The sequence below is a fragment of the Setaria viridis genome, chromosome 9 (genome assembly GCF_005286985.2).
Source record: "Setaria viridis chromosome 9, Setaria_viridis_v4.0, whole genome shotgun sequence".
NCBI lineage: Eukaryota > Viridiplantae > Streptophyta > Magnoliopsida > Poales > Poaceae > Setaria > Setaria viridis.
This window is the reverse complement of record NC_048271.2, coordinates 30591252-30735430: the sequence shown is the minus strand read 5'-3', so window position 1 is coordinate 30735430 and position 144179 is coordinate 30591252. Positions and strand designations below refer to the sequence as shown.

The following is a 144179-nucleotide window of genomic DNA, read 5'->3' as shown; positions in this document are numbered from 1 at the left end:
CCAACTGAAGGGTCTCCAATATCATCATCTTCACCATCTTCTTCTTCCTCCTCCTCAACTTCTGGAATGTATGCTGTGCTTCCATCAACTGCAGTTTCATGAAACATTTCTTCTAACTGATCTAAGTACTCTGGAGCACCATGCTGCAACTTCCTCAAATCAGGACGTTTCTGCAAGTGAGATGTCATTCTAAGTCAGGAGCACTACATCTTGGAAATTAAAGGGTTAGTTGAAAATTTATCTCTCACCTCTGTGTGTATATCCCACCACCAACTTGGAGCTAGCACTGTCCCATCTGAATTTCTACCTAGACCTGATTCCTTCTGTAGGCTTTTTCAAAAGGTATATACCCTTTTCAATTGATCTCTTCTATTCCTAAACTGAGAGAGGTCATGCTTCAAACCAGTAGCCATGTAGTACTTGTCCTGAATTATCTTCAACCCTCTAGTGGACATGTTGCCTTTGGGATAGTTTCCTTGTCTAATTTGCTCAACTGATAAATCACAGAATATCCCAGTATTCCTTTCTATCCACTGTGCTTTGTCATTTTTAATTTATTGGATACCAATACAAAAAATTACTGTACTGTAATAAACCAAGCAATATAGTTCCTAAAAAGTTGACTGAATTTCAAGGCAACACACTAATTCAAGTCAACAAAGTAATTCAGCAACTAATTCAGGTAGTATGTAGGCAATTATTTCAGCAACTAATTAATCAATTTATCTAGACACAAATTGCAGAATACATGAAGCAACAATATCAGAAACTCACAATTTCATCAGCTCACAATTTCAGCAAGTCACAATTTCAGAAAGTCACAACTTCAGCAATCCACAATTTAATCAAGCCACATTTTCATGAAGCCACATTTTCATCAAGTCACAATTGCAGCAATTCACAATTTCAGAAAGTATGAAGTTCTAAATGCACCCTAATTTCATACTAGGATACATGACCTAGGCAGTAATTCACTATACAATCCTACTAACTCACTTCTACCAGGGGATGAAGTATGAAGATTTTACCTTTGAGGTAGGAAACACAACTTCCACAGCTGCATCATCAACAACATTGTGTTCATAGACATCAAAAACATCTTCTGGAGGGCCTGAATTTCCTCCACCACGAGCACCACCTCGACGGCCTCCTCCACGACCTGCACTTCCAGAACCACCACCGCCAAACAATGACCTTGCACGCCCTACTCCACCTCTACTACCAGGCCCCCTGCTGCCGCCGGCCACCCTGCCGCCGCCTGCACCTTGACTGGAGCCGGCCCCTCTGCTGCCGCCGTCCCCTCTGCTACCGTCATCCCCTCTGCTGCCACCAGCCCCTCTGCTCCCACTGGCTCCTCTGCTACCACCAGCTCCTTTGAATCCTCCACCACTTGGACCTGCATTGCGAGCCGCGCGTATGCCAAGAATACAGCTACCGCGGCCTCGGGGAACATCATCTTCCCGAAGGTAGTCTGAGTACGTGCTCAGATCTGGGAACTCCTCAGCCTGGGAGTTGAGGTCCAAGTTCTCCAAGCCGTGACGGGGGGCACTGGAAGACTCGGACTGAGAGAAAAAATCGATTTGGCAGGGGGGAATTTGTGGATGGGCCTGGGGGAACAAATCCTCCAATCCGTCGTCGCCGTTGCCCGCCATGAGGAACCGACGAATCTTTGGGGGCACGGCGGAGGACTGGAGGGGTTGAGGAAATTGTGGATCTTGTGGACGGCATGGGGAGCCCCTGACCTCCTGGATCTGCAGGCGGGTGGAGATGGCGGCAAGGAAATGGGGAGGAGGCGGCGAGAGTAGGAGGTGGCGGCGAAGGGAGGAGGAGACGGCGGGAGGAGATGGCGGCGCGGAAACGTGGAGGAGGCGGCGAGAGTAGGAGGCGGTGGTGAAGGGAGGTGATGGTGGCAGCGAAGATAGATGGCCCGGAAAGATGCAGCGAAGGGGGGTGGCGGCGGCCAAGGGAGGAGATGGCGGTGGTGAAAGGAGTAGGGGACAACGGAGGGAGGAGGTGGCGGTAGGAAGAGGAGGAAGCGGCGGAGGGAGGAGGAGGCGGTAAAGGGTGTAGATGTGCTAGAAGAACGAAAAGAGAGAGATGCGTGCGGGAGAAGAGCCGGGGGAGGAAGGATAGGGTGCGGCAATGGAGAGAGAAGGAGAGGGGCAACAGGGGTAAAGGATGGGTTGGGGACCACTTTTAGGAGAAAAATGACCCATTAGGATGGTTTGGTCCTCCTAATGAAAACAACACTCCTAAATATTATGAATGCACTTTTATGACATATGTTTGGATGCACAAGTCCTAAAAGTGGACTAAAAGTGAAGTCCTAAAGATTATGAGTGTGTATCCAAACAGGCCCTTAGGAATGGATTCGGACACACATGGAATCGAATTTGGATAACACTATTTACCCCATTTTAATTTGAAATCAGATACAAATACGAGTATTATCAAATATGAATACAAAACGAGTGGTTCAGATCGCATTCGGATACACTTATAACATAGCGTCATAACGAGTATCAATTTGATTTATCTATGGTTTATAATTGATTAAAAATCATGCTACAAGTAGGGAGTAAATTATGAGAACAGTGCATAATATATATCTTATGGAAAATAACATATTTATTAATAAATAATTACATATAGCAAAATAAATACAAAAATATGTATTTCCATAAATATATAAATATCATTTAACAATGAAAAAGTACATAAATACATTTAAATATAATTTATTCATTTGATGAATAATATAATGTATTTAAAATTAATATAATTAGTCATATTAAAATTAATTAAACTTTAGCATTATACTCCCTCCGTCCCACGAAGACCGCTCGTTTAAAAAATTTTAGCCAAGATAGTAGCAATGCTGTCTAAAGTACCCCTAATAACTCTTCTTAATCGGATGGATTACCGAATAGAATTAATTATGCATGCACGTTTGTAGTAATTATTAGACCTATTAGCCTTTCTTATTTAGTGAGTCTGGCTTGGGCATTGATGGTGGGAGTAAATGATCGATTCTTTATGGGACAAGTTTTGAAGATTAAACAAACAGTCCTTATGGGACGGAGCGAGTATATCACTAGTAATATTAGGTTAACATAATTAGTCATTTGTCATATAGATAATTTTTAATAGTTTAAATGTTGTAAATAATTAATTTATTAGCAATATTACAATTAACATCATGTATAATTAGTATGTAGTAATATAAATAAATCTAGATGGTTTTATTGGGTTTATTCATCACGGATATAGACAATGTTAGATATTTCATATTTTTGTCAAATACGAATCTGGAAGTGGATAGGGGAAAACATTGAAAAAATTGGATACGGATACATCCAAGTGAGAATGAATACGGATATCCATATTTTAGTGAATACAAATATGGATAATTCGGATTTGTAGACGTCCATATCCATCCCTAGTGGGTTCTCCATTCTCTAAACGGGTAAGACGAGCTGGACCGCTAGACCAGACTCAAATTTGCTGCGAATGCAAAAACTCCTCTGCATTCACTAGGCCACAAAAGATATGTGATAGCGGCTAAAAGGGGCCTGTGCTGACAAGCCGAGCACCCGCCAACAACTTTGAGCTAGCACAAATAACATCTGTGCTGGAGGGTGCTCGCCCGCCAGCACAGAGTGGTATGTGCTGGTGGGCGACATTAGCCACCCGCCAGCACATATGCTTTCTATGTTGGTGGGTGGTTATATCACCCGCTAGCATAGGAGATTTCTGTGCTGGCATGTGCTTATGCCACCCGCCAGGAATATGTATTTTCCCATTCAATATATTATTTCCCATGAATTATTTATTATTTCTATTTCCTGCTAGTTTTTAGATGCCAAATTTAAATATGTATCTCCAACCACATAACAACAAACTTAAATAATAAATAATTTGCATTATTAAAAACTACAACGTACATAATAGATAATTCACATCATTCAACAAACTTGAATAATTAATAATTCACACAATTCAACATTTGGAATAGAGCTATTCTTTGCCACGCTAATATTAAAACTACTACGTCCATCTACGAAGACCTTTGCATGCGTTCGCCATTAACACGCCATCTTTATCAAAGAATGCTCCATCCTCATGACAAATCTCGCATGGCATGAACCTCGCCATGTCCCTACAAATGTTGTCAATACCTTTGTCTTCAACCACCGCATCGCGAGTGTTGATCATAGGCATCTGTAGGTATACAATAAATGAAGATTAGGATGTATTACCATTAGGAAGTTAGCACATGATAGTGAATAAGAGACTTACGTCTTCGGGGTTCGTTCGGTACCTCTCATTGTTTCTGAGGAACTCGCACATGTAATATCCACATAGCACAGAGCCGGGAGGTTGCCTGTGGCACTGCAATCAAATAGAAAAATGACGAATTATTATTAATGAAAAGTCTACATTATATGAAAAAAAACAAGTTTTTACGTTCTTACGAATCTATGATATATTATTTTCATAGCTTTCTTCTTGTTTTCAGGGCACTCCCCACCTTTTATTATGTAAAGCTTGTACACACTTTGAGGATATAAAGACAAGAGTTAGTAATACAACTTAGGTGTATAGAATCTCAACATGCATTTAAATACTGCCAAGGAATGTCTTACTTTTGTATAATGCCTATGATTTTCTTGTAACTATCTTTGCTAAATCTAGCTGAGTCCAGGACCACCGCTTCTCCATGCTTGGGTAAAATAATGATGCAAATCTAGTGGTCTCTGCATTATATTATAATAATTTATATTATAGACGGCATTAAATAGTACCAAGTATATATATAGTAATTAAAACTAGCTAGCTTACTGAAAATTGTAAGCCCCCATGATATAATCCTTGTGAGCCTTTTTCCTTATTACTCTTGCAATGTATACGAACACTTTGTGCATTTCATCTCTGTGGGCTTTTGCTTTTATAGCATTTTTCTCTGCTTGTGTCTATGCTGGTTCCATTTGTTCTTTGACCATTTCCATCATTTTGAACTTGTTCTTTGGCTCGCTAATTCGTGCTGGGTCAAGGTACGCTACCTTGAACCTGCCGTACATCAATTCTTCCTTCATCCATTGCATCCTGTAGAATAGGTAGTCACTCAGGTACTTGACATATAAAAAATATACGTATATATTTAAAACTCGTGTATGCGGTACATGTGGACTTACAAGCACCATATGGTATTGAGATTCACGTCGAGGTGTTGTCGATGGTAAAGTCTGTGCAAATCCTCGAAATCAATCACAATCTGATAATCGAGAACACTAAGGAAAACCTTTTTTGGGACATGCACGGTGAATGCTCGAATGCCTTGCTTTATTGCTTTCGTGATCCATCCATGCAGCTTATTCAGTTCCCATGGGCTATCCAGCAGATCCCATAGATACAAGAATGGTTTGCCATACTCATAATTCTCTAGGAATTCATCTGATGCAAAGAAATTGAGGTTTTCATCCTTTTCCTTTTGCCAAGATGTGCCGCAAGCTACAAATTTCTCACTGGAAGATGAAGCCTTCTTTTTCAATACATTTAAGAACTTTTCAACTGCTATTGATGAAGCCTTTTGATCATATGTGCTAACCATACGAGGTACCGCTTTCCTCTTGGGAGGTGGAGATGCCGGCGAAGGTGATGTTGGATTAATAACTGGTAAATTATATACCCGTTCATCGCCTTGCAGTAGTGATGTCCACTCGTCCTCGGTGAGACCTTCTAGAATAGGTGATAGCATTGGCTGCTCATCCTCATTGGTAGCTCCCAGCACATGTGATTACATCGGTTGCTCCGTGTCAACATTTGAATGTAGCAGGGGTACATCTTGGCTCGGCCGTGAGGTTTCTCGTGATGCATTATTCAGAACGATATCTCAGTGATGCTATAGTATGTACTGGTTCATCGCATCATCGAGAACCTCAATCCCCTCATCAGTAGGGATGTCAATCTCGCACGACTCATCCAACACCGTAACAACTTGCACCCAGCCGAATTCTGGTGAGGGTTCCTTTGGGAACCTATGACTTGTTACTACCATGCCGGTTGCGACCTCTCAAAACTTATTTTGTTTCCTTCCACAAGGTATCACCAACCTACATGGTGTATTCACTTGTATGTCATCAACGGGATACCTCACGTTTGCAATGGAGCCAGCACTACTCAGAGCAATGAATCCAGTGTGGGCAAGCTGCATGGTTGGTTCTTCCTGTTGTTGATCATCGGATACTATCGGGTTAGCCCTTGTTTGTAGTTGTTGGGTGGCGAAGAAATCAATCAACTCCTACTTGGCAATTTCTCTCATATGCTCTTCATGGTTTTTCTTATAACGGTCCCGCTTCCTGTAGCTTGCTTGGTCGTTGTGGAATGCATTACCCCAAGGCAATGTTGATGACATCCCTTGAACATGCCCAGAGTGCTCCGTGGTTCCGATTGCGGTGGTTAGCTGATCTTTCTCTCTGTCCGGCTTGAAAAGACCCTTCTTTTGCCGCTCGGTGAGCTGTTCCAACCTCGCATAAATTTCATCTGTTGTTGGGTGTTTGAATTTAACCTTGCTGTCGCAAGCTAGTACCCAATTCCTGCTGCGCTCATCCAAGCCTTCAAACAAATCTGGTAAACCAGCTATCCTCCATTCTTTTTCCTCTCTCCTCCATTTAGCGATCTTGGCTGCGTACCCGCCCGCACCCAAGTGATGGGAGTTCTCGGCTGCTTTCATAGCCTTCTTGGTATTTTGTTCGCTCTGGGCTTTTGCTTCCGGCGTGTTCTTCTGTTGTATGAACTCTTCCCACATTTCTTGAGGAATCCTACCGAAGTCTTCCCTAGCATTCTTGCCTTTCTGTACATGTTCTTTATTAAGAGTAGACCTCCAATTCCTGAAACATCTCTCAAGGTGGCCCTCAACAAATTTTCTTGCAGATTCCTCTTGACCTTCATGAAAAGTAAACTTTTCTTTCAATGTGGCCCACAATACATCCTTTGTAGTGGTAGGCACATCCTTCCAATTACTAGTCATCATCCAGGTCTGCAATTTATCCGTGACAATAGCTCCACATATGTTTCGAAACCTAGCAGCTATCCCCTTAGGTAATATGGGCTCACATTTGGAGCCAAACAATCCTATTACGAGAATACCTTTTTCAGGTATCTAGTTTTGGCTTCTTTTCCCACGTTGCCTTTTTGGATTACTAGTGGAAGCAGTTGTAGCTGAAGCCTATGGTGCAGAGGTAGCTACCTCGCCTTCCTGCCTAGTAATGTTCTACGACGTCGCGGTGGCGAATGAACCGGGGAATGGTCATCGTTCTATAGAGAAAACAATAGTTGGAGTTTATCATCTTCATATGAACAACAAACACATCACTAGCTAGTATATGAATATGCATGTAGGTACCTAATGATCCGCGGTTGGATCGAATTCAGGGTCATCTTCATCTAGATGCCTGCGAGTCCTAGGTGGGCTTGGTTCATACTCAGGTGGAGTTGAATACGATCCACAATCGTCGTTAGAATCAAAATCCTCCTTGACGGATTTAGCATTGTTCTCGTTGGTGTCCATTGCTCTTAATATGCAAAATTGTAATACTTGTAATTAAAAATTATTTATGAATATCAATTAAACACAACATTTATTATTACATTTTCTTTGGCATTGTTCTCATTTATCAATTAATTTTATTTGCATGAAAAAAACCAACGGAGGTCCTTCAGCTTGGGGGAGGGCCGGCGGCGGCGCGACGGTGTCAGGGAGAGCTGGTGGCAGCACGGCGGCCTCGGGTAGGAGCGGCGCACCAGTGGTCTAGGAGGAGGCGCGGCTTGGGGAGGAGCAGCGGCGCAGCATCATGTCACGGCAAAGAGGAGGGAGGCGCGGTGGCGTTGGGCATCGGGTCGGGGAGGAGCGGAGGCTGGGGGAGGGTTGGCGGGTGCAGAGGGGGGTGCGGCCGGCGGTAGCGCTTCGAGAGGTCGGCGGCATGTAGGGGCATCTGGGAGGAGGCCGCGGCAGCCGGGGGAGGACCAGCGGGTAATAAGGGGGAAGCAGGTGGCGGCGGCACAACGCGAGAGCGGCAGCGTCAAGGGAGTCGAGGCGGCGGCACTTCGGGAGTGCAGTGGGGGCATCGGGGAGGGGACCGCAGCGGCACTACAAGAGGCGAGGTCGCGCTCCGGTGACCAGTGGTGGCGTCGAGGAGGGTGGCGGTTCCGGCGTGAAATTTTGGTAGCCTGACAGCGTAGTGAAAGTTTTGCGCCAGGACTTAGAAATTTTTGAGCCTGGCGAGGGGTTATATGGTCATGCGCTGCATTGGCAGGCAGTAACGCAGCCCGCCAGCATAGAGGTTCAGTGCTGGCGTGCGCTAACGTCGCCCGCCAGCGTTGAGACTTTGGGGCTGGCGGGCTGCATTAGCACCAGCCAGCGCAGTGGTTTCAAGAAATTTTCAACCAATTTAAATACTTGATAAATGATTTCAAAATTGTTTCAAACTTTTACACATGAACATAAATGTTATTTAGTGAATGTAAAAAGTATAATTTCATACATAACATAAATGAGAATGACTAGTTAGTTCACTTGTCACTATAGGTTGAAACACCTCATGAGTTATAGGGTGATCATGACTTGCATATCCATTTAGAAAGGATGTACTATTATACTATCTCAAAATTGTGTTAATATTTTTGGTCCATGTTGGTTCACTCTTAAAGTGGTTACATGCTAAATATTATGATTCTTCGACAATTTTATACAATAATTTTGAGATAGTATAATAGTACATCCTTCCTAAATGGATATCCAAGTCATAATCACCCTATAACTCATGAGGTGTTTCAACCGCAACCTGCCATCGTGCCCGCCAGCATTGACTCGTCCACATATAAACCCCGGCCAGGGGACCAAATTTTTCTAACTCCTCGCGGTTTTGCAACACACGCCGTCAGGGTGCCGAATTCCGCCGCGCCCCCCTCACACCATTGTCCTCATCCCCGAGCGCCACCGCTGCGCGTCGTCCGCCCAGCATTGTGCTTGCCGCCAGGCTGCCGTCCTACCCGTCCACCACCGCGCACCGCGGGCCCACCTCCCCGCCCGAGACTTCGCCGCGTCCACCGAGCGCCGTCGTCCTCCTCCCGGGCCGGCTGATGTTTTTTTTCCATTTTCTTCCATTTTGCTCAAGTAGATCTGATTATTTGATTGAAATTCTATCCACATATATCTGGTTATTTATATGAATTTTACTTACATTGCAATTTCTATAAGTTGACAGTGCTACTTGTGGTGTAAATCGTTTACATGTATATGTTGTTCAAATAAGTTTTGCATTATTGTTTCTAAATTATTTGCTTCCACTATATATTATTTTTTCATATAGTCAGTGTAAATTTTGTTTACGTAAGGATTGTGTGAGAAATTAAAAGTTGTTACATTTTACAATATTCATGAGATCTAAACTAACAGTTGTCAATTTCTTCTATTATTTTAGATAATCTTTTATTCTGAGCATTTTGTAAATTTTATGTGGATAGTTTGGGCTAAATATGGCAAGTGGAAATTCTTTTCCCCATGGTGGTGGCGGCCGTGGAGGTGGCCATCGTGGTGGTGGCGGCCGTGGAGGTGGCAGGGGACATTTCGGGCACAATGACACTCCCGCTAGTCTTTCAGGACTTCAATTCCATGGCCCCATTGACTTGCCATTCGACGATCGAAGCAGAGGAACAATTCCCAACATAGTAATATTCTTTCCTTCTTTTAATTTCTTTTGTTACTACATATGAATAAATTCTAAATTTACTTCAATGCAGGTTATCAATTATATTAGATGGCTCAAAGATGTTGCCGAAACTAGGTGGTACTTCTCCTGTGGTGCAAACTGAGGACGTAGGTGAACCAAATATGGAAAGAAAACATCTCTCTTTCCAAGTACCTATTCGACATCCAGATTTCACCTCATTATCACCAGTAGAGGCCATCTCGATGGTTTCAATTGCCGCATGGGGTAGCAAAGCACCATCTAGGGTAACTGTTGACAGGACCGTCGTGGAGGCCTGCCTAGAGCATCTTAAGGATCATGGGTACTTAGTGCTAGACTTTTCATATTTTTGAATTAGATAGCTCGAGGAGGGAGAAAACAATGTGATTGTGACTGCTGAGAGGCTTTCTCGGCTTCCTGATATGGTATGGAATATTCTTTTATCATTCTTATAACTTTAGTAGTGTTACATCTTTTAACTTTCATCATGTTCTAATCATCTTTTATAGGATATAAATCATACTACCATTGCCGAAGCGAGCCTTCGTGCGATTCTAGATCAAGTCATGGAAAGGCTTCATTTGACTTACATGGGTGGAAACCTGATGTTCACCCCAGATTTGAAGTTCTAGGCTCAACTCATTTTCTATAGGCCACATCAATTAACATCTCCAATGTTCTCCGTTTATAGTAATGTATGTAGTCGTCCATGTGAAGCGAAGGAGAGTGCACTCATCCGTGCTCTAACTTATTTTGATGAAGTTCTTGGCTGGGCGATTGGAGACCTTAATTATTTTCAATATCTAAGGACGCAAACTGGAGTATGAAATATGTAACATGCATGGTTGTACCGTTACCCTTTTCTTATGCATTTGAACTTGTTCTCTCTAGGATCTTTAATTATTGATGTAATAACTTGCACTATTATCAGAACTGGTTATGTTGTATTGTGGCATGGATGTACCCCTGCCCTTTTCTTATGCTGGCATTCAGTTATAAGATAATAAAGTCTAATCCACATTAAAAAAAAGTCTTACAACATAATTAATAAGTCTTACAAGAATATTACTTAGTCTTACAACATAAGAGAAAATAAATGTAATTTATCCTTTAACAATTCTTCCTTCATAGTCAGTACCTAACCATGGCTTCATGGATTTATCAATGCTTGCTTCAACACGCTTGATTCTTCATTCATGGTCTTTGAAAAGGTCCAATTCCTCATACTAATTGTAATCCTCAATGTCCACTACACCTTCAAGATGCTCCATGATATCGAAAAAGGATAGAGGGAAGCACATCTCGAGCTAGGCTTGATTTTCCAACACAAACAGTTGAAGCTTAGCCAACTCGACACAATCAATCACTTTCTGCAAAATCACGTTGAAGAAGCAACATATCCGTGTGATAACCATCTTTACGAATACTGGTTTGATAGCTTGAATCGCAATAGCAAGAAAAATTGTGATCATCACATGGCAATCATGAGAGTTATATCCAGCAAGCATCATGTCCTTTAATGAGACTAGTGATTGGATGTTTGATAAGAATTCGGTTGGCACTTTCAACCCGTGCAAGCACTTGCACATAGCCAATCTCTTATCTGGTGTTAAGTTGTAGCTAGCCGGGGGAAGGTAATGCTTACCATTAGGTAGTTCTTGCGGGTAGAGCTCTAGCCTAATTTGAAGGTCAACCAGATCCTTACGTGATTTTAGTCCGTCCTTTGCCTTGCCTGATAAGCTCAAGAATCCGATGCTGCTATCGAACACATTCTTCTGAAGATGCATACCATCAATGGCATGGCGCACTGCCAGCTCTCGCCAGTATGGCAAATATTTAAAGAAGATAGACATCTTCTTAAATGGCACTTCTATGACGTCTGTAGTTTCGGCCTGCTTCCTTTACCTTTTCGAATTATCAGAACCACCTAATGACTTCTTACCAAGTTTGAACTTGACTTTCTCGCACATTTCAAATACTATTTTACCAGTAGCCGGTTTTAGAGCAAAGTCATTCTCATTGGTGCCATCAAAACAGTCCTTCATCCTACAGTATTTATGCATCTTCAATAAGAAGCGACTATGCCGCATGAACAATGTCTTCATAGATCCCTTAAGGTACACATATGATGTTCCATCCAAGCAAACTACGCATGTTGTCTTACCTTTCACCTGACCTGTTAGGGCAAATAGGGTGGGATAATCATTGATGGTAACAAAGATAATTGCCCTTAGTGTGAAGTGCTCATGTCTGTACTCATCCCACATCCAAACCCCATCTTCCCAAAGCTTCTGCATATCTTCCATCAATGGCTCAAGGAAGACATCTATGTCGATGCCAGGCTGCTTTGGGCTTTGTATGAGAATGGTTAGCAAAAGAAACTTTCTCTTGTGACATAGTCATGGGGGAAGGTTGTATATGGTCATCAGCGCTGGCCATGTGCTGTGTATGCTGCTTCTTTCACCAAATGGATTCATGCCGTCTGTACTCAACGCGAACCGTACATTCCTTTTTTCATCTAAAAACTCTAGATGATTGGCATCGAAGGTCCTCCACTAGCAAGCATCGGAAGGATGACAAAACTTTCTGTCATCCTTTACTGGGAGATCAGCATGCCAAGTCATCATTTCAGCAGTCTTTGGGTTTGAGAACAAATGCCTTAGATGGTCCACCACCCATAAGTACCACATCACCAAGGCAGAGACTCTGCACTAAGTCGTTGTGTCAGTACCTATATAGGACTCTTCCTCCACTTGAGCACCAGCACTTTTCTTTGCAACCTTCTTTCTCTTATTCCCGATGGAGGAACCAGCACGGTCCTCACAGAAATCGGCATTACTTTTGTAACGGCTAGCATTGCAATTTGGACACTTTTCCAATACCATGTACTCACCGCAGCACAATATGCAGTGGTTCTTGCACGCATGTATTCTTTGCACACGCATCTTCAATGGATTGATAACCTTATTTGCTTCGTATGTGTTTTTTGGCACAGAGTTAGGATTCGGGAGCAAATTGCCCAGTAGAGTAAGGAGATCATTGAAACTATTGTCTAACCAGCCGAATTTAGCCTTCAGGATCAGAAGATGAAGGTGGAAACGCAGCACTCTCCACTCCTTCCTACATCCAACATACATACGGTCTTTTGCTGCCTTCTTGAGTGTCTCAAAATTCTCTAACCCTTTAGCACTCCCTAGCAACACTTTCAGTTCAATGAGGTGCAACATGTCCTCCATATCAACATCACGTTCCTCGTCCACCTGTGATTCCACACGCGCATCTGTTTGATCACCATTTTGATCTCCACGGTCGTAATCATCATCCTTCATAACATGATCATTGTTGTTTGCTTCATCACCACCCACTTCATCACAGCCAGTATCGATGTCTGTGTTGTTGGAAGTACCTCATGCCTCACCATGGTGGGACCAAATTGTGTATCCATCCACAAAATCTCGTTTTATCAAATAACTCTTGATGACATTAGTATCCTCCCATACAATATTGTTGCTAATGTCAAAACATGGACAACATATTTGCTTTATCTTGCAAATGAGAGTGTGCTTCTTCACAGCCTCCACAAACTTCGATACCTCTGACATGAAAGTATGCGAATGTCTCTTCCCTCCTCTCTCTCTCTCCTAGTTCTAGATCTAGATCTAGATGACAAGCTAATGAAGCTAGAAATGATGGATAGAAGTTGAAAAAGAAGGTTGGAATGGCACAAACTCACCTTATATAGCCACTTCCTCTAAAGAAATCAAGAGTAAAATCTTCCCCCTTAGATTTGGTATTTTTGGAGCTTTTCCCGAGTAGATAAACCTATGATGTAATAATTAATAAGAAGAAGGAAAAAAAATCAAACTCAATTATATATTAACTCAATCAACTTCATTAATTAAAACTATGGACGTAATAATTAATAAGTAGGAAAAATATAATAAAAACTAATTATATAATACCCTAAATGAGAATCAATTGAACCATGGATGTAATAATTAATAATAAGAAGGGAAAAATCAAACTCAATATATATTAAGATAATCAACTTTATTAATTAAAACTATGGATATAATAATTAATAAGTAGGAAAAATATAATCAAATTCAATTCTATATTACATTAAAATGACAAACATAGCATTGCAATGGTTATAATATGACCATAGAATTTTATTTACAAAAATAATCCATTTCTAGTTATTTTCTCTCTCTTCCCTCCTATCTCTCCTAGTTCTAGATCTAGATCTAGATCTAGATGACAAACTAATAAAGCTATAAATGATGGATAGAAGTTGAAAAAGAAAGTTGAAATGGCACAAACTAACCTTATATACCCACCTCCTCCAAAGAAATCGAGAGCAAAACTTTCCCCCTTAGATTTGGTATTTTTAGAGATTTTCCCGAGTCCTCTCAAGAAGGTTGCCTAGGGAAGAAGATGCACAGGAGCATAAATGGGCGAGCTCTGTGCTAGTGGGCAACATAAACCCACCGCCAACACAGATGGGGTGCATCTATGCTAGCGGGTGCTTGCATTGCCCGCCAACACAGGCCACTATGCTGGCGGGTGCTCCCCCGCTGACCCAAGGAAGCTTTGTGCTGGCGGGTTCCAATCACGCCCGCCAACTCGCTAATTTGCCTGCGCCAGCACAAATCAAATCTGACGTAGTGATTAGCCTCTACCCAGAGACGTCCATCCCAATATCAATAAAATGGATACCATTACTTGCTATAGTATGTTGCTGCTACAGTACCAAACCTGGTTCCAAGACTCAAATTTTAACACTCAAATTGTAACAGTACCAAACCTGGTCCAAGACTCAAATTACCGTGGAAATAGGGATTCAAGACATTAGTCAGTTAATGTAGAGGATCAGAGGTCATCTAAGACTAGCTGACCCAACATTTACCACTGAAGCTCTATTTGGCATGGTTCCAACTCTGGGTGGAGCTGCTCCACTCCAGAACTCCAATTACCACTAATGCCCTATTTGGCATGGCTCCAACTCTGGGTGGAGCTGCTCCACTCCAGAACTCCAGGTGGAGCCAGCTCTGGGTGGAGTTGGAGCTATCTGATGGAGGTGTTTGGCTGGGAGGGTGTCCCCAACTCTAGAAAAGAGGAGTTTGAAGGTGAATTGTCATTCTTGCCCCCAACTCATGGTCCCACCTGTCATCCTCTTATCCCCCTCTTTTCTTCCTCAGGAACAGCAGCGCCTCGGATGCGACGCGCTCCATGATGTCGAGCGCCGACCGCCAGTTCGTCCGCGCGTCCACGACGTCCCCAAAGTGAGAAAAAGGTCACATAATCAATTAACAAAGAAGCACTGCACATTTCATCATTTCAAGAGAGAATACAGTCTATAGAGTCAAATACAGATGACTACGAATCAAGAAATCTGGACTAGCACAAGGTGAAAATTCTATAAAAAGACCATTCAATGCATACATTCAGAACATTCCATACTAGACTTCAACATGATTTTGTTCTCATCTCACAACACAAGCACACGAATTAAATGAGAAAAGGGAAAATTTTCCTCACCTTGAAGCTCGGCACTGACAGAGGAGGGGATTGACAGTGTCACCTGGCTCCCCTTGGCGCTTGCCTAATAGTGATTGGACGGAGGGCGGCAGGTTGCTGGTCAGTCTTGGGCGGAGGAGGATCCTGGCAGCGGAAGATCTCCTCCCATGGAGTTGCCGAGGTGGCGGTGGACTAGCGCACGAGGGGACATGAGATAGCTATGCCCAGCGGGTGGCGTGGACGTCAGGGCGCCCAAGGTTGGGTCAGGGCTGGCAAGGCGGGCGGCGCGTAGAGGTGGGCAGATGCAGGGAAGCCAAGTAGGGAGCGAGCCGCTAGGGGTAGGGCGGCACACGGCCAGGCGTGGCACGGGCTGCTCCGAGTCTCTGAAGGGCGGCCGGAGATGGGAAGGGCAGTGGTGGCGCGGGAACGGAGGAAGAGATGGTGACGGCGGCGCGAGCGGTGGAGGAAAAAGAATGAGGGCAGCCGCGGGGGATTGGCGGCGGCCAAACGCAGCGGCGTCCTGCGGGCAAATGGAAGGAGGCGCGAGGAGGGGTCTCGGGAGAAAGAAAGAAGTGAATCATTTTTGTGAAATTAGTGACATTGGTGGGTAATTACCCACCAACTCCACGAGGAGGTTCATATTGGGTGGTTTTGGAGCTGCAAAAGAGGTGCTCCAAAACTCCATCCCCATTTGCACTACAGCTCCATGGAGTTGGCAGCTCCATAGAGTTTTGGAGCTAGGATGTTTGGCTAGAAAATTGGCTGGAGTTACTGGAGTTCAGCTCAAGAGCCATGCCAAACACGCCCTAACTCTTGAAATATAAGGAATTTTGAGGTTATCCTCAGTCAAATAATTGTAAGGTTAACCAAGTTTATGCAAAACTATAATAATATTTGTGATATCAAACTAGCATAATTAGATCCACTATGGAATATATTTTTATAGTTTACTTTTCTATGTGTAGATATTAATATTATTCTCTATAAATTTTCTCTAACTTAGAGTATTTTAACTGTTGTTTTTGTCTTCTCAAAGATTCACAAAATCTGGAAAATATCTACTAAGTTTGTTACTCCCTCCGTTCCAAATTATAAGTCATTCCAACTTTCTTAGAGAGTCAAACCTTTTTATGTTTGACTAAAATTATAGAGAAAATCACAAAAATTTATGGCATCGAATAGATATATTATGAAAATATATTTAATGAAGAAACTAATGGTACCTATTTGATATCATGAATGTTAGCACTTTATTGTATAAATTTGGTCAAACTTGAGATGTTTTGACTCTCCAAGAAAGTTGGAATGACTTATAATTTGGAACGGAGGGAGTACTTGGCACTTTTCATATAGGACACTGAAAAAAAACATGCTTGAATTTCACCATAACCGCGTGGTGTCCTATAGATAAAGTTTGGGGAAAAAATGTGATTGTGTCTCCATGACACATGGTCTATTTCAAACAAATTAACATATTCACAGCGTCCGCTAGGCAAAATAAATGAACGCTGTCTTAGAGACCGAACCACTTTTTTTCATAATGTCCTGTAGACGAAAAATCCCTTTACCCAACTAAAGTGTATGAATTGAACTGGCCGTTGGTTGATCGGAGTGCAGCGTGCGTGTGCGTCGACTGGGTTGGTCAGGTACACCGTACACGCCGTTTGATCCGTGTGGAAATTAAACTGGTTCGCACAGGCTGATGAGATGCATGGCCCGTGAAAAATTGCCTCATAATAAACCGACCAAGCCGATAGGTGCGATATGATAGCCACCCAATTTAGCTGATGACGGTCGTCGACCAAAGCTGGAGATATACTAATCTAAACTCCAGCTCGCCCGGTTGCTTTTTTCTACAGGGCGAGTAATAATGTACTGTACACGTCAGCACAGCGAGAGCGACGTTCCGGTGTATCTCCACATGTAGATACGCGCACATGCATGCGCGAGCTATGTGCTTTTGCTTTTAGCCGGTATCCGTGGCTTGAAGCTATGCATGGATTTTTGGTGACGCCCCACGCCTAAACCAAGTGCATCATGCGGAGTGCCGGTGGCGGCTGCAACTTGCACCCGGCGCCAATTGAAGCTAAGTACTTTGTACATACTCGATGTGCATGCTCCGTTCCATGGTATTGGTAAATTTGCTATGTGTCCATGGCTAAAGCTTTACTACTACTGCTGCCGCCGCCGCCGCCGCCGCTACTGGAGTAGTTCATAGCGGTTGCTATTTGCATTCTTGATTGTACATATATGCACTTGCTAGAATCAAAATAAAGAACTGTGTAATCCTAACAATCATTTGATAAATGGTTGTGCAGTCCACCAATATAATTTGGAGCCTAGACTCTTGATTTGTTTGCACGAGTGTTTCCAGCTGAAAATGGAATTAAATATAGAGAAATTGCAACGGTGGCAAGTAGGAGTACTACTCGTCACACGCGAACCAGAGATACATGGTACATTGCACACACCAGGATATTAGAGAATCTATCTAATTCAACTCCCATGTGTTTGTGAAGTAGCTAGTGACAGTTATCTTCCTGTGTAAATCTCATCTAGCCAATGAGAGTGCTGCGAGGTGATGTAGTTCTTGCTTCACCGTAACTCAATTGGATAAGCATTGTTGCAAAGCAACTAGCGCAATATTTTTTCTGCCACAACTTGACGGCCGAATGCCTATAAATGCGGCATCTCCCTCGACCCGTCTCCTCAATCTCACAACACAAAAACCAATCACACGAGCAAACAAGCGCTCCCTGCTTCCGTCCCAACATCGAACTCCCGGGTCCAGCTCGGTGGCCAACATTTTGCTCTAGCTGCCTCGCCGGTAATCGCCTAATACGAGCCATGGCCAGCACTCACCAGGTACGTGCAGGAAAAACTTACATGCAGCTAGCACCGTTTCCTCCATTATTGCACCGTCATTTCTTATACAGTCTAGCTCACTTCCTTTGTGTCGTGCGCACCTCATGCGTGCATGTGTCGACCATGCAGGATGTCGTGTTCGAGGTGAACGCCGTCGGCTGGGCTCCCTGCGGCGCTCGCACGGCGTTGTCCCAGCACCACGAGGACCCGGCGAGGCTCCCCACGGCAGCCGTCGGGCACGGCCACAAGCCCAGCGGCCGGTACGTCCTCGCCGGGGCCCGCGCCGACGAGGAGGATGGACTGCGCCAGGCGATCACTCTCGGCGCGCTCAGGCCCCGCGTCACGTACCGTGTCGCCGGCTGGATCAGCGTGGCTGGTGAAGCAGCGGAGGAGGAGGATGGAAACCAGCAGGGCGGCCACCCCGTTCGTGTCAGCATCCGCGTAGGCGACGACGACGGGGGCTGCGTCATCGACGGCGGCGCCGTCTGCGCCGAGCCGGGCAGGTGGGCGGAGATCAAGGGCGCGTTCCGGCTCAGGGAGAGCCCCCGCAGCGCCGCGGTTCACGTGCACGGGCCGCCTGCCGGCGTCGACGTGAAGGTCATGGATCTTCGGATCATTGCCATCGACCGCAAAGCGCGCTTCAGCTACCTCAAGGACAAGACGGACAAGGTGCGCAAGCGTGACGTGGTTCTCAAGTTGGGCGGGGCGGCGGGGGCGTCCGTGCGCGTGGTGCAGCTGGACAGTGGGTTCCCGCTGGGCAGCTGCATCAACGGCGAGGTGATCCAGAACCCCGCCTTCGTGGACTTCTTCACCAACCACCTGGACTGGGCCGTCTTCGAGAACGAGCTCAAGTGGTACTGGACGGAGGCGCATCGCGGGCAGCTCAACTACGGCGACGCCGACCGGCTGCTCGACTTCTGCGACCGCGCCGGCAAGCCCGCACGGGGCCACTGCATCTTCTGGGCCGTCGAAGGCGACGTGCAGCAGTGGATCAAGGACATCGGCGGCGACCGCGACCAGCTCATGGCGGTCGTGCAGGAGCGCATCCGCGGCCTCCTGGGCCGCTACGCGGGGAGGTTCCCGCACTACGACGTCAACAACGAGATGCTGCACGGCCGCTTCTTCCGCGACCGCCTCGGCGACGACGTCGCCGCGCTCATGTTCCGCGAGGCCGCGCGGCTCGACCCGGGCGCCGCGCTCTTCGTCAACGACTACAACGTCGAGTGCGGCAACGACCCCAACGCCACGCCCGACAAGTACATCGGCCTCATCCGCGACCTGCAGCGCGGCGGCGCGCAGGTGGGCGGCATCGGCCTGCAGGGACACGTCAGCAACCCCGTCGGGGAGGTCATCTGCGACGCGCTCGACAAGCTCTCCGCCACCGACCTGCCCGTCTGGATCACCGAGCTCGACGTCGGCGAGCCCGACGAGGCCCTCCGCGCCGATGACCTCGAGGTCGTGCTCCGCGAGGCGTACGCGCACCCGTCCGTGCAGGGCGTCGTGCTCTGGGGGTTCATGCAGGGACACATGTGGCGCCAAGACGCCGCCCTCGTCAACGCCGACGGTACCGTCAATGACGCCGGACAGAGGTTCATTGAGCTCCGGAGGGAGTGGACCTCCGATGCGCGTGGCCGCCTCGACGGCGATGGACAGTTCAAGTTCAGGGGCTTCCACGGCTCGTACGTGGCGCAGGTCACGACGGCGACAGGGAAGATGCTCAAGGCATTCACCGTCGACAAAGGCGACGCGGCTCTCGTGCTGGACATGGATATATGACTATCACACACTGTGGTCTATGGACGATTACCTTATAGGTACTTATTAATTTACCATAGCAAGTCCCCCTCACCAAACATGAGTCCACTCAGGACCTATTTGGATAGGGTACTTGATCCAAACCCCCTAATATCCCAGTATAATGTGTATTGTAAGAGTGATGTGTTGTATTGGCTGAGCCCAGCCCAACTGAGATAAATAAAGTAAACGAGCTATTGGTCGTTTTCTATATATATATACATGAGGATTATCACTTGTCCTATTCTAGTTTCATTGTAAACTTCTAAAAGGTACAGGACAAATTCACCACAACAAAAACGGTCGGTTAAAGAACGGATATACATTCTGTTAGTTTAGATTTGTGAGGGCCTAAAAATCATGGGCTAACAGGGGTGGATTAGAGGTGTTTACGTATCGGGGTCAGCTGACCCCAATGAACTTTGATAAATACAGTGGAAAATAACTGTCTAATACTGTTCAACAAAGGAGCTCCTGCACGCAATAGAGCTGACCCGGCGGTGTTCTCGCCTGGATTGGCCCCTGGGCTAACGAACCGATAGTACAAACATTACCAGTACTGTTGGTTGCAATATACAGCAGTATAAATGAGTCTTATTATTATTACCTTCGGTTCGTACCGGTGAACGCAAAAAACGAATCGCCCCGTGTCGTCCCGAAGGGTGACATGGGCGGCACCGCGATCCCGCCAGCGGCCCTCCGCCTCCACCACCGCTGGTCCCCCTTCCTTCCCACCTCCAGCATCTCGCCGGAGGCTGGAGGGAGTGGGATCCATCTTTCTAATAGGTTTTAGTAGATCGAGTTCAGTTTTAGACTTTAGGTTTCTCCATACCACGGTTCGTGGTATTGGAGATTTGTTTCCTCCTTCTCTTTTCCGGTAATGGCGAGGAGGTAGGGTTGATTTTGTTGGGAAAATGACCCATGGAGAGGTCCATTTAATGGAATCCCAAAGCAAGAGTGTGGTGGCATTCAATAGTCCCATACTTGGTGGAAGCTAACTTAAATAGGAGAGCTATCTCCCTTCTCTGAATACGTAACCGAAGGAGAGAATGGGCTTGGGTTACACAACACACGCGCACGCGCGTATTCGCGTTTCTTTTCACGTAACCAACCGCGTGACTTGTGACTTGTGACGCAGCGAGCAGCCAAGCCAAGTTGGTGTAACCTTTTTGCCGTTTGCATGTAATCTTTTGACAACAATCATTAGAGGTGATAAACATGCAGTCAATACCTTAATCCCAAGTTAACTGGGCAGTTGCTACTGCCAATTAGTGGGGCGATATTACAACAGAAACGGTCAGCAGAGGGCTGCTGTCTTCTCTATAAAGAGTCATGGAGACATCCAGGAACACATATGCGAGACACCCACGAATTCCTTCTCTTCTCCCTTTTTCCATCCGGTGAAGTGTGTTGTGGTACTGAGCTGCTGGATCTCACCGGCTCTTCTCCTTGGCATGCACCGAGGAGGAGGGTGAGAGGTATCTCCGAACCGTTGCTGTTGGGAAGCCTGCACGAGGGGCGGCAATAAGGTTTCAAGGCATCGCAACTACGCGACCACTCAAATCGATCAACTATGTTCTGCGCTGCCACATCGAGGATCTACGCTGCACCGAATACCCCCCTGCAGAGAGTCTACACGAGGACAGAGCGCTTGATCTGTAAGTCCATAGATTGGATCTGTTACAGTTTGGGTTACATTTTGTGCAGGAAGGTTACGTGCTTAGAAGTTTTTGTTACATCTACTTTTCTTATGCTACTTTTACACACCATTTACATAGCATGTTGCGGGTTACACCTGTCTGTTTGAATCTAGAATTTGGTTACATAACAGTAGCAATGAGTTACATAATATGCCTCATGTTAATATCTGGTAGATTTAAATGCATATTTCCAACAATCTAGAAATCTTATTTATGCATTTACTCTAATTCAGCAATGGCTGGTGCTTCGTAAACAATGAAACCTGAGAGGTTTGCTGGTGGTAACTTCCGTAGATGGCAGACTAGAGTCAAATTTTGACTCATGTCTATGGGACTGTGATGGGTGATCCATCCAGTGATGCCATTCATGGTTGAACAGACCACGGCTTTCCCGGGTGCAAGTGAAACTGCACTCGGATGTATCTTGACCCTATTGTCAGATCAACTCTACGATGTGTATTTGGATTACACAAACCCCATAGAGTTGTGGGATGCACTTGAGTGCAAATATGTAGTCTCGGAATGTGGTCACCTACTCTATTCATGTGAGCAGTTCTATGACTTTAGCATTGATGCTACAAAGTTGATAGTTGCACAGGCACATGAGTTGGAGCTACTGGTTGGAGAGATTGCAAGTTTGGGCTTGCTGGACAGGTTTGTGGTAGTAGGCATTATTGCCAAACTCCCTGGACTTGGATAGCCTGAAATACAAAAGAGAGGATATCTCCACTGAGAATATTATTATAGCTCTCGATGTGGAATAAAAGGCAAGGGCAAAGGATGCTCCAGGAACATCCGCTCAAGGTGCAAGTACAAACATCGTAGTGAACAAACCCAACTATAAGGGTAAGGGCAAGATGTATCATGGTGGAAAGCCTATGAAAACCACTAACTTCAAGAAGAAACTTCAAGAAGAAACCTGAGGAGGATGAGAAAGTCAGAGCATGTTATGTGTGTGGCAAAGAAGGGCATTTTGCGAAAAATTGCCGCTACCGCAAAGACCGAGATGATGGAAAGCCAAACAAAAAGGTTAATGTCACCATTGGCAATGACGATGAGGCTGGTGGATCTCGATATGGTAAAATTTCATATGTATTTTTAGTATTTCAATCTACAGATTGGTGGGTTGATGCTCGTGCAAATTTACATGTGTGTTCTGACATTTCCTTGTTTACTTCTTACCAGGGAGCACAGACTTCCTCCATCTTGATGGGAAACGGATTAGCTGCGCCTATTCTTGGTGTTGGTACGGTCGCGCTGAAGCTCAGTTCAGGGAAGATTGTCCACTCGAGGAATGTGCAGCATGCTTCGTCGATAAACAGGAATCTCATTAGTGGATCCTTGTTATATCGAGATGGTTACAAGTTAGTGTTTGAGTCCAATAAAGTTGTAGTCTCTAAATTTGGAAACTTTGTTAGTAAAGGTTATGATAATGGAGGCTTGTTCCGATTAAATACTGTTGAGTCAAATTATCATTTGACTGTTGCATCCATGAATAAAATTTGTGAGTCCAATGTGTGTTACTCTCATTTCTGTCATATTAATTTGGACACCATTGCTAGAATGTCCAGATTAGAGTTAATTCCAAAATTCCGACACCTATTCTCTTATAAAGTTCTACCTACCAGAGCCTATATACATGCATGATCTTTCATGATGAAACCTTTAGATTGCAAACTTATATTTTGATGAGTTGGATTAAGACTGATTTCCGTGGTACGAGACTTAGAAATAGGTTATTCCTTTGTATAACCTTTTATTGCTAGCTTTTCTATCCATGCATTGTGAATTTCCACATCGGGAATCTCGCAAACCTCGCTAGGCATCCAACCTAAACCTAAATTATCATTTTTGTGAATACATCCTTGACCACAACCTATTATTAAGTATGGAAAAAATACTTCAACAAAGATTCATAAGATATCTTGGTACCTTTTCAAGAAAAATAATATTTGGAGGCATCCACCAATGTGGAATAAAAATTCGAGGAAACAGATGCAAGAAGGGGCAGGCCGATCGGTCTGGGAGGTTTTCACCCCTAAACGCTCTGAATTTTTGTGTGGATAACCCTCCAAAGGAATAAAATAATTTTTGGTGAAGATTGAATATTTTGGTACGTACCTCACCAGTTTATCTTTCTTCCTTTTTCGTGCTCGAGGACGAGTATTGTCTAAGTATAGGGGAAGGACTCATCGCATTATCTCTGACTACTGCTGAGAAAAGGACTTTGTTGCAAGAAGTCCTGAGGAGCAAAAAGAAAAAATGTGGAAAAAGAAAGAAAGAAAAAAAGAAAAAGAATAAAATAAAATAAATAAAGGAGAAAAGGAATAAAGTGCTCCTCAGTTCTTTGAGCTTCATTAAAAATTCCCAGTACTTTCAAGATTAAGGATCTATACTCATTTTTCAACCATGTGCAATCCAATAACGAGGACTTCATTTGTGCCTCGGGATCATTCATTTGCCACTTGCACATGTCCACCTATCTAATTGTGTGTTTTCCATCTCTCTCCCTCTCCAACATTTATTTTCCATAGCCTTTTTGACAAGTCTTAGTAAATCCAGTACATCTCTCTCTTAGTTTGACAATATTTCAGATATAATATTTTGTTAGGATTATTTTTACCTACCAAACTTCACATAAGCCTTCCACTTTCATAATTGAGTAGAATCTGGTGAAAATAATCTAGTATAGACTTGAGTGACTTGATGAGATGAGTGTTTCCATGAACTTTTGCAAGAGAATCTCACTTATGTTGGATATGCATCTTTTTGAAAAACTCTTCACGATGAAACAAGGTAAGGATTTGAAGTTCACTTAAGTTTGAAGAGCATTGCATTTATTTTATTATGGCTTGTTCTTTGTTGCTAGTCTATCTTCCATAATGAAAAAGAAGCCGGTCACAACTTGAACTCTAATGCTAAACACTTGAGAGAGAGCAATATGTCTTGTTATGTATCACTAAGCAATATGTGTAGGAGGTAATTTCATGGAGAAAACAATTATAGAAGCTACACAAATCTTAGAAAGGATAAGCAATGTAGAAAGACTGGAAAGAGAATGGCAGAAACTCTACTAGGAGGAGCAAAATGACAAGAACAAACTAGAGATGCTCGCTGAATTTTTTGACTAGCTGAAATTTTTGAAAAAGATGAACCAGAGCTCTAAGATGAACCGGCCACACTAAAAATCAAATAAACACTTCCTGAGGTAAGACAAGTCATTACCCATATTAAAATTGCTAAAACTAACATGAATGTAGGCCGAACTTTCGAGAATGCTAGACTATTGGTGGAATTCGAACAACTTGGATTCCGATTGATTTTAGCCATTAAATAGCAACATATGACATAAGAAACACCAAAGCAAAGCTAGAAAAATTGATGATATATTTGATCAAGAGATGAGTGGGGAATCAATCCAGAAAATGTTTGAAGAAGAATTAGAGTCACTTGAGAGAAAGAGATGAAGAGAAGAGCTACTGAGATGGGAATCACTCCCAACTTGAAAAAAATTGTAGAAATATTTCAAGATCTCTTCTCTAATAATTCTGGTGATATAGCTAAACGTTTAGAGGATAAATTTTAGAAAATAGGTGCACACAACGTGAAGAATGCGTGGGAGAAAGATGACACAGAGAAGTGGCAGACCAAGCCAATCGGCCCGGCATGTTCATGCCAACCGGCCAGGGTGCATTTTGCACACATAGAAGCTCCCTTTGCACAAGTTTATAGCTTGTGTGCTATTAAAGATGGAACACCAGAGAATGAGGACCTGGTAATGCTCAAAGATGAAGAAAAGAGTGAGTTTTCAACAAGTGATCTTGATGACATGTGGCACATGGAAGATAATGAAGGCAATACAAAAGTCTTTGAAGATGAAGATGTAGGTGTGATTCCAAATAATGAAGACTTCGAAGAAGAGGTGATTGTTAATATTGCTAATGAATTGCATGTTCCACATGATGGAGAGTTGGAGGGATTGCAAGATAATGATGAAGAACCACATCCAGTTGTTGAGATTGATTTGCCTTTAACTCCAGTGGGCGAACCAAAAATCACTGTTGTTGAAAAAGCTCTAAGGTCAAGATATACATTAAACTCTCAAGGTACTATTGGTTTTGATAATGATATCTTGAATTGCCTATGTTCAACCAATAGTATGGATCATATATTAAATTCTATGCCTTGCACCTATGTTTATCATGTTGATAGGCTAGAGTTTCTTGAGAATGATAAAGTGGCAATGCTAGTGTTTGAACCTAATGATTTTATACCTTCAGAACCTTTGCCTTGTGGAGATCTTAGTGCTATGCAAGAAACATATTCTATATTTAATTGCACCATGATATTCTTTTGCGAATCATTCGTGGTTGTGATTATGGATGCTTATGTTTACAATAAGTTTTGCAAATCTCAATCTTGCTTTACGCTAGGTCAAGCAAATGACCTTAAAAGAGCACTTGCCGGATGATTGCTTGAATTTCACAAATCATGCAGGAACATGAGATCTAATTGATGTGGAGAAGTCATGCTAGAAGAGTTGCAACTTGGATCATCAACATCTTAGGTTGAACGTTGCTGTTGTGGTCAATTTTCTACCCATGATCAGAGATGTACAATAGAAGAAAATTAGATATTCAGAATTTCCATCAAGTCTTCTTTCCAACACATCAAGAATTGCTAATTTTGGAGATCCATACGAAGAGTTATGATTAAATCCTTCAATGTTGCACGTTCTGAAATTAGCTCGGGACATAACACAGTGCCGGAGTAAAACGGATGTGACTCTTTCATCCAGAGTTCATTTTGGGTGAATGACCACTTGTTGGAAAGTGAATTTGATTCACTTTACAATGGAGTAGAAGTTTGGTACATGTTCTGTACTGAACGCAGGGGAATTCAATGGAGAAGAGGCAGCAGCGAAGAACGACAAAGAAGGAAATGATGACGTGAGAGAAAATAGCTTGGACAAGTCTTCCATTGAGCCTAAATGACCATGTATAGTATGGCAAGTGAATGAAAGCTGCATGGATGCCTTTAAATCTTACATAAAGAACCATGGCTTTGCGACAACGAGAAGGTATGTGAGAAAGTTGAGCTCTATGACTTTAAATAAAGCGCTTTTCAGGAGACAACCCATTCTTTGAGTTTTGTTTCTTTTAGAAAATGGAAAAAAAAAGAGAACACATCACCATCTCATGATGATTAACTTGTGGTTAATTAATCTAGGATTTGTTTTATTTCTAGACCATCATCATGTTCATGTTTATATTTATTTTTTTCTGCATGCATTGCATTTTGCTATCATCATAATGTGTGCACCCTAGTCTTACCTTGCACCTTCTTTGCATTCTATTCATGCTTCGCATATAGTTGGCTTGGTTGTTCTGTATGCTTTATGATGAATACTTTCATATCCATGCTAGTGCTTCATGGGAATTTTTCTTTAGCAATCTTGTGTAAACGTGGTGTTCAAACTTGATTGCAAACCATTATCGTTCAGTTTAATAAACCTTGCTAGCTATCCATCTTGTTTTCATGCTGCATTGGCTAGTTTATAAGTTTTGCAATGCGCTTTATTTTTCTTGTGCTATAAAGAATTATTGATCTTAGGATAGACATAGTGTTTTGACCTTGGTTAATTATTCTCTATAGCTATGGAGAAATTCAGCAACCTAGTTGTAAACATGGTGTTTAGAACTAGGTGTAAACATTGTCTTTGCTTATATGCCTTCCTCTCATATGCATACACATCTTGCACTCACGTACACCCATTAGGCTTTTACCTTTCTTTTCACTAGACTAATTATGCCACAAGTTAAGAATCTTAGGATGTGTTGTTGGTTTGTTGGCAATTGTTTCTACTTCCAATCGTCATCTTGGGGGTAGTATGTGCACTTAAATTATTTTGCAGGCATGAAGAAGATGCTCTCACAAATAAAAGAAGATAAATAAGAGGGATATAATTCGATGGAAATCAGATTTGGAGGCAACAAAATTCGAAGCACCATAGCCCCACCAATCTTCTCCCGAGATGAAGTTCTATGGTAACTGAGAGGTGCAGCCAAAGGGGGCAAAAAAGCCATCACTTCGGTAAAAGCAAGAGGAATAAAAATTGGAGGAAACAAATACAAGAACGGGCTAAGCCGATCGGCCTAGGTGGTTTTCACCCCTGAACGCTCTAAATTTTGGCGTGAATGATCCTCCAGAGGAATAAAATAATTTTTTGGTCAAGTTTGAAGATTTTGGTACTTACCTCCACAGTTTATCTTTCTTCCTTTTTCATGCTCGAGGATGAGCATCGTCTAAGTATGGGAGAGGAGTCATCGCATTATCTCTTACTACTGCTGAGAAAAGTACTATGCTACAAGAAGTCCTGAGGAACAAAAAGAAAAAATGTAGGAAAAGAAAGAAACAAAAAGAAAGAAAGAAAAAGGAAAAGGAAAAAATAAATAAAGAAGAAAAAGAATAAAGTGCTCCTCAGTTCTTTGAGCTTCATTAAAAAGTTCCTAGTGCTTTCAAGATTAAGGATTGATCCATACTCATTGTCCAACCATGTGCAATCCAATAACGAGAACTTCATTTGTGCCTCGGGATCATTCATTTGCTACTTGCACATGTCCACCTATCTAAATGTGTATGTTCCATCTCTCTCCCTCTCCAACATTTATTTTCCGTAGCCTTTTTGACAAGTCTCAGTAAATCCAGTAGATCTCTCTCTTAGTTTGACAATATTTTGGATATAATATTTTGCTAGGATTGTTTTTACCTACCAAGCTGCGCATAAGCCTTCCACTTTCATAAATGAGTAGAATAGGGTGAAAATAATCTAGTATAGGCTTGAGTGACTTGATGACATGAGTGTTTCTATGAACTTTTGCAAGAGAATCTCACTTATGTTGGATATGCATCTTTTTGAAAAACTCTTCACGATGAAACAAGGTAAGGGTCTGAAGTTCACTTAAATTTGAAGAGAATTGCATTTAATTTATTGTGGCATGTTCTTTATTGCTAGTCTATCTTCTGTAATGAAAAAGAAGTCGGTCACAACTTAAACTCTAATGCTAAACACTTGAGAGAGAGGTATAACTGAGTGCAGGAATAACATCAGAGGGCAACGTTGATGTAACGCCCGTAAAATACACCCGGTTAAATCACCCGTTAAAAACACTTTCCAAAATTTTTCCGACCGCCGAGCTCCGTCAAATCCTTTCACATCCGTCGGACCCGCCGTCATGGCCCCGACCCGTCAATTCCCCATTTTCCACTCCCCGTAATTTTCGCCGCGTGCCCGTCACTCCGTCACCGCGCGCAGACGAATCCCGAAAATTTCGCCATCTTTTTCCCCTCCCTTCCCTCTCTTTCTCTTCTTTTTTTTCTTTTTCTTCCTCCTTCTTTTCCTTCTCCTTTTTCCTTCTCCTTCTTCCTCCCCTTTCTTTTTCCTTTCTTCTCTCTCTTCTTTTACTTCCTGGCACCCCACCCACTTGCACCGGCCCCCCTCCCCTGCCTGGCACGGGCGCCGAGGCGCCGGGCCGCGCACGCGCGCGCCGGGCCGCGCGCCGCGTCGGGCCGCGCGCCCGCGCGCCGCGCCGCGCCACGCGCGCCCGCGCCCGCGCGCTGCCGCCGCCCGCCCCGCGCCGCCCCGCCCCGCGCCCGCCGCGCCGCCGCGCCGCCGCCGCGCCCACGCCGCGCCCCGCCGCGCCGAGCCCGTGCCGCGCCGCGCCCGCACCGCGTCACGTCGCCCGTACCGCGCCCGCTCGCGCCTTGGCGTTTAGCGCTTGGCTCGGTGCGTCGCGTCGTGTCGCCGGTCACCGGTCGCCGCCCCTGTGGCCTCGACGACCACGCCGTCACGCCATCCACGAGCTCCACCACTCCGGCACGCCACCGGTCAAAAGTCCGGCCGCCATCATCACCCCGGCCCTCGCCCGCCCGCGCGCCGCCTATAAAAGGGGAGAGCCGAGCCCCCACCTCCACACCCTCACCACGAGCACCTTGCCCTCCTCACTCCCACCACCAGAACGCCAACGGCCATTGCTCTTCTCAAGTTTCTGGTTGTCTCCAAGAAGAAGAAGGGGTAAATCCCTCTCCTCGCGATCCAGCCCACTAGTTTCCCTTATTCGCGATAGGCCCTTCCACCATTCCAAAGATATTTACAGATAGGCCCTTACTCTCGCGGTTCAGTCCTAAACCCCATTTTTAAAGTCCCTAATACTCCTTTAACCCGTCATTTCATGCGCCAAACCTCCTCCGATTAACCCCAAACTCGACCACGGCCTCCTCTCATATATTTCCGCCAAGGCATATCAAAATCCCACGAAAATACCCTTCCTACCTACTTTCCGTTCATGTTTCCTGTTCGGAGCTCTTCGGGTAAAACCCTTTTTCCTTTTATTTATTGTGTGCTCGTTTGTGTGTGCCGTAGATCGCGGAGTACCCGAGGAGGAGCGCGAGGAGGAGTTCGACCACGAGCCCGAGCCCGAGGACCAGTACCGCGAGCAGGAGCTCCCAGAAGGCTTTGAGAACGGCAAGTCCAATCTCACCCTTTGATGCATATTTTAATACCCAGTTTTTCAGACACAACCTATTGGCCTGTTTTATAAACTGCATATTGTTTTACCGCAAGACATGGTTGGTTAGCCACCCCTTGATTGTTATGACTATTCCTTGTTGTCCCATATTTATCTCTAAATATGAGTTGCTCTGTTTAGATGGTAAATACTGCTAGAATGCTTAGGAACTCATTATCCAAATTCATACTTGGCTACACCTGTTTACTCGGAAATTAATGTGTGAGTATGTTTAACTGAGGAGTTGGGTTTTCGGGTGTTAAATGAGGTGGTGGATGAGATGGATGGGTGTTTCTTGTGTGGAACTCCGGATTGTCAGGCTCGTACCTCAGTGGTTGAGCAGTGTGGAGATATCCATCTTGTCATGACTAAGGACCGAGTTGATGTGTCATCCTGCCTAATTCCCTCATCGTACAACCACTCGACCGTTGTATGGGCAACGGCTTAGCATAAATCCCACTAGCTAAACTGCTAGGCTTCAGGTGTGCTGGTGAGCAACGGGAGGCCTTGGAAAAGGACTAAGCTCTTGGTGACTTAGGTCCCGGTTACGGCCCCGTGGATGGGTTGCTAACCCCTTGAGCGCTCCCGCGTTGACTAGTCAGTGTTGGCTAAGGTGGGTAATGGCTTTGTTAGGATCCGTACCGACACTAAGGTGTTCGCGATACGGTACCCTACTTGTGGGAAAAGTGTACAACCTCTGCAGAGTTAGAACCTATCCGGGTAGCCGTGTCCACGGCATTGGACGAGTTACGGCTCGGTCACACAACTAGCTTTTGGGGATGACTGGTTTTCTACTGCGTGTGTGGGTGCGTGGAGTTTTGGAAGTGTCCGGCAGGTGTGCCGTGCGCTATGGCGGACGGGGAGTCCGGTAGCGATAAAACTTGGATCCTTTGTGTAGGATCAACCCCATTTGATATATTGTTTACTAAAATGTTTTTGTGAAACTTCTTTGAAATGGAACCCTGCATGTGTTTAAAATCTAGCTTTGCTGCAAATAAACCATAGCTTATTCCTTGATTATTCTTGTGCATACTCTGTTGTATCCCCCTCCGTGGATGGGGTTGGACTTGCTGAGTACTTTTGTACTCACCCTTGTGTTGTTACTTCAGAGGAGGATCCGGACTTCGTCGCCGAGGACTTCGAGTAGGAGGTTGCGTCTGCACCCAACGCTGCCTGTGGTGTTGGCCCTTTTGCAAGATGCTTCCGCTGACGCTTAGCTCCGATTGCAGCCCGGAGTCCGACTGGACTGCAACTTGGATTTGTGTTGTTATCGCTTTAGTCTTGCTCTGGGTGTGGCTTGCCCGCCCGCTCCTTCGGGAGTTGTACGGTTTCTGAACTATCTGTTGAATAAATGTGTTATCAGCCTCCTGGGACTGATAATTTGGATCACATTTAGTCTCTACTTATGTGGGGACGTTTCAGGTGGTATCAGAGCCGTCGTTGGCCGTAGGACGTAACCATTAGGACCGGAAGAGCCTTTTTGACCAAATTAAATGATTTACCAAAATTTCTTGCTACCCCTGCTCAATTGCAAAACTGATTTACACCCCGATTCTTTCCAGATGGCCGAAGATGGATGGACCAACAGCCACTGCCTGGAGGAGCCCGGTTTTCCCAGGTTGCTGTTCGCCTACATGGACCGCCTCGGAATTTACGAGCGCCCGGAGTACTCCAGCAGGGAGTATGAGGACCGTGGGACTCTCCGGTGCGAGATGACCATCTTTGTGGGCAGGAGCAGCCGCTTCCCTGACATTCAACCTTGGAATGTGTCTGCCACTGGTTTCCGGCGGAAAGACACTTACCAGGCGGCAGCTCGGAAAGCCCTGCGCTACCTGTGCCAGATCTACGAGCGGCACATCGGACGCACACCGATGAGGTTCTACCCGCCTGTCAAGAAGAACCGCCCGGTTTGGCTGGCCCGGGTGAGGACTTTGGAAGGACGTGGACAGCGCGAGGATGACCCCACCGTGCTCCATATGGCTGCCTACCTCCTCACTTTGGATGAACTCTGCGATGAGCAGGCCGCTCATTTGAAGCAGCAGATCCGCAGAGCCGAGGACGCCGAGATTATGGTGAGGAGGCTCCAGGTGAGATTGGCAGCAGCTGAGGCCCGAGCCGCGGCCGCCCAAAGCAATGAGGCCCTCGCCATCGAGGCCCTCAAAGAGGCCGAGGACCGGCACGCGCAGGCCCTGAAGGAAGCCCACCGCTCGGACCGCACGCGGAGAAAGATGCGGATCGTGGAGGACGACGAGGCCCCAGTTTTGGATGGAGTCCCTGTTGCCCAGGGGTCCGGGAAGCGGAAGAGCCCCGATGCCACACCAGCACCACCGCCTTCGGAAAGGGACTCTGAGGTGGCCAATGAGCTCCCTCCCGCAGGTGGGACCCTGAGAGATGAGGTGCTGGCCCTCCTGATTCCGCCAGAAGATCACTCCGCGCAGTGTGCAGATTCGTCCCACGAGTAGAGTGCCCGGCCCAGAGTTGCCCGAGGGAGTGGAGTCGTCATGGTCCGTAGTCCAGAGTTGTACTCCTGAAGCTGTCCCGAGTCTAGAGTTGTACCCCCCCTAGTTGGTTGTTGTACCGGTCGTGTAGCACGTGTTTTGGCCCTACCCCAAGTGTTGTAACCGCCCCGGCAAAATAACAAAATCATTTGTGCTTGTTGTTTGTTAGCCTATGTGCTTGTCGACAGGAGGTGGATTCTGTCTCTTCGAAAACTCGAAATAATTAACTAAACATCACCTTAATATCCAAATCCAAGTCTCATGAAAGTTCACTCAATCTGCAGATGCCTCCCAAGCGTGCCACCAGGACCTCCCCGAGTCAAGCACGTGCCACTCCCAGTGCAGAAAGACAACAGGAAAGGCAGGGACCACCACCAATAGTGCACCATGAGGAGCAGGAGGTGAATCAGCCCGAGGGCAGGGGGGAAAGTCAAGTGGGAGCACAGGAGCCACCGCCCCCACCGGTCATTGACCTGGTACAAGTCATGAACAACCAGACCCTTCTGCTGGAAGCCTTGGCCAATGCCATCACTCGCCAGAGGCCCCGCGGACAGGGTATGAATGAGAAGCTGACAGACTTCCTCCGCACCAAGCCACCCACTTTTGGCGGGTCCATCAACCCCCTGGACGCAGATGACTGGCTACGGGTCATTAAGAGGAAGCTAGAGCCATTCGGCTGTGAGAGCAGGGACAAGGTTCTCCTGGCTGCACACCAGCTCACCGGGACTGCTTTAGCTTGGTGGGAGAACTACTGCACGGCCGCCCAGGATGCCTCCACTATCACCTGGGATGAGTTTGTGACAGAGTTCCGCCGCTATCACATTCCTGCAGCTACCATGAAGCGCAAGGCGGATGAATTCCGTGAACTGCGCCAGGGCAACAAGTCTGTGGAGGAGTACACCTATCAGTTCATGGAGTTGGCCCGCTATGCTCCAGAAGAGGTAGACAAGGATGAGAAGAAGCAAGACATGTTCAAGAAGGGCTTGAACGCAGAACTGAGGACCCTGCTTACCCCTCAGATTTACCCTGACTTCAACACCCTGATGAACATGGCCATTCTGACTGAGAGGGCCAAGGCAGATGAAAGGAGAGACAACAAGCGTCGGTTCCTGGACAGCAAGACCCACCAGCAGGACAGGTTTCAGAAACCAAGAAGCTTTGGTTACCCCATGCCTAGGTCCCAAGCTCCCATGCAGTACAGGACCCAGTCCCAAGCCTCCGGTTCTCATCAGACCAATGCCCCATTCAGAAGCCAGAACCCTATCAAGGCCCCACAGAACAGCGCCAGTCAGGTCACCAACAACGGCAGGGCATGCTTCAACTGCCGTGAGCCAGGGCACTTCATTGCCAACTGCCCCTACACCAACAAGCCAGCTGCGTCAGCCTTCTCCAACGCAGTGACTGGGCCAAGGGCAGCAGTGTCAGGAGCCAACCGTGTTCCCGTCCGCAGCAACAACCCCGGCCACAACAACAACAGCCAGCAGATGAGGCAGCCCCAGCAGTCGTTTGGACGAGCCCGCGTCAACCACATCAGCGCGCAAGAGGCTCAGGAAGCTCAGGGCGTTGTACTCGGTGAGTTTCTAGTCAGCTCAGTATTGGCAACAGTACTCTTCGATTCTGGAGCATCACATTCATTTATATCATCAAGCTTTGTGGATAAGCACCACATACCTACAGTACTACTAAAGGTACCCCTAATAACCCGGACGCCTGGAGCCGACATCCAGTGTCGACTAGGTTGTTCCCGGGTAAGGATCAATTTAAGTGGGGTAGAATTCCTAGCCGATCTAGTAGTACTTAAGTCTAAAGGAATAGATGTGATCCTTGGAATGGATTGGTTAAGCCTACATGATGGACACATAGGATGTGCTGATAAGGTAGTGCGCCTAATTAATCAGGATGGCGTGCAGGTAACCTGCCACACCCGGGGAAGTGGGCCTGACCCAATGGTTTTTAACATGGAAGCCAAAACCATAGAAGGAGTTCCGGTAGTGAGTGAATACCCGGATGTTTTTCCTGAGGAACTACCTGGAATGCCCCCGGATAGGGATATAGAGTTTGTGATCGACCTTATCCCTGGAACCTCCCCTATAGCCAAGAGGCCCTATAGAATGGCAGCATCTGAGTTAGCAGAGCTGAAGAAACAGCTAGGTGATCTGCAGCAGAGTGGCTTTATCAGACCCAGCTCATCCCCGTGGGGAGCCCCAGTGCTCTTTGTCAAGAAGAAAGATGGAAGCATGAGGATGTGCGTGGATTATCGCGCACTAAATGAGGTCACTATCAAGAATAAATACCCCCTTCCCAGAATAGATGACCTATTTGACCAGTTAAAGGGGGCCAAGTATTTCTCCAAAATAGATTTGAGATCAGGGTACCACCAGCTCAAGATTAAGGAAAGTGATATCCCGAAGACAGCTTTTGTTACCCGGTATGGCCAGTTTGAATTCACAGTGATGTCCTTTGGACTGACCAATGCCCCTGCTTATTTCATGAATCTCATGAATAAGGTGTTTATGGAAGAGTTAGACAAGTTTGTCGTGGTCTTTATCGACGACATACTTATTTACTCCAAGAGTGTCCAAGAGCATGAGCAACATCTGCGAGTAGTGCTGGAGAAATTGAGAGCCCACCGACTTTATGCTAAATTCAGTAAATGTGAATTTTGGCTAGAGAAGGTGGCATTTCTTGGACACATCTTGACTGCAGAAGGAGTAGCAGTCGACCCCGAGAAGGTGGAAGCCGTCTCCAACTGGCAGCAACCCACCAATGTTAGTGAAATCAGGAGTTTTCTTGGTTTAGCTGGGTATTATCGGAGGTTCATTGAGGGATTCTCCAAGATAGCCCGACCTATGACAGAGCTACTCAGGAAGGATAAGAAATTCAATTGGACCGAGGCATGTGAGAGGAGTTTTCAGGAACTGAAGGGAAGATTAACGACCGCCCCAGTGTTAACCCTACCGGATATCCAGCGGGACTTCGTCATTTATTGTGACGCTTCTCGCCAAGGGTTAGGGTGTGTCCTGATGCAGGATGGAAAGGTAGTGGCTTATGCCTCCCGTCAACTTAAGCCCCATGAACAAAATTACCCCACCCATGACTTGGAATTTGCAGCCGTAGTGCATGCCCTCAAGATCTGGAGACATTACTTGATCGGGAATAAGTGTGAGATTTACACTGACCACAAGAGCCTAAAATACATCTTCACCCAACCAGATCTGAATCTAAGGCAAAGAAGATGGTTAGAATTGGTCAAGGACTATAATATGGAAATTCACTACCACCCCGGTAAGGCCAATGTGGTAGCGGATGCATTAAGCAGGAAACCCCATGGGCAGATCGGACCTAAGGACCCCCACTTACAAGAGGAAATGGCCCGATTAAATGTGCATATCATTCCTCAGAATACCAGCCGCAAGCTAAGTGTTCAGCCCACCCTGGAAGAAAGAATCCGAGAGGCCCAAGGTTCGGACCCGGACCTGGTGAGGATTCGCAGGCAAACCGGAGAAAATAAAGCCCCAGACTTCAGAGTGGATGAAAAGGGAACCCTGTGGTACAAGGATAGGATTTGTGTGCCCAAGGAAGGTGAATTCCGGCAAACCATCATGGATGAGGCCCATAACTCAGCATATTCCATCCACCCGGGATCCACCAAGATGTACATGGACTTAAAGCAGAAGTACTGGTGGAATGGGATGAAAGCGGACATAGCCCAGTTCGTCGCTCATTGCGATATTTGCCAAAGGGTTAAGGCTGAACATCAGAAGCCAGCCGGGTTACTGCAACCACTACCCATTCCAGTTTGGAAATGGGACGAGATTGGCATGGATTTTGTAGTGGGATTGCCCAGGACTCAGAAAGGGAATGACTCCATATGGGTGATAGTGGACCGACTCACTAAGGTTGCCCACTACTTGCCCGTACGGACCACCTATGGTGGAGAAAAGCTAGCTCGGCTCTATGTGGACAACATAGTGAAGTTGCATGGTGTACCTAGCAGAATTGTTTCGGATAGGGGGACCCAATTTACCTCTAGATTCTGGAAGAGTCTTCATAAGGCTATGGGCACCAAACTGGACTTTAGTTCAGCTTATCACCCCCAGACCGATGGCCAAACAGAGAGAGTAAATCAGATCATGGAAGACATGTTGAGGGCATGTGTCCTTACTTATGGCAAGGATTGGGAGCAGAGTCTACCATATGCAGAGTTCTCATACAACAACAGTTACCAAGCCAGCTTAGGCATGTCACCGTTTGAGGCTCTCTATGGAAGAAAGTGCAGGACCCCGTTGATGTGGTCAGAAGTGGGAGAGCGCACCCTGGTAGGACCTGCCTTTATTAAGGAAGCAGAAGAGCGAGTAGCTGAAATACGAGAGAAGTTGAAAGCAGCACAGTCTAGACAGAAGAGCTACTCAGATAAGAGGAGACGAGAGTTGATTTTCAGTGAGGGGGACTTCGTGTACCTTAAGGTCTCTCCGATCCGAGGTACCCGGAGGTTCCAAGTGCAAGGAAAGCTGGCCCCTCGGTATATCGGACCATACAAGGTGCTAAAGAGAATTGGAGCGGTAGCCTACCGTATCCAGTTGCCCGAAGAAATGTCGGATATCCACCCGGTGTTCCATGTATCCCAGCTGAGAAAATGCCTGAGAGTACCAGAAGAGCAAATACCGGTGGAAACCATAGATTTGCAGAAAGATCTGCGATATCAGGAGGTACCCGTCAAGATTCTGGACACAGTCACCAGAAGGACAAGGAATTCAGCGGTACGGATTTGCAGAGTTCAATGGAGTAGGCATGGTGAGGAAGAAGCCACTTGGGAACGCGAAGATGCGTTGAAGAAGGAATTCCCCCATCTGTTCAGGACTCAGCCGAATCTCGAGGACGAGATTCAATTTAAGTGGGGTAGGTTTGTAACGCCCGTAAAATACACCCGGTTAAATCACCCGTTAAAAACACTTTCCAAAATTTTTCCGACCGCCGAGCTCCGTCAAATCCTTTCACATCCGTCGGACCCGCCGTCATGGCCCCGACCCGTCAATTCCCCATTTTCCACTCCCCGTAATTTTCGCCGCGTGCCCGTCAATCCGTCACCGCGCGCAGACGAATCCCGAAAATTTCGCCATCTTTTTCCCCTCCCTTCCCTCTCTTTCTCTTCTTTTTTTTCTTTTTCTTCCTCCTTCTTTTCCTTCTCCTTTTTCCTTCTCCTTCTTCCTCCCCTTTCTTTTTCCTTTCTTCTCTCTCTTCTTTTACTTCCTGGCACCCCACCCACTTGCACCGGCCCCCCTCCCCTGCCTGGCACGGGCGCCGAGGCGCCGGGCCGCGCGCCCGCGCGCCGCGCCGCGCCCGCGCCCGCCGCCGCCCGCGCCGCGCCGCCCCGCCGCGCGCCGCCGCCGCGCCCCGCCGCGCCGAGCCCGTGCCGCGCCGCGCCCGCACCGCGTCACGTCGCCCGTACCGCGCCCGCTCGCGCCTTGGCGTTTAGCGCTTGGCTCGGTGCGTCGCGTCGTGTCGCCGGTCACCGGTCGCCGCCCCTGTGGCCTCGACGACCACGCCGTCACGCCATCCACGAGCTCCACCACTCCGGCACGCCACCGGTCAAAAGTCCGGCCGCCATCATCACCCCGGCCCTCGCCCGCCCGCGCGCCGCCTATAAAAGGGGAGAGCCGAGCCCCCACCTCCACACCCTCACCACGAGCACCTTGCCCTCCTCACTCCCACCACCAGAACGCCAACGGCCATTGCTCTTCTCAAGTTTCTGGTTGTCTCCAAGAAGAAGAAGGGGTAAATCCCTCTCCTCGCGATCCAGCCCACTAGTTTCCCTTATTCGCGAATAGGCCCTTCCACCATTCCAAAGATATTTACAGATAGGCCCTTACTCTCGCGGTTCAGTCCTAAACCCCATTTTTAAAGTCCCTAATACTCCTTTAACCCGTCATTTCATGCGCCAAACCTCCTCCGATTAACCCCAAACTCGACCACGGCCTCCTCTCATATATTTCCGCCAAGGCATATCAAAATCCCACGAAAATACCCTTCCTACCTACTTTCCGTTCATGTTTCCTGTTCGGAGCTCTTCGGGTAAAACCCTTTTTCCTTTTATTTATTGTGTGCTCGTTTGTGTGTGCCGTAGATCGCGGAGTACCCGAGGAGGAGCGCGAGGAGGAGTTCGACCACGAGCCCGAGCCCGAGGACCAGTACCGCGAGCAGGAGCTCCCAGAAGGCTTTGAGAACGGCAACTCCAATCTCACCCTTTGATGCATATTTTAATACCCAGTTTTTCAGACACAACCTATTGGCCTGTTTTATAAACTGCATATTGTTTTACCGCAAGACATGGTTGGTTAGCCACCCCTTGATTGTTATGACTATTCCTTGTTGTCCCATATTTATCTCTAAATATGAGTTGCTCTGTTTAGATGGTAAATACTGCTAGAATGCTTAGGAACTCATTATCCAAATTCATACTTGGCTACACCTGTTTACTCGGAAATTAATGTGTGAGTATGTTTAACTGAGGAGTTGGGTTTTCGGGTGTTAAATGAGGTGGTGGATGAGATGGATGGGTGTTTCTTGTGTGGAACTCCGGATTGTCAGGCTCGTACCTCAGTGGTTGAGCAGTGTGGAGATATCCATCTTGTCATGACTAAGGACCGAGTTGATGTGTCATCCTGCCTAATTCCCTCATCGTACAACCACTCGACCGTTGTATGGGCAACGGCTTAGCATAAATCCCACTAGCTAAACTGCTAGGCTTCAGGTGTGCTGGTGAGCAACGGGAGGCCTTGGAAAAGGACTAAGCTCTTGGTGACTTAGGTCCCGGTTACGGCCCCGTGGATGGGTTGCTAACCCCTTGAGCGCTCCCGCGTTGACTAGTCAGTGTTGGCTAAGGTGGGTAATGGCTTTGTTAGGATCCGTACCGACACTAAGGTGTTCGCGATACGGTACCCTACTTGTGGGAAAAGTGTACAACCTCTGCAGAGTTAGAACCTATCCGGGTAGCCGTGTCCACGGCATTGGACGAGTTACGGCTCGGTCACACAACTAGCTTTTGGGGATGACTGGTTTTCTACTGCGTGTGTGGGTGCGTGGAGTTTTGGAAGTGTCCGGCAGGTGTGCCGTGCGCTATGGCGGACGGGGAGTCCGGTAGCGATAAAACTTGGATCCTTTGTGTAGGATCAACCCCATTTGATATATTGTTTACTAAAATGTTTTTGTGAAACTTCTTTGAAATGGAACCCTGCATGTGTTTAAAATCTAGCTTTGCTGCAAATAAACCATAGCTTATTCCTTGATTATTCTTGTGCATACTCTGTTGTATCCCCCTCCGTGGATGGGGTTGGACTTGCTGAGTACTTTTGTACTCACCCTTGTGTTGTTACTTCAGAGGAGGATCCGGACTTCGTCGCCGAGGACTTCGAGTAGGAGGTTGCGTCTGCACCCAACGCTGCCTGTGGTGTTGGCCCTTTTGCAAGATGCTTCCGCTGACGCTTAGCTCCGATTGCAGCCCGGAGTCCGACTGGACTGCAACTTGGATTTGTGTTGTTATCGCTTTAGTCTTGCTCTGGGTGTGGCTTGCCCGCCCGCTCCTTCGGGAGTTGTACGGTTTCTGAACTATCTGTTGAATAAATGTGTTATCAGCCTCCTGGGACTGATAATTTGGATCACATTTAGTCTCTACTTATGTGGGGACGTTTCAGTTGATTTCCTTGTAAGCAAGGATTGACTTACTCGAGGACGAGCAAGGTTTAAACATGGGACGATTGTTGATGCTCGTTATTGAGACACTTTTTGTGCCATTTAACTAGTGTTTTCAGACATATTCTTATACTAACCCGCCACTTGGCACTTGAAATAACCCATATTCGCATATGTGTTGTGTTTTGGACCATATTGCAAAATTATCGGAAATATGACATAAATGAAGGGTTTTTCTACAAGTTGGATTTAGGCCCGAACCTTGGATATTGGAAGGCCCAGACATGAACATTGAATTGCAGGCCCGCAGGAAGAGTTGAAACTTGCACAGGCCATATCTTCCTCATCCAAACTTCGATCGGGGCAAATTTACAAGGAAAATTGCATAGCTCGACGAGATCTACAACTTTTGTATAAAGTTCTTAGGCATTGGAGGCCAAAACAAGGCAAGCTGATCGGCCTAGAGGGGTCCAGGCTGATTGGCCTGGCCCGTTTCTGGTCCCGATCATCGTGCTCTTTCACCAGGAGGAAGCCTACGACATCCCTAGGGTTATTTTCTAGATACTTGGCTTCGAAGGCACCCCAACTGATGCCACCAACTATAAATACCCAAGATATCCAACAAGGAGGAAAATCTCCGATGAGTTTAGACCTAGCCACCACCACCACAAGATGAAAAATAGAGATTAGATCAGATCACCGTGACGACCAACGCCGGCAGGAGTTAGGAGACGAAAGGAAGCCCTCGGGCCGATCAGCCTGAGGAGCCCTAGGCCGATCGGCCTAGGGTGTTCCTGCACCCCCTCGCCACCATCTTCAGTGACAACGTTCTCCAGAGTCTCTTTCACCCCTTTTTGCGTCAATCTCTATAATATGTGTTCTGATCAGCCCATATTCTTAGTAGAGTTTGTGGTAATCATGGTGATTAGCTTAACTCTGCGGATGCTTTAATATAGATGTGTGAGTGAGGTTGTTGAGTACCCCTGCGTAGTGACGGTATGCAGGAGGGAAAGAGCGGAGCGAGCACGTAACCGCTATGAAGCTAGTGAAGGCAACGCCCCTTTTGTGTACTAGATGCATATTCATGTGAACCTAGATCCTAGGGAGGGAACGCATATCTATCTCTATTATCTATCTTGTATCAGCCCTTGCTTATTATTCCTTGTTTAGTTTAGATTGGTTTTTCTATCTACACAACCCATATTGCCTGATTTCGTTAGTAAGATTAGTATAAAGTGAGAGCTAGCAATCCACCTGTTCCATGGATTCATAAACCTTGGGAGAATACTCTAAGGGAGAAGCTACAACTAATTTGTGCGCTTGCGGTTCACAAATTGGTGCGCTAACTGCTGTCAACACACATCGAGGATCTACGCTGCACCGAGTAACCCTGCAGCGAGTCTACACGAGGACAGAGCGCTTGATCTGTAAGTTCATAGATTGGATCTGTTATAGTTTGGGTTACATCTTGTGCAGGAAGGTTACGTGCTTAGAAGTTTTGGTTACATCTGCTTTGCTTACACTGATTTTACACATCGTTTACATGAGTATATTGCGGGTTACGCTTGACTGTTTGAATCTAGAATTTGGTTACATAGTAGTAGCAATGAGTTATATAATATGCCTCATGTTAATATCTGGTAGATTTAAACGCATATTTCCATTAGATTTGGTCTGTCCATGGTGATTCCGACGAAGATGATGGCGACAACTACAGCGTCAGTAACTTCCTTGGCATGTCGACATGGAGAATTAGGTTTCCGGATGGCGACATAAAGGCAGGGATGATGCTGCCGTCATGGAATAATTTTCTCCAACCCTTCTCCATTTTTTCGTGGTTAGATCCCACCACGATGAAAGGCTTGTGAGAATAATTCTGCCCCTCGAGCTGATGTTGATCAGTCTTAGGTTGGGTAGATTGGGATCAGTCTCTCTTCTTTATCAATGGCAGAAAGAGGAAGAAGAAACATGCAAGAAGGAAGAAGATTTTGCTCGGTCCAGCCTACAGAGATGTTGGTCATCATTTTTTGAGCGCTTGTTCTCAACCTACTTGCTGAGCGTATGCCTGTGCGGCCTTCTACATGAATCTTTATACATGTTTGAGATTGAGATTTGTAGCTGCATGACGCGTGAGTACAATGTAGATGAAGTGTTGTGTGACATGATGACGTACTCAGCTTTCATTTAATACAATTCTTCCTTTGCTCTCAAAGAAAAACTGCTAGTACTGAAATAGTTTATGTTATCCGTTAATGATTTAGACAGTATACAATCTCAAGAAAGAAACGCCGCATCGACTTTCCAGAATACACTGTCACTTGACTTGCTGCAAAATATAAATTAAAAGTAAACCTGCTTTCTCACGGTTCATCGTTCATCGGACGCAACTTGTATTAAAACACAGATAGCACAGTACATCTCAATTTTACAAACTCCCTGAGTAATATGCAAATTACAACCAGCAGCCTACTGTTCTTCTTCCTCCTCGGGACCAAGTGCCGAAGCCGCTTCAGTGATTGCCAGACTGCAAGGGAACTTTAAGCCTCCAAACCCGCCTGTCCAAATCGAAGGGCGGACTCCAAACATTGGGAAGCTGCAAGAAATTCTTGGTAAAAGACCATCAGCTGCCAGCCGCTTCAATTTGGCCCCGCAACCACCTGCTTCCTCCATGGATGTGAACCATCCAACCCCAGAAGATCCAGAACGCAGCACTAGCTCCCACTGAACAAGCACCAGCAACTCCCCCAAAGAGGCCACCCCAAAAAAAAGAGTCACTTCCGCCAGCAACCAAATGGACCCAAACCAACCTCACAGGACAAAACGAGAAGAAAACCTTACCCGAAACATCCCAGAGAAGCAAAATCCACCCCACCGTGCCGCCGTCCCTGACAACCGGCAGGAGGAACACTAGCCACAGAGGAACAAACACCGTCTCTTCCATCCCAAAGCGAACGAAATCGATGGCTTCACTCTCCCGGCAAACCCTAGCTCCGCCATCGAACACCGACGATGAGCAAGACGTAGCCCTAGATAGACTCCTACCTAACCCATATACATCCACACACCGATTCCACAGCCCACCTCCCTCTCCGACGCCGGACTGGTCGTCGGAGAGGAAAGGAACCAGTGGAATCGCCGCCGGAAATGGCTTCCGCATCGAGTTCGCCCTTTTCGCCTCTCTGCACTGTAGATGGGGATAAGGACGAGAAGGGGAGCCTCGACAAAATGCTACTTTCTAAACAGGCAAAAGTATTTCAATGTTCCCTAATCACCTAAGCACACTCATCCAGAGTAAGCACACTCATCCGGAGTAATCCAGCTTGTCGCTATTCACATCATATTCAAGAGAATGCTACTCCCTCCGTTTTAAATTGTAGGTCATTTTGACTTTTCTAGATCCACAAATATAATTATGCATCTAGACATACACTATATCTAGGTTCATAGTAAAAAATATGCACCTAGATAAATTAAAACGACCAACGGGTAAAGTCTTCTAAGCAGGCAATTTCAGGCCAAACACCCAATCTTAAGCTCACAGGAATTTCCAATGACATGGCGATAAGTTCACAGAAACTTCCATGTCTTAGCAAGCGAATGTTTTGTCCGGTCATAGAATAGCTCGAGAAAGAAACGCGCACTTCAACTTGCCAGACTTCCACGTCAGCTGGCCATCCTCCGAGCAAAAAAAAAAAAAGAACCATCATACTTGCAGTTCATCAAACACATGACAGAATGCTATTTTGTATTTTCTAACCAGGCAACAACATGTGGTTCCTAACCAACTAAGCTTTTATCCTGCTTGTCGCAACTCATTTCAAACGGCCGTGCTTCATTACTAATCTTCATCAGGAGATATCTTCATCAATTCCATTGCCTTACTGCAAAAATCCAAATGAATGACAAGAATATCAACTACTCAACTTCCTTGACGAAATTAGTCGATCATCTTAATATGGCATACAGAAAGGAAACTACTGTTCGATTGTGTGAACTCATGTTGCCGTGCCGGTCATTCGGGTCCCAATTGTTATCATGACAAGAGTACATTGCCAATATACTGCCATTTTCGGGGAACATATTCAGAAGAGAAACAAAATGCAGGTTACCTTATCTCTCTCTCGATCTCATTTCCAGTATCCAATTTTTGTGCATCCAGGAGAGCGTCACATGCTTGCTTGTATTCCTGAACATAGCATATCCAGGCGGATAGTTAAGACAACCACACTCAGCTAGATCTAGATGTCAAGTTAAAGAACAGATTGGCAAGCTCATAAGTGTATCCCACCTTGAGTAGCATGTGAGCTGTAGCCTGACGATAGCAAGCCTTTGCCCAGTTAGGTCGCAGCATCCTGCATTGGTAAGCATCTGATTGGGCGCCTTGGCCATCACCCATTTTCAGTTTGCAGAGGCTCCTGTTGGAATATAGGATAGCATCTGGACCAGTACAATCTATCACCTATGGTCAAGGATGTGTTAGGAAACACAGTATGCTACTCGCTAGCACACAAAAATAATCACGTAAACAGGATCACTTGCGAGTAGATGATCATAGATTATACCTTCGCCCGTCGCGCGTCGCAGCGGAAGTCTTAATGAAGCGCGAGTGGTCGATCCGATCGACGTCGAGGAAGCAGTCGTACAATCTGACGAAGTGCGCAACCGAGCACACCTCTATGGCAGTCCACACGTACGGGATGGGATGACGAACCGGAGCGTGCTAGCACTCCACGGCACATACTCGGAGATCCCCGCGATCAACCTTTGATCCGGGAGGGAGGACTGCAGCAGCGCACCAGGCAGGTGCATGATGCGGCGGCGGCGGCGGCGCACTAGGCAGTGCATGCGGCAGGGTGTAGGTGGATTAGCCCTAGGGTTAATCACCTCTCTGGCCGGTGATTAGATATATATGATTAGATATATAATGCTTTCTTAATGGGCTAGCACGTTCTTATTGGACCAGGCCCTCTTGGCATCTCCAACAGTCTCCCACTTGCATAAGAGTTAATTATACAAGTATCCATGTGTTCCAGTCTCTTAAATGTGTGACCCCATAGGTTCATGCAACCAACGGACATGACTCGAAAACCATTTTCAATCAACAGTTAGCATTGGCCTCTAGCAAGGCGTACTGACTCCCGAAGGCTCACGAAGATCATATCTTGCATAACCTGTAACACTCACCAATATTATATCCTTCCACCACACGACACCTAGCCAAGTATAAGGCGAGTGAAGTGCTACCCTTATTCTTAGCCATTTCTCACTCAGCGAAGAACTTTTCTGATCAACTAACCTTTAGTCGAGGCATGACCATGCGCTTTTAGCTCATCACATCGATAGGGCCCAGAGGAGTCTCTCCCTGAAACGGGAGGGGCAGATTCGTTCTTGACTCCGTACACCCTGCGACTTGCTTCAACCACATCTGGAAGCTGCTTTTATAACTACCCAGTTACGGAATAGCGTTTAGCAACCCGAAAATGCGATGCTCCACAATCCGGGACTCTGCACCGATCTCAGGTCAAAGGATGTAATATGAGTGCCGTTACGAGACTCACCGATAGCAGTGTATTCGCGGTGTCTCGTAGTGGGTCTATCTGACACCGTGTTCCTAACACGTGCCTACATTGTTGGCGCAATATCCCATATTGCCATGACCTGTGAAACAAGATCATCCACCCAACACATGTACCAGCTTATCTCTACGTCACAGTCCCGCATGACAGATGGAAGTTAGGGATCATTTTTAGTACAATGTCAATATTGTATCATGGAGTTTCACTAATGAATCACATATTCGCTAATCACATATAATGACAAAGTTATGGAACATATCACTGAAAATGCAGATTACAAACGTTGACATGATGTTATCATCTTATGACTACCTTTATGGAATACATCATAAGCCTCCCGCTAGTGCTAGTCAGTTATGCTAGCATCTCATGCCTATTGACTTCGTATGCATCTCATACTTTGCTTGTGAGAGTGGTTTAGTCAATGGATCTGCAATGTTCAGGTCGGTGTGCACCTTGCATATCTTCACATCTCCATGATCGATGATTTCTCGAATCAAGTGATATCGCCGTAGTATGTGTTTGGACTTCTGGTGCGACCTAGGCTCCTTTACCTGTGCGATAGCACCACTATTGTCACAATAAAGGTCTATCAGATTGGAGCAACTAGGGACCACGCCGAACTTAGAAATAAATTTTCTGATCCATACAGGTTCCTTTGCAGCTTTCAAAGCTACAATATACTTATGCCCTACCATTGAGGTAGAAGACATATCCCCATTCAGATTTGCTATCGTCCTGGTTAGTTTGGAAGCTAGCATCGGTGTAACCATTTACAACGAGCTCCTCCGAACCTCCATAGACTAGGAAGATATCCTTAGTTATTCGAAAGTACTTAAGGATATTTTTTACTACAACCCAGTGACCATCACCCAGGTTGGATTGGTACCTGTTTGTAACACTTAGAGCATACGAAATGTTTGGGCGCGTGCACAACATGGCATACATGATCAAGCCAATAGTCGAAGCGTATGGCACCCGACTCATCCTCTCTTTCTCATCAGGAGATGATGCACACTGAGTCTTGCTCAAGGTTACACCATGTAACATAGGTATGAATCCTTTCTTGGAATCATTCATGTTGAACCTATTCAACACCTTGTCAAGGTACATGCTCTGGCTCAATCCAATTAAGCGTTTAGACTTATCTCTATAGATCTTTATACCTAGTATGTAGGCTGCTTCTCCAAGGTCCTTCATAGAGAAACTCTTTCTCAATGTAGTCTTGACATCCTCCATAAGCATAATGTCATTCCCAATTAATAGTATGCCATCTACATACAAGATTAGAAACACGAGTGCGCTCTCACTAACTTTCTTGTAAACACATACCTCTTCTTTATTCTTAGAGAAGCCAAACGATTTCACTACCTCGTCAAAATGAAGATTCCAACTCCGGGATGCTTGCTTTAGCCCGTATATAGACTTCCTAAGTCTACACACTTTTCTAGCATTTTGCTAGTTGACAAAACCTTCAAGCTGTATCATGTACACATCCTCACTTAGGTTTCCATTAAGGAAAGCCGCTTTGATGTCCATTTGCCAAATCTCATAGTCATAATATGCGGCAATTGCTAGAAGGATCCGAATAGACTTCCGCATAACGACGGGTGAAAATGTCTCTTCATAGTCAACACCTTCAATTTGATGAAAACCTTTCGCTACCAGTTGTGCCTTATAGATGTGAACCCTTCCATCAGCGTTTATCTTTTTATTAAAAATCCATTTACACTCAACGGCTCTCACGCCATCGGGTGGATCAACCAGGTTCCAAACCTGATTCTCTCTCATGGACTCCATCTCGAATCGCATGGCATCAAGCCATCTCTCAGGCTCCGGTCCCATTAATACTTCTGTGTATGTTTTAGGCTCCTCATTGTCCAACAATAGGATGTCCTACTGCCCTGTAATCAGTAGCGTGTACTTATCAAGTGCGCGACGTGCCCATGTTAACCTTCGTGGTTGAGGTTCATCATGTTGGTCAGCGACCATCGCTAATTCATCATGTTGCACCTCATCAATGGGAACTGAAACATTTTCTTGTATTTCTTGAACTTCTTCAAGTTGAACCGTGCTCCCACTAATTTCTTTCAATAGAAACTCTTTCTCAAGAAAGACAGTGTTTTGAGCAACAAACACTTTGTTCTCTTGACGGCTATAAAAATAGTATCCTTTGGTTTCCCTAGGATACCTACAAAGACACATTTATCAGATCTGGGCTCAAGTTTAGTGGGCGTCAAACGCTTCACGTAGGCTTCGCAGCCCCAAATCTTCAAGAATGACAAACTGGGACGCTTCCTAGTCCATATCTCATATGGCGTCTTCTCCACAGATTTAGATGGTACACGGTTTAGTGTGAACGCAGCAGTCTCTAGTGCATAGCCCCAAAAATATAATGGAATATCAGCTTGACTCATCATAGACCTCACCATATCCAACAAGGTTCGGTTCCTCCACTCCGACACACCGTTCCACTGCAGTGTTCCTGGCGGAGTCAGTTGTGGAACAATTCCGCAACTCTTCAGATGATTGCTAAATTCATGGCTCAAATATTCTTCACCATGATCAGATCGTAGGAATTTAGTTGTCTTGTCGATATGATTCTGTACTTCATTTTGGAATTCTTTAAACTTTTCAAAGGATTCTATCTTATTCCTCATCAAATAGATATAGCTATATCTTATTGAAAACCACCTCTTGCGACCAAGCTCATTGGACCGCATACATCTGTATGTACTAGGCCTAATAACTCGCTTGCTCTCTCGCTTTGTCCAATAAAGGGAGTTTTAGTCATTTTTCCAAGTAGGCACGACTCGCATATCTTAATCGATTCATAATCGAAAAGGATCGAGAAGACCATCTTTATGGAGCCTCTATGCATTTCTCGCCTATATGGTCTAGACAACAATGCCACAAGTAAGTAGGATTTGAGTTATCTACGCGAGTTCTCTTATTACTAATGCTATCAATTTCTGCATCTTTTAGATCAAGAACGTAAAACCCATTCACAATGGGACATCTCCCATAGTACATGACATTCATAAAAATGGAACAACACTTGTTCTTTATTATTAATTCATAACCATCATCCTCTAAATATGAGGAGGAAATAATGTTCTTATTCAATGCAGGAACAAAATAACAATTATTGAGTTCTAGCACTAATCCAGGAGACAATGACAATGGATAAGTGCCGATAGCTAACGCAGCAACCTTTGCTCCATTCCTGACGCACAAATCCACTTCGTCTCTCGCAAAGCGTCTAATTATTTTCAGCCCCTGCAATGATTTGCTAGTGTGAATCATTGCACCAGTATCAAATACCCATGCATTATTAGAACGCATAGCATGATTAATTTCAGTAATATTAATATCTTGAGCGGAGGTCGCACCTCCTTTCTTCTTTTTTATCTTCCAAGTACTTCTTGCAATTCCTTGACCAATACCCCTTAGCACCATAGTGAAAGCAAGCATCGTCAGGGGAGGCACCAGCTTTCTTTTGTTTTTCTTTGGCCTTGGATGCCTGCCCGGAAGTCCCACTTTCGGCAAGTTTCTTAGCCTTCGCTAGGCGCTTACGCTTCTTACCCTTCTGAACTGTCATCACATGACTAGAAGTCTTCCTAAGACTTGCCTCTGCTGCCTTAAGCATCCTATGCAACTTGGTCAGCAATTTCTTCAAATCATTCATGTGATAATTCAGGATGAACGGCTCAAAGCTAGCAGGAAGGGACTGCAGTATCACATCGGTGGCAAGATCATTATCGAGGGGAAAACCTAGTCTCTGCAAGCTCTCAATGTACCCAATCATCTTAATCACATGAGGGTTGACTGGAGCACCTTCAGCAAGCTTGCAACCAAACAGGGTCTTTGAGGTATTAAACCTGTTAACCCTCGCCTGGTTTTCGAACATGCCACGTAACCCCACGATCATATCGTACAAGTTAGTGCTCTCAAATTGCTTCTGTAGCTCAAAGTTCATGCGAGCAAGCATAAGGCACTGCACATCCACCGCATCATCATTATGCTTCACATAAGCACGATATGCACTAGTGGTGTGCGGGGTAAGGCGTATCGAGAATGTACTTTATTTCCTCTCGTCTGAGAATAATTCTCAGGTTCCGATTCCAATCAACAAAGTTTGTTCCGTTCAGCTTATCTCTATCTAGGATCGATCGCAGATTGAAATTTGATGCACTCAACATTTTCTGCAATAGTAAGATATGCAATGGTTAGCACTTTTTTTTATTAACACTTTAACGAAAGAATTCCTGCTATATTGTGCGAACATCCCCCGACATTGCATAGCAGGACGAGATCCAACGTTCCCTGTGATACTAGTGAGCTTTGACATCACCGCTAGCATTATAGTGAACAAGGTAGGCAACACTTGCCAATCGCATCCGATGCAACTCTCGTTTGTTGGACGACACCATATGTCTAGGCTCCCAACACTTATGCCCCAAAGCCCAAGTCCGACTTGATAGCTCTGTCAATCAAACCAACACTATGCCGTGGTGTCCAACATCACCCGATGGATCAATGTAGAAGATGACACCCTGCTTTGGCAGACCCATCACCTACTAACAAGACCCTAATGGTGCAGCTGTTGGAAGGGCATAAAATCTTAATTTTTCGTGAGGGATTTATCATGCTCATCACAGGCAGTGCATAATAATAATCATCACAGATAATCAAATTATTGTGATAGTATGCCCTTTCTTCGTCCAACGAAAATCAACATATGTCAACGACCGCCAGTGCGCACGCCTACGTCGAGACATTGCATCTTGGGCGCCTTCTCCAAGGTACGACGGTCGTCGAGTCGCTTCACTCGTGTCGAAGAATTACATACTCTAATTCAGCTAATACACGCTAGTAGCTAAAATAAAATAATAAATTACATCACAGGAGTGGCACACAGGCCGAATAGGAACAACCTCAACCCCGCTGTGATAATTTGTGACACACAGGCCACATGAATTTATTATACTCAGATCATCACATGATTTCGAGATCATACCATCACATCATTCTCTGAAAAATGAGTTAAGTGTTTCTACCAACGATGCAACACGTCCCTTTTTTTTTAAAACACCATCCGGTCCCGACAGCCGATAACGGATAGAACAGATTTTCTGCATGCTGCCAGCAAGCTAACAGACATGGCGTTCTAGCCGACATAGCCATTCACGCCGCGTATCAACTGCTTCGCTACACGAACTCACAACCTTGTGGTCAGCCGCGCGACGCTCGTGCGCCGTCGTAAAGACAGCTAGTTAGCCAGTCACATAATGAGGAACCAAGAACAGAGTAAAACAGTTCAATTCGCACGTAACGCTATTCGACAAAACGATCTGATCTACAACCAACCATGCAAAAATTTTAATCTAGATCAAAACAACACAAGCACAGCCATGGTACCACTGTTAGGAAACGCGGTATGCTACTCGCTAGCACACAAAAATAACCGCGTAAACAGGATCACTTGCAAGTAGATGATCATAGATTATACCTTCGGTCGTCGCGCGTCGCAGCGGAAGTCTTAATGAAGCGCGAGTGGTCGATCCGATCGATGTCGAGGAAGTAATCGTACAATCTGACGAAGTGCGCAACCGAGTGACACCTCTGCGGCAGTCCACACGTACGGGATGGGACGGCGAATGGGAGCATGTTAGCACTCCACGGCAAGTACCCGGAGATCCCCGCGATCAACCTTTGATCCAGGAGGGAGGATTGCAGCAACGCACCAGGCAGGTGCATGCGGCAACAGCAGCAGTAGCGCACCAGGCAGTGCGTGCGGCAGGGTGCAGGTGGATTAGCCCTAGGATTAATCACCTCAGGGTGCAGGTGGATTAGCCCTAGGATTAATCACCTCTCTTACCGGTGATTAGATATATAATGCTTGCTTAATGGGCGAGTACGTTCTTATTGGGCCAAGCCCTCTTGGGCATCTCCAACAGGATGGCAGGTTATACAATAACTTTTCCACTAGATTTTAACATTATCTGTACACTGACAGCCCACATTATAACAGATAATCTGTCTAGAAACATGGATTAACCAACACCGTGTGGCATGGTACATTGCTGCCTTCTAAAAAGATGAAGAGAAGTTTACAGATATGCTATTACCACATCATGTTCCAGTCTGCTAACTGAAGCTTGTCAGAGAGAGCAACATGACACTCCCAATTGGCCCTACAATCTAGATGGACTTCATGCTGCGTCCGTCCTCCCAATTACCCCTAAAATCTAAACGGACTTCATATTAAAATTGCATCCATTCTACTTCAAATACTTAAATGTGAGTCCTTCGGAGCATTTTAATTAGAAAAGGGCCCTGAGATGGTATTGATTTTAGCTTGTCCATTACCGGTTCTACTCATAACTGCATCAAAACACGTAACCACTTCAAAACAGATTAAACTCCAGCATCATATTTGCTACTTAATACGAAACACAATGTATTGTTCAACTGATGGAAATTAGAGAAAAAACTAGTTGCTGACCAAGATAATGTTATCTCCAACGCTTTTAGAGAACGAATAACATTTTTTAAATGGTACGCTTGTAAACAGAATAGACTACATTCTAAGGCATCGTTGGTAAGGTGCAAACACTTACCTCAGTATAAACCTTTGATGCCACGGCATACTCCTTCAGCCTAAATGCCTTATCTTCCTGTGACCTTAGCGTAGCTTTTCTTATTTTGATATGTTCTTCTTTCTAAACAATAAAGTAAAAAAAGTTGAATGCAACCCAGATAAAACATTTGAATTCTTGAACAAAATATTTGTTCAGCATGATTTTCACAATATCAAAAAAAAAGAAACTTGTTCAGCATGATTTTCACTAATAGAACTGACATATATTTGTTCAGCATGATTTCCACAACATCAAAAAAAAGAAAAGAAAAGAAACTTGCATCACTAATAGGACGGTAGCTAAGTTGGATACATCTTCCACATGCTTATGCAGCAATTGAAGTGCACATGCTGACATCTTGAGATTTCAAAGCCTCAAAACAGCTTAGAGCCTCTGATATTCATCAATCATAGAAATCCAATATGTGATACTAGGACGGGATGAAAAAAATTGGTATTGCAGATGGCTTTTCAGCATGCATTCCAAACTAAACTGTTTAAACTGACATATTGGTAGAACGTGCAATATACTGATTAGTTATATACTTAAATTTATTGATATAGGGGGTACTTCTATGTGGAATACAGCTGAAAGTCAAGGTATTAGAGGTACAGTACCACATTTGAGCAATAAGAGATCCAAATGGAATAATGCAAAATTAAAGGTTCAAAAACAAGTATCATAATTGAGGGATAAAAAGGGTTTTGCTCCTCCAAAGGAGTATTACATGAGAGCAGCCTATCTACAGCATTCAAGCAATATTTTGTATGACAAAAGCATTCCAGCTACACATAACATACCATTGGCTTTGCCTTTTCCAAATTCGCACCAGAGATTATTCCATCAACACTCCAGTTTCTGACATTGGGAATTGGTGAGGTCAAGGGAAACAGAATTTCAACTTCTTCTCTGCAATCACGTGCCGCAGCAAGCTCAATTGGCAGCTTACCCAACTACAAAAGGAGGGGGCATATATTTACTAGATTGAAATTATCAATGAGCTACAATCGCTTAATAGAAGTGTCTTGTCAAAGCAATCCAACACTGCTAGAACAGCTCCCCAACATGTCAGAGAAGTTGAAAAATACTCAGTATCATCAGAACCTTAAATAAAACTGAGTGGAACAGATATAAAAATCGGGAGAACATCTAGAAAAGATATTCTACCTACATCATCTGGAATATTAGGGTCAGCTCCAGCCTTTAACAGTAAGCGAATGAAGTTGTTATATCCTCCATGCCCTGTAGCAACCACTAGAGGAGATGCAGCAGTACCTTTGCCATTAACATCAGCACCAGCCTGTCAAGGATTGTACAACAATATTTAAAAAGGAAACAAAAATGGCACATATGGTTTCAGTAAGAAAAATAATAGCTAGCATAGTGGTAGTTGAACAGAGAGAGTGAAGGAAAATACTGGCCTTAATGAGTAGCTTCATGCACTTCAATGAACGGTAAATAACAGCACCATTCGGTGGAGTTCTAATGCCACAGAAAATGGTGTTGGGCTGAAAGCAATATACGAGTATTTCACCTCAGTAACTTGATGAACAAGAGGATTCGAATTTACAGTCATGGAAACACAGTGTAAGAGGAGAGACTACCCTGCAATGTATGATCTGGAATGGCATCGTGTAAACAGCCCGGTTGACCAAATAGCGAGAGACCGGGAGGCGCGTCGAGACGCGGATGCGGTGGGTGGTTGGTCGTTGGTGCCACGGGAGAAGCGCAGCAGAGGTTGTTTGCCCGGTGCGGAAGGCCAGAGCCTGAGAGCGGGAGGCGCCGGTGGACGGGCGACACGTGGTGGTCAAGGGCGACGACCGAACCAAGAAAAGCTGCTGCGCTGCTCCCGTGCTCCCACTCCGTTCCTCTGCGGCTCTGCCCGTGCTGTGGCGCTCTCGCACCGTCGCAGGTCGCGCAGCGGTGGCGAGTCCTCCGTGTTGCCGACGACTTCGGTGAATCAAAGCCAAGATGGCGGAACGTTAAATTTTTTTGTACGGTTATTATTACGGGTACTTGTGATCGCAATGAGTTTCATCTCGCATCCTTTGTGTGGTATGACGTATGAATTTCAACATCGACCTCCTCTAGAATTTCACTTTTATTCTCGTCCCTGCCATCACGCAGCACTAGACTACTAGAGCCCCTCTATGCTGCTTTGTTAGTGGATTGTTCATTGTTACGGTAGTTAATTTATGGTGTTGTAGTAATGATTTTTTTATGTTACACAAGATGCTTTAAGATGTTTCATGGGTTGACTTTTGATGGTGCATGCACTGTACCACAATCAAAAATTACGTGAGTCAGCTAAAATAAGAAGTTACCATAGAACCGTTAGTTGCTAAAGTTCTCTAACAGACCATCAGTTGGTAAATCAAGTTTCTCTAAGCATGGATCGGTATATATGTTTAGATTCTCTATTTAACCATCAGTCAACACATCCTGCAATCTGTATTTAACTATCCGTTGGTACAGTTAGATCAGGCCCCTCGCATGTTCGCAGCCTACTATTGCACACAAAGTGCCCACACAACCATAAGACTTATTAGTCCCCAACCTATCAAACCTTATGTTCCCTTCTCCAGTTTCCGCGCCGCCACCCCTTCCTCCATCCCTTGGCACCCCTCCCTCGGTCCCTCCTCTTCCCAAATCACGCACTCGCCATCCAGAATTGCTGCACCGCCACCTCCCCAATGTGGGGCCTATGGCTGCCCGACTCCAACTCGAGTAGGAGGACGCCAGCCTCGATAGGACGCCGCTACCTCCACAACTTCGACAATGATGAGGACACCACCACCGCTACGCAGGCATCCTACACTACTGGGGAAAGTGCCTTCAGTACTGGTTCCTAACCCCCCTTTAGTACCGGTTGTACAACCAGTATTGCTACTTTGATACTAGAGGGGGCCTTTAGTACCGGGTCAAATAACTGGTACTAAAGGGGGAATAGCAAATATGAGCTCTAAATAACACATGTATATAAATAAAAATTTTCTCCATTATACTTGATTCTAAAAATCACAAATTACTCTAGCTCTAAAGCATAAAACTTAGTATACTAATCATGTATCAAGGGAGGATGAAGTTTCTAACCTTTAGAATACTTGAATGAGTGAAATTCCCACGAAATGGTGCTCAGTCGAGTAGCAGCCCCCCTATGGCGCCATGGATAGGATGAAGGCCGAGCTGTGGTGAATGGTTCGGGCAGGAGGAGGAAGATGGCGAATTTATAGGAGGGAAGTTAGTACCGGTTGGAGGCTTCACCCGGTACTAAAGGTTGCACATTAGTACCGGGTGGAGCCTCCACCCGGTACGAAAGGCCCTTAGGCATATTAGTACCGGGTGGAGGCTCCACCCGATACTAATGAGTAACCTTTATTACCGGTTGGAGCCCCCAACCGGTAATAAAGAGGGTCATGGGAGGTTCCTCGGGAACTAGCCGTTAGACCCGATACTAATGCTCACATTAATACTGGGTCAAAAATGAACCGGTACTAAGGGCTAGGATCAATGCTTAGTTTTTCAGTAGTGCCATCAAGGAAGGTGCAGCCCCACATCTGACCTCGCCCCCATCCATCCGCCGATCGAGTCCCACTCACTGGATCTACTTGAGCTCGCATTGCTGTGATGGAGCCGCTCGAGCTTGCCTCGCCTGGACAGAGTCCATGTTGTTGCAGCCCCAATAGTGCTGGAGTTCTTGTCTCAACCACACCACGTCGCTGCAGACCTACATCGAGGTCTGGCTTCTGCTCCCTTCTCCTTCCTTCCACCTCAGAGGTTTCTATGTTGGATAGTGTTGGGTGGCTGTTACTGCTAGTCTTGATGGATGTTTGTGATGTTATTATCCAAAATTTCAGTAGATGCTACTGCTTGTTGCTAATTCATTTGTTATGGACACATGGTACTCGTTATTAATTTATTACTTTTTCAGGATGAGGACTGAATGGGCCTACGATACCTCTTTGTTTTTTGCAACAGGTCTTTCTTATTCTGTAACAACACCCTAAAGCATAGCATAATTTAAGCTGATGTTCTTGTAGTATAATCACTTCCTTTCTGAAACACTACTAGCATCCTAGAAGTTTAGTTTAATGTGTGAGTTTTCTGAAATGAATAGAAGATAACAAATGTTAAATGAAATGTACTCAAAAGGCAACAAATCTTCTTTCGGTAAGATATCACATCATCTGAGATGTCTTTTTTCAGAAAGTAATGTCTCTTATGAGAGATAGAAAATTAAAACTCAAATGTTAGTTTGCTTTGTCATTCTTTGATATGTTAATAATAACTGCACTTCTAACTTCATGTTTGCATGAGGGTTAAGTAGGCACATATATTGACTAGCTGTATGTTCCAATTTATTACAATGTTTTATAGCTGTTTATTAGGTAATCTATGATCCAATATTTTGTACAACTGGAAGAGTCATGACTCCTTTTTTATGGACAAGTGTTAATCTCCAATGTTGCTGGATGCAACACTCATGTTTGGCTTGTGTCCATAATGTTTACAACAAAGATTATAACATGTGCTATAAATCATTCTTCTGCCTATCGTTCAATCAACATATTACATAGTCATATGTAAGACTTCTATACAGAATAAATGCACACACTGACATCTTTGTCGATTGCTCTATTGACAATACAAGAATTGTGACCTTTTTAGAAATAGGAAAAATAAACAAAGTTAGTTAAAAACATGAACACTGAGTTTCTATATTCATTATTTTTAGAAAGCGAGTGTTACTCGCAGTCATGAGATGGATGCAAATATACAAACTTGATGGATTTTGATCACAAATGATAGATGCAGAAATGTTGATTTTTTTGCTCATAGATGCAAATTCATGGCTGTGAGACATATCAATTTGTAGTGTTCAAATGTGCAATGTGAGATTAAATTAGACTAGCTACTAGCTAGTTTGTATGGATGACCGAATGTCAATGTTAAATGCTCATATTCAATGAATCGATATTAATGTTTCCTACTGTTAATGTATTCTTGTGATGACTGCATATGCACATTGGTGATAGAATAATTTTGAAGCAATTACATACTGAATATAATTGTATATATTGTGTTCCTTTGAATAGTTCTCGTTGGATTGTTGGTTGGTATTTCTGATCGTTAGTCGATTTAAATGTTTTAGTTGCTATAGATTTATCCCGATGCCACTTATAGTGACTTATAGTTAGGGTTGGTGTAACTCTATACCAAATGATGATTAGTTGCTACAAGGACTTATACCGACCACAATGTTGTCGGCCATGTGGGGCTACGGTGTAGTTATGGTTGTTTTCGTGCATTTATGTAGGTTTATGTTGGCAATGAGCTGTCTTTTCATACTACTTAATTTTTCAAAGTGTGTTTTAACACGTTGAAGAAATTAGTGGATGTTGGCAAAGGAAATTGAACCTTATTAGAGTCTAATCCGCATTCAGTGGTTTATATGTAGAAGTTTTGATGGTTACTTGAGATTATTTTATAATGGTAGAGGTGAATAAGTTTTAGAAAACTTAATTGTTCGGCTAGTTATTATTTGGCGATGCTTAGAGTCTACCCACGTGTTTATTAGGTGATGATGATAGGATATTTCTGACTTTATGATTTTTTTATGGTTTATCTCTTCCAAGTGCCTTGTAAATTCATATGAAGGGTTCCAAAGAAATTTAATATTAGTAATAATAAATATTTTGTTCGGCATAAAATGGAGACACTGCGTTTAAGAAAACAATTTTGCGGATAGAAATTGGTTTTATGTGCTCAATTGTTTCAGAGAAAGTTAGGAACTATAGAAGTGGGCTGTTGTTGGAAGAATTTAATTGGGAACTGCCGCCAAGATATCGGGAAAACCAATACGATTGCGCAGTGACGCTTATGCAAAGAGTTGTACTATTGGCATCGCCACTTCGCTAACCATTCCAATTTAATTCTGATCGATAACAACAATAGACGCCTTCATGGTTTCCATCGACGGGAAGCATGTCGCGGCTTCCCCAGCAATTCCATAAATTCCGATGAACCTCAGCTTGGAGCCAAGTCCACAAGCACCTACACACGGCGTCGCGGCCAAAAATAATGGCCGAATACGGCGCCGCGGCCGAAGACTTCGTGCTGCTGAGGTGCTTCGACGGCGAGGAGTTCCGCGTGCCGTCTGCGCTGGCGAGGCGTGCCGGGGTTGTCGCGGCATGCATGGATGCCGGTGAGCACGTGGCAGCAGGGGCCGTGCCGGTGCCCGGTGGCGTCGCTGGCCGTGTCCTGGCCGCGGTGATCGCGTACTGGATCGGCCGCCACGCCGTCAGCACCGGGGATCTCGGTAGGTACGACGAGGAGTACGTCGCCGGGCTCAGCCACGACGTGCGCGTCGACATCATCAAAGCGGCGTTCCACCTGGGCGAGCGCGGGCTCTTTGAGCTCTTCGGGCCACCGGTCGCACCGTGTGCCTGATATGGCAAGTTGAAACAAAGCTGGCTATGCGAGTTCGTATTTTAGATATATAAGTGACTGTATAAGTAGAGTATTGTTGTAAGCGTGTTGCTAGCGCCCGGAAGTTTGATGGGATTTCCCATCGGATGCTCTGTTGGTCCATTGCAACATAGAAAATAAACGTTTGCAACATAAAAAATCACTGTTTGCAACGTAAAAAAATATATTGAAAAAATTTATTAGCCATATGTTGATGATGAGGAAAAAAACCACCATAACATTTGTTTCGTGTTGCATGGAATCTCTCATTGAAAATGCAACATTCAGATAAAACACTTGCAACATGTGTGTGAAACATATGCAACATCACAACATCTAAGATTTACTTTGCAATATCCACATGAAACACTTGCAACATTCTTCTGAAACATCTGAAACAATTGAAACATACGTTTGCAACGTGCAGCAAACCTTGGTAGGAAGAGCACTGCACAGCGGGATTCAAAGCTAAGAAACGGTGGAGGAGGAGGATGGCAGCGGCTCGGCTCGCCCCTGGCCGTAGGAGAGCGGCGCTCGGCACCCTTCCCCATGGAGCTACTTAGGCGGCCAAGCCCATTGCCAACGGAGCAGCTCCTCCGGCAGCCAGCGGCTTGCCCCCTGGCCACGGGGGAGCGGCGGCCCGCACCCCCAGCACTTGAGTGGCGCCCGACGCCCTTCCCAGTGATCTGGAGGGGTCTCGAAATCGCTCGCCAGCGCCGTCTTCACTTGCAACACCATCGCCACAACCATGGCATATCGCTGCGCACCACAGCGATGCCATGCCCCACTTCGATTTCTTCTTCTAAGCAGGATACAGAGCTACTGTCGCTCAAACAAGCGTGGGCGAAGGAGGAGCAGTGTCCGCTGATGACACCGAGCGGAAAGGCAGCGTGGCGTTAGACGAAGAGATGGTGGAGGTGTGAAACATTGCCGGCGAGCTCAGAACGAGGATCGATAGAGAAGAAACAAAAGATAAGAAGGAACAGGTTAGGTGGATGTAGTATTACCGTTGTTTATCTTTAAAGGTTTTTAGGGATGTTTGATAAATTATTGTTCCCCTCTCGGTGCTTTGGATCTTTAGGCTTATAATTACTCGAAGCAGACAAAATCGCGCGTTCGTGTGCAACCATCCCAGCAATCTACCTGTTTTGTCTATGACCCTCTTTCCCTTTTCGTCTTCCGTGTCGTCTAGCTGTCCGCACTCCGCACCCCTCTCCGTTTCGTATACCAGTTTCAATTCCCCCACTGCCCCCTGTTTATTCCAAAATATCCAACACGATTCAACATTTCTCCTGATTTTTTCCGTCCCTTCCAAATCGCCGCAGCGCCGTTTGTCGAGCTCGCCGCCTCGCCGTTTCGTCTGCATCTACAGGGAGGCGGAAGCTGGATCCAACCCCGTTTCGCCGCTCAAATCGTTTCATCTCCGACGGCGGCATCAGATCGAAGGTGATGTGGATATTGTCTTCAATCCAGTTCCACTTCCCCTCCTTTTTTGCGTGCATCGTGGCTCAGCAATTTTTTTAGTGCCTGCGGGGGAGGCAAATCGAGACGAGAGGATGCTTCCGATGTGGCCGAAACCAGGCGCCGTGCAGGTGGGCGACGGCGTGGCTGACTGTGATGTCCAACTACAGCAACGAGCGGCAGCACAAGAGCGTGATGGGTCTCTTCTACATCCTCGAGCACGAGCAACAACTGACAGCCAATAGGTCTTGTGCTTCAGCTCGCCCCTCCCCTTTTCTGATCTACCTATTTCTGAATCTCTGATGCTCTCAACTTTGCTTTATCTTATCTTGTGATGGCTGCAAGCAACCTGTGAAAAGGGTTTAGTATGGTATTGTGTTTTGCTGCTTGCCATGGGGGGTACTGGGAAATCTGAAATACGCAATCTGCTTGTTTTGTTTTGGTTGAAAACTGTTCAAGCATTATAATCCTTATTCAGTGCTTCGAAATGTGTCAAAACATGTAGGTAGTGTGATTAAAATACAGGAAGGATGTTGGCTGCTTGCTTAACTCATTCGAGCATGGTTTAGCTAACAGAAGAAGTGTCAAATTGAGCCCTCAAACAATTTGTCATTAATCTCAGAAAATTTCCCAAAGGAAAGTTGACAACAATTATCTTACAGTTACAGGTAGCATCAATTTTCTAATTCAATGTTTTTCAGAAACATATGTTGGCTATTTTTTAAGGGATGCTTTTTAACAGCTCGAGAATTCAATACTACACAAATGGGATAATATAACCTGACATATCTTTTCTAATTCCCTTTTTTAGGCATAATTGCAACTGATTTAATAAACTCCCTGGTTTGTGCATTCCATAAGTCATCTGTGAAGTCCCCCTGCGTAAAGCCTGCCATTTTAGTATATTGTTTTCCATTTTGATTGTTGTAGTGCATTTTTTGGGGCAGGCTGCAAATTTGGTTGACGGGACTGGATTAACTAGCGATGTTCTTATTTCTCAATGGATAAGAAGGAATATATTTTTTAGAAAACCTTTTCTTTCAGGCTGAGATGCGCAAACATTTATTTCAACGAATGTGGTGATTGTTTTCTTACTTGGTGTACAACGTCAGGTCTATGACTTGAAAGTCTAGGATGCTTACACTTCTTTTTTGCAAAGACATTCATGGTGTGAATATTATGTGAAAATGGTACTATCATTTGGGATAGGACGAGGTTAAATTGCTAGACTAGGTTTTGCTGTGGTCCAAATTATACTTCTATATTTTGCATAAAGGAAATGATTCCGATAAGAAAAAATGCCCTGGATTCTTCCTTTCTATGTCGATATATATTGGCATTCCTGAAGTTTTTCTACATGAACATGAAAGTTTTAAATCTCTAGGCCCAAAGCTTTTAATGTCTATGCCCAAAGTTGCCAAAAGTTTTTTTCAGAATGACATGAAAGTTTTTAGCTAGAACACTTTAAAGCTGTGAATTGAGGGATTCAAAGTTTTATCTTACAACTTCAATATTAATTTTCCGGGTTTAATATCTTCGAATTCTTGTCCAAAGGTTCTCTCTACATGATTAGAAAGTTTCTCAGTATCCGCACTCAAAGTTTTTGATTGGGAGCTTCAGAGTTTTTAGAATGTGACTTTAAAGCTTGAGATATCATAAGTTACAAAATGTGGTCTAAAAGTTTTTTTATTCCATCTACAAAGGTTTTGATACGTGACTTGAAAGTTAGAGATGTAAACAGTTTTCAAATGTATGATTTGATAGATTTTGAATTCCATGTACATGAATTTTAGTAAGTGACTTGAAAGCTATATGTACAAAGTTTTGAACATATGGTTTGAAAGTTTTTAATTCTAGTAGATAGAAAGGTTTTGATATGTGACTTAAAAGCTGAAAGCTAAAGATGTAGGAAGTTTTGAATGTGTGATTTGAAAGTTTCTCTCATCCATGTTCAAAGGTTTTGAGCTACAAGTTTAAAGTTTTGGATATATATATATATATATATATATATATATATATATATATTTTTCAAAGTTTAGTATTGTGATTGTAAAGTTTTGGATCTAGGAGTACAAAGTTTGAAATGTGCTATTACAAAGTTCTTTAACTTGGGAGCACAATTTTGGAATTATATAGTTTTGGAGCTCTTTTTACAAAATAGTTTTTGGAGCTAGATCTACAAAGTTTATAAGATGCTAGTCAAAGTTCTTAAACTTTGGAGTGCAAACTTTGGAATTACAATGTTTTGGATCTTGTAATACAATGTTGGATATATTTTAGTAGAAAGTTCTTAAATATGGGGTGCAAATAGTTTACAATGAAGGTCAAAGAAATTGCACTTTTTTTTATGCTTAGCACTGTCTGTTTTTTTACCCAGTTTGTCTGTTTTTTTAGCAACTGTAATTTAGGGAAATTCTGCTCCGCTGATGCAACAGTTTGTTCTGTCTGTTTATGTCCTAGAGCTGTTAGTAACATTAGGATTGAGTTGTAGATGATTTTATCAACAAAGAAATCTATAGTTGGACTATAGCGTATGATCATGGCATTTTTTCAGGAATTATCGGTTAGGAATTTTAGCAAATTTTACCTTTTATAATATTTTCTCTACTGATGCAACAGTAGCATGAATAGTTGGTGGGAGTAAAATATAAGGCCATACGGTGGGAATCAGCTACGATAACAAATATGTATGCAACAGGAAGCCTTTTGTTGCATTTTTTCTCGGATAGCCCCAAGATTTCTATTGGTTTTAACATGAATCCATAGCATTGTATTGTAGCCAAGTGACAATTAACATGGGCTTAGCAGCTACACTAGATCCATATTTTTTATGTCCTATATTGAATAACCTAGAACCTAAAAAGTCAAGGTTCCTAGATTTTAAAGCATCTATGCACTAAGTTTTTTAACGACGATTGTAAAGCATCTAATGTAAGCATCTAATGCACACATGTTCAACGTTTGGCATTTTAGAAAGTTTTTCATATAGGGGTAAAAACTTTTTCATATCCTACTATAATGTGCTATGTCTATAACTTGAAAGTCGAGGATATATAGATTATTTAGTCATATAGTCCAAATTTTTTGAACTGTAAATACAAAGTTTTATATAAGTGGTTCATAACTTCTTTTTTAAAATATGAACATTAAATTTTCAAATATGTACATTTCAATGTTATGTATTCTCTAAAGTTCTGTATACACGAGTCAAAAGTTTTTATTATTCTATTACAAATTGTTGTGTATAGAACTTGAAAGTCAAGAATATATAACTTTTTAATGACGTAGTTCGAATTTTTTGACCTATATTGGTAAGTTTTTATACATGCTGCTCATAATTTTTTTCAAAGTACAAATATGAAATTCTTTTAATATGTACATTCAATGTTAAGAGATATAAAAATGTTTGTATATAGTAGTCAAAAGTTTTTCATACTCTATTTAAAAGTTTTCCACGTTCTATTACAAAGTGCTATGTATAGAACTTGAAAGTCAAGGATGTATACAGTTTTTAATTTGTGGTTAGATTTTTTGACCTACACATGTAAATTTTTGTACATACGGTTTATAAGTTTTTTTTGAAATATAAATAAGAGGTTTTTGAATATGTGCATTCAATGTTAGGAGTTCTTAGAGAGTTTTGCATCGTCTGGTCAAAATTTTCACATTCTATTACAAAGCGCTATATATAGAACTTTAAAGTCAAGGATGTATAAAGTTTTTGATTATGTGATCTAAATTGTTTTATCGACATATGTAAAGTTTTGTACATGTGGTTCATAAGTTTTTCAATATACGAATTTAAAGTTTGGATATGCATATTCAAAGTAATGGATTCTAGAAAGTTTTGTATAAAGGATTCAACAGTTTTTCATACCCTACCATAAAGTGTTTTACACATAACTTGAAAGCTTACAAGCACATTCAAGTTTCGAAACTACAAATACAAAGCTTTTGGATATGAAGTCCAAAGTTTATAATTCAAGCATAAAGTTTTCAGTATGCTGTTCCAAATATATAACAGTCCACTCCCCTGCCGGTTCGCTTCAAAAAAAGTAGTCCGGAAAAAGAATAATGTCCCTTTTTAATACATGATTAGACAAACTTAAGGCATGCTTAATTTATCATTGGTTGCATTTTTTTCTTTTTCCAAAAATATAGCTGTTGCGACACATTGCAGTGGTGATGTTCTTACTTTCAGATTTTCTTAACAAATTGATCCTACTTAAGTTTATGTCTGTAGACTCACCCCTGACCAAGTGACCAGACAGGACTAGTAAACAGCATTTTTCACCATCTACTTATATTTGTATTTTGAATTGCCTTATGAGCTCAAGGACTTTTCTTTTACCAAATGGTTCCACAATGGCCATAACACCATTTTTCTGTTCATCAAGTGGATTAGTGTAATGTTTATAATTTTGCTATTCTTTTTTTCAAACACTTATTTGGCATTTGTTTTTTTTTGCAGGGTTTCACCATGGTTCCTTTTGTTAAAGATTAAAGCTTGTTTCCTATCCATTATTTTGGCCGAAAAAAATGTAATGAGATTGTCTTTTCAATGGATATGCATATTTTATATACATGTTTGATTTGTCTCTGTTGACACATCTTCAAAATTTGTATAAGATTATTTTGTTGTTAACCGATGCTTTTTTGAACCTGTGAATTGGGCACAATGTTTTCGTTTTATAAATCAATACTTAAAGTGACACGGGAACAACAGTATTTTAGTATTTTGCTTCTGCATTCATATGTATATGAAACAGTCCCCCCACCCATTTCATCTCCCTCGTACATGGGAAAAAAGATGCGCCAAAATGCTCGGCAAAAAAGTGCAGCAGAAATGCGTGGGAAAAAAATGTGTCAGAAGCTAGACATGGGAAACAAGAAACGGAGGGGAAAAAAAGTATAGGAAGCTAGACATGGGAAATAAGAAACGGAGGAAGGGATGGGAAGAAATGGTGTGCTGCCTTTTTTCATGCATGCAATCCCCTGGTGCTAGCTGTTTCCAACTAGCAAGCTAGCTAGTCGTGCGCGCTAGGAATGCTTGCTCGCTGCTATTAGCTACCAACGATCGATAGCTGCTAACTGGTAATACCGAATGCTCGCCCAAGATTCAACGGGAAATTTTATAGGAGCCAGGGTATGTTACCTTGAAAATATTGTAGATGCTGCTATGGCAGAGGTGACAGCTCTTAAGGAAGGTCTGGTGTTGGCGCAATTGTTGGGATGCAATCGAATTATGATTCAGTCAGATTGTGTGGAGGTAGTTGAGACGATGAAACAAGATGGCATCTCAGCGACAGCTAGTGCTCCGATTTATGATGAGTGTTTCATACTATGGCAAGATTTTGTTTCTATTTGCATCGATCATTGTAATCGGGAGGCGAATTGTGCAGCACATGAGTTAGCTAGAGAAGCTATGAAAAGCAAATTATCTTGTAATTGGGTCGATGAACCCCCTAGCTTCAGTCTAGGAGCTTTGGCGAACGATGTAACTATTATTCAAGATCAATAAAGTGCGCCAAATGGCTTTCTCAAAAAAAAAAAAGAATGCTCGCCCAATAAGAGGCCCGCGAAGCAGACCATAGTGGGAGGAGTATTTTTTTGAAACATGGGAGAAGGAATATGAACGAATAATGATATTCTACAAATGTGTTTCAGGACCATAAAAGTGTTTCCAAGCTTTTTTTTTTTTTGCTTTTTCACGATTCATACGCTTCTGTAGACCGAAGCCGCGGATTTGCATAAATAGTTCAATCAAATTAACTAATGTGCAATATCTTTTTTCCGCAAAACCAAAAAAGTACCGAAAATTCATTTCAAAAAAACAAAAAGGCACCGAAAAAGGCACGTATTCAATCATAATTGTCGCAGCTTTGTCACGAGTCGAGGCGACCTCCAACCCATTGAAGGGTTCTGTACGTCTTTCGAAAAGTAGATAAGCAACTCTTCTTTAAAACTCATATTAAGCTCTTGTACAATATTTTTTAAAACCTATCAATATATGTTGACATTCATCAATATTTTTCTAAAAATGTCTACCTCGATTGTTACCAACATTTGTCGACATTGACCAACATTTTTTATACGTACCAACATTTTTTGTTAACTTATTTTACACTTACCAATTTTTTTCACACAGTACAAACGCATCCACGTGCACACACTCACCCCTACGAACATACGTACATAACTCTATCCATATGAGCACCTCAGAAAGACTGAATCGACGAATTCTTGAGATTGACAAAGCAATGATCACTAGCGTCTCGTTGTCGACGGGAACATCGCCTACCACTGAAAGAATAGCGCCGGCCAAATCTTGAAATAAATCCAGAAAAATGTGAGCACCCGTGTTGAGTCGAGGACTCGAACCTAGGTGGACAGATTTCACCACAAAGAATCTTACCAGCTGAGCTATGCTCAGTTCGCCACTTACCAACATTATTGCTCAACAAACTTTTACACACACCAACTTTTTTTCATTCACTAACATTTTTTGCTCACCTTTTTTTGACGTTCAACGACGCTTTCTACTAAAACAATGTTGAGATAGTTCTTCTAAAATGTTGATTTTTAAAAATACAACAAAATATAATTATATTGGATCTCATTTTGTAGTATTAATTTCAACAAATATCATGATTCAATCGGATTTGAAATTGGATGCATGGTTTAAGATAAAAGATCATTAAAAAAATTAGAGATTGTTTAGATTCCCATCTTCCTCCCTCCACTCACGTCGTGACACGTATCCTCACCATGTGCTATTAGCTTCACCATACGGTGCGGCTGCTGGTCCAATTACTACCTAGATGCAATCTCAACGTTCACGTAGTGTTGCACGGATCTCAAAAGTGAATCATGGGTAAGAAAAAAAATCTTTTGAAAGATAGATAAGATTACCGCCTATTGAAGCCCTAGGCAGGAATTAGACGATGCCCATTATTAGCCAAATAAGCTAAGTTAGCACATATAAAGCGAAAAGAACCAGTAAATAGGCCAATATTCAACCCATCAGCCCAAGAGCCCATCAAGTCATCCCTTCGATTCGTTCGATGCCCAAACCACGCACAGCGATGCTGATCCCCCCTCCGCCTCGGCGACACCGATCCCCATCAAGGTGAAATGGAGCATGGAAACGTGAGAAATTGAGCGGAAAATGAGAGAATCGTCGACTCCACGTCTCCACATCTCCTTAGAACAACTTCAAGAGCTCCCTTAAATTACTCTTAAAACCTTAATCAGGGGAAATAGAAAAAAAAGTTACTCCAACGGGTCCCCCAAACCTCCCGCAAATTTGCGTCCACCACATCTGGAGCTATTTTCCCGCAAATTTGCGCGGTGCTCCTCCTCCCCCAATTCGCCCGCGTGCGCCCGCGATTGCCACTTGCACCTTTTTTTTCCCGCACGCACCATATCCCCGTGCGCTGGCGCGCCATGCCGGCAGCAGGCCTTCCCCGAGAGGCGGAACAACATTAGCGGCGGAACAACATGGCTGGCTGCCGGCCGCCACTCGCCCCCGCTCCAGTCACCACGCGGCCCTCGTTGCAAGAACAGGAGTGAGGCGGGGCGGCGTTCCAACACAGGAGCTCAGCCTCCCAGCGCAGAGCCTTGGCCTCCCTGGACAATGGACGAGAAAGGCTGGTGATGGGTGAAATGGATGCGGGACGGTGAGGGGAAGCTGCTGGTGCGAGGAATCGAACAGAGGCGGCCAAGATACAGCGGATTTGGCCGTCGGCGAGCTCTGCTCGAAGGAGCGATGGAGCTCCGTTCTGGAGGAGGGGTGGCTCTGTTCTGGAGGTAGGCCCAATTACGATGATGTGGCAAATATTGAGGGCTGTTATTGACATTCTACTGTGGGTTGATATGTTTTTGGGGAAAGAAAATTTTACATGGTCCCCAATACACTGTTTTGGGGAAGAATTTTTTGGAAACTTTTGAAGTTGCTCTTACGTGAGAGTAGCTATGCGAACGACCCTGGCGTCCCCCTGGAAGTCTAGTCGGCTAGTCGGCGATCCCTTGACAACTATATCTTGAACACAGCTAAATTCATATGTGCAACTTAAAATTTAAAACATGGACAGGGGACCTTGCATAGTAATCCAAATCACATGTGATTGAATCAAGTTGCGCTATTTTGTGGTTAATAGATCCGCAATGCGTACATATACCAGTTTTCACCCAGGGTTTACGTTATTCGATCGATGGGATGCTTAATAGATCCACGGAAACAGGAAGCGACTCAAGGGTACCGATTCTAGCGAGCGCAAATCATCTTGGCAACGTCATGTTGTTGAATAAGCACAGAGAATGAAGGCGATAGCAGGGGCGGGGCAGAGGCCCGACGGTGCAAGTATGGCTGAGCCTGAGCCTGAACCTGCACCAGGGTTCACTCGTTGATGTTCCGATCCTCCATCACGTTAACTTTTGTCCCCCCTTTTCTCTGGTACGGATTGCACCAAATTCACAGTAAATTAAAGTGTACAGTTTGAATTGTGTTCCAGTTCAAGGGAGGATATATAATTTTGTTTGCCAATATCGCATCATTTAATTTCTGCTTAATTTGATCTTAAGACAAATTTTGGTATTAAATTTGCACTCCCACATTTGCAAGAAACATTTAGAGGACAGCCAAAGCACAGCGCAACATAGATTGCAAATAAGTACTTCAATCAAAACTTGTCCTCTTCACAAAATACTACTACCATATATAGGCATGTAGTAGCAGATAAAAACAGGTAATGGGGACGCTAGGGAAACTATATAATCCGCATGATAAAAACGCCATGAACTTGGGCCCGCGAGATCTTGATCCGGTGGTGGTGGGAGCTCGATCAGGCTCTAGTGGGCCTGAAGAGGTCGAAGAGCGCCGCGTCGCCGAGGTGGTGGGCGGCGTGGATGAGGTCCACCAGCGCGTCGTGCCGCAGCCCCGCCAGGAACGCGGCGTCGAACGCCGCCCCCTCCTCCTCCTTCGCCGCGGCGCGGCCCTCCCAGTACGCGGCCACCTTGGCGACCACGGGGCCGTGCACGTTGCCCGGCACGTCCACCACGCGCTCCCCGGCCGCCGCGGCCACCAGCCCCGACCGCCCCCGCGCGAGCGCCGCAGGCACCGCGACCTTCACGCCGTCGAAGCACCGGAGCACCAATGTCGCCGCCGTCCCCTCTCCCTCCGCCGCCTGCCTCGCGTCGTGTTGAGACGCCGCCATCGTTGTTGCCGCCGCCGCCATCGTTGCAGGTTCCTTTCTTGCGTGGCACGAGAGTAGAGCAGGTTGTTCGTGTAGTCGGCTCGTTTGTGCGTGCGTGTGCGTTTGCGGACGGCGGGCGCGCAGATTTATGCGCGGGTGGGTTCGAGTCCGACGCGAGCGGCGTGTCCGGCTCGGAGCTGGAAAGTGTTGCTGGTACGTTGCGTGCACGGGTGCGCGCCGCACGAGCGGCTCACGGGCTCGCACAAACGGACGGTGCTCGGGGCAGGCGCTTTTTTTTCACCAGACAATGCGGGGGAATCGTTTCCGGATTGGGGTGGGCCGTGGGAGCCGCGCAGACGGGGTTTTGTTTGGGATTCTGCCGGGGTTTTGTGTTTGGACAATAAGCAAGCAGCAGCAGGGTTAACTCGCCCAATGTTTTTCTCCTCCTTCAGCGCCAATCCCTACATCCGCAACTTCCTCCAACCAACCATGTAAACGATGGAACCTAAGGTTAGTCTTAATGTACAGTTAATAGGACAGAGAATTTGGTAATTATTCCAGTTAAATTTTATAGGGATGAAACTCCTCTCACCTGACGAACGAAACTTCCCCTATTACTTATCTTGTCAAATCAGAAAAATTGCTAATGTGATATTAAATTTAATGTCACGAAACTCTCTATGAAATCCCACTAAAACTGGCCTAAAAACAATCTAATGCACGTGACTTAGATCTTGTTTGGTTCAGCGTTTATGCAGCAGTGCGTAAGGCAGAAGCATGTCGCGTAGAATCGCTGGTTTGCTCGTTTCTTGCTGTTGAAAACATGCATCCACGCGTTGAAGCGTGTTCCACACAAGAGCGAAATGTTCGGCAGGTCTTGTGCTTCTTTCGGCTTAAACGCAGCGGATAAGCTAGCGTATCCAGACATGGCTTATTCGTGGAATCTTACATAAAATTGGTTTCTTCATTGAATCGATGATTCCCAATATTTGGCACCTAAAGACTCTAAATATTTCACATCTCCAAATATTTCCTTGTTGCCTTTATGAAGCTGTTTAGAATATTTGACATATTTATTGTGAATCCATTCCCATGATCTGCCCACCAATATTGTTGACGAGCTCGCTAATTCGCTCGCCGCCCATGTGGAAGATGTTGCGGATCCGCAAGCTGACATGAGCAAGCCTTTTTGTTGTACTGAAAAACGATGTATACCATCTTGCCATATTTAATTATACTTCACCGATGCAGATGTCTTAATGGTTTACATCTTTTTTCACTGGTCCTAAAAAAATATTGAAAACACTTTATAAAATTAACTAGAGATGACGTTAGAAATGATATATCCCTTCGTAAACTTTCACCACTAAAACTAAAAAAAAAAGATAAAACTTCACGCGGATACTGCCATATTCACAGGCGGTCCATAATTTAAACCTTGTATGTGAAAAGATATGTGGGGTATCTGGGAAAATAGTTTTTTAATAATGCTTGAGAATAACGAGTATTTGTACAGCACAACAGCAGAGAATACAATAGAGTCACAGGCTAGTCATAACCCCAAATTAAATTGCTACTATATTAATTTTTCATAATAGAAGCAATGGAGTACATTTACCCGTTACAATATGCTATTGATTCCAATTACCCAATCACAAACATCCCTTCTTACACTGTATTTGATACACGCGCATAATTAAAAGAAGAAGAAAAAGAAACACACACACTTTCCATCACCAAATGCAACACCAAGGCATCACCCACCCCACCCTCTTGTTTAATCAGTTCGTCGCAGCCAAGCAATTGCAGCACCATCGTCAGCCATGCCAAATTTAGAGACCCACGCCCATGGTGCCAAGCACGGCTGAGACGCAGACAGCGACGCCAATGGCGGCGATATGGGCCCCACGGCCCTCTTTCCAGGCCCCACTGTCATAGGGACTGTTGTCCACTAGCGGCTGGGGATCGAACCCCGCCACGGCGCCGCCCTCCTCGGCCGCCGCGTCGTGCTCTCCCGCTCCGAGGCCAGGGCCGGCCACCCCCGCGCCGCCACCGACGGCCGCTGCTCCGCTGCCGACGTCGGCCGCCGCGTCGGGCTCTCCCTCCCCGAGCCCAGGCGCGGCCACCCCCGCGGCGCCACCGAGGGCTGCTGCTCCGGTGCCGACGTCGGCCGCCTGTGGCAGGTCGGCCGAGTGGCCGTTGCCGTCAGGTTCCATGCCGAAGGGCAGGTTGCTGCTGTGCGCGCCGAGGGGCTCGGCGAATGGCGGGAGCGCGGTGGCGAGGCCCGGCGAGCCCGGCGCGCCGCAGTGCTGCGCGTGGCGCGGCTCGTCGCTGGCGCGCCAGGCGAGCTCGCCGTCCTTGTCGCGGATGCGCATGTCGCCGTCGTCGACGAGCTCGAGCGTCTCGAGGAAGTTGGTACCGTCGGTGTTGGTCTCGCCGTGCCACACCTCCTCCCTGCCGTCGAACACCTCCAGCCCGTGCCACGAGAAGAGCAGCGTGCACGTGTTCACCGTGCTGATGGGACGGCACTCCGACTCCCACACGCTCTTCCCGCTCGCGGCTGCTGCTGCTGCGGCAACGCCGTCCTCCTCGCCCTCGGCGGCGCCGCCATGGGCGCCGGCCGTCGCGGCGTCGACCACCTCGACGTAGCAGAAGTCGGCGCCGAGCCCGCCGGCACCCGGAACGGTGTGCGTGCGCACGAAGTAGGCCGCGTACTTGCCGGACGGCGACGTGAGGAACAGCACGGGCGGGCGCCCGCCGGGCGGGATGCTCGCCAGGATCCGCTGCTTGGTCACGCGCTCGATCGTCCCCAGTGGCGCCGTCGTCGCTGCCGCCAGGGAGCAAGAGAGGAGGAGGAGCAGGGTGGCGATGCAAGGGAGGAGCTCCATGGCTGCAAGGCAGTAGCTAGCTTCTGAAAGTGCTAGCTCCTTGTGTGCTTGCTCGATTGTGTGTTTGTTGCTTGTTTGGGTTGGTGTATGGCTTGGTACATGCATGCATATATATAGTCCCCGGTTGGAGAAAGGAGACGATGATGGAGTTGGAGAACGAGGATGGATTAGGATTTGATTAAAGGTCAAAGCTGATGGAAACATGCATGGGGAGTGGTTGGGTTTGAGGTTTGTTTCGTTACCGGCCTGCTCCATCCACAGTCAGCGTCAGTAGGGGATTGGGTGAGACAAAACCTGGGCTTGGTATACATCTTCATGCTTTGAGATTATTTCAGTATGTCTAGGTACCCCTGGAGCGTGCATACATGTTACTCTAGTGTTGATTTTGCCCCAAATAGTAGGTTATGTTGTGTGCCGGTCCTCTGAATGGGGCTCCCACTACTTCTTTCTCTACACTTCATATGTTAATCTTTACAATATGGTTTTGGTGGCCTTGTTTTTAACTCTTTCTTCAACCTCAATCCAGTGCATACCCTGAAGGGACCGTGATACCTTAGGAGGGGGTGAATTGGGTGTTCTAAAAACTAAGAACTAAGGCTCCCAAGCACATATGAAAATATGATTAAAATATGATTCTTAGCAAGCTTTTGAACTACAATTCTACAAATTAAAATGTTCAAACAATCTTACGGAGAAGAACTGTATACATTCATACATTCAGAATTTTTTTGTGCATATGCATTTGGGATACAAGCAGAGTTGTTTTTAGTGTTTATTGGTCGGACCTCATAAGTCATAACTTCACTTTTGCTCTTTGCCAACCCGTTGGGGTGACAGAAACTGATCAAGTTTAGGTTCTGAAAAAATGGATGTTTTTTAATAACGAAAAAGTAGCTGTTTGATTGCATCTCTAGATATTACTAATTGGTAATTGGAACTGTTACAGATACAAGTATAGTTTTTCTTCTCGCAAAGAAAAGCTCATAGTTGTAAACTTGTAATGAACACTTGGAAAATATTCTTGCTTGAGTTAGGCATCCAAATTTATTTGAATCTACAAGAATTTGTTCCCACCTATGTATACGTTTCATAATCTTAGAACCTAACTCCCCCTTAAATTAGGTTGCCAATACGCTTGCCATTTGTGAGTCGTAATTGCTAGCTGGCTACAAGATAGCTACGGGCGACCTTTCTTAACCAATTGTGAAACATGGTATAACACATGGATATTCTCATACATGCACATATCCTCACATTTATAAACTCTTCAGAGACACGTACTGAACCGACAAATAATGAAGTCACCATAGGCATTGTTGTCAATGAGCTCGTTGCCAAACAATTAGAAAATAATAAGCCAAAAATAAACACACATCTGTGTGCTGAGTCTGAGCCTTGAATAATCCAAGTGGATGGATTTTACCACAACGAACTTAACCAACTATGCTATGCTTGGTTGGCCTTGTACATTAGGTTAACGTGCAAATACAACAAAATTACCAACATTGGCACTAGAAGACCGACTACCCTCACGGATGGCGCAAATCATGCCTGCCATAGAAGGCGCCCAGCTGGAAGGTTTTCCGCGATGACACCGTACCTCGCTCCGGAAAATGAAATTGATGACAAGGATGGTGACAAGGTAGTGAAGGTTGCAAACCCTTCCTACGCGTGATGGACTGTGCTTGATCAGCAGCCATTAAGCTTTTTTTTTTTATCTCATCTGTTTCACGAGAAGTGCTGACACAGGCCTTATACAGGATCTGAAATTTTTTAAGCACGGATCACAGTATTAAACAAAGTAAAGCTCTCACATTTATTAGCTAAGTTGTTTCGGATCTGTATGGATGTTGAACTAGAGAAATGAAATGGAAAGTATTCATAAATTAAGAAATTAGCCGATTGCACAATTGACCAAAGACATCACTGGATTAAAAGTAGTAAAGAAAGCACCACGCCAATTTTTTGTGCTTTGTGATGATATTGTCATGAACCGATGTGAATGTAGTCCTGGGTACTTTTTGACGTGCATATTGGGGAAATATCATGATTGACTGATCTCGCTTCAAATAATTGCATGTATGGTTCTCCACATTTAGAGTTGTCAGTCAACGTTTTGATTGCCATCTGTGTATGAAACGCAGAGTTCATTTAAATTTGAACCAAGAGCAATTCGGACGGCTCCAGGCAGCTTACCACGAAGCATCCTTCTTTTTCAAAAAGAGCTGTGCAATCCCTACACCAGACAACCCTGATGACCTTGACTCGTGCAAATTCCTCCAGCTTGGGTTGTACGCATCGCAGTGCTTGTCATGGTCTCTTGTGCAGCACTGCTCCCATCCATGGGACCTCGTGCCTGTCAACATCCCTGAAGCTTCACACACCTTCCCTTACCCAGTTGGGAAAAATCGAGCCTTCTCAAGAACATGCAAACACAAAAAGAGAATAACAATGTGTACTGAGTTCAAGGGGAAAGAAACAAGACCACTTGAATTGGCACCAAGGCAAAAGTGAGCACTTTATTAACTCAAGCACCATTTTCCCTCTCACACATCAGCATTATAGCTACATCAGTCAACACAACGAATAGGTGCACACATGAACGATGTGAGGACACAAGCACACATATGATGATCTACATAGTTTCACACGTATCTCTTGTAGTTGCACGCACAGGTGTCAAGTTTGGTAGAGAGTAAGTTAATTAGAACAGGGCGCGGTGCTTGACCTCGCCGCAGTCGGCGATGACGACGGGCCTCACCGTCCTGCCGCTCATGGACCCGGCCTTCTCGATGGCGCGCACGGCGTCCATCCCTTCCACGACACGGCCGAACGCGACGTGGCGGTCGTCCAGCCACGGCGTCTCGGCGAAGGTGATGAAGAACTGGGAGCCGTTGGTGTTGGGCCCGGCGTTGGCCATGGACACCACGCCGGGGCCGTCGTGCTTGACGGCGCTGAACCCTTCGTCGGGGAAGTACCGGCCGTAGCCGAGCGCGGACTCCCCGCCGGTGCCGTTGCTCGCGGTGATGTCGCCGCCCTGGCACATGAAACCGGGCACCACCCGGTGGAACGGCGCGCCCTTGTAGTGCAGGCGCTTGCCCGACCACCGCCCCGTGCCGCGCTCGCCGGTGCACAGCATCCGGAAGTTCTCCGCCGTGTTGGGCACCTCGTCGGCGAACAGCTCGATGACAACGCGGCCGACGTGCTCGCCACCGATGTTGATGTCCAGGAACACCCTGGGGTGGTTGCTCCTAGTCGGCGCCATTGGGAGAGAGATTGACAGAAATCGAGTGTGTTCGCAAGCGACTTGCTAGAGACTTGTGCTCAACTTGACTTGAGGCTTTTGTAAGGAGGTGATGATGGCTATATATAGAGGAGCAAATAGGACTACAGGTCTATGGACTTGGAGAGAACAACGGCTTTAAGAATAAAGAAGATGCTTACATGACAACTGTATGCTCGCTGTGGTATATATGCGTGCGATCAGGGCTTTCATAACTTTGACCGCTAATGTATGCTGCTCCTGCTCCGTTCTTTCTAATGAGATGCTATATATTGGCCTTTCACTACCATCAGTTTCAAAATAATATATATCTTTAGAATTCAATAATAAAGTTATCAAAAAGCATTAAACATTTTTCAAGTCAAATGTAATGACAGTGATATTTTTCATATGCCCAAATGTTAATAATATATTCTAATGAAGGAATTAATGGTAATTTGTAATGTTAGATCGTACAAATTCTAGAGCATCGGATGAAATGAAAAGGACGGCATAAAAAATAGCATTGTATCCTTTTTGTGAAAAATGCTTCTGAAATTACAGCTTTAGTCACAGCTGCAGCCTTAGGCTGTTGTGGCTACTAGTGGAATATTCACTGTGAAATAAAAACATGAAATTACTTGAAGTTTTCTTTGTTTCTCACGGTGCTATGATTATTCGAGTCGCTTCCGAGATAGTCACTTCAAGTTCTTTTTCTGTGTGCTTTTTTGTTCTCCTTGTGACCGAAATTGGGATATATTCAAGTTCACACATGACACACCTTAGTCACAATAAAATTGTGCAATAAAAATGCAAAAGTTGGTTTCTGATTCGATACCCCCTACCTATTTAGCTATGAGGATCATAGGGGTATGTAGAGCATATATCGTAAGATGGGCCTTTTATCTGTGGGAATATATTGGACACTAGATTAATTGGGCTAGGTTATACGGCGGATGCACCAGTGTCTTATCTTGATTAGCTCACTATATTTGATATGCAAGATAGCATGAATGTGCACGCATTCATGATTAACACACATGACATGCTCATGGGACGTGAAACTACGTGATTGGTAGAGTTTGAATCTGTGGGGTGGGGCTACCTTTTTTCTTTGTTTTTGCTCAAATTCTGCGTACAGAACAAGCGAAGTGGGTATTACAATTTCAGGGACAGGCATCTAGGAGCCTTGAGTAGAGGATTTTGTTTAAATTTACCACGTATTAGTATGTGGTGAAACCGTCGCCTACATAGTACAGTTAATTTCTGAAATACATCTATAAAAATATACAATCTTAATATATATGCGATACCATACATATTATTAGCATATATAAAGTACTCTCTCCATCCCAAACTATTAGTCGTTTTGGATTTTCTAGGTTTATATTTTTACTGTGCATCTAGACATAATATATATTTAGATGCATAGCAAAACATATAAATCTAAAAAATAAAAAATAACTTATAATTTGGAATGAAGAGAGTATTTACTAATTTGCAGACACCCACAAGTTAGAGCGGTCCACAGAAAAATACCGCAGACCCACTAACCTAAAACAAAATTCTGTTCAAGTATTGAGTTTTACTGTATATGCATGCATGAAAGCAATGGATAGATTTTCTCAAAAGTAGTTCCGTTAGTACCTTTATTTGTATTTTACCAGTATAATATAAATGGTGGCAATGGCTATGTTTTGTGGAACCTGTCAGTGTTTAAAATTATATTTTTCTTCTAGCAGAGGCATTACATTTGTTTTATGACAGGTTCATTCCTCGGTAGAAACCGATGCAGCAAGTGTCAACTTGTCTATCGTGGTAAAAAGGTCACTTATCAAAGAGGTAACGATTATTCTATTCTACATTGCGATATCAATCAAATTCTAATTTATATCTTCGCCTAACAAAATGTGCGGCACCCATCGAGCTGATGACTGTGTATATTCTTCGCCTAACAAAATGTAAACGTAATAACAAGGCGAAGATTCTCATTTAGTTGTAACGCACCTATGTATATTCTTCGTGAGGCGCAAGACACCGTACCAAAAGGCCAACAAAACTTCAGCTATTCGTCATTCAGTAAGAGTCAACGAATATTATCTGTATTTTAATCTACATCTCACGAAACTTGCCGACCATAAAAACAATTGCTAGGTTGCTGAGACAGACCGCACGCATTCTCTCGTCTTCTGCAGTCTGCACTGTGCTGCGCAAGCCGTCCCTTTCTTTTTTTTTGTTTGCCCCGCTTTCAATCCACTTGGCGGAAAACAACGAGCAAAACCTCCTCGTCCGGCGAGCATCAACAAGAATTTCCCTTGTCACGTTACCACCCGCACACTTTCACGTATGTCATCCTACAAGTCTTAAAAAAAAAGTCCGCACATATGTTCGCCGTACGTCCGCACATATTTTTTAACAGAACTAGTTCACCCAAACTAGAGAACCTACGTCATTCAATTCATCCAAAAGCTTAAACAGGTGGATGTAGGAATGGTAATCGGGCGGGTTTGAACCCGAAACCCGTAGATTTTAGACCCGATGGGGTGGGGGCGGTACCCCCCCCCCCCCCCCCCCCGCGTCCGTTTGCGGGTTCGGGGACCCAAAATTGGACGGGGTGGGGGCGGGTTAATAATCCTCTACGGGTGACCCATGGGGCCTCGAAGTTTACATGGCAGCTCAAAACTAGATGTAGTCCAGCCCAACAAGCAATTGAAAATCCTAGGCCCTATCCTCTTCCACCAAATCCACCGTCTGGCCAACCGTCTCCCACTCGCCCGCGAGCACCAGCGGCCGCACACACCTTGCCCGTGGCGCCCCCGCCTTGCCCACGAGCGTCGTCCACTGTGATCTGTCATTGTCTTGCTTAGGTTTCGAGAGCCCCATCAGGTTTCGGGGGCACCCTCACATTCTCACCCGAAATGAGGTTCGGGGCAGGTTTTATTCTTACGTTTCGGGAGCGGATCCGCGGAAGCTCCACCCGACCCCAAGTTACCACGTTGCCATCCCTAAGTGGATGGAGAACCAAGCCGGCAATCGGTTCTTCCAGAGAAACTTTGGCCGACCGTGTTTGCGTATCTAAAACAAAAAAACGCCGAGCATCTACCTACATCATTTGTTTGTAGTTCTTTCTGTCATGATGGGACGCACATCGGGAAGACGGAACCAACAGCGGCTATGCAGCACAACAAACACGGTAGAATAAGCATGGTCGGCCGTGTGGAGGCTCCGAAAGGCAAACTCGCAACAAGATTCGCGTGCCACTCCGAGTCTTAAGCTCCCAAACCGAACAAAGGTGGATGCGAAAACGAAGCTTCCTCAGGTGTCGTCGCCTTCAGTTGGATTTGGTGTACTGGCGCTGCAAATTGATATCATTTCTTGCAGGAATCCACTTTACTTTGGTGACAGTAACATGTGAGGCCCTGGTGACCATACATACATATACAAACGGTTTTTCTTTAGTACAAAGTCCTCGCCTTGCGAAACATGTACGTGCTCACGCAACATGGGTCTACAGGACAGCCTAAACATGCTAGAGGCTTATGTCGAGTTTCACACGGAACAACATTGATTGAACACGTTATCAAGTTAACTGAGTACACAACTCCTATGGAAGGCAGCCAACACATTTCATTAACAGAGATACAATTTACAAGAATTACATGAAAAGGTTAGTTTGCACGAGCCCGGGATACAAAAGAGTAGTAATTTGAGTCAGCGACCTGGCCAGTGCTTTAAAACTGGAGTGCTTCTCTATAGCTGCAAAATATTAGAAACATGTGAGGAAGGGAAAAGGTAAGTACTAATGTACTCCCTCCCTGTCCCAAATTACTATTCGTATTCATTTTAACTTTTCTAGGTATATAATTTTTACTACATATCTAAATATATATCTAGGTGCATAGCAAAAGCTATGCATCTAGAAAAAGTCAAAACGAATAGTAATTTGGGACGGAGGGAGTATACCAGAAAAAAAAAACATTACAAGTTTTAGGAAACCTCATTTCAACTACTGAAAGTGTTTATCATTGAACAAGAGTACCTTGAAGCATAGCCTTAATTCCCTTGCAGAAATCTTCAAACCGACCAAGCACTGGCCTGATGCCACAAGATTGGGATACACATAGTTCCATGTAAAGTGACATTTCAAGTGTCACCAAGAGAAGGTGGCATACCCTCTCTGTCTCAGGATTTAGAGTGCTTGACCCATTTGCCTCAAACACTTCAGTGACTATAGAAACCACTTGATCCTGATAAGAGAGACAAGCAGATGAGGATGAATTGCACATAAAAAATATCTTTCATACTTTCTAACAATAAACCCAATGTCTTAGTTGAATACAGATAAACTAGTTTCAAGTTTGAAATCAATATCACACACTGCACTATGACTTCTTTACACTGCAAGCCTAGCCATTATTTTTTAGGTCAGCTTCACTGCTTCTTCCATCCCAAATTGTAGGTTGTTTTGGTATTTCTACATTCATAGCTTTTTCTATACACCTAGGTAGATAGTATGTCTAGATAGATAATAAAAGCTATGAATCTAGAAATGCTAAAACGACCTACAATTTGGAACGGAGAGAGTACAATAACTAAGGCACTTTCAGTGAAATCTCTACTCGTACATAGAATTGAAACAGCAAAAACTAGTACCTTAAATCCATGTGTATACAAGACTAAACTGGTTTTGCATTTACTTAGTTTAAAAACTACAACTATACAGATCTTTCCAACGAGAATTTGGAACAGAGGGAGTACAATAAGTAAGGCACTTTCAGAAATCTGTACTTGTACATAGAATTGAAACAGCAAAAACTAGTACATTAAAAGACTTACTAATTTAGCTAGTAGAGTATCAAATCCATGTGCATACAAGACTAAACTGGTTTGCATTTACTTAGTTTAAAAACTACAACTATACAGATCTTTGCCAACGAGAAAATTTAGCTAGTAGAGTATAAAATCCATGTATCATGTATACACAAGACTAAACAGGTTTTGCAATTTATTTAGTTTCAGAACTACAACTACACAGACCAAAGTTACATTAGAAAAATTAGCGCGACTAGCACTTTATTGAGCTTAAATTATCGCGTTGTAGAAAGCAACAAAAAGAGGCAGCAGCAGTTGCCATAGGTACCTGTAGTCCGTGAAGAATATCTGGCATGGGAAGCTCAGGAAAATGAGCAAGGTCAAGAAACTCCAGTTCTTCTGCCCTTTTTACTGCTTCTTTTGCTTGACTACAGAGGAACTTCATAATAAGAAAAGCTATTCTGTAAATCTGAACAGCTAACATCTCAGTAAAGCGAGTTTGCCTTATAGAATCAGAATCTCCTGAACTCTTGTCTCTGATCACTAGAGGTAATGCTGTACTGGCAGAAACTGAAGCACCTGAAGTTGACAAAGTACAACTTGCAGCAAATTTGAACCATCCATGCTTGCTACGAATATGTGGTGGTTTCTCATTAAGTGCTAGTTCCTCTTTGACAACAGCAGGGCAGAAAAAAGACGAGTTCCAATTAGAGGAACTGCTAGCCTTTACACTTCCTTTGCTTACAAATGCTAGCAGGTGGATAATAATCTCTCTTAGTTCTGAATCTACTTCCTTTTTTCCAGTGTCCCGTGGAAAATGATATTTTGCCAAAATACAGAGAAGTATGAGAATATTCTCAGTAAGACTGAGGGTTGAAAGTGACGTCTGTGACTTCTGCGACAATGCCCGTTTCTTGTTCTGATGAGCAGTAACACTCTGTGCGGATAGATATGATGACATCAAAGGCACCTGTCCTGAAAGGAAGCTGATAGTACTGTTCGCAACATTGTTACGAGAAATATCATCATCCAAACAATGGTTCAGTGACGCAACAATAGCAAGACCCAAACCCCATTGATTCACATCCTTCACTTGGGCGCTCAAGGAATTTCTCAAACAGGAGTCATCCAGAGACAACTGACTTAAAAGTACTTTTAAGAAGGCAAAAATATTGGCAGACTGAAGAACTGTAGCACCATCCTTTGTTCGCCCCAAGGTCAAAAGAAAATTCAGTATAACTTGAGTAGACAATAAACCACCATGTTGGCATCTATGCAGTATAGCCTGGAGATGAAAATGCTTTTGTAGAATAGGCACACATACTTCAGAAGGTACAAACCCCTTCAATATTAAGTCCATCGATGCAACAGCCAGATCAGAGAATTCCCTATTCTCTGCCAATTTGCACAGCACAGGAAGCAAACTCACACTTAAAACAGCTAATTCACCAAAGATGTTAACATTGTCTGGTAGGTCTTTTATGTCAACCTTGCTGTACATGAACTCATATGAAGACAAAAGCAGAACAAGGAGGGCCTTCACTGGTTGCTTAAGAGCATGAGTGGATGACAAGAGATCAACCAAAAAAGAAGTGCTCGCAACTGAAGTTTTCATTAGAAGTACAATATCTGGATAGAGATGGCTTGATTTCTTATTTTGCTTTGCTTGATCAAATAATATCCGGGCAAGAGTAAGCAACAATTCCACTTGCCCAGATAAGAGGGGAAACAAAACCTCATTTGTATCAACTTGAGGAAGTAGTGAATCTACGGTTGACTGGAATGATTTGCATGCACACTTAACTGCCGATTGTGTGGTTGCTGTTGAAATCCCTCCATCAGGCAAGTCCAAGTTTTTGTTGGAGCTCTGTAGAGATTTTAAGATTAGTTGACAAACAAAATTACAAGTAAATTGAAATTCTAACATTTAGCTCAAGTCAAGCTTGGTAGGTTCATAGATTTTCCAAGTTGGGACATGTTTATGGGTCTGAGAAGGTAAAACTTAACTGTAGGGATCTACATGAAATAAAAAAAGGTTTTTCAGGACCTTTAGAATATCAAAGGGACAAGTGGGAAACAGTATGGCGAAACAATATATTCCAGAAATGAAAGGATCTCAAAAGGTGAATAAAATTACCGCTCCTGTGTAGACAGATAAAAATGTCAAGAAGGATTTCAATGTAGAAAGCTTTGCATCAGCATAACATTTCATCAGATTTGATTTATGCATAATATCCAGCATTTCTTCAGCTACTTCTTTAGAGCTCTTACGGTCCGAACTAATCCAAAGATCAACCCCAAGCTCGTCATGTATGTGTTCAACGTTGAACAAAAAGTTGGCATTTGCCACTGGGCAAGTGTTCTGTAGTTGCTCCAAGGGATCGTGTTCAAAAAGTTTAAACTCAAGAAGGAAACTAAGCAGCTCCTGAAAAGGACCAGAGCTAATCTTACGACCTTCAAGTTCTCCACGAATGTGATGGTAAAGATCATTGATAATCAAATTATTAAGTTCTTGTTCACCGCTGCACATTCATGGGACAACAAAGTTAGTAACTTCATGCATATAAAACAAGTCAAACAGTTCCATAAAGACCCTCAGACAAACTCCATTCCACTCTATGCAAGTTTAGCACTGGCCATAGTTAAAAAAAAAAACTCACCACATTCTGAACTAAACAACAAATGTGTACAGATGCAGAAATCGAATACTCAATTGAGTAATAGTCAATAATGCTTCGTTCAATTGAGAAATAGTCAACAATGCTTTGTTCAGATTAGAAAAAACGTGGTTAAAATCATAAACCCCAAGAAATTAAGAAGGTTACCTGTATCCATGCTGACAATATTGCGACTGGAGAGCTGAGAATGAATGGTGCTGTGACAACTGCATAAATAAAATGGTAAGTAGATGAAAAAAAATGCCCATAACAAACTAAGTAAATCCAGTAGGCTAAACATTCAATATAAGTGTCACTTGTAAGCATCTTCATTCAGTTTTAAACAAGCATATTACAACTTAAGTTCCATGTATGCCAAATCATCAATTAACGACAAAAACTGGAAAAGAAAGTATGTATTCTACTATTGGGAAGAGAGCATGGAGATTAGCCAGACGTACCAAAATGGGAACCTAGGAATTGAGTTTCTTTATACAAATATAGTACTATATTTACTAATATTATTTGTTAGTTGTCCAGTATTACTATGATATTATCTTCTTTTGGTTTGCGAGGCTCTTGTTGAGTTTCGTCTCTGCCTGCCCCAACTTGATTGTGACTGCTTTGGTTATGTGGTATGCTATGTAAATAGCAGGCACCCCATAAGAAATTGCATTCCCCACTAGGGGAATCCTCACCTGATTCCACTCACTCATTGTACACTCTGTATTTTTTTTCATATTCCCTTGTTTTATACATAGAACTTGTATTTAAAAAAAAGAACCAACAACACAGATGCCTTACTTTTGTTGATATGATCTGAATCTTCTTAACCACTGAGAAAGACAAGCTTCCAGTATCACCAGTTGACAACTTTGTTATTAGATGGATGGTACAAAGGCAGGCAGCCACCTGTTTAAAAGAAGATACAGCAATTGAGTATTTCAACATACATCACCAGTCTTATTAGCATGATTTAGCACAAGTTAAATAAAAATAGAAAAGGAGAGGGAAAAAGGCCATTTTTCAACCCTGAACTCTTGCTGAGTTTGTTTTCCATCCTTAAATTCTAAAACCTTTTGAAACACAGTCCTCAATAATCAATACCAGGGCAAATACCTCCTCAGCAAAATCCCACCATTACTTTAGCATGGTGATGATTTTGGCAGCTGTCAACTCTTATTGAGCAAGTTTCCCCTATGTGGTCACTCAATGTATGGATTTATTTTCCATCCTTAAATTCTAAAACCTTTTGAAACACAGTCCTCAATAATCAATTTTCTCAAATGCGCAGGAGAGCTGCATGTCATTGCATTAAGATAGATAGAAGAAAAAGCTCAGATAGCCATACAACCACACACACTTAGGGTCCTAAATTACATCCGCGCCTGTTCTTAGAATGAGGCGACCACCACCTAACCAACACCACACTGCTAACCCCCAGGTCGAGCAGCAACCAGACCACTAAGGCCTTTGGCACCTGCCAGCATCCAGTGATCAGCCTCATCCTGTGCCAGGAGAAGCGTTTGATCTAACCTGGGCGAGGCAGCAATCACCACCTAACCAACACCACACTGCTAACCCCCAGGTCAAGCAGCAACCAGACCACTAAGGCCTTTGGCACCTGCCAGCATCCAGTGATCAGCCTCATCCTGTGCCAGGAGAAGCGTTTGATCTAACCTGGGCAAGGCACCAATAAACAGTAAACACTATCATTCCTCATCTTCCAAAGAGTCCAAGCCCCTAAAACAACCAGGGAGTTAAATCCTTGCCGAGCTTCCATGTTTAATCTATCACCTGCCTGCTGCCACCATTCAAAAAATCCAGCTCAGATTGATTGAGTAAGGGAGTCCAAAACAGAATTGCCAGGAGAAAACACAAGCACACATGATGTGCCGAATTGTCTCATCCTCTTTATCACAAAAGGGGCAATGTTCAGGATGGGGGAGACCGCGTCTAGCGAGCCTGTCAGCTGTCCAACAGCGATTATGTGCAACTAACCAGAGGAAAAATTTGCACTTCCTTGGAACCCAAAGTACTCCAGATAAGTTTACTTGGTTCAAAATAAATTGCTCCATGGAAAAGTGCCTCATATGCTGATCTAGTGGAGAATTGTCCTGAACTCTAGAACTTCCATTTGTGCGCATCATCAACATCTGGTTGGAACACTACCTCCTGCACCATGTCCCAAATATCTAGGAATTCAGCCAAGATCGCTACAGAGTAGTGGCCTTGGATGTCCTGCAACCAGTAGTTATCCAGGAGGGCTTCCTGAACTGTGCGTCTTTTGACACGTCATTTTGGTACACTTGCGAAAAGATGAGGAGCAAGGAACTCAATAGAGCAAGTTTTAAAATGATGATTATTTTGGTAGCTGTCAACTCTTATTAAGCAAGTTTCCATTATGTGGTCACTCAATGTATGGATGAGTAGTTTCTTCCTAACCTTGACCTATATAGGACAGCAGTTTTAAGAATTTGGTAACGGGTACTCGCTTGGTCACCCACTTATACATGGTAACATTAAATGGCACTGAAAAGAACAGAGGTTTCTTGTTTGTTGATTTGTGTTGTGTGCCTAACGCGACTTTCTTGGGACAAAATGATGTTAATGTTATTTTGTGGCCATGTCAGCAACTACATACGCATTCGGAGCTAAAAAACAGGCCATGTGAGACAAAAACAACTAGGGCTTTGACCTAAAAGAGTGATTTGCATCATTTTCAAGTGTTGAGGGTCATGTTTTATGTGGTTCCAAGTTAAGGGGTTGAATAATGTTTTCTTTTGTTTTATTAGCAAAAATGTTAACCCAACATGTTGTAATATTTCCAAATTCCATGAGAAAAACCAAATTACCAAAGTTAAGTACTCTTAGTACATGATGAAATAAAGTTAAGTACTATTAGCACGTGATGAATTTCAAAAAGTATTCGCCAGTTTAATTTATTTATACTGCATACATGATTTTTATGAAGAATTTTTTTTGAAAAATACAATATCCTGAATTCGCTAATGGCTGACCTGTAAACCATAGAAAATTCACTCATAAAAGTATATGATTGTGCATCCAGAGTGTACTGTTTTTGTCTGAGGTTTGACAACCGGAGTGAGCATGGGAAAAAAAACATGGATTGGCTACACAAATATCAATAACCAATAAACAAATAAAAGAAACAATCACAGTATCCCACTTCATCAGACAAGAACATGGAATCTACCTTAGCACGATGAAGAAGTTTCTTATTGTATGCATTACTTGACAAATGACTGATCAGATCATCCAAAATAGCAGTATCAAACCATTTCAAGACTACACTGCTTCGACAAGGTGCACTGTGCTCTTTTTGCCCCTTCGAACCATTTGGGGCAGGATTAGAAGTCTCTGCAAGCAATTTTCCTTGCAAGAACAACTCATGTGACATAATTTCGAAAATTTTACCTTGACAGTGGTACCTGCAAATTGGAAAAACTTTATTGACAGTAACTGGAAGCAAACCAAATTGTAATGGATCTATTTTGTTGAACAATCAAATTTAATTCAAAATTCTATACTGGACTTTGGGGCTAACATTAAATGCAGCAATATTAGGATTATGCAAAAAGCGTGGTTAGTAGACATAACAGATAACCCAAACATGTTACTAAAGAAGATATTAATTTAAAAAAAATGAAAGACAGGCAAGTCAATCAGCTACATTAGAAGACTAGAGCTCTGTGACCACACCTCAATGAAAAGTTCTCATCAACAGCAGCAATACAGTCAACTGGGCAGATATCAAGTGTAGCACGAATACACCTTGATAAATTATCCCAGAATGTTATCGAGCTTCTCAGCTTCTCCAATACAAATAAAAATTGAATACCACTTTCCCATAAGGCCTTGAGTAAGTCAAGAATACTAAGTAACACGGAAGGAGATCTGCAAGGAATACATTTCATGATGTCAAATGTTGTAATTCAATTCAACAAGTCACTGCATATGATATCATTTATCCTTAGGTATCACTGTATCAGAATAAAATAGGGGCAACTGTGAAGTCATGAAGGAACCTGTTAAGGGTTTTAATAAAACTTTATTAAATGCAAGCAGAACAAGTTTTATTCTCCATGAGAAATGAGGAAAAATTCTACTTGTCTAAGATCAGAACCCTCAATTATGGCATCAAGTGGTAACAAATATAATATATCTTTTACCTATTCATGAGCTCAATGGACCTCACAATATAGTCCAAGATTTGATCAACAAGTCCAGCATTACTTTTTGAAGTAAGAACTGAAGATCCATCGTTCTGATTATTGGTGGAAGAATTATGATCAGTTGACTTCATACTCTGCTCCATCAAGGAATTAAGAAAAGCAGGCTGCAACAAAAACAAATATGCCAGGTTATTTCACATGTGAATTATTATAAAATGTATGTCCATGTAAGAATAGAAACAGGTCAGATAGTAACATGTTTGAATAACAAGGCAAATTTTGATTCATTAGGACAAGCCTTTGGCCAACAATACATTGTTAATACGGATGTTATTAGATTCGTATTAAAATAATACATAATCATGAATGTGATTTTGTATTACATAAATGACTTATTAAAGGAGTAATTATCAGGTAGCCTTATGCTAACAAAACGAAATTCGCCTTCTAATGTCAACAGAGGGAGTAACATAATAAACTTGGGGGAAAAAACATAAGTTAAGGAATGTGGAGATTATGAACAAAACCAATTTTGCATCATACAGAGCTCAAATTTATTAACTAGAAGTCTACAAATAATCACCGATTACTATCTCAAGATAATAAGGATATTTATAGTAGTTTGACAACATTAGTGCAGCATAACTCATGGTCACCCATATTGTCATAACACATGAACGGTCCCTTGTACCATATAACTGTGAGGTCTTCGAGACTTCGAAGCAAACGATAGATAGTAGATTAGTTGTTTTGCAAGAAAATAATGCAGATTAATAGAATCACCAGCGACATTTCAGGAATTATTCCTAGAAAAAATAACATACGAACAAATTATATAACATCAAACTCAGCATCTCAGGGGAGTTATAATGGTAATGATAATATGATCATCTGAATGACAAACACATTCACACATGCATTACTCTACTTGGCCTGACAAACTTTAAACATGCAAAGACCGTGTCAATTTTCTATGCAGCATACTCAAAAAACGAACAACACAGAAGAAACAATACCTGATAACGAGCAGCAGACGTCAAAAGGTTGAATACAGCCACAACCAAACAATCATTAGTTTTCTCTTCCTCATCAAGAATGGAAGATATAGTTGCTTGCAATCTCTGAATCTGAGAGCAGTCATGAAAGGAAAGGGGGGGGGGGAGAATATAAGCGGAACGACATCAGCACATGAAGAAGGTGAAAGAATCAGTTAAAAAAGGTTATCAAGAACAATGAAGAATTAACAAACATCGCATAATACAATACTAACCTCAGAAACATCACCAGTAAAGCTGACATTCTCCATCAATTGAGGCTGCGCTTTATACGCAATGAGACACAATACTGATAATGCTCTAGCGGCAGCTACTTGTATATCCTTGAAAGACAAATAACGATCCTCAGTCTCAACGTTAAAATAAATTGACAATATATAGGCGCAATAATCCAGCATATTCGAGAAAAAGATATAGGCGCAATAAAGAAATTGTCCTCTTTTTCAGGCCAACCATCTGGCCATTAGGCACTGTAAGATTGTGTATAATGCGTGGGATATATTGCTTGAGCCCCTTGGGCTGATTATATAGGAGTACATGGCTTGGAAGGCAATAGCCTCTCCTAGAGATAAGGAAGGTTATCCCGGGATTACAATCAATCCTAAACTAACCATATCCGGAGTTGACTAATATATTCTTAACATCCCCCCGCAGTCACAACGGGAGCGCGCAGACGATGAGACTGGAGAATAAGCCGAAGAGATGGCATCCCCCCACAGTCGCAACCGTCGATGTGTCGCAGATGTTGTGGCTGGAATGGGAGCTGAAGAGGCTTGTCAAGCAGATGGTAGCCCCTTAGTGCCGAAGTAGCCGAGGTTGAGGTGGACGTGGTCGAAGCCGTGGAGAAGGGCACATGTCCGAAGCGTTAGCAAAGGCGCCCGAATACACAAAATCAGCAGCTTCTTGCCGACAGGTTCAGCAGGACGATGAGCCGACTGCGATGGTAGATGGTGCAGCTAAAGAGCGCAAATGCATCTTCCTTCAGCAACATCGGCGGCGGTGTCCGCAAGCGTGCGGCAATAGGCGCGGACGCAGATCGAGAGTCAGCCTGACGAGGACCAACAGCCTGCAAAGGCGGCGACACCAGCGATGATGGCTTGACCTAGGAGGATGCAGCCTAGGAGGGCGCAACGACAACCTCGTCCTCGGGAGTGTCGACGATGAAGCGACGACGAACGGCAGGGCGACGCAAACCTGATCTCTGATCAGAAAAAAGAACCAGCAGCAACGAATCTGGTATAACTCCGGGTGCGCGTAGCAGATCTCCACACCATCACGGGGTGCACCTAGCAGATCCCCACCTTCTCTGCTTTGCCTCAGCTGGTCAACCAAGGGAGCAGAGACCAGCAGCAGCAGAAGCCATGGGTGGCTCGCTGGGGAACGGAGGGCGCCAATGCGGATCGGAGAGTCAAGCGACGCACGGCACGGGCACGGAGATCCAAGCCGACAAGCGCTGGCCCGACGCGGATGACGACGAGTGGCATGGCTGCCCGCCGATGCACGTGGTGAGCGACCTGATGGAGATTGGACGTCGCCAATGCTCCAACGCCGCCGCTGCCGCTCCGCTCGTGATCGATTGCTGCAAGACCGACGCTAAGCGACGATGGCGACTAGATCAATAGGATCCACCGCGAAACAAGAGCGCTGCCCCCGGCGGAGATCAATCTCCTCGGGGGCGTCGCCGTAGGCAGCGGAAGGTGTGGTTCAGGAACGAAACCCTAAACTCGTGATACCATGTAAGATTGTGTATAATGTGTGGGATATATTGCTTGAGCCCCTTGGGCTGATTATATAGGAGTACATGGCTTGGAGGGCAGTAGCCTCTCCTAGAGATAAGGAAGGTCATCCTGGGATTACAATCAATCCTAAACTAACCATATCCGGAGTTGCCTAATATACTCTAACAGGCACGTTTAGTTTGAAAATATCAAAGTTAGCAGGTTTTGACCAACAATAAGTCAAAACATTATAAGCATCTTTAGTGTATAAATGTTGCAGCAATAGATTCATATTCAAAGATGATGCTGATCTTGTACCAGTACCAATTGAATACAATGCAAGAGAAAATTAAAGTTCAAAATATACTTTTAAAGAATCCTTTCTCCAACAAAATACACCTTACATTGATGGAAGTAGTTTTTGACCTTTTAGTTCTATCAGCTGATAAATTATCTTAAGCAGGAACAAGTATATGAATTCACTACTAAAGTACTGATCATTCCATCTGACATGAGATCCTCACCACCCAAAAAGTCAATAAATACATGAATAAATTGAATGGATATAAAAACCATACAGTTAAAACAAACCAAGTTCTGAGAACACATGATTGCATTACAAGATAGTTATTCTACATGTCCATGTGGGCATATGCACTATCACCACCAACAAATGTATTCTGATATTGAGGCTTTTCATCCTTTGAAACATTCTTGCACAAATAAGACACATTTCTTCTATTTTCCTTTCATTTACTTCTTTTAGAAATGGAACAAAAATCCCTTGTTTCTCATGGATAAATTTCTAGATGGAAACAAGTGTTACATGTGAGCCAATGGAAACATTTTAAAATAGTTGACCCAGAAACTCTAGGCACACCCCTTGGACACTTCAAATTGAGACAAACCTATAACCACATAAATGTAGTAATATAACAAAATGATGTGTCATCCTTTCTTGACGGACCATAATTAAATGACATTGCGCCATGCTTAGAAAGTATAGACTTGATACAAAAAAATGCTAAGACCCTGTTTAGGAATTATAAATGTAAAGACTTACAGAATTACGAAAGGACAATAATGATGTTAGAGCTGTTATCAAAGTAAATGGCTTCAACGATGATGACAAAACCATGGTAACAAATGGTGGATAAGGCAGTAAATCCTGCAATAATAACAAGAGTCATGAAAAAAACACAAAAATACAGCATAGCATAGCAATAATGCATCCCCACAAATATATGAGAAGCAGTCAATCAGAAACGAAAAACTACTATCCAGCATCAAACTAACCATTTTCATCAGTCAATTGATGCTCGTGTTTCCTATCACATTGATGTTAAAGTATGTACATTTGCTTCTTTAGCATCCTTATAAGGGTATAGTCAAATGGCAGTAGTCAGCCTTGTACATGGTTTTACAATTAAAAAAATTAGATAAACATTAAAACACATACTTCCTCTGGTCAATCAAAATATAAGTCCCTCTAGGTTTGTCCAAAGTCAATCTTTTCAACTTTAACCATAAATATCTGATATTTTATATAGAATAACAAGGCATCACTTTATGCATTATGAAAAATACTTTATAATGTATATCCTTTTTCATTTAAGATGATATAAAAGATAGCTAGTCAAAGTTAGAAAATTTTGACTTAGGACAAACCTAGATGGATGATCGGAGGAAGTATAAAGCAACAAAACAAGCATATAAAAGACCTTTCCTGCCATGGAACGGAACTACACACTTAACAATAGTTCAATGCAGCAGAAAAGGGAAGACTCCACAAATATTTCCTTGCTCCATACTACATACTATTGTGGCAAACAGCCATCACACTTTGTACCTTCTGAGCAGTTGTGCAATTCAAAAATGCAAATTACATCCCCAACTACAAAAAGGAATACACATGGGATCCGTGAAAGCCTTTTCAGTTAGAAGTTGAATTTAAGAATCTGGCAGGTCACTGGTCACTAAATGGATGCTGCAAAAAAAAAAGCTAGTATTTGTCCTTATTAATATCAGAATAACAAAATTGATAGCACCTTAAAAGCATACTAGACAACAGCCATGGTTCGATTACATGTTTCCGTTTCCAATAGTTGGTCCTATTTAGCTCTTTTACTTTGGTAGCTTAGTTTCTTTTTTTTTTAGCAATACATCACATGTGATGAACAGGTATAGCTGTAAACACATTATACAATGATGGGAAAACAATTAAAAAATGCAGAAGCAAAATATCAATGTGAAAACTGGAATTTGTAAAATGTACAGTAAAAATGACATCACAAGATGTTGTGCATATTTTACCTCTGGTAATTTGGACAGGATGTAATATATAATATCAAGTCCATTGCAAAGGACAAGCTCAATATCTTCAATATCCTTAAGGCCATGATAATTGCGTCTATATGAATGCTGAAATATTTTAACAGATTCTCATGTAAAGGTCGCAAAGCTAATGAACTTAATACTCAAAGAAGGAACATCCTTACTTCCAGTAGTTGTGTTGCCAAAGATAATATGCTCCAAAGTACACTGTGGACAGAAGAATCATATAACAGAATTTCCCAAATGATGCCACCAAGCTTTGATGAGAATGGTTTCACATGAATACAGGTTTTCACCAATTCAAACACCTTGTCAATTAAAGTTCAGTGGCAATATTTAGCTTCCTCCATTATCAAACATACCAACAAACAAAAAAGATTTTAAAAAAAGGAAATGTTTCTAGCAGATATCTACTAAAATAAAATAAGAATGGCAAACTAGTAAGTCAAAAACCTAAAAATATAACACTCCAAAGTTCAATCAACAGAAACGGGACTAAAATTCACAAGTATCAAAGCTATAACATGTTATGTTGAACAAGCATTAAAAAAATTCAAAAGCTGTACCCGAAGGGTTGTCTTCCAACGACTATATTTCTTGTATTTCCAGTTCATATGATTAACCATGATGTACTGAATTGAGAAAACAATTAAAGGTGATATTATATCATCAGCAGCAGCTCCTTTCCGAAGAACCTGAGTGGCAAAATCAAGCACTGGGAAATATAGCAACGAATCAGGTCATCATTTTCATTTCTACTAAAGAAGGAAACCACAAATAACAAAAGAAAAGTGAAGATTGAAAAATCCAAAGTGCTCTCCAGTGAGAGACCTACTACACCTATGTAAATTCAAATAAATATATATATTTAATGCCTTCCGTGTACAATATGTGTACTGAGCTAGCTCCATGATATTTCAAAATATATACACCTAGGGCTCAGGAACACGCAAGTTAACTATCAGGAGATTCTGAAGTTGTCCCGAAATGGATGGTTTGGTGTTAGATTTCCACATGGAATATTATTAAGCCAAAAGATTCAATCTGGTTTCAACTTCTTCCATAATGTTCAATTACATAGTTGATTCGTATGCTTAATTAAGATAATAAATTAGTATCGAGTGAGCAAAAGTGAACAGTTATCAACATAAACCAAGTGTATTATTTACATATGTAGACAGGACCTGCTTTTCTAGGACCAGGACCTGATCAGGTTGTATGTTTGTTAACTGTAGTAGTAACTCTCGTTATCAACATACAATGCTCAAGACAAAGAATCAGGAAAATGGTGGGCATTAACCAAAAAAACAAGGGCATTTGACCTAACATGCTGGGACAAACATAACAGACAAAATACAGACAGAAATATGATATTCAAAGTGAAAATTTTAGAAACTCAAAAGAAAATATTTTTTATTTGCTTCGAATAAACATGCCTGAAGTTGTAAGTAAAGAACAATCTCCATTTCCCTCCGAGGCAGCAAAAAGCATTCTAGCTAGGGCTCCGGAAAGTAACCAATCACTGCAGAGGTAATTGCAGTAGTTATCTTTAGGAAATTCACTTTCAAAAAATAAAATAAAAACTACAAAAGCAGAAAATACACCAAGATAGAAGCTAGTGGTTCTAAAGTAGATGTACCATGCTGATAGAGAGGAAACATCTACAGGCGCACACATTTTATTTCATTAGCAAATAGTGGTATGTACATACAACACCTCAATGATGAGGTAGCTAGAGGGGTTTCCAAATAACTAAAACAATGTTCTGCAGTTATGCTCCTAGTAAGTGATATAATTTGAACCAAAATGAACGAATTAAAAACATACCTTGATGGACCATTTAATTGTGAAGTGAAGATGTTGCACTCAAACGCCGCATCAAACACGTGATATGGAGCACTAAATTGACACCAAAGTAACAGCTCATCAACAAAAGAGAGTGTGCATAAAGAACAATCAAGAGCTTTATAGAAACAACAGTTTCACTAGACAGGAACCTTGGAAAAGCTATTTTATAATGCTGGTGAATCTAAAAGTAGTTTTACTACAGTTGTTTGAGTTCCTACCTAAACAATAAGCATCAGTTATGGCGAGCCATAAGCATACTAATTACTTGGCATGAATAGAACCAAAAAGGAACTTCTATAGAAAAGTATGCACTTATTGAATTTCGTAAATAACCAAAAATGGCCTTTGGGCTGAACCAAGGATAAAGAGTAGATATTTGGCTATTTGTTTGTCATAAGAAAAGTGTTTATTGTGTTAATCAGTACTCTCACTTTTACCATGTAGGTTGATATGAATACACATGACTAGTGTTAATAAACCAGGAAAGGCATCTCCACATGTACATGTGACCACATTGGTTATCTCAACCGTTCATTTCCCTCACATGATATCCATCCAACCATTGATTTTTTTCACCTACTCATGATTCTCTCACCTACCCATGATTCATCTCACCGTTGATTTCGAAATGATTGGTCCAGATAAATCATGTGGTCACATGTGTATGTGAAAAATCCATGTTCAAACATAAACAGATTCAAAGTAAGTAAAAATCTGTTGTTCAAGCAATGAGTGCATTTACTGCATGTAAATAGTGTCAGCCTTACAATAGCTGGTATTCTGTCTGCTTTGCACTTTTGTTTACCATCAACTATACATGTGTAAACTATTTGCTCATTAAAATTCATAAAATGTTTATAAACATGGCCACCCAATTATAATCAACGTAGCTGCAAATGTCTCTCCCAGTTCACATAATTTTGCATGTATCACCCACCCACACACACACACACACAAACAATAATTCCTAGTCTTAGCAGGCAGGCACAGTACAAAGAAAAATGCTCCAATGATAATTCATTAATACTTCAATTATATGAACAAACCAAGGGAAACTAACTTACCATTTGATCATTTCTGCTAGCAGACCTAGGGTTTTGGACAATATGTCAGCATTATTAACATCTTGCACATATTTGAAAATGGAATTGCAAAATATCTTAGCAATATCAATCCTGAAAAGGATAAAGAATATTACTTGAAATTATTATGTTCCAAAGAACTGCATTGAAACTGAGAAATTGTTTCAAACCTGACATGATTTTCAAGTTGCCCCAAGTTCTTTGATTTTTGTACAGCCGGTGACTTGTCAACATGCAACAAAGCGAAGCACAAGTCCTATATATTCAAGTTTCAGGAAATACATGATTCTTAGCATAGAACAGCATATAAACTGCATATATAATCCTAAAAGAAAGAAAGCCAGTAGGAACAATCGAAATTGAATTTGAAATGGCAATTTTCTAGTATAAACACAATAAAATGATATATATCCATCAAGCCCACCAAAATAGAGTAGCAACTCATGATGTGAGCCAGAGTTTTGGTACCTTATTTGATGATACCATACGATAAAGTAGGTCCATGATGTCAGATGCCTCCTTGTAATTGCATGAGTGAAGCTCTTGGGCCAAAGTTACGAGCAAAAGGAATACCCCAGAATGCGGGAACTGGCCAGTATGGCTTATGTCAGCAAAGAATATGCAGAAACAAATTAATAGAGTGGGCTCAAGAAGCAATGAACGTTTACTGCTTGTCAAGGTAGAACTACTTCAAATATTTAATAAAGACAGAAAGATTGAGTACTTTAGTCAAACTAAAAAAAGTGGCTCTATGACGGTGGCGAGTGTGAAGTTTGCTAGAACAAACTCGAAATCAAAATTCACTAGCGGGAACTAACACACTCTTCCTGAACATATTTTGGAACCTAGGTACTCTGTTTGCCAAGTTATCAAGACCTGACTGGACTGGTGGCTCAACCAGAGAAACGGAACCAACACCTAGTCACGCCAAAACCTATAAGAAATCAAACCAGCAGTTCTCCTTCAAAAACCGGTAATCTCACGCAGCATTCTAAACTGGCAGCACACGTTCGTGTGAGCGGGAGGGAATATGAGTTACGTCAGGCAAGGAGTAGTAATCACGATAAAAAAGCAGAAGCAGGGATCAAAACCCAAGCCGGGGGAAAGAATACAGTGCACTTGCCATTCCACCTAGTTGGTGTGACTACATGCAACATATAAGTAATTATCAAATCGGCAGCTTGCTGGTCCAACCAATGGTCAGACCATCGAACTCTTAACAGAACGCCTCACCGATTCTAACTACTATGGTGCCTTGTTGGTTTATTAAGGGTCGGGCAGGTCACTTGCCCTTGACATGCCATTCGACAAGGCTATGAGCCTATTTGACAAGGGGAGAAATTAGATATTTTAATCGATTCTTTTTGTTTGAGAGTAGCAATCAAATAGGCCTCCTTATGCAACGGAATTATACATAAATGACAAATACAAGAACAAACAATTTGGCAGCAGCGAACAGAAAACAGAGTACAGTTCACTTTCCATAGAAAGTCACCAGACATCTTTCATGTACTGCTGTTCTCATTATTTTCAAAATTCCAGCTTCTCTGTGGTCATATAAATATATAATTCATTTGAAGTTTTACTATCTTTCTTGCTTCTTGACGCTGTTGATTGCTTTTAATCTAACACAATTACTTCCGCCATTATCAGAAATATATAATGAATCAACAGACTCAAATTTATTTACCTTTTTATCTTACATTCTGATCCCCTTATTTTATTATTATGTTGACCCCCTTAACAATAGTCTACTTCAGAAAAGTTGTTATTGCTGGAGAACAATCTAAATCAAAAAGAAGAATCAATCAAAGTATTAAATTGTGATGTCCTCATGAATAAAAGAAAAAGCAACTTAGTAGCAGCAAATAGAGCTTGCTCTCGTTATCATAAAATTATATATAGGAGCAAACAGATGCACCCAAAGAAGCTTTGTCCAGAAACAAATGTAAAAACATGCAAAGCGTAAAGAATAAACGATTTAGAAGCAGAAAAGCGAAATTCTACCATTATCCTAAAATTAAACATAAAGAGGCGGAATATGAAATTGAGTCCAGAAACAAATGTAAAAGTGCGCAAACACATAGGAAGTATGGTAGCACAAAGATCTACCTCCCAGCGAACTAATACAGCATCCCCTTGAAGAACTTTCAAAATGTAACCATTGGTTCCACATGGAACCTTAATGCCTTCAATACCAGGAATGCTAACTGGATGATGACTTTCAATTTGATGGCCGTAATTCACATTTTCTGCGACATGACCAGGGATGGCATAGATTGTTGTAACTCCATTCATTCTCTCAAGATAGTTGTATCTGCAATCGAGTAAGCGCAAAAAATATTAATCCATAACTAGATCGCAAATGGCAAATATCATGATCATTTAAGGCTCCCAATGAGTATGCATCTTGCATAGCTTTTGTTTATAAACAAAAAATTACACAACCACATACACTTCCAGAGAGACTATAAAATAATTAACATAAAGTTACACAACCACATACACTTCTAGAGAGACTATAAAATAATTAGATATATCCCATTATGATAAAATTGTTTGATAAGAGAATAAAATTGTTGGTCAAGATCATTCTGCATATTGCAGACTGAATACGGCTTGTATAGTTGGGTAAATGGTAGTATCATAATTCTGAGTGCATTTTATATACACATCCACAGACATGGGAATGATAGTTGGGTAAAAATTCAAGCTTGTGACATAACATTGAAAAGTAGCATCATTATTCCAAAAACTTGATACTGGAGCATAAATAATATTTTGAAATAACAGCAAACACTCAACGCAATATATGAATTTGAAATGAGATCATAAATTTTCTCTTCCTCAGATACACCAAATTCTTCATCCAGTATTTAGTTATGTTTTTCTGAGTAAACCGCATCACGCAGTAAGATTACATAGGAAAATCAAAGCAGCAAAATTTAGGGAGGATACAGATTGTGTTTTGTGAAGGAACATCAATGGCCGCAAAGTAGTACTTAAAAACTAAAGAAAGATTAAAAAATTACATACACACATTGAGCAGGCCAGGTCCCATGGCAAACAGCTGATAAGAAGCGGACCAGCTCTGATATTTGAAAAGGATACTCCTTTTCCACCATATGAAGAACAGACCTAATTGGACCATCAACAAAACTATTTTTATCCCAAAACTGCATGCAGAGAGATTCCTGGACAATTAAAAGATCACAAGGTGAATTTCTCTTGTGGTAATACATATAAATTATTCCACGTCAATATCACAATAATCGTATTCATACCTCTCCATCATAAACTTCATATAAAATACTTGAAATCATGTCAAGAGAACTGTCTTCTGCCTGCACATAAAATAATGCAACGAACCAGATAAGCTTCATTCTAGTTTCACCTTAACCAAGAGTTCAATTAATTTAAATGCAACTGTAACTAACCAATGGATTTGCATGTACCTGAGATATCTCATATGAAGCAATGAATGCTGAAATAAATGTTCGCAATATACCTCGATAACCAGAAACAGGACCCTGAAATTAAGCTGACTTAGTGAAATGCTATATAATGTATTTCATAGAATCAACGTGGGACAAATAATGGGTGCATAAAATATCTACAATTTACTTTTCTAATTCTGAAAACAGTAGCCGTACCAACCTAGTAACAGCTGAAAGCAGCAGGGATAGGAGGAAAGAAAAACGAAAAGAGAAAAAAGGAAAGGGAGAAAAGGAGTACAAGGGACTGGACTGATCCCGACTGGATTGATCCAGCATCCCATAACCCTTTCCTTATCTACATGCTCTGAACCCCCGACTGCTCCATGCCCTCCTGTATTGCTCTCACATCGCGGCTGCTCACTTCCCATCTCTTTCCATCTGCCAGCCAGCCACTCGTCACTCACCTGTCCTCACTGCACTGCCCCTCAGATCAATTGCCACCGCTGCCACTTTCCAATCAACCACTGATGCAGCTGCCCGGATACAACGTACTTAGCATTTCCCCATTGAGTCTCTACTAAAACAATCCCACAATACCCACATGGTTTAATGTCTTGCAGTTCTCAGTCTCTCCAACCCTTTCCTTTTCTCATTGAAACCAGGTAATGCTAATGACAACTACTTCTAAATGAGGATAAATAAAATCCATGAAATATACTCTATTCAAGAGTTGCAAAAGTGATTAGCATTTAGCAATATTACTGTCAGAAACATAAACTCAAAAACAGACTACTATAATCGGATAACACTTACATCTGACTCCCGGAAGATGCTTGAGCAAAGAACTCCTAGTAAATAATTGAATGGTGCAAACTCAAAAGCCCGTCGGGCATACAGTGTATGATCAATTTCCTGGGAGCATTAAGAGTAATAAGAGGCAATCCTTGTTTGTTCTAATGGAGTTGTAAATGTATGAGGTTAGAATGTCCATTACCAAGTTGGCATTACTTTCTGGAAGAGACAGAACTAGGCACAGAAAAACTGCCCAAGCGAGTACAAGTGGTCCTGATTCTACCATTGAAAATTCAGGAATTTTTGATATTTCAACATCCATCTCAAGAATATCACCAACAGAAAATGTAGAACACCCCACACTGAGACAAAAACAAAATATCAATGTAAAATCTTAATATCAAATAAGCCACAGATTAAAATAAGAAAGTAGATGAGACCTGAGAGGAACTTCATCCCGAATCATTCTGAGAAGATTTTCAAAGTCCAAAGTTTCAATAAGAATGAGAAGTAGCTGAGCTTTAGCATAATGAAACGAATTCTTTGCCTCAACAGATACAGCAAATTTCCCAACATCATAAGAACCACAGAGAATGTCCTAAAAGGATAACATACACGAAATCAAAGTTTTTACATCAAGTGAAAAGAAGAAGAAATTTAACTGCATTGTCCAAGAAAGAATATTAACCTTGAAAAGGGAACACAAACTTATCCACAATCCACCATTACATCTTGAGAAGTTATCATAGAAAGCAAGAAACAATATGTCAAGGATCAAGTTAACTTCAATCAAAGTTTCTTCCAGACTAGAAACTGTAAATTCTGCTTCCTGCAAATTAGTGAAGTAATATCAGCCCATTTATAGCATATGACAAATTTGTTAGAAAACATAACAAGAATGCCAAGGTGGAATAATGCAACCGTGGGTAGAGTAAATTATGCCTTTTCAAGAGTATTTCATGCTTATAAAGTTATAGGCATCTAGAACGAGAAGTTTAACGAGGAAATTATGGCATTATAACAGCAAAACAACTTTACAAACTGCAAGGTACACTAAAATTCAAATATAGCACAGACAAACAACAGGAAAATATGAATTAGAATTGATAGCTCCACTACAAAATAAGCCCAAAAGCTTAGCCAAGCATAATAGGTAATGTTAGGCCCAATATATACTACATTAGCGGTTGTTGTTGGCCCATGTGCGGTTGTAGTTGGTGGATTTAGTACCACCTTGGAAGTTTAGGGGTTGAGGGCCAGCTTGTAATCCTTGTCACTCCAAACATAGCACCTCCGGGTTAACCCTTTTACACGAAGTGATGACCAAAGTATGAGAGATGTGCTATGAGTATGCAGGCTTGTTCCACGTGAGGAGCTGGGCCGAAAGCATATTTTGGACGCAGGATGTTACAAAGGCACATTTTATTTTAGAGAAAACTAACTTTGTACAATTTGCTAATCAATTTATAAGAATGTTTAGTGTATAAAAAACATGCAACTAGATTCATATTTCAAAATGCATTCACATTATACTGGTACTGTCGCTATAAATTATATAGTTTATGAGAAAACAATGTTCAAAGTTTTTGGCAAAGCCCTGAACTCGTAGGTTGGTTTTTGCAAGTTTCCCTTGAAAAAATTAAAATGGCATGTTCCTTACTCCATTAAATTAGCAATAGATTTAAATATACCATACCGCTCTTACAGAAGATGCAGCAGAGAAGGAATCTTCAATGACGGATATCAATTTCCTTTCTACCTCTTCACTGATCAATAGTGAAGCCTCGTCCTGAATGGCATCAGTTGAATCAGACCCATCACCTGTGTGGGCTGGCAACGAAATCAAGAGATATATAGTTTGAACACAAATAGGTTAACAAAAAACAAAATAAAGCATGCATATGCTAGTGATCCATAATTTCTTTTTCACAGTTATTATTAAAATGTAACCTAATGATAAGATTCAGACATGGGAGATACCAAATACATAGGATAGACTGAAATAGATCTTCTTAGGAGTGAATCATGACCAACAAGTAATGAGTTGTTAGGTATACACCGCAAATGGTATGTTTAGAGATATGCCACTATCTTCTTTGGGAAATGACACTATAAAGTATTCATTCTTTGAAATATGATCCTTCCTCAATCCTCATCCATGCACGTTACTCCACCATATCCCAGGGGAGCTGACTTGCTGAAGAGCAACCCACCCCCCAAAAATAAGAAAGAAAATACCAAACAAGTGACCCACTCTCCTGCACCAACCACCACTAGCACAAAGCACAGTGAGGCAGGCACACACCCCCAACATCAGCTCATTGATCAATCTCCCCATTTGTAACCTCCATGACCTCTATGCACTCTCTGCCGATTAGAAGTAGCAAGAACAGAGGAAGAATAAGCATTGTCATGGAACTCTATGCAGCAGCAGAGCATGTAGAACAGACTCATCAGCACAGATGGGCTTAACATTGCAATGGTTTTCCCAAAAGATGCAACTGTAAAGTTTAAAATGTGCATCAACCATATGGTGCAAATCCAATCCCCATCCATAACTTTTAACCATAACTCATGGCCTACAAAAAAAACTGGATCTGACATTTTTCAAACAAGGTCAAAATAATACGTAGATCCCAATCACACAAGATAGAACTCTCAGCATCGCGTTAAAAATTATGAGGTGAAAGGAATCAGTGATAAATTTACATTAACATATTAATGTGATAAGAGAATAAAGACAATCGAGAATCAAGAAGTTTAAATGGAAATTTACACTGTATTAATGTAAGTGTAATGTAGCTCAACAAAAGTACAAAACTACAAGCTTACTTGCATGAACAAAGATTCTTCTGATGCACTTCAGTAAGCATTGACGCTCAAGGTAGTATTGTACAGATACCTTCAAGAATTCAAGGGGAAAAAAGGACATGAGCCCTTGGCCATGTCACATACACAATCACAATAATAAAATTGCTAAACTGTAGCAAAATTGAAGTAGTCTCTATATGAATCCACAAGCTAGCATCATGTTCTCGTAATGCACAGCTAGAGAAGTTATGAAATAAAAATAGTATTGCAAACAGATACAAGTTATAAAACCTTAAAAACACACGTAACTGATTAAAACTTACATTCACTTGAGGCAGAATACTTTTTTTATGGGCACCAGAGGTGCTAACATTAGAGATCGACCACAATCATAGATGATATTAACTTCATTAGAGCGACCAATGTTAAAAACAAAACATCTGGGTTGCAGCAGATCCCAGAAGCAATGTACTCATGATTTAACTATAGGTTGATAGATGGCTTTAGCATAACTTTGAAATACATGTTATACAGACGTCAAACAGAACTTCTAGAAATCTGTGAAGTGAAATTGAAGAAGACAAAACTTGAAACCATGGCAGGCAAAAGCGTAAAAAGCACTTGCCTACGCACTAAAGAGAGAGGCACAATGAAGCAATAATGCATCAACACAATTGCTTCGATTGCATTGCATCAAACAATGTAAAAGATAACGTGTAATTGCATAGCATCGCACGACAAACTACACAACATCACTGGCATTCTAGTTTCTACAATCAACAGAACTGAGGGTAAACAAGTAGCACATCTTTTCAAGAAAAAATATATATCTTACAGAAATATACCAGATGAAGAAACTCGTCAGCATCAGCATCATGAACTGTTGGAGAGATTTCTGAGGATCGCTTGACTAGAATGTATGACTGCACCTCATCCAAGTTCTGAGGGGAAATTTAAGTTTAGCGCTACAGCAGCACTTTTTGTTGAAAAGCAACATAGTATGGATATTACACAAAACTGACCAAAATTTGCATCAAACAGCAGAAAACATGGATACTATAGAAATTATTATCACAAATGGCATTAGACTCCTCCAATATTTGTTAGACAAACAATCAGGAATGTGTAAACCCAACATTGGAAATAGGCCATACTATCACAAATATTTTGTCGTGTCAAACAAACTATGTCCCAAATTATAGCGTATATTTAGGTGCATAGCAAAAGCTATGTACCTAGAAAAGCCAAAACGACCTATAATTTGGGACGGAGGTAGTAAACAATTTGAGAGAGTCATGATGGTGACTAACCAGTCATTAGCCTTAAACATATCTAAAAGAAACAAACATAAAATAAGAGAACATAAAAAATAATGTCTGCCCACATATGTGAGATGCACACTGCATATCGAGGCAGAATAACCATGTCCCTAGTGGAAGGGAAGCCAAACAAAAGGTCCTTTTGTAGGATGTCAATCGGTGCTAGTGACAAACAAGTCCTCTATGCCAAATTGGATGGCCACAGGAACCTCCGTTTGGCACTTCGATTTTCTGCCAGGATTTAGTGAAAAAACACACCTCCAGCAAGAATATAAATTTCCTGTTGTACAGGTTCCTGGGAATTCATATATTCCAAGAGGGGGCATTAATACTCCTCATTCTAATGGCTAAATCATACCATGCCTTAGTGGATCTTTAGATAATAATGCTAGGAATGGCTAACGCTGTAAATTTTGCTAACACCATGAAATTGATGTATGCTTGTAAGTACAAACTACTGAAGGCCAATATTTGAGATTCCAAAGGTTTTAGCTCAAAGGAAAAGGTCAATCCAAGTTATGTCACTTAGGAGGCAAACCAATAAGTGTCAGAGGGTGTCTTCCACAGAAAACAGTAAGCTATATTTGACAGAAGAACAGTATAAGTATAGTAACCAAGTGCAGGAAATCTCCAGGCTAGAGGTAAAAAAGTAAGCAATCTTAATGATTGCAACTCAGCATTCGTGCAATTCCCTAGAACCTCAAGCTCTTTACACTAATCTAATTAGAGGTCTACATGATTTCACCAATACATGCATTCTTCAGCTAAACATCTCAGCAGGGGAAGCAAATTTACCAGGCACTTGCTCACACGAAGCGCAGCCTCCATGAGCTCGGGCTTGACAGCCAGGCGGTGCTCCCCCACGGCGACCTCGCTGGCATCCAGCGCGCTCCTCGACGCCTCGTTCGGCTTCCCGAACATGGAGACCGACCGAAGGAGCCATGCGTGGTGGCTCTTGATCCGCTTCGCCTGTAGCACGCGGAAGCCAACGGTCACATCCGATGGTTCCAAGAATGAGGATGGGAAGCGCGATAGGGAGTGAGGGGGCTTACGAGAGCGTCCGGGACGGAGGGACCGGCGGCGGCGCGGTCCAGGTCGTCGGAAAGGACGACGAAGGAGTCCCACCAAAGCGACGCAGAGACGGTCTTGCTGGTGCCTCCGGTGGCGGCGGGGGGGGTGGAGGTGGCCGCCCCGCCGCTCGCCATGTGTGGTTAGGGTTTAGGAAACCCTAGGTGCGGCGAGGAGGCGAGGGAATGCAGGGAAAGGAGAAATCCCGCGGTGAGGACTAGCAGAATCGTCTGGGAAGGAGAGGGTTTTGATTTGCGCTCTCATCAGGAAGGAGATGAAAATTTCTCAAGGGTTTAGGCGTTATTGGATCTGGGCCGTTTGATATTTGGGCTTGGGCCTTGATTCATGTCTTTTGTGGTCTGATTTTAATGGTTTCCGAAATCATTAAAAATTATGTTTCTTTTTAGCTACATTACTTTCATCTCAAAATATTTATCGCTGTTGACTTTTGGTCATGACGTTTGACTATTTATTTTATTTAAAAATTATGTAAGCATCATCTATTTTATTTGTGGCATACTTTACTTTCATAGGTATTATAAGTATGACTTAGGTTTTCGTACATTTATAGTAATTTTTTGATAAGATGAATGTTAAAGGTCGCAAGAAAAATCATAAATATTTTGATACGGAGGGAGTAGCACCTATGCTAAGATTCCTTACACAATGAAATCTTCATTTCCAATCAGTATCCAAGACAGCAGTTCAGCACCTGACTCGCTAGTATGCAAAGGTTATGACCTAAAATCTTAGAACTATTATGATACGTTCTTAGAACAAATTTCCTCTTTGGTTCGGAATTTTTTTTGTGATTATATTTTTTTTAATAAAAATTTATTCACTAGTGGAACATTTCTATTACATTATCGAACTTTTTTTCTTTGTGCGGATATTCAACCACAAACAAATTGCATTCACCGTACAACAACTTGTCATGTGGGTGCAGAGTGGTACGACAACTTGTAAAAGGTTCAATCTAAGATGGGTGCAGATTGGTCCAACAACTTGTAAAAGAGGTGCAGATTGGTCAAGAACATGTAAAATGCTCAGATTAGTGCATTACATTGGTAAATCGGTGCATCCATAGTCCAAATGTTGTAACAAGTAACATATTTGCTAATGACGGCTTAGAGGATATTCACGTCAGAATAAGTTATTGAGCATTTTTACCATTGATATTCGTGTCGCATGAGTAACCTTCACGGTTTACGAAATTAATGTTATGTCTTCGTATTAATTATTTTTTATACAATAATTAAATTTTAATTAGAAATATTTAATTCCGTATCTCACCCTCAATGTTTTACATTTTGATTATATGCATTTTTATCTAGCTAAAAAAATAATATATTAATGCATACTAACAATATCTTTTAAAAATTTGGTGTAAATATTTTTTAAAGCCAAATGTACTTGTTTAGAAAGTAAAATTGAGCGAAATTCAAAACATACATGCTTCTCTACGTTTTCTCTACGTTTGTTAAATACACGAGCAGAAACACCGAAGAAATCTAGGCACCAAAGAAACCTAAGATCCCAGGGTCTCTCTTGTGGACTTTAGTATTTCAGTAATACCAATGGCGGAATTCTAAAATTTTATTAAATTTTAACTAATGAACAGATAAGTTACGTACACAATTGAGTAGCAACAGACAGGTTACGATCAACGACTTTTATTGACAAAAAAATAAGAATTATTGATTGGAATAAAATTTACATGCCCATCTATTTTGCTTATTACGTTCTCGTTGTAACGTTTGGACTGTAGATGCACCAATTTGTCAAGTTATTGCACTAAATTGAGCATTTTACAAGTTGTTGGATCAGTCTGCACCCATCTGATAAGTTATTGTACTAGATTTTGTTGGACCAATTTGCACCTACATGACAAGTTGTTGTATGGCTCTTTTTTTAAAGAAAATCTAATGAATTGCTAGTGGCACAGGTTTTCTATATTCTGTGGAAATTTTCTTAGTTTTGAATATACCTACTCTTAGGTCGGAAGAAAAAGTAGCAACGACAACAACTTTGCTACTTTGACGTACCGACATGCGATGCTTGTTCTTTTCTGGATCCATCATCAATTCTTACCGTGGTCTCCAACGTAGAGTGACCTTTCTGCATTTTACTGCGTCCATGGGCCGTCTAGTGTCGTTGCAGCCCGTGTTGCCAAGTTGCCTTGCCTTGTGGTTACCCGTCATCTGCAACGTGAATGTCCCGCCACACCAGCGTTTTGGGCTTCAGTCGTGCCTCCGCAAGAAATCGATGTGCTCACGTCCTGTCCACGCGGCAATCCCATGGGTGAATTTTCTTCGCCAATTCTCACAACTAACGAGATGAGGCATGAAAATTAGCGGTGAGAATTGGCGAAGAGAATTCACTTAGGACTATGATCCTTAGTCTGATTATCTTGTTTGTTTTTCCGAGAAAATTAAGAGGGGGAGTTTAGAGGTGAGGAATTATATCTGAAGTCATGATTAACGATGCATATGCATCCATCTTCCATCTAAAATAATCCTCACCCTCCCCTATGAAGTGATAGGTGGGAATTGCTCATCTAACCTCTTATTCTTTATTCCACTAAAACTCCCGTACCCTCTAAACAAACAATAGAATTTTAATCTCTCGTAGCTAAATTCCATTTCTCTCCCACCAATTACCTCCAACCAAACATACCGATAGGACTTCCAAAAGTTTTTTTTCTACGGAACTTCCGATGTATTGCGCTGTGAGTTTTCATCACCTGGACTACTTGTTTGCTCTGTTATGATAAAAGCTCAGTGCAGCCAGACCATTACAAAATTTGGCAAATTCCTGTGAAGATTAGTTTAAACCTTGTTGTTTTGTGCCACAATGTTGTGGTTAATTGTATATTGCTTCACTTGTGTATTAGCACCTTGTGATATATTGGTTGGTCTGATCGAGAGACTCATGTCATTTCAAGCCATTGAATTATTCAGTGGTAGCTTTACACTTTCTGTGTCTATTGCTTTGTTTTGATAAGTAGCAGCTGTGTATGCTCTTGCATAGTCTTCAGGGCCTTTAACTAGTTGTAGTTGTACCGAGTTAGTAAGGTAGTGTCTGATTGTGAATAAGCAAGGGTCAGGTAGCACTGAGAGCTATGTTTAAAGTTTAAACTAAACTATTGTATCCAGATTTGGTTATACACCTGTACTGCAACATGATAGTGTACTCTTGTTCAATACTAGTGAAATCATGTTGGAAGAATACATGTGTACTTCTCATTTTGTGATTGTTGGAATTTTTTTTTGCTCGTATTATTCCATTGTTTACAACAGTAGTTAGAAGCAACATCTTGCTCCGGTTGACCACTTGACCTTGGCTCAACTGGACTTGATGTTTTCCACAGAATCGTTGAAGATGTCGACCTCACCAAATTATGAACAAAGTATCGTGTACCATGTGTGCATGTCACTACCAATGAATAGGATACATTTTTAAATCTCTGTACGTCTACAAGAATAAACCTTGGGAGTACATCCATGCCCTGTTTGGAAAAAAAAAGAGGAAAAGTAGAGTATGCCTCTATAATCCATGGCCACGGGATAGAGCTAGCAAATCGAATAATCAATGAAAACATATTGCATCAAGGTTACAAATTGGATAACCCATTGGGGCTCAACCTACTAAAGCCACTCGTCAGTCGTCACTGTCAGAGACGAGGGATCAACATGGACTATGTATGCCCCTGCAAAAGATTTCATATCAGTCAAGTTCAGAGGAAAAAAGTTAGGCCTTGTTTAGTTGCCCTGAATTTGGGTGTCCAAAATTACTGTTGTAGCACTGTAGCACACTGTAGCGTTTCGTTTGTATTTGTGAATTATTATTCAAATATTGATTAATTAGGCTCAAAAGATTCGTCTCGCAAAGTACAACAAAACTGATTGCCAAGTGGATGATGCCCCAGATCAGCCCCAAAATGAGCTTAAGAATAATAGATGGTCTAGACATCTGCACACAGAGCAATTACAACTTGTCATGCTCTCATTTCTGTGATCAGGTTATGCACTCCACGGGATCAAAGAAATATATCTAAGGAAATACAAAAAATGTTAGTAAGGTTTAGATTCTAACTCTCAACGCATTCAGATAATTTGATGTCAACATGCACTTACTGTTCTGGCTTGCATAACAGCAGCTGATAGATGTACACTTGTCACATTGCATCATTCATATTGCTTATGCACCCTAGTGTTAGTTTATAATTTTCAACTCTCGATTGCCAAACAAACACATGATAATGGAGAACATGGCCGAGCCTGAAAGAAATTATTTTTTTATTAAAAACAAATTGCTCCCTCAGCAGAGGATTTTATTGAATACCTGTTGAATTCTTTTGGTGCAGTTGTTCTTGTTTCAGGTCCAATGACTCTTGTGTGCACTAGCACTTTCTTTTATTTTCGTATTTTCGTTTTCTTTCTAATGAAGAATAAAAGAAAAAGGGCCAGCTCCTTGTGTGCTTACACTTTTTTTTTAAGACTGGAAGCAAGCCATCTCGCGTCATTAACGAAAGGAGTGTTGAAATATAAGTTCAGATTTTTACCGGAATATCACCCTTGGTTTCCATATGTGACCAGAGCTCAGTTTCTGTATTGAAGGTCCATACTGCAGTAAAACAAATGATGAATTCCTAACTGTCTCTGTTGGAAGTTTGGCAGAGAATCAGATAAATAAAACAAATAGATGCGGTTTAGAAAATTAAATAGCGCAGACAAACCTGATATCTTGTCATAAGGTGGGTCACTTTTCCCTCCCACAAGAATGACGTTCTTCCCCCATGGAACCTAAACATCAAAGGATGCAGATTTGATCAATGCCAGCTGGTAAGACACTAAGATGTCGTAAAATATGACAGACAAAGCTAAACGCAAGGGCATCATTGGTAACAAGATGGCAGCAAGTAATGTCGATAGTCCTTAGGTAGCCGCAGTTGACTACAAGTGAAGCTATACCATCATCTGTAATGCCATTGCATTTGCTGAGCCCAATTTCAACCAGGTTTTTGCAGCTGTCACCGATGGACTGTAGATTTGAGGCAAAAATTTCAAGGCCATCGAGTCTTAAAACAGTCAAAGTCTCGCATATTGTTGATAACTTGGATAGAAAGCAAGTCTCTATCTCCTGCAAGTGTAAAGCAGAAGGTGAACAACCACTGGCAGTGTGAATTTGACTGCGAAATGGCATTCATTTGCATCGTGAGTTCTCAAAAGGGCAAAGCGAGCAAAGGAACTCTACTCACATGCAAACTGTGTCCAGCATTGATTTTTTGGATAAATCTTTGACTGACTATAAGTGAAGCTAAGCCTTCAGAAGTCACATGGGGACACCTCGATACATCAATACTCTGGAACAGATGAGGTTGAAAAATGCAGTAAGCACAAAGGTATCAAAGAAAGTTCACATCATAGTATACAAAGTGAATCCATACAAGATCGGCATTCCTGCAAGGTGATTACCTTCAGCGAGTTGCCTGCGCTTAGCATCAGTAGGCCATGATCGTCTACCAACAAGCAGCAGACCATTGTTATGTCCACCAACTTCTCGAGAGTGGAGAGTGATCTAAGGGATTCATTGCTCACCTGCAAAACAAGAGACAAGAAATTGGAGCATTCTTGGATTTTCATAGTAAGAAACAATGAGAATTCATCGAGCCATATGTATCCATTGTAAACTAGATAGCAGGAATATGCATGTCAATGGCGCCCCATTAAGTTCAACTGAATCTTTATTCTATCTGAAGTCAATGGTGCCCCATTAAGTTCAACTGAATCTTTATTCTATCTGAAGTCAAAATGTATGGTAAACATTGACCGAGCAATATGAAGATGCTAAACATTCCAGATTACAGAACTTCTAATCACATTGTCTCAAGCTACCATTTTTTGGAACACCATTTTCCATTTGAACAAGCATTCAATTTTTAACCAAACACTGTACCAGCAAGTAAATGCATAAATATTGAATCTTTCCAGCTCACTTGATTCGCACACGCAAAATAGCATCTATGTTGGCAAGGGAACAATCTCATAAACTATTAAACTCTAAGAAGAATCTTAATGTTTTTAAGGAAACAGCATCCTACTAACATGCCACATTTGTCCCCCATTCTAGTCAGTTCACATATGTTTCAACACTTCTGAATTCTCGACATGTCAAGTCACAATCATTTTCAATTGAATCCATCAGAGGCTTCAGACCAATCCTACTACTGACCAAAGAGATTGATACGAATTTCAGGGATGCTACCTTGAGGTAGGAGATGTCAACGCTGCGAAGCTCGGGGCACTTCTTGGCGAGCAGCTCGATGCCAATGTCGGAGATCTCACGGCACCACTTGACGCTGAGCTTCTCCAGCCCGGGGCACCCGACAGCGACCTTGGCGAGCCCGACGTCGGTGACGCCGAGGCACTTGTCCATGACGAGCTCCCTGAGCCCCGCGGCAGCGGCGAGGGCGGCCATCTCCCTGTCCCCAGCGGCGACGCGGTGGGACAGGTCGACGGCCTCCAGCCTCGGGCACGCCGCCACCATAGCCTCCAGGCCGCGCCACCCAACGCCGCTCGCCCGCGCCAGCCGCACCCGCCGCACGCCCAGCTCGCCGCCGGTGCCGGGCGGCAGCGCGGCGGCGAGGGAGGCGTCGTCGAGCCCCGCGCACGCGGAGAGGTCGAGCGCCGGGAAGGCGCGGAGGACGCGGGGCAGCACCTCGCGGCGGAGCGGGCGCGCCGACCGGCGCGACGCGGCCTCAGCTCGCGCGAAGGCGCGCTCGCGGCGAGGCGGCAGGACTTGCGGTCACGCGGGTCGCGCACGCCCGCCAGCGCGTGCGCGAGCAGGTCCAGCGACAGCGCGTCCACGCCCGCGCCGGCGCCGGCGGAGGAGCTGCCGGGGTCGTCGTGGCTCATCTCGCGGGGCGACGACGGTCGAGATCCGATCCCGCCGGTCGAGCTGGTTGTGGGGAGCGCGCGCCGGGAAGCTCCTTGGGCGCCGACTAGCGAAGCTAGCGAGGATTGCTGGTTAGCTTGGGGCGACGGCGAGCGAGCGTTGGCCGGCAGCGGCGGGGAAGAGGAGGAAGATGCTTGCAGCTTGCGGCAGTGGCGGCGCGGCGTGGGAGGTGGGTGGAGAGAGAATGGGAAGGGAGAGGAGAGGAGACGGAGGAGGAAGCTTTGGCTTTGCTGCAGACGAAGCACAGAGGAGTTGTTTAATGGTGGCCGGTTGAAGGAAGGAGAGAGGAAGTGTCAGTGGAGGAGACTGACGTGTGGGCCCGGGCGTTGTGGATTTCGAGGGAGCGGGATGACCGGATCTGTTTCTTTTTCCGGAATGGTCACCGGAGGATAGTGATATTTGCAAAGAGAGGAGGGTGGTAAATTTGTTTTTTTTAATGGAGATGGAGGATGGCGGGGAGGGACGAGGGGGAAGGGGTTGGTTGAGGTGGTCCGTGAGGCAGTAGTCGTAGATATAATATACTAGATATGAGTGAAAATGTTACGGTCTAACTATATGTTAGAAATTTTTTTTTCTAATCAAAATAAGCTGATGGATTTAGGATCCTCTAATTATTCAGTAAAATCCGTACTTTTAGCTCGCTTTGGTTCTCATCTTTCTTTTTTTCTCCACGTTCAAATAACGCAGCCCGAAGTAATCTTTTGTCCACGCTTATTCATCGTTTAGGTGGTCTTTATACCTAGCTTATCACTTTGCTTCTTCCAAGTTAGGCATCTATTACTCCAAATTAGAAAATCCCTTTGGTATACATATGCTAAAAGTTATCATTAATTATTGAAGAGATCAAAGTATTAATTAGTTACATCTGACCTGCTTTGTTGCCGGTCATGAGTAGCCACGCCACACATGCGCCACCGTCGAAGTTGCGGCGTCAAAATCCGACGCCAATCGTGGCGTGAAAATGAACTATAGCTGAGCAGTTTTGCTATGGCGCACCGCAAGGTTTTGTCAGAAAGCAACACTAACCTAGCTTTTTATGACGGTCGCAAGCTGTGGCGTGGCGAACGGACCAAGCAGCCCCATCGTCCAAGTATTTATTGGTTTTCTTAAAAGTAAGATGGACACGCTAAACACATGTACTGATGTACACCATCACATGCACAAATGCACATCTCTAGAGATTAATTTAATACGCACAAGACCTAATGTAAATTAAACATGTGTATGCACTTTCACTCTATAATTGTACTCCTAAAATCGATAAACACCAACACCGGTATCGAGCCATGAACTTTGAACCCTGGAGGGGGTGGCCCTGGCTATACGCCCAAAATTCTAACCATCCTGTCGTAAGCCAGCTTTCATTATCAATTAGTTTCATTGAGCGTTGATAAAGAACAACCTGATACATTATTCTTTTATAGGATTTGCTTTTAAAAGATGCCCGAGTGATACCATAGTGACGTTATTGGTTAAGATATTTGGTTCAAATTATGAGAAAAATCAAAGATACTTGGCACAATCACCGATCCATTCTCCTCAGTAGCAGTGGCCTTGAGGAGCCGTGAGATGAACCAAAATAAAACCACGAAGATGAGGATCATGCCTCATTGGTTAAGATATTCGGTTCAAATTATGAGAAAAATCAAAGATACTTTGCACAAACACCGATCCATTCTCCTCGGTAGCAGTGGCCTTGAGGAGCCGTGAGATGAACCAAAATAAAACCACGAAGATGAGGATCAGGCCTCATTCGCATGCCGCTGCTTATCGTGGGGGTCGAGGAGCAAAACCGCCACCAAGAGAAGATTCCACGTAAGATCACATGACTCTTTCTGCGCACTCGGATGGGCGGATGACTTTCTCGTCTCACTCACTGCAGGTGGACCGGCACCCCGATCACCTCGCACCGAGAGGACGAAACGGGAAGCTCCGTGTGGGCCGGCCGGCCGGCCGGCGACCTTCCGTACAAATGCTTCCCTGCGGGGCCACGCAGGAATCTGGTCGGCCGTACGTATCCGAGGACGGGCGTACGGCCTACCTGCAATGCGCTGCACCTGCTGCTGCCGGTAAGTCGCGATCGTCTTACCAAATACAGTATGATCCACACCACTAGAAGCAAAGATCTTACTACTCTAATATACGTCTTCTTTTTTTGTTGAGTCCTTCTTATGAAATGTTCGTGTACTCCTTTTTTTATAGTGCATTATAGAGGAGACTCACTATCAAAACATGGAGCTATAGTGTACTCCATTTTTGAGAGGTTGTATACTAATCCACCATTGTTAAATGACTAGAATGATACGATAGAGATCCGTTGTCAACCCCTACGGGATCATTATTTGCCCAGTTCGATCCTTCTTTTTTATTAATATAATTGGTAGCTCTCCTAGTTGATTTGTTAAAAAAAATATGATGGAGATCTAAATATAAGTCCAGTGATGTGCACGAATCTCATTGTAGATATTGACTCCGGGTATAATTTCTAGGCGTTCGATTCTTTTTACCGTAGAGTCGACTCATCGTCCTCCAAAAGCATGGAGGGCATAGGGTGGGTGATAGCTCTGCTAGCGTTGCATGGCGACGTACAGTACCCGTTGACGTATCCGACTGATTGGATTCCAGAAGAAGTGAGCTCGGCCTTTTCCTCTTTGCGATAGCATATCCACTTATCCCGGCGGCCCCTGTATTCTTTTATACACAAGTTGGATCGTGTCGGTTGTTAGATTCCGCAGATTGGATCAGAGCAGACCAGGTTCACTGGAGCTACCTGCCTCGAGTTCGCAAAATTAAGGAAGACTTGCACGTACGTACGTATGACTAATTATTGCACGTCATTATAGTCAAACGACGTTGTTTAGATTAATTTGCTGGAATTATAAGTTACTTTGGTTTGTTCTATTCTAAGTTTGACCGGATCCATAGAAAAAGTCAATAATATTTATGATATGCTAAATGAGTATAGTTATATTTATTATGAAATATATTTTCATAATTTACTAATTATTTGATGTGTTAGAGTTAATGCTCTTCTCTAAAAACTTGATCAAATTTATACCAGTTTGACTTAAGACACTTTATATTTTTGATGGATGGAGTACGTATGGCAAGTTTCAATACGGTGCAGCTCTAGATAAAAAAGGAATGTTTGGGGCGGGCCACACGCTCCGTAAATTTTTGAAGCTGAAGCTCTAGGTGCATCGAAAACACTTTGGTAGGGAAATCAATTTTTTGGATTAAACTCATATGTTTGATCTAATTTATTTATCCTATAAAATTTTAGAACCTTTTGTGGATTTCGAAGCTAGCTACGCGCTGCGGGTTGAAAGTGACGGATCATGCTTGGTTTCTCACTAGCCTAGTGCGACCATGTGGTAAATGAACATATAATACATTATACCAGTACGTGGCGGAGGACGGATAACAATTAAGATGTGGCGGAGTTAATTGATCTTTAAGCTAATTAAACTTCTATTTTTAGTGTGGGTGTCCTCTACTGTGCATCCATGGCAGCAGTATACACTGAATGATTCTTTCTACTGTACTGAAATCAGCAAACTGAGGTATACCCTCCGTTCTAAATTGCAGGTCGTTTTAGTATTTCTAAATTCATAGCTTTTACTTACGTATCCAGACGGATTATATATCTATGTGTGTATAAAAATCTACAAATTTTAAAATATGAAAATGACCTACAATTTATAATGGAGGGAGTAGTATTTTTCAAGGCCATCATCAGACTCGAAGTGGTTTGTATGTATACTACGAATTCGTAGTACTGAGAGACGCAGGAGTCAAATGGGCCCCGCACGGATAACAATTATTTGGGCCAATGAAGTCTACGGGCCTATAAATCACATAAGCTAGCCCATGTCAAAGTGAGTCAATCAAACAGGGAACGGAGAAAGCTATCGCGAAACTGATTTGGCCTGCGCGCGCGTGAGGCGAGGCAGCGAGCGGCCGGGGGGCCCATCGCGCAGCTGCTGCCCCTGCCCCCGCGAGTTTTTTTTCTTTTCCTTTTTTCTCTATCATTTTTTCATATTATTTATATTCAAGTAAATATGTTCACGTATAAGTTATGTGTATAAATTATTTAACAACATTCTTGTAAAGTTATAGCAGAAGTTATTCGTGTAAGTTGTGTATATCATGAAAATTGGACTACAAATATTTTCACGTAAGTTGTTGTTAGAAAAAAATTATACGTACAAATCGTGTGTATAAGTTATTCTTTCAGAAATGGCACGTAGAAATTGTACGCACAACTCTACACGCAATCAAAGTCGTGCTAAAAAAAATTATCTGATAAAAAATTGTCGATACAAAGTTATGCGTTGAAATTATGTGTATAAGTATAAGGATAATATTTAGAAAAAGAAAGTTGTAAAGTGGAAAGTTCGGAGGTTGTTTGGAACTGATGGATGGCTAGAAGCCATCCTAGCACGCTAATTAGGAAGGCTCGAAAGCTATGCCCATTTCGATTCCTCCAAGACAGATAATAGGTAAAACAAAAGTACACGTTGACGCAGTTTGCTTATCTCTGACTCTGACTATCGTGTGCACAGCACAGTGGAGTGCGGAGCACGGACGCCTCATCATCAGGGGCGGACCCACTGTTGTGCCCGGGTATTCCCGGGCATACCCAACATTTTTTGGAAATTTGTAGTAGTTTTCATAGGTATATATGTATAATATAGTTTAGGTGCAGCTATTTTGAACTCCAATTCACGTCCAAACCAAACCGGCCCGCAGGTCACCCCCGGCCAGCCAGCCCATCGGCCCATCTAGCCACTGATCCCCCCACCACCGCACTCAACCGGTCACCCCATGTCCCGAGCTCCTGTCTCCTGACCTACCGCTACCGCCGCCAGGCACAGCCGCACGACGGGGCACGGCGCACGCCCGCCTGGCCAGACGCCGCTCCACCCCCGCGGGCCGCGGCTCCCCGCTCCCGTGCTCCGGCGCGGCGTCGCCCCGTCCGCCGCGCCGCGGCGCCGCCCCGCGCCCCCCGGCCCCCGCGGCGAGATCCCGGCCGCCCGCCGCCTCCAGACCCCTCGTCCCTCCAGGGCTCCACCCGGGCGGCGCGCCGGTGCCGGCGCACAGACCGCCGCGGCGCCGCCCCGCCAGGCGCCCGCCCCCCCTCGGCCCCTCCCCGGCTCCCCCCTCCCCACCAGGACTGCCTGCTGCCCCCGGCCGGCCGGCCCCCACCGCGACTCCGCGAGGTAATCAAAATCGACTGCTCATTGCTCAATCTGACAATCTGTGTACATTGACTGCTCAATGTATCAAAATTGCTAGTGGATGCATTTCAATCTCACACAGTTGACATGAAGAAGTCAAAAATGACATTTGGTTTAGACAAATAAGCACAACAAACATGATCTTGTGTACAGACTTCTCAAATTTGTGCTAGTGTTACCTGTAGCGACTGCTACCGTAGAGAGAGTGTTTTCAATAATGAATCATGTGAAGAACAAGTTGAGAAATAGGATGGGAGATCAGTACTTGAATGATTGTTTGGTAACCTTTATTGAGCGTCAGTTCTTTTTGCAAGTCAAAGATAATGACATCATCAATCGGTATCAAGCAATGAGGGATCGGAAAGTTAAAATTAAATTGTAATTTTCTTCTAATGTTTTATAATCACAGTTTGTTATGGAATACATTTAGTTTGAACTATATGTATGTTTTATTTATTCCCTTGTGAACTTTTTATGTCGTTCGTCTAAATATTTTCTTGCAATGGGCATACCCTACTCTGAAATCCTGGGTCCGCCACTGCTCATCATGCAGGCCCGAGGCCCCCCTTGTGAATTTAAATGAAGAATATTTGAATTCATATTAGAATTCAAATTATAATATAATAAAAGGTACTATCAGATTTGATTTCGCATCGAATCCCATCCCGCTAGGATCCCGTCCGGCCGTCACTGAGCAAACGACAGGGCATGCAGTCCTCTGGACCGCCATCGTCGTCGAGGGCTCGAGAGAGCAGTACAAACGTGGAGGCCGCAGAGCAAAAGGAGCCCCCAACCAAAAGAGTACTCCTGCAGAGAGGACAACGGTGCAGCAAAGGCGACGAGCCTACTCACCCATGGCGACAAGAAAAGCTTCACGTCAGTATACTCCTGCTCGCTGGCAGCGAGAGAGACTGAAGACACTGTGCCACTGTGCTCATCATCTCTCTCTAGGTCTTTCTCTCTCTTTGGCTTTTGGGGTAGCCGATGAGGTCGCGGCGTGCCTCGTACGTGCTCCAATGGCGTCTCAACAGCGTTGGGAAATTAAACGGGGTTGTTGATTAGAGTTTCTTCTTTGAAGAAGAGGTTCGTGATTAGAGTTGGACATGGGCTTCTTTGTTAGAAGGTGAGTGAGAGAGCACCCTCAATTTGGAGTTTAATTTCAGCGTGTCAAAATCTATACTATAAAGATCCAGTAGTTTTGAAAACATTTCCCTCGCAATGAACCTACTGCGCAGGTTAGAGGGATGTGAAAGCAGAAAAGATTGATGCTTTCTAAAATGTTTCCGCTGTTTCTGTTTTTCTATCGTCACCACGCGGTGCCACACCCGCCCGGGGCATGCGCTATAAGGTCTCGCTGGGCCGCGGTCACATTCATCGTTCCTGGTCCCCGCTCCCTGACCGCCACTCGTCACCGGGTAGTGGCCTCGCCTCCACTCCCTGGTTGGCGCCATCGCCAGCCAGGCCCTGCACATTGAGGCATACCTGCCTACAACTTCACAGGATGCAAATATGATTTGCACAACATGGGCACGGGTGGAAAGGCTTCTGTGCTGAGGTTTGGGTGTAAGCCGATCCCCTCCTCTATCATTGCTAATACTTGTGATTGATCAAAAGAGATTATTTTGTGCTCCATCTCCACCTGCAATTAAAGGTTTGGGTACTGTCTTCTGAATTTTCCTTCTATTGTCACCTGATTGATTATTTATTGACATAACAATATCACATGTTCCAATTAATCTCAAACATGATAGAAACCCTAGCATTAGCATTCTTGACAAGAACATGCGAATAAGTTTTTTTCTCTGATTTGGTTGTTCTTTCCTAACGAATAAAACTCACTGCAGTACCACTACGAATGACACAAATTTTGCAGCTTGCTGGTATCCAACTAGGTGATTGGGGTCCAACACTTAGCATTGTATACGAGTAATGTTAAATTCCGTATATTTTCTATTTTTATATGGGTATGTTTTTTGTTATTGAATATGTCCATGGTGCATGTATCTATGTTTTATGAATATAAAATTCTTGTTTACTTTTAGTGTGTGCCGCACGTGCACTCACCTAGTTATGGGTTAATATAGAGTTTTTCCCCTTTTCTTTCCTGGAAGCCAATGTTTATCCAAAATTTTTAATTTGGTAGTATCTGCATCTTCTTTAAGTTGCATGTGTTATTTATTATCACTTTGTCAGTTAGTCTGATGGTGAGAGAAAAAATGTATTGTTATGTATTGATGTCTCCCATATATGCATTAACCTTTTTCTATGGTCTCTACTTCATTTCTTCTTCTACACAATATTGAGCTTGCATGCACCGACTGACTCAACCTAAAAGGTTATTGAATTGTAAAAAGGCGGATAATTTTTTTTGTACTTCAACAACACAATCTAGATGACCAACTAGACGATTAAGACATCTTATAGTGTAGCAGTAAATATACAAATAAATACTTAAATAGCTGCAAAGTTTTCATAGTTGCACTATATTTTTCAAGAAATTATAAAAAAATAAGGCATACCTTCCTGAGGTAAAAAAAATGTTGTTTTATTCTTCCATTCTATCCTCAAATAAATTCACTAAATAGCATAAAAAATGTATGGTTATGTATTGATGTGTCCCATATATGCATTAACTTTTTTCTATGGTCTCTACTTCATTTCTTCTTCTACACAATATTGAGCTTGCATGCACCGACTGACTCAACCTAAAAGGTTACTGTTATTGTAAAAAAGGTGGATAATTTTTTTATACTTCAACAACACAATCTAGATGACCGACTAGACGGTTAAGATGCCTCATAGTGTAGCACTAAATATACAAATAAATACTTAAATAGCTACACATTTTACAACAATACAGATTGGTGTCGAGGCGGATATCCGCGAGTCGGGTCCGCGGGTTTCGGTTTTGATTCCTAATTTTTATCCACGGTTACCCAAAATAGCGCGGGTTTGGGGTGGGCTTTTAAAATCACGCGTGGAGCTTCATCGAGACCCGAAACCATTGGGCCCACTAAAGACCCATTAGCAACCCTAGTATATAACTCGGCAACATCCTTATCCGACCGCACTCCGCACCAACCCAGTCACCCCCCGCACCCCCACCCCGCCGCCGTCCCGCGCGGCCTCTCCCGCACGCGTCTCGCGAGGCCGCGCCCCGCCGCCGTCCCGACCCCGCACGCCGCACCTAGCCGGCACCCCGCTCGCTCGGCCGCTCCACCCCGGGTCCCCGGCACCCCGGCCGCACCACCCCGGGTCCCCGGCACCCCGCCCGCTCCACCCCGGCACGGCGACACCCCGCCTCCTGCTCCTCCACCCAGCCGCGATTCCAGCAGTCCAGGAGGTACGACGGCACATCCCTTCCCTAGATCTCGAATTTCATGCATCATCTGTGTCAAAACTAGTACAGAGACTCAACTGATGTGTGTTTGCCTTTTTGCATTTGTAAGGAAGTGAGCAATGTCAGCTCCTGGTGCTTCAAGTGGGTCTCACGCTGCTGCTGCATCTCAATCGGTGGGTTCTCATCCTCAAACTCGACGATGTGTTGCAGCCAATTCAGTAACACCGCCATCCAATTCAGCAGCACCGGCAACTGATTCTGCAACTGTAGCCAAGTACTTCAGTCGAGCCAGGTGGAGGATCAGTGTCTAGTTCTTAAACCTTGTCCGTTGATTTTTTTATATGAGTCATACTTTGCCATGCCCAATAAGGCAATAACCTCTGTTGAAACTTTAGGTGTTCAGATCAATCATGCTTTTGTGGTTACCTGAGCTTAATTGCTGCAAGTCCATGCACATAATACTATAACAGTACTGAGTGAGCAATTTATTTTTAATAAAAAAATAATTTCTTTCAGGTTCAGCCATGTTCTCCATTATCATGTGTTTGTTTGGCAATCGAGAGTTGAAAATTATAAACTAACACTAGGGTGCATAAGCAATATGAATGATGCAATGTGACAAGTGTACATCTATCAGCTGCTGTTATGCAAGCCAGAACAGTAAATGCATGTTGACATCAAATTATCTGAATGCGTTGAGAGTTAGAATCTAAACCTTACTAACATTTTTTGTATTTCCTTAGATATATTTCTGTGATCCCGTGGAGTGCATAACCTGATCACAGAAATGAGAGCATGACAAGTTGTAATTGCTCTGTGTGCAGATGTCTAGACCATCTATTATTCTTAAGCTCATTTTGGGGCTGATCTGGGGCATCATCCACTTGGCAATCAGGCTTTTTAATTTATGGTCTCTTCTGATTTATAATCTAGAATGCTATATTATTTCATCTGGGTTGTTGCGGAGGTATCGGTACCTCCACCTGGATCGACTGAAGTACTTGGCTATTGTGGTGGATAGCAAAGAAGCTAAAAATACCGTGAAGATCAGGCAGCTATTGTGCTGGCTCTCAACTATGGGTGTGAAGTATATATGTCTCTACGACATTGAGGGTAAGACTAATAAGTTCATCATTTGAATTCTATGATATGTGATTTCAGTTTGAAGTTCATCCTTGGTTGCTAATCTACCTATATGATAATTTCTTTTTTGTAAATGAACATGCTTTATAAGAACTTAAGTGATTTTAAGCAGCAATACTGGGCTGTTACAATACTCGAGAGTTGGGATAGTGGCAGAGTGAACAAAACTAACTGCCCTGTTGCTCTTAGGCATTGTCTTCTGATGTTTTAAGTTATAGATGCATGTACTCTCTCTCTTTTTTCCTCGAGACCCGTGGGCTCTATCTAGCACACATAATATTTATTATCTTACTATTATATGTTGCATCATAGGAGTCATGAAGAAATCATTTGAACCGGCTATGGAGGGTTCAAGAGATGGGAAGGTAGGAGAATATCTGGTAACTTACGATATTAAGCTTCCCTTACTTTGTGCATATTCTCTGCTAGTTGGCTTGTTGATTGTTTTTACTGTTAATATGTATCACTGTTCATGGCAACATGTAGGGTATTAGTGCAAGCATTTCACACTCTAGCCACAAGGATTTGGCAATAGAGTGTCTTTCTGGTTCTGATGGCAAGGAGGGTATTGCTAAAGCAGCCAATTTACTTTGCTCAACTTACTTAAATGGTGATACTCATGGAGATGGCAAAACGGAGCCAACATTTACAGAAGCTGACATGGCCAGTGCGCTGAAAGCTGTAGGTATGCTTGGAAAACTTTCCTTGTTTTCATGTTTCAGCATGCTCTGCTTGATATTACTTATTTATCATTGGTTAGTGATTACTATATTATCATAACGCAAGGAGCATCTAAGTTCTGGTTTCATCTTAGGTTGTGGTGGACCAGAACCTGATCTTCTTCTCATGTATGGTCCTGCTAGATGTCATTTTGGCTTTCCTGCATGGAGATTACGGTATACTGAAATTATGTAAGTTTTCCACCAACACATTAATTAATCTTTCTGGTTTCTGATTGAGAAATTATATAGCATCGATAGTTTATTTCGACAACTGAGAGATCTCTAAAATTTTCTTTTTGCAGGCATATGGGACCACTAAAATCAATGAAATATGGTGCCGTTGTGAAAGCTTTATATAACTTCTCGAAGAAATACCAAAATTATGGTAAGCTTTAGTTTTTCAACTTCGAATTGTTCAGCAAAACCAACCATGACCATTACCATTACCATTATCTGCAATTTTATTTTAATGTAAACATTTTAGCCTGTGACATTTATCCTGACTCTGTCACAAAGGCTTCAAAAAGGAGTCGAGCTAGTTTTGACTTGAGTTGCCTCCGTTATCATTTTTGCTGATAGGATAGGTTACACTAACTTGGTTGCACATGCAAGCTATGTTTGGTCTGCTTTGTAACATGTGCCTATGTGCTGACAACACTACTCAGTAGTTCCTACATTTCACCATTGTGTATCCAAATGTTTAATGTGTTGATATGTTACAAAGAAAATGTACAAACCAGTGTCCCTGAGCATGCTAGCACAATTTGATGCCTGATTTGAAACGAATTTTTCTCATCTAGGCTGACAACCTTTGTGCATTTCAGGTAAATGAGAGTCGGTACTTTTGTAACGAAGACCAGTAGCAGTTTACTCCCTCCATTTTTTCTGCTGCTGAGTTAAGTTCATCGCCACACCCCACTCTATATTTCCCTTGCACAAGATCGGAAGCGTCACTGACAGAATATACGGGATCAGAACCCTTTGTAAAAGTCACGTACTGATTAATGAACCTGCCCTCGAGCACGACTTTGCTTGTTCAGTTGCGTCGTCAAGATTCGTGCAAGCAGTAGTCCATCGGAGGGACAATGACTGCTAGCTTGCACAAAGAAAAAAGGAAATCTTTTTTTAACAAAAAAAATTGGCTAAGCACTCACTGAAATTTATTTATTTTCCTTCTAGGAACTTTTGGTAAAGCTACAAGTCTTTTTACTTTAATATTAAGAGAAATAGACATGAGTTTCAACACCTGCACGTTCAAAAACTGCTTACGACATAAATCAGATGTGGAAGCGGGCAGCAAGATTTCATATGATTCATTTCATATCTTTGTCCACTTAAATTCCTGTAGTATTTTTCTTTCCTTTCGTTAATGACGCGAGATGGCTTGCTTCCGGTCTTAAAAAAAAAGTGTAAGCACACAAGGAGCTGGCCCTTTTTCTTTTATTTTTCATTAGAAAGAAAACGAAAATAAAAGAAAGTGCTAGTGCACACAAGAGTCAGTGGACCTGAAACAAGAACAACTGCACCAAAAGAATTCAACAGGTATTCAATAAAATCCTCTGCTGAGGGACAGCTCAGAAGCTGGGCATAAACATCTTCGTGGATGGATAAAAACTCAATGATACACAATTGAGCCTAGTGGGCGAAATAGGCTGTTTGACTTTTGGTCATGATGTTTGACTATTCATTTTATTCAAAAATTATGTAAGCATCATCTATTTTGTTTGTGGCTTACTTTACTTTCATAGGTATTACAAGCATGACTTATCTTTTTGTACATTTATAATAATTTTTTTGAATAAGACGAATGTTAAAGGTTGCAAGAAAAAATCAATAACGATAAATATTTTGATACGGAGGGAGTAGCGCCTATCAATGCTAAGATTCCTTACGCAATGAAATCTTCATTTCCAATCAGTATCCAAGACAGCAGTTCAGCACCTGAACTGCTCGCTAGTATGCAAAGGTTATGACCTAAAATCTTAGAACTATTATGATACGTTCTTAGAACAAATTTCCTCTTTGGTTCGGATTTTTTTTTTGTGATTATCTTTTTTCAATAAAAGTTTATTCACTAGTGGAATCTATTACATTATCGAACTTTTTTCTTTGTGCGGATATTCAACCACAACACTAAATTGCATTCACCATACAACATGTCAGGTGGGTGCAGAGTGGTACAACAACATGTAAAAGGCTCAATCTAATACAATAACTTGTCAGATGGGTGCAGATTGGTCCAACAACTTGTAAAAGAGGTGCAGATTGGTCAAGAACATGTAAAATGCTTAGATTAGTGCATTACATTGGTAAATCGGTGCATCCATAGTCCAAATGTTGTAACAAGAACATATTTGCTAATGATGGGTCAGAGGATATTCACGTCAGAATAAATTTATTGAGCATTTTTACCATTGATATGTGTCGCATGAGTAACCTTCACTGTTTACGAAATTAATGTTACGTCTTCGTATTAATTATTTTTTAATATAATAATTAAATTTTGATTAGAAATATTTAATTTTGTATCAATATTGATAAGTTCACCCTCAATGTTTTACATTTTGATTATATGCATTTTTATCCAGCTAAAAAAACAATATATTAATGCATACTAACAATATCTTTTAAAAATTTGGTGTAAATATTTTTTAAAGCCAAATGTACTTGTTTAGAAAGTAAAATTGAGCGAAATTCAAAACATACATGTTTCTCTACGTTTGTTAAATACACGAGCAGAAACACAGAAGAAACCTAGGCACCAAAGAAACCTAAGATCCGAGGATCTCTCTTGTGGACTTTAGTATTTCAGTAATACCAATGGCGGAATTCTAAAATTTTATTGAATTTTAACTAATGAACAGATAAGTTACGTACACAATTGAGTAGCAACAGACAGGTTACGATCAACGACTTTTATTGACAAAAAAATAAGAATTATTGATTGGAATAAAATTTACATGCCCATCTACTTTGCTTATTACGTTCTCGTTGTAACGTTTGGACTGTAGATGCACCAATTTATCAAGTTATTGCACTAAATTGAGCATTTTACAAGTTGTTGGACCAATCTGCACCCATCTGACAAGTTATTGTACTAGATTTTGTTGGACCAATTTGCACCTACGTGACAAGTTGTTGTATGGCTCTTTTTTTTAAGAAAATCTAATGAATTGCTAGTGGCACAGGTTTTCAATATTCTGTGGAAATTTTCTTAGTTTTGAATATACCTAATCTTAGGTCGGAAGAAAAAGGAGCAACGACAGCAACTTTGCTACTTTGACGTACCGACATGCGATGCTTGTTCTTTTTTGGATCCATCATCAATTTTTACCGTGCTCTCCAACGTAGAATGACCTTTCTGCATTTTACTGCGTCCATGGGCCGCCTAGTGTCGTTGCAGCCCGCGTTGCCCAGTTGCGAATTTTTTTATTTGTATATTATTTTTTTTAGATTTTGCAGAAATATATAGTCGGATGGAAAAATTGCAGATTTGGGCTATTGCCGTTGGCCCAGGCGGTGGAAGGGCCATACCGCCACCTCAGCTGGCGGTAAGGCGCCGACCCCGCCGGCCCATGTCATTACTGCCGACCCAGCCGGCGTTAAGTCTCTTCCGCCGCTTGGGCTGGCGGTAAGGACCCGGTCCCCTTGCTCCGCCACGGTACGGCCAGCGCGCGGGTGGTAAGGGTCCTTACCGCCGCCTGGCCCGGCGGGGTACATTACCCCCCCTCCCCCGCGCAGCCTTGCCTCCAGGCCACCCAGCTCTCCTGTTGTTTTTGAGTGGAGAACCAGAGAGGGAGAGAAGGAAGGGAAGGAGGAAAGAAAGAGAGGAAAGAAGGGGAAGAAATCTCCTAGGATTCAGGTAAGTTTTTCAATATCGTAGTATAGTAAAGCTAAAAATACATTGTGCTTTTAGATGCTAAAAATCTATCTTAGTATGTATAGTAGATTCGATATTTATTTTGTAGTTTAGTATTTAGATCTATAGATATTTTGTGTGTTTTTAGATGTTAAAAATGTAGCTTAGTTAGTATGGTACATTTGGTTTTCAGTTCATAGTTTAGTATTTAGATCTAGAAGTATTTACTAGTATAATTTCATGAATTTTTAATATTTTATTATACAACCGTAGGATGCCAAGGCGTGAAAAAGCTGGTAAAGCAAGGTAATCTCAGTACACGTTATTCAACCATACATTAACCGGTAGTCATATGATTTAATCTTAGTTGCTTCCGGTTCTTACAACGAAAATAGTAAAGGTGGAGTGGTGTTCCGTTGACCGGAAATGCCTTCGACCGTTTGCCTCTGCCTAGTGGTGTTCCAGTGCCCATGTGTTTTTGTGGCGATCCTTGCAAGGTAGCCAAGTCCGATGAAAAGGACACGTATAGGCAGAGGTATTGGATGTCTTCCAACTTTGCGTTTGAGCCTATACTTTGTCAGCGCCGCATTAACAAGATGGTGAAAAATTGATGTTGTGCGATAATTATTTTGTGCCATATGACATCTTGCATGCTTTTTTTGTTTTGTAATAAATACATTTTTGCAGACCCCTCCACCGCTCTGTGATTTTGAGAAGTGGATTGACATTGAGATCAAGCCTGAGGACATGGAGCACATGCAGTACATGTTGCAGTGGGCGGCAGAGAGCAAGGAGAGGATGGAGAAGAGGCTCAGAGAGGAGGCTGCAGAGAAAGAGCACAAGGAAGAGGAGGAAAGGAGGCGTCTTGCTGCGGAGAGGGAGATGAGGGAGAGGAAGCTTGAGCGTGCACGCCGAGTGAAAGCAGCGATGGAGGAGAACCCCGATGCCCTGAGGAAGGGAAAGTGGCCTCGTTGTACTCAATAGGCTCTGTTATTGGCTACTACTCCATTGTGTGCGGTTGTGTCCATGTTTTATTCATGGATAATGTTGTGTACTGTTGGACCTTTCATTGTGTTGTGCTTAGGTCATGTACTCCGTTATTTGCCGCACGATTTTCATTCGTAGTTATCAATTATTTTAATTGTGTGCTTCTAATTCTTAATTGGGAAATGTTTAGACTTGTATAGTAAACGCACGCGAACAATGAAAAGCATTTAACTTATTATGTAGACAGAGCAGTCCTCGCACATAAAGATAATCGTACACATCGTAATCGTACAAATGATAAAAAATAAGAAGTCGCCCTACGCACTAAATGCGTCCTCGCTTGAAACGAGGCTCGCCGCCACCACGACCACGCCTCGCTGCCCGCTGTGCTGCTCTGGTCTGCTGCCGGTTGTACGTCCAGGGCTTCGGTGGGTGAACGTCGCGAGTCGGACGTCCTCCCACTCCCTCCACAGGAGGTGTCACGAGGTATTGGGATGACGCGTCCTGTGTGGGACCCGTTTTGTCCCGAGGAACTAGGTCGCACCCTGTGTAGGACCCGGGGCATCTGCCAGCTGGGAGGGACCGAGCAGATCGGGGTCCACTCTGAAAAGGTCATCGATCCAAGCACTGCCGCTGGACCTCGCTGCCTCGTCGTGCGAGTCCTCCGAATGCCATCCCTGGTCTACGTAGCCTGTTACAATCACAAAGGAAACGGTTTAGTTAGTTTCGTTGCATTCTTAAAATGGAGTTACAATATGTATACATCACGCACCTGCTGGTCGTAGCTCTGGTGCAGCTGAAGAAGGACAAGAGGACCATGCGTATTGCATTTGCGAAACGGTGGACGGACCTGCTGTGACATGCCAAGACGGTGGTGGTGGTGGTGGTGGTATGTCATAGGAGGTGCCGGCTGCTGGCGGATGAATGGGCTGGTGAGAGGACGTACCAGCCTACTGAGTAGGAGCTGGAGTGGATGCACGGGGGTACGGAGGTTGTGGTGGACGGACGACGTCCCCGTGCCCACCACGGCAGGTAACGGCACTGAGGAACCCGCTGCAGCCGTCTCTGGCCCTCGTAAGTAGCGATCGTTGCTGAACCAAATTCATATGGGGAAGTTATCGATGCTGTACGTCAGCTGCCTGTCCAAATCCCCTATAAGGTCAATCTGTTGGGGAGCGAAAAAATTTCAAGTTAGTCACACCACCGCTCGGTCGTAGTTGACGTCTCTTGCGCGAGGGTACGTCTGGGTGACTGGAGCGGTCTCCGTCGGTGGCTCCGCCGGAACATGCTGAACCCGCGTCCTGGTCCTCGGTAAGAACCAGTGAAGGTACGCTGTGAAAGCGTCTGCGTCGTGTGGCCGGGTCTCCTGGACCACCTCGTCTAGTGCGGTCGCCCACAGGGCGACCCAGTGAACCATCCTCGTAGCCCATAGGACTCTAGGCCCACCACCACCACCACCCTGACGGCTAGCCCTAATGGAACCATCGTTACACGAGTTACATAAACAAAATATTCTTAATGCAAGAAGAATGAAAATGCTGGACTGTACCTGTGAACGGAAGCCGGAACCGCTGACGTTGCTAGAAGCGGGGAGTCCTGGTACAAGCCGAACTGCCTCATGACACGGTGAACCGCGTAGTCCTCGACGTGGATGTCTAAGACTACTAGCCTCCTCATCATCCAGTACGCCATCGATGGCATAGCGAAGACAGGCCATGCGGGGCACGAGCCTCCACCTCCTCGAAGCTGTGGGGTCTCCACCTCACGTTAGTGTCGACCAGAGCGTCGAACATACCGATGAAGTCCGGGTAAGACTTCTTTGTCTGCAGCCCCGTCCACACCGCCTGCAAGAAATGTAATCATAATTTCTTAGTTAGGACCTCGGAAATTCCAAAGTGTAATATGAATCGAAAAATAGTGGTGGAAGAACCATACCCTCCTCAGGCACCACAATGACCCCATCGTGAGTCTGTCAACGTCGTCCTCTTCAAAACCTCCAGGGTAGGGGGACATGTCCACACGAGGTCGCCCTATCGGGAACCGCTCGTAGGCCCAAAGCTGAAGCAGCAGCGGGCAACCAAGGAAGATAGGCTCCGTCGAAGTCACCTTCACGTAGCCCGTGCAAAGACCCCTGTACGTGGCCGCCAGCACAGCTGAACCCTAGCTGTACTGTGGAACCTCATCGAGCGGGGCCTCCGCAATGGCCCTCACGTGAGGAAGAAGGTGCTTAGGCACCGAGTTCCCCTACGACGTGCAGAAGAGGGTCCAGTCGAAGAGCCACAACAGGTACGCCTCCAAGTGACGCGCTATTGTGGCGTCGTTTGCATCCTCTCTCACATACTCGGCTTGCAAAACAATTTCGTACTTGTGTCAACAATAAAAAATGGTCAAAGAATATTTGTAGTTGCTGGTAATTAGAAACTCACCTGAACTACTGAAGCCAAGCCTTCGTCGGGCCGTGGGAGCTGCTGAAAGTGGTGTACTGGGGGGCACCGTCTACGCGGGGAACGTCCGCAAAGCGACCCAGCAGCTCGTCGTGCCAGGCAGGGGGGACATCCATCGTGGCTATGGCGACCCCTGCATAAGGAAGGCCCAGTAGCATCGAGACGTCCTCTAGTGTGGGGGTCGCCACCGGTCTAGCAAAGCTGCTAGCAGTGACATGTCGAACTGCAACCATGTGGGTCTCTCGTGGCCACGTCGCGCTGAACGGTCGACCATGTCGCCCTCCACAAGCCTAGCCACAGGAAGAAGGCTCGCCGCATGCAACTTGTACCACAGAATAAATGAATTAGTTTACACAAATTAATCGTTCAACTTAACACACAAGTATTACTAATTATTTCTACCTCGGGATCCAACGTCGGTCGATCAGCATGGTTGCAAGTGGAATACGAGCCTGAAACATGCCTAGGTTGGTACCAACTACGGCCGAGTGGAATGACCTATGCTGGCCGTCCAAGGTAGGGTCGAGCAACTCAGGGGTCTGGTCCCCTGTGGACCTGGGTGCAACGCCATACCTGCAACACAAGTATTAAGAGAAATAAGCACTGAACACGTAAAGAAAATATAACATTGCATTACGTTACATTGCAAATAAACATCATAACTCTACAGCACATACGAGTCATTACAAATAGAAGGGCCCACGATAAATATTACAATACTTGATGTCCTTGTCCACACCATCAAATAAACATTATATTACACTACCTAAGGACGTTAGATGCATTACATTAGTAGTTATTAGGTGCAGATTGGGTGCTAGCACTTGCATACATCGTTGCCGGGCAGTTCTTGTAGGTGTGATCGGCTTCGTGGCACTTGGAGCATAGACGGACATCAGGAGCAGCTTCAGATTGATCCTTGTCATTACAGATACGCCTGTTCCCACGTCGTCCCACTCCTTGGACCATTTCTAGATCAGGATCAGGAATGTAGTGGGCGGTATTACCTGGATTATTGACAAAGTCTCCCAGCAAACGATATCCATAAACCTCGTTCCTCCAAGTTTGCCATATGGTTTCTTTGAGGAAATAGTGCGGCACAAAACGACGGGGTTGAAGGCCCCCCGCCTCAAAGCATGCAGCAATGATATGGGTGCAAGGCTTGTGCAGCAACCTTGGCTTGTGGCAAGAGCAAATACAACCTTCATTGCTGATGATGCACTCATGTGTGTGTCTCTCACGCCTCCCGCCCATTTGAACTTTGTCCCTACAAACAACTTTGAGCCGGCGTTCCACGGCTCCCACTTCTTTCACACAGTGCAAATGAGCTTTCTTAATTGCTTCCTCCATGTACTCTATCATCTTGTACCCAAATATTACGTGGTTGTCGCGCATTGAGTTATCAGCCAATTGGTACCTTTCCCTAAAATACTTCATGGTGCGGTAAAGGTAAAATTCGACAATACTAACAAGGGGCAAGCCCTGAACACCACGCATGATCTAGTTGTAAACCTCAGCTAGGTTTGTTGTCATTATACCCCACTGTGCACCTCCTTCATCAAAGAGTAATGCCCACTTTTCCTTCGGTTCATTCTCAATCCACTGTGAGAAGGTCTTGATGGATGTTCCCCGTCTTCGCCTGACGTTTGGACCATCGAGCCCGACATCCTCCAGAGACACAGGTTGGTCGGCCTCACTATTGACCACCTTCTTCACTAGTTCCTTGCATTGCTTGTTTGTGAGGTCCTCAAGTTTCTTCCATAGCAGGTTGAATTTCCTCTTCTAATTCTGGCTACACAGTCACTTGAGCAATTTCATAAGGGTCTTGTTCTTGAATTGGCTGTGAAAGTTTGCACCCATATGCCTCATGCGCCACCTACTCTTCAAGTCCGACCATATTGGCGTCTTGAAACGCTCTTGACTTCCATTTTGTAGGTCGTCGATTGCTTGTATAATGCCTTTGTGCTGATCATGAATGAGACTGACCCCCTCGACGTCCAACACTATCATGTTCTTGACCCTCTCGAGGAACCAGTACCAGCTATCTCCAGACTCCTTCTCCACAGAAGCGATCGCAACTTGATTGTTTCCATCGGTCCCGATAGCTGTTAATATTGTCCCTTTGTACCTTCCAGTCAGATATGTGCCATCAATGCAAATGACTGGTCGACAAAGCCGGAAAGCCTGAATGCAAGGACCCAACACAAGGAATGACCGCTGAAGGACCTGTTTGCCTGGAAACTGAAGAACTGGATATGATTTCAAGTCATAGAAGCTTCCAGGATTTCTCTGGCAAATGGTGTGCAGCAAGGCAGCGAGGTTGTCGTAGGATGCTTCGAACGTACCCCACTTCATCTCAAGCGCTTTCTGCTTAGCACGGTAAGCTTTGTTGTAGCTGATCTTGTACTTGAACTTCTCCTCTATGGCACAGATAATGGACTTGGGCTTGAAGCTTGGATTCTCCACTATCTGAGGGTACATGTATTGAGCAACAAATTCAGCAGTGAGGTTGCGGTGTGTTCCTTCCAATTCAGCCAGCAAGCATTGGTGCTCAACCACTTTAGTCACCTCCCAGTAATCCTTCCATTTGCCCTTGTATGCATGCACCCTGAATGGGCAATCATTTCGCACACAACAGACATCATACACTTTCGGGCTACTCTTTTCCACCCTGAACTGACGCTGCAAACACAAAGATGACCACCTCTTAATAGCCACCTTCACTTCATCCCCACTTTGGTACACAGCCCCCACGCATACCTCATTCTCTCTGTACTCCCAAAGAATATTTCCCCCCACATTGACTTGTAGGGCGGAATGGTCGTAATTTGACCAATTTCGCGGTACAGGATAATCATCTTCCTCATCCGACGAGTCCTCCACCATGGCACCATTGGTCTCCCCTCCTTCCATCTCCATATGCTCTACTAACTTAGGAAATTCTTCCCCCACATCAGCCTCTCCATTTGGTTCCCGAGGTGCTACATCATGTTCTGCATCTCCACCTTCTTGTTCTTCGTCATCAAATTCTTCGTTTCCACCCGCAATACTCTGCACATCTTCTTCCGCTTCAACTTCATCTCCTCTGACTTGATCTTCAATATGAGTGCTAGGTCCACCCTTCATGAAAAATCGGACATACCATATGATTGGTAAACCTCTTCTCGTGAAACCATCTATGTAAGCTCGATACCTCGGAGTTCCTTCAAGCGGAACCAACTCCCAAAAGTTTATGTCCGGCCATCTTTGCACTACAACCCTCACTGACACATCCGCTTCATCTCTGTCAACACCTAAGTCCCTACAGAGCCACTTGCATATGCCCCCCAAGTTCTCTATCTTGCTCTTGGAACACACTTGGTGAAATAGAGGAATCCACTCAAATCTACCCCTTCTGGACCATATATAACCTCCCCCGGCCCATAGTACACTTGAATATTGACACTATTCGACATGCCTGACAACATACATGAAACGGGTAGTCCAAATTATTCTCAGCACTATACATAAGTTAACTACAATAACGACCTCAATTGAATAAACAAACAACTATGTAACACTAAACCGAGCTTACTAACTAACTTTATCATAGACATGCACCACAATAAATAAATCTAATAATGTTACCGAAAAACTATATTGTAATACCTAACTAAAAAGTTATAATTTACTCACTACATTTATTGCCGTTACCAGAACAAACAAATCTAATATTATTATCGAAAAACTCTATTCGAATACCTAACCAAAAAATCAGAATTTAATAACTCATTTATTCTAGCCATTTACGTTAACAACTAAATCTAATAATGCTGACTCTATTTTACTTTACTGTATATGCTAAATCAGTTATACTTACTAAGCTACGTTTTCCTATCTAAAAACATTTAAAAGTTTCTAAGTCTAGATCTACATCCATTGTTACTTCTAAGTCTATATCTACTAATATTTCTAAATCTCAGATCTACTAATATTTCTAAATCTAGATCTAAACTAAAGTAAACTATACTATAGTATACTATACTAAACTATGAGATTAAAAAAAAAATTTACCTAAGAAAGATGGAAGAAATTCCTTCCCTCTTCCACCTCCTCCTCCTTTCTTTCCTTTTTTTCTTCCCTCCTCCTCCACTCCTCTCTCTTTTTTTTCCTTCCCTCCTTTCCTCTTTCTCTTCCCTCTTCCTTCTCTGACTTGCTGCGGGCGTGCACTGGTACGGGGAGAGTGGAGGGGCGTAGGGGCGGGTTATAAAGGGCGACTGTCGCCGGCCTAGGCGGCGGAAGGGCCTTACCGCCGCCCGCCTCGACTCACGCGCCCGCAGTTACGTCGGTTGCTGACTGTTGGTGGGGGGCCTTACCGCCGGCTGAGGCGGCGGTAAGGCCCTTCCGCCGCCTAGGCCGGCGGCAACAGTCTAGATTTTTCCATCCGACTATATATTTCTGCAAAATTGAAAAAAAATAATATAAAAATAAAAAAATTCCCCAGTTGCCTTGCCTTGTGGTTACCCGTCATGTGCAACGTCAATGTCCCGCCACACCAGTGTTTTGGGCTTCAGTCGTGCCTCCGCAAGAAATCGATGTGCTCACGTCCTGTCCACGCCGCAATCCTATGGGTGAATTTTCTTCCCCAATTCTCACAACTAAGGAGATGAGGCATGGAAATTAGCGGTGAGAATTGGCGAAGAGAATTATTATCTTGTTTGTTTTTCCGAGAAAATTAAGAGGGGGAGTTTAGAGGTGAGGAATTATATCTGAAGTCATGATTAACGGTGCATATGCATCCATCTTCCATCTAAAATAATCCTCACCCTCCCTATGAAGTGATAGGTGGGAATTGCTCATCTAACCTCTTATTCTTTATTCCACTAAAACTCCCGTACCCTCTAAACAAACAATAGAATTTTAATCTCTCATAGCTAAATTCCATTTCTCTCCCACCAATTACCTCCAACCAAACATACCGATAGGACTTCCAAATTTTTTTTTCTGCGGAACTTCCGATGTATTGCGCTGTGAGTTTTCATCACCTGGACTACTTGTTTGCTCTGTTATGATAAAAGCTCAGTGCAGCCAGACCATTACAAAATTGGGCAATTTCCTGTGAAGATTAGTTTAAACCTTGTTGTTTTGTGCCACAATGTTGTGGTTAATTGTATACTGCTTTACTTGTGTATTAGCACCTTGTGATATATTGGTTGGTCTGATCGAGAGACTCATGTCATTTCAAGCCATTGAATTATTCAGTGGTAGCTTTACACTTTCTGTGTCTATTGCTTTGTTTTGATAAGTAGCATTGATGTATGCTCTTGCATAGTCTTCAGGGCCTTTAACTAGTTGTAGTTGTACCGAGTTAGTAAGGTAGTGTCTGATTGTGAATAAGCAAGGGTCAGGTAGCACTGAGAGCTATGTTTAAAGTTTAAACTAAACTATTGTATCCAGATTTGGTTATACACCTGTACTGCAACATGGTAGTGTACTCTTGTTCAATACTAGTGAAATCATGTTGGAAGAATACATGTGTACTTCTCATTTTGTGATTGTTGGAATTTTTTTTGCTCGTATTATTGCATTGTTTACAACAGTAGTTAGAAGCAACATCTTGCTCCGGTTGACCACTTGACCTTGGCTCAACTGGACTTGATGTTTTCCACAGAATCGTTGAAGATGTCGACCTCACCAAATTATGAACAAAGTATCGTGTACGATGTGTGCATGTCACTACCAAATGAATAGGATACATTTTTAAATCTCTGTACGTCTACAAGAATAAACCTTGGGAGTACATCCATGCCCTGTTTGGAAAAAAAAAAGGAAAAGTAGAGTATGCCTCTATAATCCATGGCCACGGGATAGAGCTAGCAAATCGAATAATCAATGAAAACATATTGCATCAAGGTTACAAATTGGATAACCCATTGGGGCTCAACCTACTAAAGCCACTCGTCAGTCGTCACTGTCAGAGACGAGTGATCAATATGGACTATGGGGCTGTTTGGTTCTGTTTGCTTATTTTTAGCACGTGTCACATCGAATATTTAGATACTAATTAGGAGTATTAAACATAGACTATTTACAAAATCCATTACATAAGTGGAGGCTAAACGGCGAGACGAATCTATTAAGCCTAATTAAGCCTAATTAATCCATCATTAGCAAATATTTACTGTAGCAACACATTGTCAAATTATGGACTAATTAGGCTTAATAGATTCGTCTCGCCGTTTAGCCTCCGCTTATGTAGTGGGTTTTGTAAATAGTCTACGTTTAATACTTCTAATTAGTATCTAAACATCGATGTGACGGGTGCTTAAAAATAAGCAGCGTAAACCAAACCAGCCCTATGTATGCCCCTGCAAAAGATTTCATATCAGTCTAGTTCAGAGGAAAAAAGTTAGCTTGACTGGAAGTGGGTAAATACGTGGCAAATTGCAGCTTTGACTAGCTTGTACTATACTCCAGATGAACACGCATGTAGAAACATCAAACATATATACTGATTCGCATTAATATACAAAAAAATAAAAATAACTCGAATAAAAACATCATTTTCTAGATACACCTGCATCAACTGACGGTGATAGCACTCTTTCTTTAAAGGCTACAATCTCCTTTCATCGTTAAAATTATGCTGATTGGTAAGCCTACACACTGACCACATCGTCAATATAAAAATCTATCGGCTCAGTCTCTCGTATGAGCTTATAGGGTAGAATTTGCATGCGTATATTTATATGGGCTTATAGGGTAGAATTTGCATGCGTATATTTATATAGATGAGTTCTGTATCTGTTCTACGGCTCGATTGTTTTTTTGTCCCTACTACAGCAAGCCAACGATAATCACGCTTTCGACCGCCGGAGACTGCTGATGAAAGCACTCTTTCAGTAAGTTGACCAAACATCAGGACCTGCTGAAGGTTTCAAGCAAGCTGATTTGTCAAGCCCACTCACCAATCGCATGAATGATTGAGACGAGTGTAAACACTGTGAATCAATGCCGTGAAGATTGGCAGCCCTGAAAGCACTCTCTTTCATGGACCAACTTCTCAGTACTACAGTCTTTCATGGAAAATCAAATTAATTTACACACATTCACATTACTACCAGCATCTGTTACAACTTCCAACGGCACTTCTGATCTGATGTCTCCATCTACTTAATGAGAAAGGCAGCAGTCCAGCGATCTCCACACATCATTATCCTAACTATTCACCAACCACAGCACAGTATTTATAGACATTGTGTAACGCCACCCTTGTCTTCAATGCACTACAGGTAGCAGAAGATTCAGCAGCTCCAACCTGATCAAGAAACGAAAGAAAATTATAGCCTTGTGTGTTCTTTTTATCATACAGTTCTTGTGCAGCTGCAACTGATGCAACGGCGTGACCGATTCAGTCACAAAGAATATGACGCGCTCAGATGTACGCTTTCGGCGGGTAGTTTTGAATGCTGTCCACCCACGGGTTGCAGCTGCCGCCGCCGGTGCCGTCGGCGGGCACGGGCGCCACGTCGCGGAGCGCGCGCCAGACGGCGCTGTTGCACTTGAACCCGGAGCCGAACCCGATCTGCCACACGCGGTGGCCGCGCCGGACGCGGCCCTTAGCCTCGGCGTAGGCGAGCTCGTACCAGAGCGAGCTGCTGCTGGTGTTGCCGAACCGGTGCAGCGTGCACCTGCTGGGCTCCATGTCGGCGTCCCTGAGCCCCAGGCTGCGCTGCACCTCCTCCAGCACGGCGCGGCCGCCGGCGTGCACGCAGAAGTGCTCGAACGCGCGCCGGAAGTCCGGGATGTAGGGGCGGGCTCCGCCGCCACGGGAGATCCGGAGCAGCCGCTGGAGCACGAGGGACCTGAGGAACTTGAGCTGCTCCGACAGCGGGAGCACCAGCGGGCCCAGGGTCGTGATGTTCGTCTTGAGCGCGTCGCCGGCGACGGCCATGAGCTCGTGCGCCAGCGACACGCCGACGCGGCCGGTGCCGTCCTCGCGCTGGTACACGCACCCGTAGCACTCGTCCGCGGCGCCCTTGTGGGTGCGCACCGTGTGGAGCAGCCGGTACTTGGCGCGCCCGGCGTCGGCGGCGCGGTTGGACAGCAGCCCGGCTGCGCCGCCCATGCGGAAGATGCAGTTGGACAGCAGCATGGAGCGGTCGTTGCCGAAGTACCAGTTGAGCGTGATGTTCTCGGTGCTCACCACCACAGCGTAGCACCCGGGGTTCGCCTGGAGCATGTCCCTGGCGAGGTCCACGGCGATGAGCCCGGCGCTGCAGCCCATGCCGCCGAGGTTGAACGACTTGACGTCCTCCCGCATCCTGTACCGGTGCACCACCATGGACGCCAGCGACGGCGTCGGGTTGAAGAGGCTGCAGTTGACGATGAGCACGCGCACGTCGCGGCGCGGGTCGATCCCCGTGGCCGCGAACAGCGCGTTGAGGCAGCCGAACATGACGGCCTCGGCCTCCGCGCGGGCCTCGGCCATCGACAGCCGCGGAGGCCGCGCCTGGATCCCCGGCGGGAGGTACGTCTGGTCGCCGAGGCCCGAGCGCCTGGTGATCTTGGTCTGGAACTCGAGCGCCTCGGCGTTGAAGAAGCCCGTGCTCTCGGTCATCTCCAGGAACCCCTCCTTGGAGATGGAGTGCTCGTCGCCGGGCCTGTAGCACGCGAAGTCCACCAGGTACACCGGCCGGGGGCGCTTAAGGAAGTACACCGTGAGAAGCAGCGCGGCGGCGCCGAGCCACGCGACGCAGGTGAGCAGGTCGAGCGAGTAGAGCTTGTCCACGCCGACGAGCGAGTGCGCCGCGGCGGCGAGGAGCGGCGGCGCGAGCGCGAGCGGGACCCAGGACGAGGCCGTGGGGAGGCCGCCGGAGCGCAGGCCGAGGCGGACGTACTTGAGGTTGACGCTCCGCGCGAAGTCCGGCAGCCGGCGGCGGATCTTGACGACGAAGCTGCTGGGCTGCGCCGCGGCGGCCTCGGCGACGACGTCCACCTCGGCAGTGAGGCGCTCGCGCTCCATGACCGCCGCCGTTGACGGCGCGGCCTCCATGGTCGCGTCGGTTTGGACGTGAGCGAGCTCGACTTCTTTGCGTGCGCGGGACTTCGTTGCGTTTGGTTGTAGTTGGGTGGAAAAATGGACACGGGTGGCCAGTCAATTTATAGGCGTTTTCTCAGGGAGGAAAACGCCGCGAAAGTAACTGACGTCCAGCTGAAGCCTGGGACAGCTAGAGCTGCCATTTTAGCGGTCAAATTTCAGGTTCGTCCTGATGGAAAATTTGCCAAGAAAGGCTTTGAATTTGAGCTATCTTTCTTCTCGAGATGCAGAGAAAATTTGTTTGTGAATGCACGTCGTTGCGGCAGGGGTAGCAAAGCAGGTCGTTAGTTCACCGCGGAATTGGAGCTGCTTGCTCTTTCCGGTTTTGGACCTATCAACCGTCATACAAGATCACGCCAGATATACACGTCTGCCAGCTAGCTTGAGGTTCGGCCACACAAGTTCCTCGAAATAGTAGTAGCCCCTGCTAGGCTGCTGGGTTAGGCTTTTTCGGAGCAGAAAATCAAGCTCCATTTGTTAGGCCATGTTTGGTAGGATTTCGGATTATCCAATACCTGTTTCTAATTTTATTTCTCTTCGGAAACTTTTTCTCTAGTGATGGATCAGAATCACTTTATGACTCGTTTGACTAGTAAGAGGGTTTCAGATTCCTGGAAGGTTGCACATAATAAGAGGAAGTGATTTTATCGGGAACGTCCATTTAGGTGATTCTCCTTCTAGTAAAAAAAACAAAGAAACATTTATTTCATTTTTATTCAAAACATTTTTTGCCTATAATCATTTTTATTTCATTTTTCCACCGCTCTGTCTCTTTCCTATCCTTATCCTCCCGTCTCCCGTAGCTCTCTCACTGCTATCTCTTTGTCCTCTCTCTCTCACAGCTTCCTCTCTCTCTCATGGCTGCGGCAGCGGCGGAGTGGGGCGGCAGCGATGGCGGAGGGGCGGCGACAGCGGAGGGCGGTAGCGGCGGCGGGGCGGAGGCGGAGGGGAGGGGCGGGCGGCGGGGGCTGACGGTTGGAGGGGGCGGCGGGGCGGGACCGGGGATTTCAATTTTTCTTTATTTTTTTAATAGACTTTACCGGTACATTGCAAAACCGGCAACGGTAGCAAGCAATGGCGTTTTCTAGTGAAGGGTTACGCTCTTGTTCGGAGAGTGCAACAAATAGAATTTTTTTTTGTCATTTAGGATCACAAGAGGACACGGCTAGATTTCCAGGGCCTTTCCGAAAACCATGAATTTGGTTCTGGCTCAAGTCCGTTCAATCAAGCTTGTTAAAAATTACATTTCTCGTAGAATCAGTGTCCTAAAAGCAAAACCAAATCATGAGTTCGGCTCGTTATTTTTAATCAAATGCTTCCCAGCTTTAGCGTTGACATTTTTTTAACGAACAGGCCAAGACTTGAGCGTTGACAATGAATTTTGCTTGAGCCTTGTTTAGTCGCCCAACTTTGAGGTACCCAAATTACTGTAGCAATACTGTAGCGTTTCGTTTGTATTTGTGAATTATTGTCCAAATATTGACTAATTAGGCTCAAAAGATTCGTCTCGCAAAGTACAATAAAACTATGCAATTAGTTTTTAATTTCGTCTACATTCAGTACTTCATGCATGTACCGCAAGTTTGATGTGATGGGGAATCTTCTTTTTACATAGTGCCAAAGTTAGGATTTGGAGGTGAACTAAACAAGACCCTTGGTTTGATTAGGTCCGTGCGTGCGCGCTTGTTAAACGTAGCACACTAGCACCTCCGCGCTCTTACGTCGCGTAAGTCAATGAGTATACAATTGCCTCATTAATTAATTTTGCGAGCTGATGCGATGACCTTGAGCAGCTCGCGAGCCGCAAGCTTTCATGTGGTCGTTGTACGTGGCAATCATACGAGGAGCGACATTAAACGGATACACTTCCACGGCATGAAAATACTGTAGATCAAGTTACTACATCCAGACGTCCAGTGGGCAGTGGCTCTGACCGGTCGACCTGCAACCTCAAGGGAACGCGCGGTGTCGGCCGGCGCACCACGTCAGCAGCGGCAGCACGGCAAGAAACTTGGCAAGTTTGCAGCTGCATGCTGAGAGGTGGGAGGGTGTGGGCGATGGTGAATGCATGGACGAGATTCGACGGGTAGGGTGGTTCCCCCCACGGCTCCGATCGACGCGCGCTCAACAACCCTAGAAATTAAGGGCAATGAAACGCCTCTTTGCTTATCCAAGTAACTGGGACCCTGCACGTAAACATACGTGTCATTCACCTAATTCCAAAGCATTCTGAACAATTTCTAAAGAAAAAAAAGCTTTCTGGACAATTTCTATAGAAATAAAAACTTTCTGGGCATGTGCTTATATAAGTACGTATTTGATGGTGCCTCGTAGGTAGGCACACCGTACCTAGGACCGCACAGAGACGTGCGCGGCATGAACATCTTTTGAGCAACATCAAACCTCAGGGAAGTATGTACTAATGTAAAAGACTATTAGGCACATACAACCTATAGATGGCTGCTGTCTTTTTTTTCGTCACGCAAGCAAACCCATCCTTCGTGGCAAGCATTTACTGAGGAGAGAGACCCTCGCCGGCGCCTCGTTCGTCTACGGCACGAGCTCGTGCTCCCACGCGAGACGACGGCTCCTGGGGCGTGTTGTAGAAGTCGTTGTTGTTCGTTGCCGGCGACGGGGATCCGATGCGCTCGGCGCCACGCGCGCTTTTTCCTTTCGCGCCAGATCCCCCGCCAACAGCTATTCCCGTCCCAGCGCAACCGTGGACCGGCCGGCCTCCCATCCCATGGCGGGCTACCACGGCGGCTCCTCCTCCTCCTGACTTTTAATATTACTACTCCGTATTAGGATATCGACTGGCAACCGAACTTATTTTTCACGCGCGAGATGTGACTGCACGCAAATGTGTTGTGTGGACAGACATTACGATTGAAGCAGGTCCTCTCTCCCCAATTGACTTCTAGTACTTGCGTGATCTCCAAACTCGTGGATTAGTCTAGTTCTTATATATGATCAATCGAGTAGATGCATCCACTTTATCCAGGGATAAGAGTTACTCCTATCAAGCAAGAGAAGTCAGGCTGGTCAGCTAGCTTTTGGTTTTCACCATTTTGCATGAAATGGTCATCCTACCTATGCTACTGCAAGTGATCTGTCTCCAAGGCACGATGCCGGCTTCTCCACTCTTTAAATGGATGTGGAAGTCAAGAGCTCAGAATAAACACAAACTCTTCTTTTAGCTGTAACTCAGAGATCGCTTAAACACTAGAAACCTGCTAAGAAGGAAACATATGCACTTAAATGACTATAACTGTGTGCTCTGTATTGAGAAGTTGAAGAGACCTTATCCCATCTCTTCTTCAACTGTTCTTTTAGTATCAGGCTTGTTGGATTTACATGGATATTCACTGGGACCCTAGCCTCCAACCTCTGAACATGACCATTCAAGCTCGGGAACATTTTGGCTCAAGCATATTCAGAGAGTCAAGCATATTCAGAGAGTTTGTCATTGTAGGAACATGGGCTTTATGGTGTCACAAGAAGATCATAATTTTCGATGGAGGTACACTGTCTTTTGCTCGCTGAAGGTTCTGTTTTGAGGAAGAATTAAAACTGGTTACCTTAAAGGCTCAAACTAGCAATAAAAGAGGAGATAATTTCTTGGATGAGTAGTCTCTCATAGATTTCCTCTCTCCCCTCTTTGTTTGGGGTTAGAGCCTTGTAGCCTGTATATATTTTGGTACATAATTTTTGCTATGTATCTAGAGTTCTATAATAGTATGGCCTTGTTTGTATACACTTTTCTGGAACTCGCTTATCTGGCAAGCAAGCTTATCTGATAAGCCTGCTGTCTGGAGAATCTGCTGTCTGAATAAGTAGGGTGTTTGGCAATCCTGATTATTTTGTGTCGATTGTCTGTCCTGGTTGGTAAATTGACCTGAATGCCCCTAAGGCTGATAATAGCTCATTTTTATTGTGAATCTGAGGAGAAGACAATAATTCTAATGCCTTTGGAGTTTGTTAAATAGAAATTACATTACAATAATATGAAATTCATATGATAGATCGGTCTAGTATGGAAACATCCATCATGGGTACAACAACGAATCACGAAACCATAGCGACAACAATAGCATCACGCAATGCACCCATATCAATGTCATCTCCTAAAGCACCACCACCACCATCTGTGCTAGGTTGGGTTGGATTACCATCATCTTTCTCAAAATCCTCTTCAAAATGCACGTCATGTACGGCACTATCTCTGATGAAATTGTGAAGGGTCATACAAGCAACTATAATTTTCGACTGCTTGTTAACCGGATAACTGGGCAAATTCAAAAGAATGCGCCACTTCATCTTTAGAACTCCAAATGATCGCTCAATCACATTTCTAAGGGATGAATGTGCATGATTAAACACTTCTTTCAATCCTACCGGATGCTGACCATGCTGCCATTCAGAAACATGATACCTCTGTCCCTTGTAGGGTGCAAGAAATCCTTTTCTATTAGGATATCCAGAGTCAACAAGATAGTACTTGCCTGCATGTTATATTTATATATTATATCACAATGAGCAAATATTCCCTGAAAAATAAATTGCAACATAACTCGTTCTTACCATCGGGAGGATGTGGAAATTGATCCTTGTATGTGAGAAGCATGTCCAATAATACACGAGTATCATGAACAGAACCAGGCCAACCAGTGACAGCAAATGTGAACCGCATATCAAAGTCACATACCACCATGACATTTTGTGAAGGATACCCATGCCGACCAATGTATTTCGGTTGATCAACTAATGGCACATTTATGGGTATATGGGTACCATCTATTGCTCCTATGCAATCTTTGAAATGAGGCCAAAACCTTGCTTCTTGTAGTTTAGGATGAATAGTAGAAAATTGTGGATCCTTAGGCCTCACAATGTCAACAGCTAATCTCATGATAGATTCAAGAACCTCTTCAAATTTTCTACTCATAGTTTCTAATGAGCGATGGAAATTATTCTTGCATTGCCTAAAATATTGAGGTGCACCACAAGCCCATAGAAACATTCCTAGTGCTTCCTTGCTACAAAATTGTCTACTTGATCTCAATTCATAATCTTGCACCAAAGTGTCATGACGGCTTAAGAAAACTGACCTCCTCATTCTGAACATGTTAAAGCACTCCACTGGATCTTGTAGTTGCAACTCAACCCACTGTATTCCAGTCATCCTTGCTATCGTAGTAGTAATCTTCTTCTTGTTCATACCAGATGATGCCATGTAGTCCAGACCAAGCATTGCCACTATGTAATCATCATCAGTATCATCAGATTCATCAACATCCATGGTATGAACAGAATCACTGTTGCCTTCACATTCACTAGTTGCACTAGAGGTACTCATCAAAACAAATGCAAGCCTGTCAAAAAGCACTAACCAATTCATCAGATG

The 144179-nt window shown here is 43.5% G+C and overlaps 9 protein-coding genes, 1 long non-coding RNA gene and 1 pseudogene across 14 annotated transcripts; 4 read left to right on the top strand and 7 right to left on the bottom strand.

The window, feature by feature from the left end:
- Window positions 1-17998: 17998 nt before the first annotated feature.
- On the top strand, window positions 17999-20145 carry LOC117840165 (endo-1,4-beta-xylanase 1). Its single transcript, XM_034720626.1, has 2 exons — window positions 17999-18134; window positions 18264-20145. Exons 1-2 carry the CDS (start codon window positions 18117-18119, stop codon window positions 19908-19910), a joined length of 1665 nt encoding a protein of 554 aa, XP_034576517.1. The 5' UTR covers window positions 17999-18116; the 3' UTR covers window positions 19911-20145.
- Window positions 20146-44355: 24210 nt separating this feature from the next.
- Window positions 44356-54178, bottom strand: LOC140221172 (uncharacterized). The gene is made up of 7 exons (XM_072290490.1): window positions 54126-54178; window positions 54024-54084; window positions 53774-53902; window positions 53403-53555; window positions 52582-52683; window positions 44671-44841; window positions 44356-44568 (listed from the first exon to the last, which is right to left on the bottom strand). The coding sequence occupies exons 1-7, from the start codon at window positions 54176-54178 to the stop codon at window positions 44488-44490; spliced, it is 750 nt and encodes a 249-aa protein (XP_072146591.1). The 3' UTR covers window positions 44356-44487.
- Window positions 54179-58683: 4505 nt separating this feature from the next.
- LOC140221171 (uncharacterized) lies at window positions 58684-59052 on the top strand. Its single transcript, XM_072290489.1, has one exon. The coding sequence runs from the start codon at window positions 58684-58686 to the stop codon at window positions 59050-59052; it is 369 nt and encodes a 122-aa protein (XP_072146590.1).
- Window positions 59053-59930: 878 nt separating this feature from the next.
- Window positions 59931-65176, top strand: LOC117839133 (uncharacterized). The gene is made up of 2 exons (XR_004636792.2): window positions 59931-60776; window positions 65003-65176. It is a non-coding gene; the product is annotated as an uncharacterized lncRNA (long non-coding RNA).
- Window positions 65177-69191: 4015 nt separating this feature from the next.
- On the bottom strand, window positions 69192-69830 carry LOC117840474 (uncharacterized). Its single transcript, XM_034720983.2, has one exon. It carries the CDS (start codon window positions 69765-69767, stop codon window positions 69375-69377), a length of 393 nt encoding a protein of 130 aa, XP_034576874.1. The 5' UTR covers window positions 69768-69830; the 3' UTR covers window positions 69192-69374.
- Window positions 69831-71280: 1450 nt separating this feature from the next.
- LOC117839704 (uncharacterized) lies at window positions 71281-73017 on the bottom strand. The gene has a single exon (XM_034720102.2). The coding sequence runs from the start codon at window positions 72866-72868 to the stop codon at window positions 71558-71560; it is 1311 nt and encodes a 436-aa protein (XP_034575993.2). The 5' UTR covers window positions 72869-73017; the 3' UTR covers window positions 71281-71557.
- A 2089-nt stretch (window positions 73018-75106) lies between these two features.
- Window positions 75107-75968, bottom strand: LOC117836627 (peptidyl-prolyl cis-trans isomerase). Its single transcript, XM_034716092.2, has one exon. It carries the CDS (start codon window positions 75876-75878, stop codon window positions 75318-75320), a length of 561 nt encoding a protein of 186 aa, XP_034571983.1. The 5' UTR covers window positions 75879-75968; the 3' UTR covers window positions 75107-75317.
- A 3454-nt stretch (window positions 75969-79422) lies between these two features.
- On the bottom strand, window positions 79423-105246 carry LOC117835014 (uncharacterized). Of its 2 annotated transcripts, none has more exons than XM_034714363.2 (33): window positions 104989-105246; window positions 104732-104905; window positions 103463-103558; window positions 102639-102708; window positions 101503-101636; window positions 100495-100635; window positions 100247-100404; window positions 100009-100168; window positions 99828-99926; window positions 99033-99107; window positions 98862-98921; window positions 98614-98771; window positions 97690-97894; window positions 96046-96165; window positions 95748-95833; window positions 95560-95670; window positions 94475-94546; window positions 94084-94169; window positions 93214-93362; window positions 92812-92955; window positions 92627-92734; window positions 91377-91481; window positions 88811-88918; window positions 88557-88667; window positions 87538-87704; window positions 87068-87262; window positions 86562-86796; window positions 84149-84256; window positions 83513-83571; window positions 82825-83209; window positions 81016-82554; window positions 79915-80122; window positions 79423-79631 (listed from the first exon to the last, which is right to left on the bottom strand). In XM_034714363.2, the coding sequence occupies exons 1-33, from the start codon at window positions 105139-105141 to the stop codon at window positions 79531-79533; spliced, it is 5880 nt and encodes a 1959-aa protein (XP_034570254.1). In that variant the 5' UTR covers window positions 105142-105246; the 3' UTR covers window positions 79423-79530. The 2 variants fall into 2 exon arrangements, with proteins under 2 accessions (XP_034570254.1, XP_034570255.1); XM_034714364.2 differs by having other exon boundaries at window positions 101503-101627.
- Window positions 105247-108419: 3173 nt separating this feature from the next.
- On the bottom strand, window positions 108420-112233 carry LOC117840931 (F-box/LRR-repeat protein 3-like; annotated as a pseudogene).
- A 4816-nt stretch (window positions 112234-117049) lies between these two features.
- On the top strand, window positions 117050-123651 carry LOC117836550 (uncharacterized). 4 transcript variants are annotated; one of them, XM_034716002.2, is made up of 8 exons: window positions 120459-120544; window positions 120651-120833; window positions 121366-121654; window positions 121997-122049; window positions 122171-122369; window positions 122499-122595; window positions 122709-122791; window positions 123231-123651. In XM_034716002.2, the coding sequence occupies exons 3-8, from the start codon at window positions 121366-121368 to the stop codon at window positions 123236-123238; spliced, it is 729 nt and encodes a 242-aa protein (XP_034571893.1). In that variant the 5' UTR covers window positions 120459-120544; window positions 120651-120833; the 3' UTR covers window positions 123239-123651. The 4 variants fall into 4 exon arrangements, with proteins under 4 accessions (XP_034571892.1, XP_034571893.1, XP_034571891.1 ...); XM_034716000.2 differs by having other exon boundaries at window positions 121997-122064; XM_034716001.2 differs by lacking the exons at window positions 120459-120544; window positions 120651-120833 and adding an exon at window positions 117050-117183 and having other exon boundaries at window positions 121997-122064.
- A 13220-nt stretch (window positions 123652-136871) lies between these two features.
- On the bottom strand, window positions 136872-138959 carry LOC117836761 (3-ketoacyl-CoA synthase 1). Its single transcript, XM_034716250.2, has one exon. The coding sequence runs from the start codon at window positions 138728-138730 to the stop codon at window positions 137111-137113; it is 1620 nt and encodes a 539-aa protein (XP_034572141.1). The 5' UTR covers window positions 138731-138959; the 3' UTR covers window positions 136872-137110.
- Window positions 138960-144179: the final 5220 nt, after the last annotated feature.

Excerpts from the sequence above, each read along its gene's own strand:
- LOC117840474 (XM_034720983.2), bottom strand. The coding sequence starts at position 69,767 with ATGGCGGCGGCGGCAACAACGATGGCGGCGTCTCAACACGACGCGAGG.
- LOC117835014 (XM_034714363.2), bottom strand. The coding sequence starts at position 105,141 with ATGGCGAGCGGCGGGGCGGCCACCTCCACCCCCCCCGCCGCCACCGGA. Across the intron at positions 94,547-95,559 it reads CTAGCAGAAATGATCAAATG|TGCTCCATATCACGTGTTTG; the intron begins GTAAGTTAGTTT and ends GTGTCAATTTAG. Across the intron at positions 93,363-94,083 it reads TTCTTTACTTACAACTTCAG|TGCTTGATTTTGCCACTCAG; the intron begins GCATGTTTATTC and ends TATATTTCCCAG.
- LOC140221171 (XM_072290489.1), top strand. The coding sequence starts at position 58,684 with ATGGCCGAATACGGCGCCGCGGCCGAAGACTTCGTGCTGCTGAGGTGC.
- LOC140221172 (XM_072290490.1), bottom strand. The coding sequence starts at position 54,178 with ATGACTGTAAATTCGAATCCTCTTGTTCATCAAGTTACTGAGGTGAAA. Across the intron at positions 53,556-53,773 it reads ACCCTAATATTCCAGATGAT|TTGGGTAAGCTGCCAATTGA; the intron begins GTAGGTAGAATA and ends CTCCTTTTGTAG. Across the intron at positions 52,684-53,402 it reads TGGAAAAGGCAAAGCCAATG|AAAGAAGAACATATCAAAAT; the intron begins GTATGTTATGTG and ends TTTATTGTTTAG.
- LOC117836761 (XM_034716250.2), bottom strand. The coding sequence starts at position 138,730 with ATGGAGGCCGCGCCGTCAACGGCGGCGGTCATGGAGCGCGAGCGCCTC.
- LOC117839704 (XM_034720102.2), bottom strand. The coding sequence starts at position 72,868 with ATGGAGCAGGCCGGTAACGAAACAAACCTCAAACCCAACCACTCCCCA.
- LOC117836550 (XM_034716001.2), top strand. The coding sequence starts at position 121,366 with ATGTCTAGACCATCTATTATTCTTAAGCTCATTTTGGGGCTGATCTGG. Across the intron at positions 122,370-122,498 it reads CAGTGCGCTGAAAGCTGTAG|GTTGTGGTGGACCAGAACCT; the intron begins GTATGCTTGGAA and ends GTTTCATCTTAG. Across the intron at positions 122,596-122,708 it reads TTACGGTATACTGAAATTAT|GCATATGGGACCACTAAAAT; the intron begins GTAAGTTTTCCA and ends TTCTTTTTGCAG.
- LOC117836627 (XM_034716092.2), bottom strand. The coding sequence starts at position 75,878 with ATGGCGCCGACTAGGAGCAACCACCCCAGGGTGTTCCTGGACATCAAC.